The following is a 107,788-nucleotide window of genomic DNA, read 5'->3' as shown; positions in this document are numbered from 1 at the left end:
GGGGGGGTGGGGTAAAGAGTTCGTTCCTGGAGCTCTTCAGAAGAAAATAAGCCGTTATCTTCCCAGTATCTAAAATTATGCCTACCTGAGAGAACCCTCCCAATGACTCCTGATTACTAATTCCAGGTGAATGGTTAGAAGACGAGAATGGGCTGTGGAAATTAAATACTATGAGAAATTATATCAGAATGCCTGCAGCATTTAGCATATGTTTGGTACTCATTTCACCACACCAAAACCAACCCTGTGAGTGAGCTCCATGTTGTCACTCACCTGCCTTATCCATTGCATCGGACGCAGCTTTTCACCCCCTCCTTGAAGTCTGTCCCTCGCTTGGCCGCTGAAACACCACCATCTTGGTCCCTCTTCTTATGGGTTCCTCCTTTTCATCCCAGCCTCTGAGGCGGATAGACACAGACTGAGTCCTTGGACCCCCTCTCCTCTCTGACTATACTCACCCCATAGCTGCTCTCATGCAGCCCTGTGTCTTAAATACCACTTAGATTTTGAAGACTGCCAAATTTATATCTCCAGCTGGACTTCCCCTTAACTCCAAACTCATATAATCCAGCTGCCTACTCTCTACCTCCCCTTGGACCTGTAATAGAGATCTAATAAAATCAAGCTCCCAATTTCCCTCCTTATCACCGAAATTTGCCCTCTTCCTTCTTGGCCATCCTTTTTGTCTGTTTGTTTTTTGTTTGGTTGGTTTTTTTTTTTTTTCCTTTGCAAGTTTTTATTTAAATTCTAGTTAGTGAACATACAGCGCAATATTGGTTTCAGGAGTAGAGTTCAGGGATTCGTCACTTACATACAACAACCAGTGCTCATCACAAGTGCCCGCCTTAATGCCCATCACCGATCAAGCCCATCCCCCACCCACCTCCCTCCATCAACCCTTAGTTTGTTCTCTATCGTTAAAAGTCTCTTATGATTTCCTTCCCTCTCCTTTTTTTTCTTCCTTCCCATATGTTCATCTTTTCTTAAATTCCACATATGAGTGAAATCATGTGGTGTTTGACTTCCTCTGCCTGACTTATTTTGCTTAGCATAATACACTCTAGCTCCATCCATGTCATTGCAAATGCCAAGATTTCATTCTTTTTGATGGGTGGGTAATATTCCACATCTTCTTTATCCATTCCTCAGTGGATGGACATGTGGGCTCTCTCCATAGTTCGGCTATGGTTGACAATGCTGCTATAAATATCGAGGTGCACGTACCCCTTCAAGTCAGTATTTTTGTAGCCTTTCTGCCATCTCTTTAAATGGCATCTCCATTCCTCCAGTTGCTTAGGCCCAGCATCATGGAGTCTTTATTATGCCTTCTCTCTTCTCCACCCACATCCAACCCATAGCAAATTCTGCCAGTTATATTCTCAAAAGATGTGCATATTTAACCCTTTCCACTGCTACCACCCTGCTTCCTACAGCCATCATCTCTTCCCCCAGGCATTGCCACATTGTCCCAATTCACATCTCTGCTTCCACCTTTGCCAGCACAGCTGATCCTTTAATAATGTGTTAGTGCATGTGACTCTTCTGGTCCAATTTTGCATTGGCTTCCAATTCATTCAGGTGAATGGCAAAGTCCTTAATGTATTTGCTGTGGCCCCAAAGGACATAGGTGATTGGGCCTCTCTGACCTCACTCATCTCTAGCCTTGCCAGCCTTCTTACTAGTCCTCAATCATGCCCAACATGCTTTCACCTCAGAGATCTTGCCCCTGCCTGGATATTTCTTTTCTCAGATATACACATGCTGCACTTTTCCCCTTCAGATCTGTGCTCAAAGGACACTGTGATAGTAAGACCCTCCCCGACTAACCATTATGAAATGGTAATCCCCCCAGACCTGTGTCAGCATTTCCTCCCCCCTTGCTCTCCTCAGTTATTTATTCTGTCTGGAATGACCATATCAGTTACCAGCCAAAGAGATATTTATGCAGCTAAAAGGAGGGATATATTTTTAATTTTTTTTTAAATTGAAGTATAATTGACATATAACATTCTATCAGTTTGGGGTATAGGACATAATGATTCAGTATATTATATATGGCAAAATGATTACCACAATAAATCCAGTTACCACCCATCACCTTAGAGTTACAGGACATTTTTTTCTTTGGAGGAGAACTTTCAAGATCTACTCTCTCAGCAACTTTCCAACAGGCAATACAGTACTATTGTCTACAGTCACCATGCTGTACGTAACATCCTCATGACTTATTTATTTTATAAATGGAAGTTTGTACCTCTTGATTATTTTTACCCACTTTACACATACCCCTATCCCCCTTCCCTCTGGCGACCACCAATCTGTACTCAGCATCTATGAGTTTTGTTTTATTTGAAAGGAGGCACTATTAATGACCACTACAGGTGACACCCAAACCAGGAATTTTCCAGGCAAACCAGGATATATGGTCTGTAGTATCTCTCATCACCCAACATAGCGTTTATTCATTCATCGGTTTGTTGTTTGACTCTCTGCAGTGGAACATACCCTCCAAGAAGTCAGAAACTTTTTGCTCATGATTATATCCAAAGTAGGTGCTGAATAATGTATTGATTGAATAGATGGCTATGTGAATAAATATTTCCTGCACTAAATCGAGCCTATCAAAACCTGTAGGTATATCAGTAATAACAACAAATTCTAGCTAAAATTATGGAATGCTTACTAAGTATGCGCCAGCCACCATAATGACTACCATCTATGCATTCCCATTGAAAACTCACAGCCATTCTCTGAGCCCCACATTACAGACCGAAGGAGAACACTCAGAGAAGTTAAGGGTCTGCGCCTGTTTACGCAGCAAAGAGGTGCTAGTGTGCACTTGACACTCAACTCTTTCCTTCTCTGAAATGACCTGGTGACCAGTCTCTCTGCCTATAGTCTGTCCATCCTTCCCTCTGTTCTCAGAGGTGTCTAACGAACACACACACCCTTTCCATGTCTTTCCATTGCATTCCAAATGAAGCCCAACCTCTTCCACCTGGCACTCAAAGCCCCACCACCCCGAGGTAGATCGAGCCCCACCCGCCTTTTGCACCTCATCTGAGGCTACCCCACCCCCGGCTCCTCCCACCCTGCCTGAGAACCCCCAAATCTCCGCGGCAGCAGCAACTCTTGTCTTTCTCACTGTTCCCTGGACAGGGCTGGTTTTTCAGCCTCATTCCTCTGCTAAAGCTCCTCCCCATCTTCCCTGTATCTGTTAAAGTCCGACCCCATTCCATCCTATTCGTCCCATAGTCTTTCCCAAATCCCCCTGGTAAACGTCAAGTTCTCTCTCTCCCGGATCTGAGAATGCTTAGTTAAACTCATTCATTGTTTATCCCAATATGCCTTCTTGAAGCTATTTCTGTGCAGTTATTGGAGATTCACGAAGACAGGAGCCGTGCTTAATTCCTCGTTGTATCCGAGCAGGGCCTAGCAGAGTGCTTGGCTCAGAGGAGGAGCTCAAATGGTATTGATTTTGCTGGATGTGCTGTGCGTGGATTGTTTAAGAAGCAGTTGGAGATGCAGAGCTGAAGCTCAAGATAGAAATTGCAAAACATTCACGTGTAAATGAAAAATACATGTGTAAGTGAAAATGAAAATTTTAAGAAAACAAGTGACGAGTGAGAAGCCTAAAGAAATGCCACATTTAAGGTAGAAGTGTACGAAGCGTGAGTAATTTTTAAGAGTGATTTGCTATTCATAATCTTATATAATACGTAAATATATACGATATTACAGAGAATCAAAAGAATAAATTGCATAATGATAGAAATCTCTTCCTTTTTCCTCGCATACCTGGGACTGATTTCTTGGCCTTGATCACTTGGTCTCCCTGCGGAGTTAGATTTCAGAGCAGACCCCATGCGGCATCAGAATTCATATGTAAGAACCATGTATGCTATTCTATGTAGCTCCACACCAGTGACTTTAGGGGAGAAACTACATACTTGCTGAAGGGAGTGCATTGCTTTAAGCTACTGTTCAGATTTGCTTGACCCACAGACCTATCTTTGGACAGAGGAGAAAGGCTGGATCTAAAGCAAATTAAAAATGAAAATTTGAATACATTTGAAATGCAGCCCCACACCAAATAAATTGAGTTCTGTGGCATATTAGCAGTCATTGACACAACGTGTCGCACTATATACAGGGCTGGGATAAGTCATAAAAAAATCTCACAAGTGAATACATCTCATTTGCCACCTATTTGCAGATCAAACACAAGAATAATTTTCAGATTTTGGAAAACAGACCACACAGATCTCCATTATGCCAGGACACTAAAGCAAAATTTCCAAGGATGATAAACCACTTTTTGCCTGACTTGCACCAATCCCGAAGCTCTACATTACTTCACAGGCAGTTATATCACTGAGTTAGGCTGTCCTCCTGCAAGGTTACTGTGAAAGTATTGTCCCACTGATCAAGCAACGGTTTAGAGTAAGAAAGACCAGGTTGCTAAAAGGTACGTTCAGGTACGAGCGGCCTTCTTGCCATTATCATCACAAGCACAGCCGGTGCTTTTCTGGTGTCTCGATGAAGACCCCGTAGCCTGCCTTTTGTTCTATGCACTGCTTTCATTAGGGAGTGTACGGCAGCATTTCCCAGGTGTGTTGCCTGTACAAAGGGCATTCATTCTACCGCTGCCCAGGCATTAAAGATAAAGGACCCAAATTACAGCCGGAGCTGTGTTCATGGATAAATGAGGCAGGGAAAAGATGATTTTACTGTGCTTCTTGGGTAACCCTACCATTAATTCCTGAGATGCTCGTATAGAAGTTTTAGCCAAGAGAGAAATAGATGGTCGTGTTTCTATGCCTTGAGAGACAATGAGCAGCCCCAGGAATGTTCTGCCTCCTTCCGTATGTAAGAGAGCCCTTTAAAATGCTAATTTCCCAAGCCAATGCAGCAGTGATGCTATTTAGAAATAAATTAAGCATCCAACTCTCGGTTTTGGCTCAAGTTGTGATCTCAGGGTCAAGGGATCGAACCCTGTGTCGGGCTCCACACTCAGCATGGAGTCTGCTTAAGACTCTCTCTCCCGGTTGCTTCCGAACATCCTGCTCACCGGCACACCAGGGGTTGGAAAAACCACGCTAGGCAAAGAACTTGCATCAAGATCAGGACTGAAATACATTAATGTGGGTGATTTAGCTCGAGAAGTCTGATCAACGGATATCATGGAGTCTGGCAAGATGGCTTCTCCCAAGAGCATGCCGAAAGATGCACAGATGATGGCACAAATCCTGAAGGATATGGGGATTACAGAATATGAACCAAGAGTTATAAATCAGATGTTGGAGTTTGCCTTCCGATATGTGACCACAATTCTAGATGATGCAAAAGCTTATTCAAGCCATGCTAAGGAAGCCACTGTTGATGCAGATGATGTGCAATTGGCCATCCAGTGTCGTGCTGATCAGTCTTTTACCTCTCCTCCCCCAAGAGATTTTTTATTAGATATTGCAAGGCAAAGAAATCAAACTCCTTTGCCATTAATCAAGCCATATTCAGGCCCCAGGCTGCCACCTGATAGATACTGCTTGACAGCTCCAAACTATAGACTTAAATCTTTACCAAAAAAAGGCATCTGCTTCTGCGGGAAGAATAACAGTTCCACGGTTAAGTGTTGGTTCAGTTACTAGCAGACCAAGTACTCCCACACTTGGCACACCAACCCCACAAACCATGTCTGTGTCAACTAAAGTAGGGACTCCAATGTCCCTCACAGGGCAAAGGTTTACAGTACAGATGCCCACTTCACAGTCCCCAACTGTAAAAGCATCAATTCCTGCAACATCCGCAGTTCAGAATGTTCTGATTAATCCATCATTAATTGGGTCTAAAAACATTCTTATTACCACTAACATGGTGTCATCACAAAATACTGCCAATGAATCATCAAATGCATTGGAAAGAAAACGAGAAGATGATGATGACGATGATGACTATGACAATTTGTAATCTAGCCTTGATGCTTGTCACATGTATACTTGGTCTTGAAACCATTGTACTGAGATTAAAAATGCATGCTGCGTATTTTCAAGTTGTGTTGTAGAAAACTTAACTGGCATTTAATGAGTAAATATGGTTATCCTTTCCAAAAAAAAAAAAAAAGACTCTCTCTCCCTCTGTGCCTCCCCATGCTCTGTCTCTCGATTTCTCTCAAATAAATAAATAAATAAATCTTTAAAAAAAAAATAAAATGCAGGTAGTCTGCTCTAGAACCTACCTCCTTAGCAATTATACTCTGGAGATGCTATGTCTCCCTAATAAAGTTTCAGTTAAGACCCAGTATGTTAATCTATGATAATAGCTATTGTTTCTTCCATTAGTAGCCCATTTTAGCCCTCCTCCTTCTTATTAGGTTACTTGAACTCTCACCTGGATCTGTAGTGAGGCAGCCTGATATTTTAAAACCTATTTCACTTTTGAAAAGGTGAAAGGACACAAAATTTGCCAACAGTTTTCCAAATTACAAGACAATGGGTGGGAAAGGTGAAGGAAGAGGAGAACAAACAGACGTTAATCTTTTTTGAGTGACTCTACAAATTTAAGTAAGATGTTCAAGGCTGTATTTGTTCTGGAGGGCTAACAAAGTACCACAGGCTGGGTGGCTTCAACAGCAGAAATGTGCTGTCTCAAAGGTCTGGAGGCTAGGAGTCTGAAATCCACGTGTCAGCAGGGTTGGTTGCTTCTGAGCGCTGAAAAGAGGAGGATCTGTTCCTGGCCTCTCTCCTTGGCTTGGAGATGGCCATCTGCCCCTGTGTGTCTTCACATCACCTTCCCTTTTTGTGTGGCTTCATACCCAAATTTTCCCTTCTTTTTTTCTTTTTTTTTTTTTAAGATTTTTTTTTTTTTTTGAGAGCGCGAGAATGAGAGAGAGAGAGTGCATGAGAAGGGGGAGGGTCAGAGGGAGAAGCAGACTCCCTGCTGAGCAGGGAGCCCGATGCGGGACTCAATCCCAGGACCCCAGGATTATGACCTGAGCCGAAGGCAGTCGCTTAACCAACTGAGCCACCCAGGTGCCCCCAAATTTTCCCTTTTACAAGGACACTAGTCATACTGAATTAGGGCCCACCCCAATGGCCTCATTTTAACTGTATTACCTCTCTGAAACTAGACATCTTTCATTTCTGTCTCTGCAGCATCCCTTTTCTCCTGCTGGAAATGGCACCATGGTACCTTCCACTGGAGAACTGACCTTCCTCCATCACATGTCATTGTCGGCTGCAAATCTTGCACCTTCTTCCACACCCAGACACAGGGAGGACTCATGAACTCTCAACAAACACCTCTTTCTCTTGGGTCTGAGGGTTGGAGAGATTTGATCCCTGATTTCCCAGAGTTAACAGCCGCCCACCACCCACAAAGAGAAGCCTGAAATTCGATACTTCGAGCACTGTATATAAAAGCCAAGTGAGGAGACTGAAATATAGAAAAGCAGAATAGACCAACATATACAGACAGACTGAGGTCAGAAGCTCCTTCAGGCTCTGGTTTATTTACCCTGAGACTAGATCCACTCCAGCCTGGGCATAGATTGGTTATATGCTTCTATTAATGATCCCTTTCTTTTTTTTATTCTCAAGAGAGTTTAAAGAATATTTCATTCATTTGCTACCAATAGTGGTTGGAAGTGAATAAATCCTGAGTCTCCTTTTTATATATGCAACTGAAGCCCAGAATTTATAATGTATGAGGTACCATGATATGAAGAAACATTTCAGAAGTAGAATTCATATAGTCCTATTTCAGAAACTAGTTTAAGTGTTTGGAAAGGCCATAAACTCTGTTTTCCGCTTGTACCATAATCATTTTGACTTATAATTCAACACAGTTATCCCTAGAGCAAACCATCAAGATGGTTAATTCATTTTAAGATGAAACAGTGAAAATTAATAAAAGTAAATATGTGGCCTACTATCAAACTGCTGTTACTAATGGACACGTTTTTCATCTCATCATTATAAATCATCTTTTAGACCAGAGATCTGAACCATTCTATATAACATTTTAAATTAAACTGTATTGCATTCTCTGGAATAAAAAAATTTCAGAACATGTTGCCAAATACAATAAAACAACTGTTCATTACATAAATATCTTTATTACCTAGTCATATTTTTCTACATTAATCTTGAGCTTATTTACCAGACTCGCGCTTTAAAAATTAGTTGTATAATCTGTATCTTAGCAAGTAAAATTAAAAATATCTTCTAGAGGAATAGCATCATCCTCGATAATGAAAAGAAAACCAATGGCTAAAAACACCACCTCTCAAAAAATTGAAAAGATTTCAGGTAAGAAATTTTATAGCTTCGATACAAAAAACACTTCAAATTATATGAAATGTAGTGTATCTTCTTTCAGGAGTATTCCTCCTGCTAATGTCATAAAAAAAAAAAAAAAAAAGTAACAGGGCGCCTGGGTGGCTCAGTTGGTTAAGCTGCTGCCTTCGGCTCGGGTCATGATCCTGGAGTCCCGGGATCGAGTCCCGCATGGGGCTCCCTGCTCAGCGGGGAGTCTGCTTCTCCCTCTGACCCTCTTCCCTCTCATGCTCTCTATCTCTCATTCTCTCTCTCTCAAATAAATAAATAAATAAAATCTTAAAAAAAAAGGTAACAAATAATATCTGCCTGCTACGTGCAAAATGTTGCAAAAATATTTCACCTCCTTTGAAGCAGCACATATTCTAATGGATGAGAGAAGAGTAAGACATAAAGGACAAGAATCGCTTTAACTTGATTTTTTATATTCCTACCACTGTGTATACTGCTGGTATTCAAAAAATATTTATCCAGTGGCCTACATTCACATAACGGATCATCCTTAACAGAAACCTATTTTAAAGTGCTATAGGATAAATAACTCATATACACATCAGTGAAGAGACAGGTAGAGACATAGTCAAAAGTTGTAGACACAGGTAAGGATATTGACATTCGTAGAAACACATAGATGCAGATATTGGCATAATAGACATAGATAGAGACATACTCGTAGATAAGTAGATCCAGAAAGACATAGAGATATGGATACAAACATATAATGTACTAGGTATTTCTAGTTTTCTGCCCAGAGAAGACACCTGTTACTTCTGTCTCTCCAGCATTCCCTTCCTCCCCCTGGAAATAGCACCACATTACCTTCCACTGGGGAACCGATCCTCCCCCACTTCAAGTTCTGGTTGGCTGCAAATCTCAGCACTTCCTCCCACACGCCAACGCAGTGTAGACTCATCAACTCTCTCCAGCACCTCTTTCCCTTGGGTCTGTGAGTTGTAAAGACGTGATCCCAGATTTCCTGAAGTTAATATCCCTCCCAACCCCACAAAGAGAAACCTCAAGGCTGAGATTTTGAGCACAACCCACAAAAGCCATATGGAGAGACTGAGAGATGGACAAACAGGCAGACCGAGAGACAGAAATACTTGAGTATTTCTTAAGTGTGACTTGAGTTTCATGGCATTCATTTGTTACACCTCCCACATTGTAGCAAAATATAGGAAAGGCAAGGGAGAGGTGATGTTTGCAATTGCCAACAAGGAACCTGGGTCTTATATGAAAGGAAAGATGTTTTTCCCAAAAATTTGGATTTGAGAGTCTGCTATGAAGCATGAAGGGTGTTAAATATTGAAATGGGAGACCGTGGAATTTTTTAACAAGAAGTCTTTAAAAATACACTCTCTTTTGTCTCGATGACTTCTGTCTCAGTTTTCTCACGATTTATCTTTCTCAATCAGACTTTAGATAAAATAAAGCACAAGACGTGAAAACAGAACTTAAAACTGTAATGACGGGATAGGAGGCTAGATATAGAGATCGCATCCACGATTTTTCCTTCAGTGGGCTTGCTCTGGGGTTCCATATCCACACCTACCCCTCATGAATGTTGTTTCTCCTCTGAGACATTAAGACACATGCACAACTAATTTAAAAACTGGATAAATGATCATGTGGATATCAACCTTGTAAAACACAGGAGGCAGAACTGCTTTTTTAAACAAAGACTCTTTCGCATTTGATGTTGGCTAGATCTAAACAGAGAACAAGAAAAGCACCTACATAATTCGCACAAATTCTCTGGAATAACCCAAATATTCAAGTAATTCAGGAGAGAACTCTCATCTGTTGGGGGGTGGGAACCCAGAGGCTCTCTGAGCCTCTGCAAATAGCTCTCTTACAGAGACTGTGAGCCTTCATTTTAAGATTTAAAGGGAATTCAGTAATGATGCTTGTGCCTGTGCTTTTTCTACCAAATGGTGCAACATTAAAAAAAAAATTGTTTTTCAGAGTTAAATTAGTTTACATAAGCTCATTCTTACCCCTAACTCTCTTAACACTAGGTAAATTGATCAAGAGGGCAATCAGAACACAATTTAATTCTGCTAATCATTGCTGTGGTTTGCTATGGCCTTAAAGAGTTGGACATATTAAAGAAAGCCAGAGATATATATCTTCAAACTGTTTAATTGTGAGGTATAATTATCATATATATGCCATGATTAATTTTCTAAAAACATGTCTCTGGATGCTACATGGTTTGGAAAGGGAGCCATTTACTTATGGTCCTCTACAGCCATGTCTTTTGATTTATTCCCAATAGTCTAAAGAAGGGATCTTATAACCAGACAAAGCTGAGTGCCAGGGATAACCACTCCTTCAACTCCCAACTCTTCTTTCCAATCACAACACAAAAATTACCAGCAAGTATAGATTTACTCTGAGGGAAACACCAAGAGTATCGGCATGTGTAAAACACTCATTTCTACCAGAAACCAGTAACACTATTTTCATATGATAAATTGCATTGTCAAAAATTGAGACATTCTCTGTAACCAAGATTATTTGAGCTAGAATTTTAAGAACCTTATCTATATCCGAGAAACACACACAAATTCAGGAGGGAATATTTTGTTACCCTTCAAAATACAGATGTTATGTAAATATCATTTTAATGCCACTGTATATTTTGTAGTCCGGTATGACACACAGTGGTCCTAGTCCCACTAATATTTTGGACATACTTTTGCTTATTTATCTCACTATATTCTTTAAGATAAAAATGTATGGAAAGATAAAACAAAATGAAATAATATGTTAGATTTAAAGAGGTAGTAGAAAATAGTCCCATCAAAGAGAGAACCGAAGCCCCTTAAGAAATTGTCATAAAGTGGGCGCCTGGGTGGCTCAGATGGTTAAGCGTCTGCCTTCGGCTCAGGTCGTGATCCCAGGGTCCTGGGATCGAGTCCCACATCGGGCTCCCTGCTCCTTGGGAGCCTGCTTCTCCCTCTGCTTCTCTCTCTCTCTCTCCCTCTCTCTCTCCTTCTGTCTCTCATGAATAAATAAATAAAATCTTTAAAAAAAAAAAGAAATTGTCATAAAGTTGTTCCACCATGTTAAGAAGCTTTCTTTCTAAACAATTTTTAAATCATCTTCTGAAAGTCATGCCATCAGAATCATTCTCAAGTCTCCACTGAATTTTAATAAGATGTTTAAGTGTTTAAGAACACTTGGATGTTTTTAGGTGATTATTAGGATTTGAGGGAAGGTTATCTTTGCTTTTGGGTCAAACAGAGACATATTTAAGCTCAAAATATGAATATCACATGTCGATGGCTAGAAATCTGGGAGTAATTTCTCCCTTGAAACAACCTCACTATCCCTGCCAGGGACATCAGAAGTGGCCCGCTCAGTCTGCCAGTTACAATATACCTGAGGAGAGCAACTGACAACACTGAAATGACTTCTGAAATGACACACAGGATCCACAGACCTCACACAAATCCCAGGGTACAAGTCCCAGCCACCCACGAATCCATCTCCAAAACTTCTGCATGGACAAAGCATTTCACAACACAACTCGGAACAACTAAGAAAGTTTCATGAAATCCAGTCTAGCTCTTTATATAGTTTAAGATGAGGTTTAACTAATGACCGAAGATACAGCATCATAGGGCTTAAGCAAGACAAAAGTGTATTACTGTCTGAGGCAAATAAAGTCCAGCGGAGGGTGGTTCAAGGTTGGTAGGTGGATGCCCCTTCTATCTTATTGCTCTGTTCTTTATCTTCAGCACGTGACTTCACCTCATTGTCTGAAAGGGCTGTTCAGTATCCAGTCCCCTTTCTACATTCTAACCTGGGAGAAACAAGAAATTTTTAAAAAAATATGATACTTCTGCTTCTGTCTTATTGACCAACATGTAGTCATTTGGCCACACCAGATGGACTCCTTCAACACACACACTCAAGGACTCCTTAGAAGTGTACTCTTTGTAGAAGGTAGCCAACAAAAACTCAGGGGATCCCTTTGCTAAATAGAAAGGCAAGAACTAATACTGAGAGATGGTTAGCAGTCTCTGTCTCCTTCTTCTCTTAAAACGCTTTCGAATTAAAAAGAAATTAAAGGCTATTATTACAAAATCAGAAAACCAGAGCCAACTTAGAAAATAGAAGGATGGAGAAAGATCCTAAGTACAACCATTTCAAGTTTCTCACTTGGCCATCACACTACACTGTAAAACTACCTTTAACTAAACAAACAAAATCTATAAAATTCTATTATGACTTATACTTTAAAAAACAAAGAATTCTTTATGAAAAAAAAAACACTCCACTGGGGCTATGTGAATAAGATAGATATCTAAAAACTATATGCCCATAAAATTATATATTACATACCAGTAGAAAACACCACAAGCACAACTAATTCTATAACTGAGAACAAGAAATTTCTACAGACTCTTTATTGAATTACTGCTTAATGTTAGAAATTACATTTCTGTGAGAATAAGTACATTTGAATTTTATCTGTTTGGAGATCAATTTAAGATCGGAAGCAGACAGCAGCATTGTGTTTAAATAGTGACTGAAAATTGCAATTTTTCCAGTCTTACAGTTTGGCTTTCGTTTAAAAAAAAAAAAAAAAGACTCTTCAGAAGTGAATCACTTGAGCAGAAATCTTCAAGGCCTATAACGTAGTGAGACGGAACACAGTGTTGATGGTTTCACGAAAATTAATTTTGTCAATCCAGGTATGTTCTCAAATTCAGAGTTTAGAAGCCAGAAATCAAAATACACATAAACCAAAGCAAATAAATATTAAGATGTTAGTACGGCTGAAATGTTAATAGCATGTACAGTTAGGATCTTTCAAGCTAAAACTTTCAGCGAGTATTCCCTAATTTGATTTACTTCTGGTACATGTTCCAGTAAAATACGGCCCTCCCCATTCTCCCTTCTAAATCCCCCATCCTCAATCCGACAAACAAATGCTCTTATAAGTACAAATAAAAGAACCCATAGAGGGAGTTATTCTGGAAATTTTGATCAAGAAGAGAAAATGTGCGATGCCTGGGTGGCTCAGTCGGTTAAGCGTCTGCCTTCAGCTCAGGTCATGATCCTAGGGTCCTGGGTTCGAACCCTACATCAGATTCCTTGCTCAGCGGGGAGTCTGCTTCTCTCTCTCCCTCTGCCTGAAGCTCCCCCTGTTGGTGCGTGCTCTCTCTCTCTCTCTCTCTCTCCCTCGATCTGTCAAATAAATAAATCTTTAAAAACAAAGAAGAGAAAGTGTGTGAGAGAGAGCTCACTTTTAATTCCTACACTTTCCTTTTCCCACACAGGAAAAAGCAAAATCCGTGGCAGCACCAGAAATACCTAACCTCAAACCAGATCCAGGTCAGAGCAGGTCAAAGTCCCGCAAAAAAACCCTCAAAAGAAGAGCTAACAAGCAAGAATCAGAAACCACAGTAACCACTCTATGAGCCCTTCTAAATGAAAGAAGGAAAAATGTGTAGGGACTCTGCTGTTGCTATCAGTCCTTCAAGCGCAAGGATAACTGTGTTGCGGTGACTTTAATAACTGGCTGTCTAGCTAAGGCGTTGCATTTTGTTTCTACATCCCTATTCATCAATGAACATGTCTGGGTGACTGCCGCTAACGTTGATTCACTCACTCATTTATTCCTCCAATAAATATCTACCATTTGAACATTTACAATTCAAGTGCCCAGAGAAACAACATGAATGAAACACACCATCCTCGCCTCCATGGAAATTATAGTGTGCGTGTGTGTGTGTGTGTGTGTTTTTGCGCGCGCGCGCGAGCACGCGCACCACAGTCTTAGGAAACTGATATGAATACTACAAATACTACGTAAGAGGACAATGTGGAAGCTCCACAGCCCTGCAAAGGAGTTCTACTCCAGTCGTGGTGGTGGTAGTGAGACAGGGCAGGGGGATAGGAAATACTTCTCAAAGCGAGTGACGTTTAAGCTGGTATGGAGAAGGTGAATAGGAATAGTTAAACAGCAGCGCCTAGGTGGCTCAGTCGTTAAGCGTCTGCCTTCGGCTAGGTTCATGATCCCAGGGTTCTGAGATCGAGCCCCGCATCGGGCTTCCTGCTCCGTGGGAAGCCTGCTTCTCCTTCTCCCTCTCCCCCTACTTGTGTTCCCTCTCTCGCTGTGTCTCGCTCTGTCAAATAAATAAAAATCTTAAAAAAAAAAAAAAAAGGAATAGTTAAGAAGAGTGTTTCAGCTTGAGTAAGGAGGAGGAGTTGGAAATAAATTTTTGGTCTAATATTCCAGCGGGTCCATAGGGTTCTTTTCCTCAGCTACTGGTAATAGAACACCGGAGGCATTATTTTCATTCATTCGACAAATATTTTCCTGGACCCTCATTTGTACTGGGCACTGTTCTGGGCAGGGGCTGTGTGTAGAAGGGAGAGCAGAGGATGAGATCCGAGAGATGGTGGATTCTGTCTCTGAAACGTTTTTGTTGGTTTTGAAAGTCTTAAATTAAAAACATTAAACATTTATTTAAGGATGAAAGCATTCCATTACTATTCATTAGAGTCACTGCCTTGTATTGGCACCACATTCCCCAAGAGGCAGTCAACTATGGTGGTTATGAATCTGGACCTGGGAGCCAGATTGCCTCAGTTTAAATCTTCGCTCTGTCATTTATCAGTTATGTGAGCAAGACCAGGATAATTAACCTCTCTGGAATTCAGTTTCCCCATCTGTAAAATGAGGGTAATAATAAGCGGTCCTACCTCATGCCGTGGTTTGAGGATTAAATGAGTTAATACATGTAAAGCACTTAGAACAGTGTCTGCTCCACTGTGAGCAGTCAGTAAGGGTTGCATATTATTAGAGGGGAAAAAAAATTCCAGTATAATCATCCCGGAGTTCAATTCACTCTGTGTTACTCTGAATAAATAGCATTCTGTCAGTCTTGGTGCTTTTATATAACCTTAGACAAGTCACTTAAACATCATTAGCCTGAGTTTCCTCCTCTGCAAAGTGGGGGCAATAATACCAGCCTCAGAAGATTGTCTTGAGGGTTAAATGAGATAGCAGATTGAAGGGCTCACTGACTGCAAATTGCTGTGCAATTGTTGCTTGTTGTTATTATCTTGCCCTTTTTAACCCTCGTCCCCAAATTTGTAAGTGTTTCTCTCCTTAGGAGGGAGACAAAAATGAACACACGCATGACTTTGACATAATGCTTCCTGCTCTCCAGATCTTATAGAGTGAATGAAAACGAATGCCTCCAAATTGAGACTGGAAACCAACTTGACATCAATTTGTAAATTCAAAAGCTGGTACGATGTCAGGGAGGAAGAACACTTGAAGCAATCCCTTCTTAGTTTCTGCTTTTGGCAGATGCTGCATTCCAGTCTTCCATGAATGTGACTTCTACGTTGCTCTTTCTTCAAACAGTATGTGGACGACAGACAGATCAATGGCCAGGCAGCCCCTGACCTGTGAGTGTGAGTCCCACCTCCTTCCCCAATCTGAGCGCCTTCTGTATATTGGTATCTTACGAGGAAAGCCGCCCCTGCCTTTCCTTCGACACCTCATTCGAGAGAGAGCTGCTTGGAGGAGAGGCCAGCATTGGCCTGGCAGGCCAGGAATTGACTCGGGTTCACTTCCCTGCCCCATATATTTGTTGAACACTGACTGTGTGACTGGCAACACATTAGCCTCTGTGGTGTTTGCAAAAAAATGAAGTGGGAAGAACTCCAAGCCCCAAGGGACTCTCAGGTTCTAGTGGGAAAGATGGACAAAAACACACATGACACAAGTCAGAATGTGGAATAGATGCTAAAAATAAAAGGATCAATGACGCAGAATAAAGGCCCAGAGAGAGTAATAATTTAAGCTGACCGGATCGGTGAAGATGGGGCATTAAAACTTGTTTCTGGCTTCCCAGAGGAAATGGCGTCTCAGTGGGGACTTGAAGAATGAGTAGGTTTCTCAAGCTGAGAAGGAGATCAGGGACAACACCAGGTTGAGCAGCAACGTAAGTGGTGGCATAGACACACTCCAGAGCACCCTGTGTCCTTCAAAGGGGGCACAGAACAGAGAGCCTGGGACAGAGGGTCTGCGAAGAGGGCGACAAGGTGAGGAAATGTTAGACCCCAAAGAGAGAAGAAGCACGTACACTGTTTTCTGGGCAAAGCTGGGGGCTGCTGAATGGATCACACCCCCGTACACACAGGTCTGCATTTTAAAAGCTAAGTCCCAGGGCACCTGGAGGACTCAGCTGGTTACGCATCTGGCTTCGGCGCAGGTCATGATCCCAGGGTCCTGGGATGGAGCCCCACATCGAGCTCTCTGCTCAGCGGGGAGCCTGCTTCTCCCTCTACCCCTCCCCCTTGCTCGTGATCTCTCTCTCTCTCACACAATCTCTCTTTCAAATAAATAAATAAAAATTAAGTCGCTCTACTCTGGACAAGAAGCTTCAGAGATTCTTTCCTTTTTAGAGAAGAGTCACCAACAGCAAACGGGACACTTAAGCATGCGGGCTTGTCCGTCACCTGCAGGCAGGGTGTGCCCAAATGCTACACTGTTCAGTACCCAGTAGGGACACTGCAGGCCTGGGGAGCTGGGGCAGATACCAGATCATCCTCTTCACTCCCCCAGGACCATGCCACTTCCTAGAAAATTCCTGGCATGCAGACACCTGATCATTTGACTCAATGCTAATATTGCCTGATTTCTCTGGTATGTATGTAGATGTGTGTACCTTCACATTCATATTTGTAAGGAGGCCTGTGGTTGCATTAGAGGGTTTCATTCCTTTCATTTCAGACGAACTATTTGTCTAAAATGGAAACAATTAATTTCAAATGCCTCAGTCCCCGAGGAGGAAGGCCAGCTTCCTCCACTCAGCCCCAAGGGAGTAGCTGACTCCACTATTGCATTTTATAGTTTATATGGTGCTTTCCCGTCCTGTTCCCACCCCCCAAGAAGTTCTAGAATTTGCCTGTGATTTCCTGCCATCTATTCCCCAGGATTCCTTCCCAGAGGAACACACAGAGAGTGAGGCAAGATGCTAGGCAAGAAACAGATTGCTGAACTGGCTCATTCCACAGCTGTCCTGTTTTTTTTAAGTAGTTTAGACCAGGGAAAAGGAAGGCAGTTACAAACTAAACCGCCACACAGCTTTTTATAATCCTCTGTCACACTCTCTTCAAAAGCAGGCGAAAATTAAGGTCCCCGTGATTTCAGTCGAGCCCGAGTTAGATAGGCAGATGTTGCATGATCAATGTGTTTTAAGGATTTTGCTTTGAATTTAGAGCCTCAGGTTGAGAGCTGCGTCTCCCAATAATCGATGTTGTTTTCAGGTTTATCCTATTCATTTTTGAAATGTGGGGAGTAGAAATTGCTTTAATGCCTGTTTTACAGACCAGAAAATTGTGGTCCTAGAGGATGGAGCCAGTCAGTAGAAGAACAGTGACAATTGGTATTCCTTCCACCTTCCTTATTTCATCCAAGAAATTGGCATGGATCCAGAGAAATAAAGACATTGGCCTGGTCATAATCCGCTTTGAGATCAATAAATATTTATCGAGCAGCTATTACTAGGAATTCAGGAAGACACGAACCAGTGTTTTTAAAAGCCCCTCTATTTCACAAACTTTTATTCTAGATTAAGAAACAAAACATAAATTTATGAAAATTTAAATGTTAAATAACATGTGACCCAAAAATGCCCATAGGCCCTCCGTTCAGGCTTTCCCAGTCACTCACATGGAACATTTTAGAAGTCTCCAGAGTGGTCCCTCTGCTACCAGTATGCTTCTAATGCACAATGCCTCCACACTGATACAGAGGGGTGGTCCCATAAAACAAACTGGACCATGCTGCTCCCATCCTTTAAAATACCTGCCCTTCCCCTACTTCCTGAAGTATGGAGGCCAGACTGCTGAGCTTTGTGATAGGGCTCTTCACTCTGATTTCAATTTACTCCATAACTTCATTTTTGTATTCGTTTCCTACTGCTGCTATAAGAAATTACCATACACAGTGACTTAACACAGATTCATGATCTCGGCATTCTTTCTAGAGGTCAGAAGTCTGAAATGGGTCTCACTGGGATAAAATCAAGGTGTCAGCAGGGTTGCATTCCTTTCTGGAGGCTCTAGGGGAGAAAATATTTTCTTGCGGTTTCCAGCTTCTAGAAGCTGCCTGCGTTCCTTTGTTCATGGCCCCCTTCCATGGTCAAAGCCAGCAACAATGGCACGTCTTTCTCACATCGTATCACCCTGACACTGACCCTTCCACCTCCTTCTTCCACACTCAAAGACCCTTGAAATTCCATTTGATTCACACAGAAAGTCCAGGATGAAAATTTCACCTAATTTTATCAGGCAAGTCCTCTTTGAACTGTAATTCATTCTTACCACTCTTCATTCAGTCAACAAATATTTATCGTGCTCCTGCCATATGGCAATAAATCTATTGTATGTTGAATAGACGGTGATGTACAATACAGACATGATTTCTTTTTTCATGGAGTCAGGTGGAAAATATAGAAATTAAGCCAGGAATCACACATGTAAACATAAATTATAAGTTGTGATGATGCTCCAAGGAACAAGAAGAAGAGTACGCGATAAGAGAAGCTGAGGGGGGACAGTTTTGAGTGGAGGGTTCAGGGGACCCCCTGACCTGAGACAGGAAGGATGGTGAGCCAGGCAAAGGGAAAGCAGCAAGCATGGCAGCCAGCAACAGGGGACCTGGCCAGAGAGGGGCTAAGACGTAAGAAACACAGCAAGACACGTACGCTGGAGCCAGACCACACTGAGGAGTCTGCGCTTTGTTCCGGTACAATGAAACATCGGTCTAGTGATTTCAGTCAGGACAAATGGGGTCCATTGGGCATTTTTTAAAACTCACCCTTGAATGCTGTGTGAGCAGTGAACTGGAGGGGAGCAGGAATACTGGACAAGAAATATTCATGGGAAGGAGCTGGAGACAAGATTGGAGAAAGGGGAAGAGATGGGGGGGTGGCCTTTTAGGGCAAGCTTACTAGACTAACGTAGATTTCTGGACCATGTTAAGGACTCATTTGAAGTGGTATTGATACATTTGAAGGAAAACCTGTCTTCCCAGTTTATAATTTTCACCAGTGACAATCAACTGCTCAGATGTAGCCACAGGGGAGACAGATGGTTGGATTTATCCCGGTTTGGGATTTTGCCAAGAAATATTGTGGATGGAAAATATGGTGGATGAAAACAGGGGCAAGGCAGTTGAGGGCTTTTGTAAGGAAGTGATTACAATGATTTACCACTGATTCCTCAGAAGGCAAGTGGAGCTGGGAGAAAATGAGAGGAAAATAGATGGTAGAAATCCATGGAATGATGCTGTCAGGGTTAGACTTCAACAAGTGAATTGGGTGGAGGTTGATGAGGGGGGTGGGGAATGGGCCATTTTGTTTTGTGATTTTCAATGTACTGTGATTCCTGATATGTCAACATCCAGAACGCAAGTATGGGAGAAGTTGGCTGAGATGGAAAGCAGGAAAGAGTCGCTAAAGATAGAGGAAGAAGAAATGGAGAGGTCATCTCTGTGGCTGTCCGTGGGATCCAGAACTCGTGACACACAAGGAGCTGGTTACCAGGAGATTATTGGCAGACTGCACAATGAGGAGAGACAGGTGGTTTTGCCAGATGGTATAAGGTTCAGAGGAGTAAGATGGAGTTGGATTTTTGATAAGGTGGAGCATAAATAATAACCAGAATTGGCAATGAAGACTGAGAAGGACACTGGTCCAAACCTCTGCAGTGAGTTATCATCATTTGAGAAAATAAGCAATGAACCCTTCCTAAGAAGACGATGTCCTTATGGACCAGCCGGGTGCCAAAGAAGGATTCAGGAGGTGGAGGCAGCTTTCAGAGGAGAATTTGGGAATACAGGGAAGGTTGCTGAGTGTGGACAAGAGCTCCCAAGGACAGCTGGTAAGATTTGGGGAGAAAAGCAGAGAGGAGGGGATCAGATGAGAGAAGTCTAGGGTGGACAGAGGATACCCTAGAATAACAAGGTTTATCTGTATATATTATCTCCTTCCCCACGAGATAATGAGTGCTTACAGACCAAAGATTTTGTCTTTCTGTATTTTAGAATAATACTTGCAATGTTGGGTGTTCAGTAAATGCTTGTTGAGAGAGTAAGGAACAATCACTAAATAACAACTACAGAGTATATCTTCGATGATATTCAGAGCACATCATCCTATAGCTTAGAAAAGCTAGAGAGGTCATCCATGCACACTGAATGATTTCAAGCAAGGTTGCAACTAAGTGAAACACTGCAAGAAAAACTTTTGAGGGAGGAGTATCTAGAATCTAAGAGAACAGAAGTATTCTCTGGTCATCTAGATCTAATTTCAGAAGCATAGTTATTCAACAGTTTTGCTAAAATTTCCACATATTTGATGAGAGGGGGGAAAAAAGACACTCAGCAAATGTCAAATCTAAAATCAAGTGAAATCATCTCTTCCTCCAAAGAGACTGGGTTGGAAAGGCCTGGGGATTTATTTCCTTTTCCATCCTGGAAGAGCTGGGTGCAATTCCCTCTCCTTTATGTCAGCATCATTTCTCAGATGGTCACAAGGTTTAAGTGGAGGTGGGTGTTCCGTACCACTGATGGAATACAATGCAGCCAATGCCTCCCTGTCCTAGGCTGGAGGTTTCTCTGTCCCATGAGACCTGACATAACGTTTTGCTCATGATGATTGCTTCACAGTGACTTGCTGGCATCAGGGATGGGTCATGCAAAAGATGAAAAGGAAAATGTCACTTGTTGGTTAGTACCAAGAAGTTGGTGCCAACCGGATAATTTGGCAAAGTGATACACGTCGTGGAGATTACAGAAGGGATTGGTACCAACACCACAACCAGCAGCCAGCCATCCCGGTGCCCACAGACCTGTGCGGAGCCTAAAAGGGAAGAAGCCCTGTGCTGCTTCTCCCCTCACGGAGTTTGTGTTTCATTGTGGAACAGAACAAATGGCAAGACAAGCTCTTACATAGCTCTGCTAGAGTGGAAAAAAAAAGACAGAATCCAGAATCAAAAGACCTGGGTACTAGTCTTACTACCTACCGTATAAGCTCTTTGAACTTGGCTTTGACCAATGCAGACTTGACTATTTCATCTTGAAAATGAAGAGATTTCATGGAATACTTTCTAAGTTCTCATATGGCTCTAAAATTCTGTTATTTTGAATGTATATTAAGGAAATTCCTTATTTTTCAGGAATATTTAGAGAAGCAGGGGTTACCAGAGCTACACGGAGGTCTTCAAGTGATCATTTTCAAGAGTAGGAACTGATGAGAAGGAGCATCAGAGAATTTCATGTGGGAGGTAAGGCATGAGCAAAGGCTTGAAGCCAAAAAGAAATTCATGTATAGAAAAAAGTAGATAGATTGGTGTCTGAAGAGGTATATGCGGCCCCCAAAATTATGGGCACAGAATAGTAAAGGAAAAAGAGTGACTTGCCTAGCAATTAATTCCACTGATGTGATGTAGAGGTTAAGTTGATTTCTGAAGCAATTGGGAGCCACTGGTCATTTCTGAGAAAGGGAGTGACATCGTGCAAAAAAACCCACTGAGGATGAGAAATATGGGCCCACGGGCTAAGCCCTGGGGCCGGACAGAGAATCTTTCATGTGTCCGGCCTCATGTATGTCTCTCACTTCCTGCAGCCAGGCCGCCTTCCTGGACAAGTAAGCAGAAGAAGGAACAGTGACTTTGCAGAAGGTCACAGGCTAGAATCCTAGTTTCCTGCCACCTGGACTGTAGCTCTTTCCCAGTAAACCCTGCCCCCTGCCACTTTCCTCACTGAGGCTTTTTCCCCCTTTGTTTCCATGTCTCCGAGAATAGAATGTGTCTAAATTTCATGGGTGCTGCATCCTAAGTGATCCAAATAAAGGGTTTGAAAACGGGTGCATATCACAGCTGAAAAGTGTTGTGTGTCGCCGGAAATAATAAAGGAGAGAGGCAAGAAAGGTCCTATCTTCCCTCTTCCCCCCGGAGCCTAACAGAAAACTAACAGGGATTTGGGGGAGGAGAGAGGGTGAAATCTGCAGTCGTCTTGCTGTGCTCAATTAGTATTCTAGCCACACACTGTCCCATCAGGGGAAAATGCTTCCCGCACACACACGTGTTCAGGATATCAGTGTGATGGATCTGAGCGAGGGCCCCTCCAAACACAGTGACCATCTGCTAGGCAAAACATAGGGGTCTGACAAGCAGAAGCCATTCAGACCCGTTGTTGGGCCACATTATTACATATTTGACAAGGGTAATGAGGGGCTGTCATTAACCTTACATGACAGTTGCTACAATGACACACTAAAGCAAGGACAAAGAGCCGAACTCAGTAAAAAGGCACCTACTTCTCATTTAACCCTGGAATTATGTGACGCCATTATTCCTGACGGAGGCTGGCAGGCCTGGGGTTAATTTCCATTTCTGTGTCTGCTTGTTCTCTTTTTAAAATGTACCCCTCGTATGGCTAAGGCAACTGTTGGGAAGGCACTGCATTATTTATCACAACACACTGAGTTAGATGCAAGAACAGAAAGGGTCTCATGGAGAAATGAACAAACAGACAGATTTCATGAACCCCAGCGATGGCCTGAGATAAACCTTCTGAACTCTGGGATATTTAAGGTAACTCCTACCTAAGTATGACACTGCTTGGATTTTTTTTTTTTTTTTGCTAGACATTTATCAGATTTAAAGGAAAAAGATGGTTTGGGAATATGAATACATAGTTACTATCCCTTTTTCAGGCCATGGACAAGTCTAGGGGCAGAGGCTAAGTTAAGATCATAATTTTGACAGTTAACCACTTAATCTGGAGATCTAATTTCACAGAACTTATAGTTGGGAGTCTTCTAAGGAGCACCCCGAGCTTTTGGTTTATTTTACGGAAGGGGCAACTAAAATCATGAGATGTTCAGGTACTCCTACTCGCCCCCAAGCCCCGAGGCTGAAGAGAGGATAACTGCATAGTCCCCTCCTGCTGTCTTACTTTCCAGAGCCGTGCTTTCTCCAGCTTCTTCTTTGAGGATTCAACTTTTATGATTAAAAGGAAAATTTGTTTGTTTCATTTAATTATTTAAAGCTGGTACTTCTCTGAGAGCATGCTTTCATAAGTGTAAGTCTGCAGTGCTACTGTTCAAGATAGCTCTGCTTCATCATTTTGAAAGCTGGTTCTGCATCCTTTGGCCACCCAAAATGTGTCTCCTTGGTACATCCTGTCTGCCTGACATCACAGAGCCACCAAAGTGATGACAGCCAATCGGGATGCTTTGTTAAGTTAAGAAACTGTAATCAAGATGGCCCAAGCCATGAAGAAGAAAACTTTTAGTAGAAAACAGAAAGATCTAGTTTGAGTAAAAGGACTTATAGACCACATCTATTTGCACTTAGGTACCACCTGCCTGAATGACACCAGCCTGTAACTCTCTCAAAGTCTGTGACTCCCCAGAGAGTCCAGATATCTAATTATTTTGGTCTAAGTTTCAATTTCTCCCTTCTGTCATATGTGCAAAGTAGAAAGATCGAAAATCTACTTTATATGCAAGGTGCCTGAGTTTTATCTGGCTCGAACCTGAAGCAAGGCAATCATTGGGGCCTATGGCTATGACCAAGGGGGCTGGGGCCTTGCTCTGTCACTACATAGCATATGGGATACCCGGAAAAGTGTTGAATTTCTCTTGCCCTAATTTCCTCAGCTCTGGAGTGAGGAGATTAGATCTGATACTATCAAAGGTCACCAGTTCCATTTTGACCAAAAACTTCCAAGTCCACAGCAAAGAAAAGGTGTTTGCAGATATTCCAGAAAGTACTATCAACTCCTTCTGAATATAATGAATTCAACACATAAATGAGTTTAGGTGATTTGGGACCTAGGAACAAAAGTAAATGGAAAGAATAAAAGATGCCCAACACCTTTGAGATTCATGTGCATCTGACATAAGAGCATAAAATCTCCTGAAAATTCAGGGGCACCTGGGTGGCTCAGTCAGTAAAGCATCTGCCTTCTGCTCAGGTCATGATCTCAGGTCCTGGGATCGACTCCCATCGGGTGCCCTGCTCAGTGGGGAATCTGCTTCTCCCTCTGTCTCTGCCCCTCCCCCATGCTCATGCTCACTCTCTCTCTCTCTCTCTCTCTCTCTCTCTCAAATAAATAAATAAAATCTTTATAAAAAAAAAAGCTCTTGAAAATTCATAAACAGTCCAAGTTAGCCAAATGCATGGGCAATGGGAGTGAATGGTTGTGTAAGTGTCACATCCTGGCTTAGATAGGACTGGAGTGGGAGTGAGAAGAAGAAATTGATGCAGTGATAATGTAAAGGATATTACTACATAGAGCCATCTCACAATCTTCATTATCTGCCACATAGGACTCAATAAATGAGTGAGTTGAATGTATAAAAATCTTAGCATAAAAAATACAAGGCCATATAAAACACAAACTTTCTGGTTTTGATAGAGTATCATCTCTTCCTCAAAAATTACCATTTAAAAGCAGGAAGATATTTGAAAAAAAGGCAAGAGAAAGGAAAAATCCCAAATGAGCCAGTCTTTACATCAACAAAATAAAATATTTAGACTTGACCTGAAAAGTCTGCTGCTATGTTAATGTCTTCTGAAGGTAAGTTGGTGATGGTGTCTTGGTAAGAACGTTGGCTCAGTTAATTAACATGGTTACTGGCTTATCACAATACCCATATGTGGAATCCTAACATACAGCCACAATTTAAAAATCAACAGGAAAAAATTTGAAAACACTGTGAATCTTAAAATCAGAACACTTCGAACATGTACTAGTTATAGTAAAAAAAAAAAAGTATTAATTTTTACTACGAAGAACCCTTGTTTTTACTCTTGAGTCACAATTCCACAGAGTCAAAATAAACAGGCGGCAACTTTAAAATGAACAGAGATAAAATCCCACATCGGGAACCAAACCAGCTAAGCATAACTTTTTTGTCCTTTATAAAGGTATTTAAGTGTCCACAATTTAATGTTTTCCAGAATGAAACTGCCAATTTCAAAGTGTTACCTGACAGCTCATAAAACAGAGTAATGACAGTTTCCCAAGTAGCAGATTTATAAAGAAAAATTATAATACCCTAGGACAACATTATAATAAAGTTTAGCTAGCAAACTTAAAATGTATCTACATATATACTACACAATTATACTCACCTATTCCAATTATATATGTATTACCTATGGTATAGAAACAATTCACACATCAAATATCTTTTCACTGTATTTCACATGTTAAATGGGATAAATGTGATTCTCATACTTCAAGAATGTCAGATAAAAACAAATCCAGACTTAGGGAAGGGGAGACTATTCTATCACAAGAGGGAGGAGGTTGGGAAATTATTGCAATAGAAAGAGCGTTCCAACTTTAGGATCCATAAGCTTCTCAAAGCTAAGGCAGAAAGGGTTTTTCTTATATAAGGAGGAGTGAACAAGGCTAGAAAGAACTGCATGTGGGGAAGTGGGATAAGCAGGTGGCATGATTGGAGAGCTGAGCAGGAAATATCTTTGTGGTCAGTCAGTCTGGGGGAAGGGTCATCAAGGAGGCACTGCTCCCCATTTCCAATGCTTGTTTAAGCTCAGGGGTGCATCACGGTCAGGGACCTGTGGAGAGGGGAGAAGCCTAGCTAGAGTTTGGTCAAGTCAAGTTGACAGGTATTTTGTCCAAACCGATGAGTGGGAACAAACTGTTAGCTAATCAATTATGAGGCAAAGAATGGAAATTTGGAAGATCTATGTCTAGCCTCATCATTGGTAAACAAGGGTATCATCCCTTAGCTTATCTAAGTCATATGCAAAAGGAGGGAATTCTTTGAAGTAACCCAGGAACACAAAAGAATAGAGGTGTTTCTTTTTTTCTTTTTTTAAAATTTTTCATTGTGGTAAAATACACGTAACATAAAACTTACCATCTTAACCAATTTTATGTGTACAGTTCAGTAGTGTTATTTGCATTGTTGTGGAACCAATCTTCAGAACATTTTCATCTGGCAAAATTAAAACTTTATATCCATTAAACAACTTTCCATTACCCCATTTCTCCAAACCCCTAGCAGTCATCATTCTACTTTCTATCTCTATGAATTTGACTACTCTAGGTATTTTAATAAGTGGAATAAGTATAGCATTTATTTGTTTGTAATTGGCTTATTTCACTTAGCATAATATCCTCAAGATTTATGCGTATTGTAGCATGTGTCAGAAATTCCTTACTATGTAAGACCAAATAATTTTCCATTTTATGTATATACCACTTTTGGGTCAAAGGGCTCTTGGGTTGCAACCACCTTTCAAATGTTGTGAATAACACTGCTATGAACCCGGGTCTACAAATGTCTCTTTGAGACCCTGCCTTCATTTCCTTTGGCTCTATACCCAGAAGTGAAATTCCTGGATCTTATGGTAACTCTATTTTTAATTTTTTGAGGAATTGCCATATGTTTTCCACAATGGCTGCACCATTTTACATTCCCACCAACAGTGTGCACAAGGGTTCTGTTAGAGAGAACCAGAGCCTGATAGTAGTTAAAGTGGTAAAAACAGATTGTATTTAGGAACTATTGCAATAGGGAAAAGAGACCTCAGTATAGAACTGGCTCAATTCCAAATATATCGTGGACAAATGGGCATTGATAGCCAAGAGACAAGGTCATGGTCAGTGAACGGAAGATTCCTAACAGGAAACATTAGGGCAAGAGAGATTCTGACTAAACTGAGTTGACAAGATTCTTGCTGAGATCAGGACAGGGTGATTAGATGTCCAGAGGGGTCATTGGGGATGAGAAACTTGATCTTATATTGAGGGTGATCAGATATCAAGGGTGGGGGATTCTAAACTGATTGAAGAGGATTCTTGCTAAAACTGAGCAATGCAAAGACAAACATAGAAGTTCAAAAGTCAAGGCTCAGTTGAGTAGAGGATTCAGAAAAGCCAGTTAAAGCTTATTAGTCAAGGAAAGAGTCTTCGTTTACAATTTCTCCACATCCTCACCAACACTTATTATTTTCTGTTTTTCGGTAGTATCCATCCTAATGGGTGTGACATGGTATCTCACTGTGGTTTGTATTTCCATTTTACTAATGTTTAATGATTTTGAGCATCTTTTCATGTGCTTATTGGTTATCTGAATATCTTCTTTGGAGAAATATCTACTCAAGTCTTTAGTCCATTTCTTAATGGGGTTGTGTTTTTATTGTTGTTGAGTTGTAGTTCTTTATATATTCTATATATTAACCCCATATCACATATATGATTTGCAAATAATTTCTCCCATTCCATAGGCTTCCCTTTCAATATGTGGATTGTATCCTCTTATACCTGAAGGTTTTAATTTTGACAGTCCAATTTATCAACTTTTACTTTTGTTGCCTGTCATAAGGGATAGGGGATTTCTTAATTATCATTGCTTTCTAGGAGCATGTGATGGAGGTAAAATTCAACATTCTCAAAAATAATGCTCAATTTTAACCGTTATCATTTACCATGGGAAAAGATGTAGCAGAGAATCTGCAACCTCTTACTATAACCTTAATGTTCAAAGAGCAAGGTACCATGGTCCATTGCGGTCCAACATGAAGAATCAAGGAGATCATGAAGGAGGGTTCCACTCATACCCAGTTCAAGCACCTATTGCAAACCAAGAAGAGGACAGAATCCCTGAGTCTTCTCCCTGTTGCTCCTCCTGAGGGGAAGTAGCCTTTCTTTCTTAACTCTGTAGTGTCCATAGGTCAACTTCAGTTTATCCTTCTTCTCAGGAAAACTCTCTTCTCCAGAGAGTCTTTGTCCTGCCTTCCTCACCCACCGCCCACCCCAAGAACGCACCCATCTCCTCTTCTCTTTCCCAGGTTTTTAAGCATTCTGTTCCACATGCCCCTGTCTTTCCCACACCCGTGGGACTCTAGTGTACTTTCTACTCTTTTGGCAAAGTTCAGGGAAGAATGAAGAAAAGCCCCTCTAACCCATTTGTCCTGAGGTCAAGGAAGACAATCAGACTTTTATACTCTAAAGATTGATTCCTTTTCCCTCCACTTTCTATTATCTGCTAAAAGTCTCTTTTCTTCATACAACACTTCTTTTTAATATTCAAATTCTATCTGTGTTCTATCTGTGTTCAACCCTAGAAGAAAGAACACTCTGTCCAGGAATAAGATGAGAGAACATGAGGATGAGAGAGCCAGAAAGAAACCACGAGCAAGAACTTCACCATAAATCCACTGAAAAGAAAGGAAATACGGAGTCAAGAACCACGCAAGAGGTCAGGAGAGAGACAAGATCTAGGTAGGAGGCCAGGAGGTCACAAAAATTGGAAAGCAAAGGAAGGTAGTTGATGTGGGACATTGTCCTATGGGTGGGAGCAAAGTGAAAAAACCAAAGGAGAGCTTCCCAAATCTCAACTAGTTAGATTCATGTTTGAAGGAGACCCAGAGAAGCTCAGGGAGCTATATACCCATAAAGTCATCTCTAGAGTCCCATCATCAAACAGATGCCCAAATATTTTCCCTTTTTATTTTCCTACAATATCTCTCAAAATATTTAATTTTCCTCTAGAAAATTGAGTAATACAAAAACATGACTTTTTAAAAGGTTAAGAAGTACTAAAGATACTACAAAAAGTTAATCAGTTTTCCATCTCCAGTCCAATTTCTCCTTCTGTAGATTCAATCACTAGTAATAGAGTCTTGTGATTCCTTTCAGAAAAATCTGAATGCATATATCAGTATTTATATAAAGGATGTATTTGATGTATTATCTTACATCTTATTTTGCTCATTTAATAATATTTCTTGGAGAATTTTTCTTCATCATCATATTTAAAGCTACCTCATTCTTTGAATAGCTTCTAAGTATTCTTTATCTTATTTGTTCAACCAGTCACCTCTGGGATTTTCTTGTCAAAAATAGATACATCTAAAATTTGGATAGTACCAAATCTCTCTCAAAAAACCTTATATCAGGGCACCTGGGTGTTTCTGTCGGTTAAGTGTCTGACTTCGGCTCAGGTCATGATCTCAGGGTCCTGGGATCCAGCCACGTGGCTCCTGGATCAGTGGGGAGCCTGCTTCTCCCTCCCCCTTTGCCCCTCCCCCTGCTTGTACTCTCTCTCACATGCGCTCTTCCTCTCTCTTTCAAATAAATAAAGAAAATCTTAAAAAAAAAAACAACACCTTACATCAGTTTGGGTTCCACTAACACTGTGTGAGAGTGATTATTGCCCCACCCTTTGTCTACACAGTACAGCGCCAACAATTTTGATCTTACCATCAAAAAGCAAAAATGCAGGGATGACTGGGTGGCTCAGTAGGTTAAGTGTCTGCCTTCAGCTCAGGTCATGATCCCAGGGTTCTGGGATGGAGCTCCCTGCTCAGTGGGGAGCCTGCTTCTCCCTCTCCCTCTGCTGCTCCCCCTGCTTGTGCTCTCTCTCTCTCTCAAATAAATAAATAAAATCTTTAAAAAAAAAAGCAAAAATGCTTTGCATAAAAAGCATCTCCTAGATTTTGTTTTATTATCAGTGGGGTATTTCCTGCACATTTTAAAATTAGGTTTTGTATTATTGATTTGCAAGAATTATTATATTAAGAAAGTTAAGCTTCAGAATCTTATATGCATTAAAATATATTTTCTATTCTGACTTTGTTTACAGTATTTGTTCAACAAATTTGTTCTTAATTTTATATAATTTGTATTTTATTTGTGAGACTAATGCTTTTTAAATTTTTTCTCTTGTTTAGAAAGAGAAAGATTTCCATTCCATTATTAAAATATTCCTCCATTTTCTTCTAGTATTTTTACAGAATTGCTTTAGGGGATGCAGGGAGGAAACCGGGTTTAATTTTAACATTTGAATTGACAAATCTGGAATTCATTTTAGAATAAGAATGAAGTAAACATACAGACTTTTCCCCCCACAATGACAACTGATTGAAATTCCAGTTGTATCAGACTAACTTACTTTGTATATTTTTACCTATTCTGGACTTCAATATTGTTCCATGGGTCTGACTATTCAGTACACCAATACAAAAAATATTACATTAATACATTCTTATATTTGGCAGATTTAGTGTAGCCCGATAAATTTTGATTTTCCATTTTAAAATCTTATAATTTTTTGTTTCTTTAATGGAGTTTAGAACTAGCTTTACTAACTCCAAAAATAATCCAAAATTAATAAGTTTTAATAATGTGATTCTACTAAATTTAAAAATTAATTTAGGGAAAGTTTACATCTTTTTTTTAACATTTTATTTATTTATTTGACAGAGAGAGAGCAGGAGAGCACAAGCAGAGGAGAGAAACAGAGGGAGAGGCTGGGCCTCCGCTGAGCAGGGAGCCCAATGCGGGGCTCCATCCTAGGACCCCAGAATCACGACCTGAGCAGAAGGCTTAACCAACGGAGCCAACCAGGCGCCCAAATTTACATCTTTATAATACTGAATCTTCTTATTGAAGAAACAATTACAGCTTTTTGTTTATTCAAGTTTTCATTTATATGCCTAAATAGAGTTTTTTAAAATTTATTTAAAATATATATAGGTCCTGCATATTTCTTATTAAGCTCATGACTAGGTATTTATCTTTGTGTGTGATATCATAAGTGCAATATTTTCTTTAGATTGTCTCACTTGGTGGCTTGGTCCCAGAAAGCTATTGGTTTTTATGTTAAAGGCATAGCTCGTCACATTAGTAATTTCCCTCATTTTTTCTAGTTGAATTTTAGATTATTAACCTAGGCTGTCAAGAAACAAAGTAACATCATCTGTAGATAATTACAATTTCTCCTCCTTATTTATAATTTTTGTGCCTCCGATTCTTTCACCTCTTCAAATTGTGTTGGTTGGTACTTCATGAAAAATTTTATTTTATTTTTTTAAGATTTTATTTATTTGACAGAGAGAGACAGTGAGAGAGGGAACATGAGCAGAAAGTGGGAGAGGGAGAAGCAGGCCTCCTGCCAAGCAGAAAGCCCGATGCGGGGCACAATCCCAAGACCCTGGGATCATGACCCAAGCCGAAGGCAGACGCCTAACAACTGAGCCACCCAGGCGCCCCAAAAAATTTTAAATAAAAGCAGTAATAGTGGGCACTGACCTATTAATGTGTTGCTGGATTCTTTTTGTTATTTTATATTAGACTTTTATATCAATATTTATAAGTGAGATTGGTGTATTTTCTTTTCCTTCTGTATTTCTGCCAGTTTTCTTTATGGTGTCTTAGTAAACAGTCTTATATTTTAATGTAATTAGTCTACCAGTTCTTTTCTTTTGAGGTTAGTACTATTTGTGTCTGCTTCTGAAATATTTCTTTGCCCCCAAACATAAAAATAGTCTGCAGTTTTTTCCTAAAATTTTAGTTTCACCTTTCAGATTACATTTTTACTCTACATAGGTTTGATTTTAGCATATAGTATGAGGCAGCTACCCAAGTCCTTTGTTTTCTAAATAGACTACTGATCATCTCACACCTTTATTAAATGGTCTATCTTTTCCTTATTTCTGCTTTTGTCACATGTCCAAGATCCATGTATGTGCCTTTCTAACTCTTCCAATACAGTGTTGAGTAGAATCAGTGAGAGTAGGCATCTTTGCTTCATTCCTGATTTTAAAGGGAATGTGTTTAGTATGGTACCATCAAAAATGATGTCTGTCAACAGAAATTTTAAAAATAGAATATTTGAATAAGTATTTCAGCAAGAAGATACATGAATGACAAATAATCACGTGATAAGATTATCAACATCACAGGTCATCAAGGAAATACAAATTAATACAAAATAAGATACCTCGTGCATACACTAGAATGGCAAATGTCTGTCATTCAAATTTGTTATATGATTGTATGGAATACTTAGCTTCTGTTATTATTTGTATTATTCTTGGACTTATTCCAAAAACAAGAGGTATCCAATAGAGGTTTCAGTTGAGATGTAACATGACCATAATTGTTTTGTTTTGTTTTGTTTTTAAGATAACCCTGACAGCAATGTGAAGAGTTCTGGAGTGAGTTTATCTTAGGGTTACAGAGGTTCCAGAGAAGGAAGCTATTAGAAACACTGCAAAGAGGAGAAAGAAAAGCTTGAACCATGGAATTAAGAAGCGGGGGGGAGATTAAAAAGTCATTACTGAGAGAAAAATTAATAGTGTCTGGTGTATAATTAGATAAAGGGCATCAGTATTCTAGAATCAACCTATTGGTAGCTTGTCTTAAAATATCAGATATTGAAATATGTATTTCAAAATGGCAAAATTATATAAATCACATCACTCTTATATTGGGAAAAAATATTAGTGAGCTTTAACTCTAATCAATTTAGAAAATCCTTAAAAGATAAACTTGAAGGTGTTTTGTTTTGTTTTATCAAATGTTCAGATAAACATAATTAAATCTATCAACATTTTTTTTCCATTTGTGGTACGGACACAATACACTTACAATCAAAACTGACATGTTGGCTCAGAATAAAATACATGAAGAAAAAGAAATTACAAGAAGCAATTTTTCAGTTCAAATAGATATGTCAGCTGTGTGCAGATACCCTAAAAATGGAATAGAAATTTCATACATTTTTGAGCAGGAGGACTAGGTTTGTTTAATGTGTTTAGCATATCTTGGCAAGTTGAAAAAATATATATAAAATGTCTCTCCTTAAATTTAGTCTAAAAGACTAAGCATGTGTTTTCATGATGGGTAGCAAGGATTCATTTTTTTTTTCCTTTATCTTGGTCTTCATCTCTGGTTCAAAATGTTTGTTTCTGCTATTGAGGAGGATCTTCTAAACTGAAACAAATCCCCCAGATCATTGGTTTTTGCTTTTTCTTCATGTCTTCTTTGGTTCTGTATAGACAAATATCACAGTGAAGAAAAAAGTTAGGGCTAATACAGCTTAGTACATCTTATAAATGTTTACTTATACAGCCCAACTTGAAATACCTTTGACCTGAATTATACTCAAAGGGAAAAGCATATTGAATTACAACTAGGATTGCTCATCAAACTGAACCTTAGATAAGCTTGCTTGAATGGTAGCTGTCCCAACACCATTACACAGAGATCATCAGCAAATTTGTCCCCAGGTTGTGTTTTTATTACTAGATAGCACCTGAGTCCTTTGGACCACTGCGCTTCTTCCACCACAATTAGGTAAGAATCATGGAACACACAACATCCTAGGTCAGCTTCTGGAAACCAGACAGACTTCCGGCTTCCTGGAGGGCTCAAACTGAGAACCAAATCCCCATAAAGATACTTTCTAAGTTGGGGGTCTGGGTGGCTCCATCGGTTAAGCATCTGCCTTCCACTCAGGTCATGATCCCAGGGTCCTGGGATGCAGCCCCGTATGGAGGCCCCCATGGAGCCCCGCTTGGGGGTCCCTACTCAGCAGAGAACCTGCTTCTCCCTCTTCCTCTGTCCCTCCCCCCATTCTCTCTCTCTCTCTCTCCCCCTGTAGCTCAAATAAATAAACAAACAAACAAAAAATCTTAAAAATACTTTCTAAGTGAGGATGCTTCTACCAGGACCTAAAGTCAGCTATTTCCGTGAGTGGTGCATCACACATAAACACTTTTGGCTCTCCTGTTTACCCACTTCTTACTCTTTGATGCATAATTAATGCTGAAGTCAGAGTTGTCACATTCTCATACTTCCTGTTTTGCAGTTACTGGCTTTCCAAGTAGCAATTTAAAACTATCCCAGCTTAAAGTGGGAGCACCTAATTTGGAGGCAAGGGGAGATTTCTGTATCTAAAGAAAATAGGCCTAGAGGGCTAAGAGCTGAATTTGCAGTACCAAGACCCAAAATTCAGCTGATTTTGACCTTGGGTCTGATAGTTATCTTTCCTGAGTCGAAGTTTCTCCTCTTTTAAATGAGAATTATCTTACCCTCCCCCTTCCAACACACAGAGGATTTTGTGAAAAACAAACAAATTAAAAATTATAAAAGCATTTTGAATATTGTGAAGCATTTATAAAAACAAGAAATGGTATCAGGAGCACTTCTCCAAAGCAGTGGTGCCTCCTCTCCTTTCAGACTTCAGATGAGCAGCTAGACTGGCTTTTGGCATTTGATTCAAATGGATCTCCTCACTTTAGAAGGAGAACCGTCAAGGGTGGTTCAGTCTTACTTCCTGAGGGCTTTTTGTTTTCTTACTTCATCCTGCAAAATCATGTGACAGGATAGAATAATTTCACAAATAACCAGCCTGTACATGTACCGTATGTGTACTTCTTTAAATATGGGGTAAATTCACACCCACACAATTCTAGGTGATTGCATTAGAATGAGAAAAGTCCTTGTCGAGAAAATTTGGTCTAGATCGTTTCCATGGAGTGTTCTACTTAGAAATCCACAAAAGCTTTTTGTGTGTGTGCTTGTGTCAAATGTTCTCAGGAATGGATGCTGTTGGCCACCGTCTCTAGCTGAACATTAATTCCTTCCGCAAAACTTTCAGGTAAAATATTATGTTGCCCATATGTAAACCCTGATGTAGAGCCCACACCATGTGAATGGAGTTCTCCATCCAAGGGTCATGAGATCCAAAGAAAGTACTGTCCGGTATTGATTTTATTTTCTAAGGAATTAACTTTGTCCATCTGAAAATTGCCACTATATGAATGCTGGCTTTGGAATTTGGCCCGGATAACAGTTTTTGCAATTCATCATCCTCTTCTTGCGAAACCTGACACGTACCCTGTTATTGAATGAAATAGATCAGAACTTGGGCCTTAGCTCAGATCCAAATGCCAGAACTTCCAGTAACTTGTCATATTCTACATATTATTACCAGGACTCTGCTTCTGGAATTCTTACCATCAGGACAGGAGAATATCTATCAAATTAGCACATGCCACTTTAACTGTAATAACTGGAGAAAGTAAAATCTCCAGGGATCACAGTCCGGTGCCAAACCAGCAAAACCTATGAAGAGTATAATATCAAGGTGCCCAGGAAATCAAGGTGGAGAAATTGCTTGAAGATTTGAGTCCCCGTCTTAGTTATGTATCTTACTTACTGTGTGACCTTTGAAAACCCCCTGAAACCTCAGTCTCCAGATTTGTAAAATGGAGGTAACATTCGCTGACTGCTCCACAGACTGAGGAATGTATCTGACAGCCGTTCCTAAACAGTAAAGCCCGATCTCTCCACAAGGGCAGTCTTATCACTAACGGAAGATCATGATAAGAGGTGGTTTTTTGTGCCTGTTGGCATCTATTCGCGATTGTTGCAGTGTTGTTGCTTTGTGAAAAGCACATTAGGACATGGTTTTTGCCTGCAAATTTCAAGATGTGATAATTTATCCCCATTCTCATTCTTCACACTCTGTAGGAACATTGCTCAATGTTTCTTCACATGCTTTGCAAGACAGACTCTGAGCTGTAAATGTGGAAAAGGGTATAAGCTGGGGAGGTGAAGCCTCTCCTGACTAGCTTCTTCTGCTGTAGTGGGGTTCATGTCAGGCATATCAAACAACTGAACGCACAACCACAAGTTCCACATTTTGTCCACTGTTATGTCTCCAGCATCTAGAACACTGCCTGGTACAGAGAAGGCCATAAAACTTTGCCAAATCAATTAATTAATACTCCTTTCACTGGTGCCATTGATACAACCACTTCTAAAGGTCAACTATTTCTTGCAAGCACCATTATACAACATGGTAACAATCACAAATAGATGCAACAGGCACAAAAACACCTCTTACCATGATCTTCCATTAATCATAGGGCTGTCCTTGTGGAGAGATAGGCCTTTCCTGTTTCCAAAAGGCTCTCGGATACATTCCTCATTCTGTGGAGCCAGCAGAAGATGTTATCTCCATTTTACAAATCTGGAGACTGAGGTTTTGGTGAGTTGATTTCAGAGGTCACCCAGGAGGTAAGTTGTATAACTAAGACTTCTCAAGGGTGTTGAATATGTGACATCTCAAGGCTGCTGAAATTCAGGGTCTCCAAAGCAAGAGCACTGAGCACCAATTGGTTTGATAAATGTTACATATGATAAGTACACATCTTTCTTTTTTTTTTAAAGATTTTATTTATTTATTTGAGAGAGAGAGAATGAGAGACAGAGAGCACAAGAGGAAAGAGGGTCAGAGGGAGAAGCAGACTCCCCGCTGAGCAGGAAGCCCGATATGGGACTCGATCCCGGGACTCCAGGATCATGACCTGAGCCGAAAGCAGTCGCTCGACCAACTGAGCCACCCAGGCGCCCAGTACACATCTTTCTATAATTGTATGTATTTTATGTATAGTCAAATTATCACTTGGTACTCAGTGGTACTTGGAAATAAAAATGCTTCTATTAACTGAAATATTCATGGCATAGAATGTTGCAGTATCTGGAAGGTCTTTCTAACAATTACTAGACAGAAAGAACTGTTAATTTCAAGCTTTATTGAGATCCTCCTGATTTGAATTTTAGTTTATTTCTTCCATCTCTTTAAGGAAATTATGCTATAAATATAATGAGATCTTTTGTGCTTGAAAATCTTACACTGCCTGAATATTGTCGTCTTGAATATTGCCTTTTATTGTGCAGCAGAATAAATAAGAATTTAGGTTGATTTTGTTTTGATCCCAGAATGTACACTACACTTGCTTTTGAGAATAAATCCCTTTTACTAGCTTGTTTCATGGTATTTTGTTCTGGTTTTAATACTAAAACTGTATGGTACAGAAAAAAAGAAAAATAAAAAAACCTTTCCTCATGAGAGAGACTTCACTGAAATGATTTTAAGTACACATTTTACTCATTGCATTTTTTATAGCCCCACAACAATTTTTGTTTTCTCTGTACTCCATCTCCTCAGATTACAAACTATAGGGTAAAAAGATAGATCTTGAATCTCCCATCCTGTGTCACCACCTAACTGTTTAGAAGCTTCAGGTCTCCCTTACCAAATTAGTATTATTAGAGTGTATTCACTACACTGGAACAATCAGGACTCTTTAGGAACATTCAGAAAAGACAATATGGTTTATCAATAGAGTAAAAATTCGGAATCTTAGCTGAGGCGTTGCTGCATTTGAAGTAAAGGAGAGCAGTGCGCGCCACCCCAAAATATGCTGCTTTGGCATATTGATTATTTTGAATTAAAGTAACATAAGAAACACCTGGTACGAGAAGGATACCCTGACTCTCCTTTGTCCCCCAGAAAGCAGGAAATACATCTTCCACGTGAGGGTACCTTCCTGTACCAGAAAGGTAGAAGGCATCCTTGTCACCAGAGATGGGAATTTAAGGCTCTAGATCACTTATACTGCTAACACGTGAAGTCTCTAATGAGTGTGAGCGACCATAGGGACACAACAAATGTCAGACACAGTCATTGCCTCATGTCAACCATCGACTAGAAGGAAAAAAAGTACACACCCAAGTATTTTTTGATCTGGATCTTGAAGAGAGAAAAGGTAGAAAGGGAATTTGAAAGGAAGGATACAAAATGAGCCAAAGTATTAAGGCAGGAAAGATGGGCCATGTTTGTAAACAGTGTGGCCATCAGAATTTATACCATCTCCAGTGACAGAGAAATCTTGCTTCTATCTGCAAACACCCAGCCATGCCCAGGGCTCGTGCCTAGCTACCCAGTGACAAGAAAATCTTGTGTAAAAAGATCCCAGAGCACTTGCTCAAAGCTGAGTCATAGTGATCTAAATGCTCAGAACTACTTTATGTCATCTATAATATTGGCTTTTTAATAAAATAAAGCTAGAATTACCCAGCTGGGATGTGGGAAATGTCTTCCACCTGCCCCGTGAAGCCCCTCCTTGGGACACGTGGGGAGCTTTCTTTGCCGGGAAAAAAGAGGAATAGCTCTGCACTGGGCTCCCAGCTTGGCCATGATTCTAGGATTCCCCAGTCTTCTTGTACCCTCTTCTATATAAAACACCCCATTTTGCAGCGATATTTTGGAATTATATTAATGGCCTTGAGACAAACAGTGAGTTGTCCAAATCAACCATGTTTCTTCCCATCTACCTTTTATCTAAGCGAAATTAACAACTGTCTCCTTTTCCTTTCTCTAACAGTTTGGTTAATGCTTAACAACCAAATTTATTAATTTGTTCATGAGTCTCTCGCCCTCTGATAAATAGTGAGTGCCTCCAGACCAGGAGCCATGGCTCTTCATGTCTTTATCCCCAGAGAATAGCACATAGCCCATGCACAACTCGTTATGAAGTGTAACTAGTGAGTGGAACACATATTGGAAGTTGGGGGTGGGAGGTGAGAGGTTGTGCTCCACCGGGAATCAGATCCTGCAAGATCCAACAGGCTGTGCTAAAGCATTTGTGGACCCAGGGAAAGTGATCTCAACTGTCTTTACACACACCACCTTATTTCATGTTTCAGTAACACTTTCAGTAAGGTATCGTTATTATTCCTTTGTTATAAATGAAGAAGCTAAGCTTCATCAAAATTAACTTGACCAAGTTCTCACATTAAGTAAATAGAGAGCCAGGGATGGAACGCAACTGTTTGAGACACCAAGTCCATGCCCTTAACTATTACTTTATACATCCACTCCAAGAATTTTAATGCACACTGTGATGATGGTAAGCAGGTGAGTTAACTATCTTCACACACGTCAACATGGACGTCATTTTAGATCACACCAAGAATGAGAATTAAGGGCTCCAGTTATAAATCAGTAAGTTTTAGTTGTGCACTTGTTTCCAATTTGATCCTGAAAGCAAGATCATTAGACTCTAAATGCCTCTTTGTACAAATTGGTCCCAGGGTATCAGAGGAAGCTCAATTTGTTCCTGCCTCCTTGTACATTTCCCACTGAAAACAGTACTTGTGACAGAGCCCATCAGTTGCATTATTTGTCTGTGAGGAGCCATAGCATCTTGCCTGACAGGACAAAGATATAAAAGTACAAGCTTCCAAAGCCTTTCCCCTTACCTATCTTCTAAAGAAGATCCTGTCTGTGCAGCTGTGCTGCTAAGTGTAATAGGTTGGGAGAAGGAAAAAAAAAGAGAGAGGAATTTGATTCACTAAAGAAGAAAGGGCCTATTGTAGAAAGAAAGGAAAGCAGAAGGAGGGGAGGTGTAGGAAGTAACCAAGAGTTTTGAGGGAGAGATGGAGAAGAGAGATTTGGGAGTGAACAATTACCATAGTGAGTGAGTTTTTAGTAGTAGAGACATCTAAAGAGAATATTGGAAAAACTTTGGTATTGTGTTGAGAAGTATAATCCATCGTAAAGCCCATCAAGGAGAAATTTACCATGTTCTTCAATATTTTGAGGGTCAAATATGTGTCCTTCATATGTGTCACCACAGCAATATGGGGACTTAAGACAGATGTAAGAATCCATGGTCTCCTTGGACCTCACTTATATCTGGCAGGAACTTAGGAATCTCTCATATTTTACATTTAAGGAAGCAAGTATGGATAGGTGAAAAAAAAAAAAAACTAGTCCAAGTTGTGCATGTGGTCTGTTGTATTAGTTAGATAGAAATGTATGGATAGGGCGCCTGGGTGGCTCAGTTGGTTAAGCGACTACCTTTGGCTCAGGTCATGATCCTGGAGTCCCGGGATCGGGTCCCACATCGGGCTTCCTGCTCGGTGGGGAGTCTGCTTCTCCCTCTGACCCTCTTCCCTCTCGTGCTCTCTATCTCTCATTCTCTCTCTCTCTCAAATAAATAAATAAAATCTTTAAAAAAAAGAAATGTATGGATAAACAACCTCATTTCAAAAGGAAAGTAAGAAAATTCATAAAATAATATAGAAGTCACAGTATAAAAGATAAACCCATTTCCATTTCAGCATGGTAGATTAAGTATACTCCACTATCCCTCTCTCCCCAGACAAATCCTTAAAAGTGGTAGAAGAGATTTTAAAGCAAAAGTTAATTATGGTCAACAAAATTTAAATATACATTTATTTATCTATCTAAATTATAAGTAAATTATATGTGTGTTTGAAGCAAGGAGAGGAACTCATAATGAGTAAGAAATTGAGAGGAATTCTGAAAAGCAGGAAGATATAAAGCTGCAAAAAGACAAAGCCATATAGGAAAGCTGCCATCCAGGATATGCTACAAAACAAAACAAAACAAAAACATCTACTGGAAAGAGCTAGGAGCAGCCCTAAGAGTATTCTGCACTCGGGAGAGATAAAAGCTCAAAGCAGAAAGGGTTACCAGATGGGGGATTGGTTGGATTACTCTAGAGAAAACAGTCATGTGAGTCAACATCAGGACACACATCACAACAAGAATGGCTGCCTCCAAGAAGGAACTGTGAGTGTTGTAGCTTGTGTTCAAGAGTCAGGGCAAAGTCTGGGTGCCATGGCCACATAAGGGAGAAACAGGGGAACACATGACTGGAAGATCATCACAAGCCTAGAGTCACAACCCACGGCTCTCTCCAGGTTTTGGGACGAGTACAAGAATTCCAGCCCATCTTTCCAAGCCAGCTGTACAACAAAGCCAGTAGGTAGCCCGTAGGAATGCCAAGCACAATACGGTACCCAATAAGGATGGTAGCAGCATGAGAGATGAAAAGAAGGAAATAAGTAAAGAGCAAATAAGAGACAGAAATAGTAGATAAAGTCAGAAGTAAGGGTAACACATAAAAAGAATGATATTCAATCTGCATTTGCTAGATATGGTTCATGAATATAGCTTTGCAAAAGCCAGTACAAAATGTACTGATTTGCTAAGGCTACCATAACAAAGTACCACAGACTGGGTGGCTTAAACAACAAACATGTATTTCTTCATATTTCTGGTGGCTAAAAGTCTCAATCAAGGCGTCGGCGGGATTGGTTTCTTCTGAGCTCTTTTTTTGGCTTGGAAATGGCTGTCTTCTCCCTCTGTCTTCATGTGGTATATCCTCTGTGCTCTTCTGTCCTAATTTCCTCTTCTTATAAGGATACTAGTCATAATGGATTAAGGCCCATGCTAATCATCTCATTTTAACCTAATAATCCCTTTAAAGACCCTATCTCCAAATATAGTTACATCCTGAGGTACTAGGAGTTAAGACTTCAACATATGGTTCCGGGTGGGGGGGCGCGGGGGAGACAGAGCTGAGCCCATAACACAAAGGCAGAAGTATGATTATATGGTTCTCTACGTCCACAAGACAAAAATAAATCAGATGCTGAGGAAAAACAAGATTATTCCTGCTACCAATGACTGAAAAAAAAAAAATACCTCATTCAGATTCTCAAAAAGAGGTTACGGAGTACCAGGGTGAGAAATTTCTTTAGCAATATTCTTACAGTAAATACAGTGCATTTCATAACACTGTTTCTTGTAACACTCTTCAATGTAGGTCAATGGCATAATGCTAAAATGCAGTTTATAAAAGTATATCTACAAGCATGCAAATTCACATGATGCTCTGGCTTAATCCCAGAATAGATTTTAGAGTATCTAGCAGAATGAATAAATGGCTTTCTTTATGGAAAATCTCCATAAATGCATTTCTCATCCAACCTTTCAGAAGTCCTAAGAGAAAGGAGTTTTAAAGTTTTACTTCCAAAAAGAACCAGTGGTCTATGTTGCTATTTCAGTATAGACCCAAATACAGCCAGGTCACCAGAACTGTGGTGACTCGCCCTTCTAAGACAGTTTTGCTTAGTGGCTCTGATCTGCTATTTCCTAGAACTGTAACATGGACCAGATATCCACACTGCCCCATCTGTGTTCTATGCTATGAAATGGGAACAATAGCAAAGGAAAGTTAAGTGAGTTATTGTATGTAAACCACTTAGAACAGTATCTGCCCCATAGTAGCACTCTATTTGGTGTAAGTTTCCCTCATTAAGAAAACTAAAGATCTTTCAACAGTGGACAGCTACCTGAAACAAACAGGCTTGATACAACTTTTGTGCCTTTCTGTATGTAATTAATGCCAAAGCAAAGACTAGAATTCAGTTTTCCGCCACTACGTTGTACTGTGGTCGTTCTCAAAGGTGAGCATTGTCAGTAACATCACGTGGGAGGCTTGTTAAACTCACATTGTAGGGTCCCTTCCCAGAGTTTCTGGTACAGTAGGTCTGGGTTGGACTCAAGTTTGTACATTTCTAAAAGTTCACACTCTCTACTCATGTCATGGTTCTGAATCCAGCCCCACTCGATAGCTGCTGGACCCTGCAGAAATTATGCTCTTTCTTTTAGCTTCATTTCCTTGTCTGTAAGATAGGGATAAAGACAGTCTGTACCTAACAGCATGCCTGGGAGGATTATAGAGCACAGAACCCAGCATGACCACTTCTAGATCATTTCAGACAGCTTCAGGGCACCAAGCTGCTGACCTCAGTGTTTGTGTGTAACAGAATATTTTTAATAGGATGTTCTGTCTCTCTCAGTTTTGATTCAAGCCTAGCAAACTGAGCACAGAGTGATAGATGCCAAGGACCCCTCTCGTTACAAAAAGGGGTGCTGGGTTAACTACTCAGAGCTCCTGAAAGAGATAACCAAGCACTCTTTCTAGGGTGACTCTGCACATCAACTCCCTTAAGGGTGTTAATAGCCTCGAGTTGAAAGACCAAAATGTACCTGTGGCTGTGGGGATATTTCTGAGGAGTCCACAAAGCAATCTATGTGAGAAGGTAGGCATACCCATACTTCTCCCATTTAAGTATTCACCAAGCTACGAGAATGTCAACTCCAGATCACAGCAATACAAGTCAAGGAAGGCCTTTTGGGGCCCCATCTCCACTGTCTCCAACCCTGGAAGAACCAGTGTCAGTCTCAAGAGGGGCTAGTTGCCATGGAGAAAAGGAGTGCCTGACAGAGAAATCAAGAAGACGCCAGCCCAACCTGCATGTCCTCACTGCAGCTTCTTCCCATTTACAACACCTCGAACTGGAGGGGGAAACAGCTTTAATTTCCAGGCAAGTTCTGAGTTGTCATTATTACAATAGACGAGGTAATTTTGCTACTAAAATAAGACTTCTTTTATAATTAGAAGTACCAGAGGACTTACTATTATTTTAAAGAATCCAGAAATACTAATGGACCTTCACTGAATTTCACCCAGGGGCAGAAAAGGCATGTTGGACTGGGCAATGGGAATGAAAAACAAGTTGCTTTGGAGTTGCACCCCTAATGTTTCAGGCTCTTAATGCACCCCTTATGTGCATACACCTATACATCCCAAGTCACCAAAGCATATTTCTTAGTTCTGAGATTTTGCTCCCTCTCAACCAGATGAGGGAATATCTTTATTTAATGCCACTTCCAAAGAAAAGAGACACGATCATTTGGAGCAGCTCTCAGAAGCCCAAATATAGTGTCTTTAAAAATACGTATTCTTCAGTGGCTATTTGAAATATTATGCAGACATAAGGAAATAAGCAAAATATGTTCTGTTTATAGTCAATACATATAAAAAGCCCTATTTTTTTTGAAGCTCTGAGAAACAGCATAGTCCAGATCAGTCAACCACTGTTTTCAAGAGAAATATTTTGCTGTCATTGGCTTCTTTCCCAGCCCAAATCATTATTTGTTTCTATTCGCAATCCTAGGAGATGCACATCTGCCAGAAAACATCTGAACTTTTCAATATACAGAGCAAGATTTATATTCTCCTTATGCTTTACAATCACTTTTCCTGCCCATGTGTGACACAATGTAGGTAGTATCATGAAGGATTATGCTATGAGGAGCTAAGATATAGGCAGTGAGGATGTTCTTGGGAACGGATTGCTACATTTTTTCCTGCTTAAGAGCATTCTGCACTTTTTCATTTGTTTCTCAGACAATTTTGATTAAAAATCAAATGCTATTTGTTATTTTTAACAAAAAACATCCATTGTAGCTCTAATTCGCCTCCAAACTAAGACACATTTGTACGAAACATAGCATATGTTTGTCTAATTTCATAATTAAAATAACTGCTTTTCCCATGAAAAGTAGTTCACTTGGACTTCCAAAAGTAGTCCAATTAAATTTAAAAAAATGAAACAAAACAATTATTCCTAAACTCAATGTGTGATTTGGGCAAATAGATTTAATAAATACTTTATCACCTTGTGGAGCCCATCCCAACTTTACATCAGGAGTTATCTGGTCATGAAAAAAATTCAAGGAATTTCTACTGCCTCAACATAAGTAAGAACTATTTTTTTTAAAGATTTTATTTATTTATTTGAGACAGAATGAGAGAGAGAGAGAGAGAGAGCACATGAAAGGGGGGAGGGTCAGAGGGAGAAGCAGATTCCCCACTGAGCAGGGAGCCTGATGCAGGGCTCGATCCCGGGACTCCAGGATCATAACCTGAGCCGAAAGCAGTCGCTTAACCAACTGAGCCACCCAGGCGCCCCAAGAACTATTTTTTAAAGACTCTCTCCACCCTCATCCTTTCTTTTTTAACTTGGGCCTAATACAATGCTCTCCGTCTACTGAAGAGAGACGGAGAAGCTTGATAAATATCACAGCCTCTTACTTTACAAACACCTAGAATCGGGGTTATAAGGTAGAGATAAAAGTAAAAGAATTAAAACTAGAGTTCCAGGCACTGATAATGAATTTCAACTACATAAATTTACTTCCGTAGTTATTGACTAGCATGAAAAGATACCTAAATATTCCATAACTGTATCTAGATGTGATTGTAAAATTGCATGAGAAAGTAATATGGTATGTCCGGCCAGGTTCTAATTCTGACCCTACTATCATCCACTTGTAACACTTAGGATAGTTGGCTTATCTCTGCTGAGATTTCGAGTTAATAACAATAGTTTACCCACTGAGCAAAACCGTTGAGAGCATCCAGACAGTTAAAGTGTGGGGTGGTTTAAAAACAAAACAAAATCTGCCCTTGGAAACAGACTTAGACTGAGTTCCAAACCAGGCTGCGACACTTCCAGGTCAAGACCTTGGGCAAGTCTTTTGACTTCCCTGTGTTTTTAACTCCTCATCTAAAAAACGGAACTGGTGGTAATTTAAAGTTTAGAGGGTTCTTAAAGTGATTAAATGTCACAATATATGTTCAAGGTATAATGCATGATAGGGGCTCAATAAATGACAGTTGAATTTATTACTCATCTATGTGAAAATATTTGGACAGTAGGAAGGGATTTTATATGCAAGCCATTATTATTACCACACAGTATATTCATGTAATCAGACAAAGAGGGACTCCACTCAGGGTGGCCGCACTCCTGTGTGTCCTTCCATTCATCTTTTCCCATAAACTCTTCCTAGAAGGTCCATTTCTTACAACTTGTAAAAATCTGTGATTCCTCTTAGCATTGACCACTAAAACAATAAGGCCTGCCAGGAGCTTAACACCTCCTCTTACAAACAAAGATGACTATTAATTTAATACAGTGTGTCATTATAAGCAAACATTTCCTCTCTCTCTAGCTGCTTTCCTCACATGTTTCCAATTCAGGGAAACCTCATTTTCAAGCCACAGTGTTGCTCATACTGAACTTTGTCTCCATCTATATTGTGGCTGACATAGTTTCACAATCAAGTGCTTAGTTATAAATGAATCACATAGGCTTCTAGCCTCTAAACCAATCCTAAGTAAGAGGATGAATGATAATAACTCCCCCAAACATGTAAGAATTTAGATGCTGCAGAGGATGTTCAGCGGGGACTGGAAAACACGACTCAAGCCAGTGCCCTTCTCTGCACCGCCTGTTACAGTAGAGAGCATTTGCAGGTTTCCCTGTGCCGGTAAAACGTTGGAAGAAGGCAGCTTTTGTAATAGGATCATTGGCTAAAATGAAATGAGTCAATCTGATCAATAGAAATTGCACATGCAGCAAAGAGCTCTTAATGGATCTTAATCTCCATTAGGCTGAGTTGGAGGAAGTTGCAGGGGAAGCTGCATCACATTTCAGCCATTGATAGTAGGCTCCTGGTCCGTGAGCAGCTTTCAGGGAATGGGAGTATTCATCCTGGGGTGCCCTGGGACAGCCATCAATGGGATGGTAAACTCTTGCATCATCGGTGTCCAGGAAATGCTCTGGGGGACACTCTGGAGAATAGTCTCCAAGGCTTATGAAAATTTTAGCAGGAATTCATGGTGGGTCAACCAGAAGAACATTAGCTCATGAAGCTTTTCTGTCATGTGTAATTAAATGTGGTTTAGAATCCCTTAGACATGATTTATAAAACCAAAAGGAACAGTTCCAAGTTTGTTACCAGAGGCCCATAAAGTCTGTGCTGTGGGGAGAACAACAAGGATCAAGTTTTTCGGGAGGAGGCATACTTTGCACATGACACATAGAAATATAAAAAACCTAATGTTTGGATGCCCAGCATGTGAAACTAACTGCCTCTCAATTTAATATATAATAGGGAAAGCTCCATGTGGAAATTCGAAAGAAAAGGAAAATTGCACACAATTTAGAAGACTACCCATTGTACATGCACTTGGAAATTACAGCACAATATCTCCTAATTAATGCTGATTGAGTACTTTGATTTCAAAAATTGAAAAGCATAATACATGGACACCGCATTACACATTCACACATTCTCCTCCCAAAGTCCTTGATGTCAGAGACCAAAATAGAAAAGCCAATAGCAGATCGCTTCATGCTTTTATTTTTCTTACTCTAAGTAAAATTTTATGATTATAAATTCAAAAGTCCAGAATTAATAAAAATGAAACTGCCTTGTGCTATGGCACAAATAATTTATCCCAAATGTTTGGGCTACTTAATCAGAAAAGTGAGGGTTGTTTTCTATACCATATCAATAATTTCAAATGTAGATGCTTTCTTCCTCTGTGATTCTGTGACATGTCACTATTTATTCTATTATTATAGCACTTCATCACTGCAGACCACGCTCATTTTCACGTCTGACTCTCAACTTGATTGTGCCTAGATGAATTATGAATCCCTTGAAAAGCAGAATGTATCTTTTTATCACGTTATGCTCTCTGCCTAAAACAATGCTAATATAAAAGGAACGCACAGTACATTTTTATTGAATAAATGCAAAAACAATAAGATATTTTATATACTATAATCTTTCTGTGAGGCATTCCAAAAATACTACCTATTTTATAAAGGTCTGAGAGAACTTTGGAAATGTGTCAAAAGATCATCTTGACAAAATAGGGAAAAAAGCCAGATTTGTGTATTTATCTGGGTACTTCCACAATAGAGAATATAATGACATCTATGAACTTGTCAGGTATGATCTTTCATTGTCTTCAGTTACGAATTTTAAAAACTGTGTCACAAAGTTTTAATGTCTTGGATTTTCCCATTGGTAAATATGCTGAGAATTATTTAAAAAAACAAAACAAAACACATAGTAGCCAAATACGTTTTATTCTCTTTTTGACTGAACACAGACAGGAAAGAAAGTGCATTATGTAAATCAATTGTTGACATCATAAAGATGATCTAATAATTTACATTCTTAATTATCACTATTATCTGTTAATTGCTTCTACCCATGGCTCTTTTGAAACAGACAATCTTAAATGAAGTGCCTAGCAAACACAGTAGGGACTCAATATATATTGTTGAAATAATAATGAATGAATTTTGTTCCAAGAAAATAATGGAAGGAAACATTCAGCTTCCTTATGGCACTATACCATAGTCTCTGGCTCCCAACACCTGAGACAACTCTGTTTCAAAAATATCACTCTGACCTCCTTGGACTATTGGAATGCCTTTACTGGTCTCCAGCAACTTGCAAACATGTTTGATCATCTGGGAGTTGAGGGCAGACAGGAGAGAATGTGCTTTTGATAATGAAATTATTGATGGTATAATACATTTTTAATAATTTTCATTTTAAATTATCTTATTATTTATTACAAAAATATGAAGGCTGAGTCAAGTGAGAATTTTCCACTCTTTAATTAATCTACTCTACTTGATTTGATAGTACTTAACTCATCCTGTCTTTTGGGAGAAGTTTCTTCTCTATATATAATCTCCATCATAGAGAGGCTTAAATCAGCTTTATTATACCATTACTTGGAAGAGGGGAAGAGAGTTTGCCAATGTGTGTCTTGGTTTAATAACTATTGATTGTCTAAAACCTAGCAAATGTAGATTCTATTTGGTATAGCCAAAAGATCCTTTAACCAACAAATTCTTTCAGTTAAAAAAAAAAAAAAAAGTCCTAGAGTGCAATAATTACAATAGACCCCAGTGGGAGGTTTTGGGCTCAGCTGTAAGGAGCAATTAAGTGCAGGTTCTGAGACACTGCGTGACTTTTGTGAAAGGAGTATGGAAATGCCTGTCTCTGTCGATGACTGGACAAGTCACTTCACTCAGCCATCATGGTCTCTGCATTTTGTAGGTTCCAGGAATTGGCCCAGCTGGGAGCCTGGAACTCCATCTACTCTAAAATATCTGATCAATCACTTAACTATTAGAAAAGATGACCCCAGGAGAAGGTCTCATATCAAGGAATCTCTTAAGAATTTATCTCAAGTAAGCCCAATTTTTAAAAAATTATGTACTCTAATTAGCTCCGGGGGCATAATCCCCTTAGGAAGAGTATGAAATCGAGTTTGCCTTGTTTTCCAAAAGAAAAATGCTTTCTCTGTTCCAAACAATAGGCTTATTGGGCTACTAAACACTCTTTTCAAATAACATGACAGATTGATTCTAAACAAACTTTAGGACCACATTTTTTTTTTCCAAAGGGAATGACTTTATGAGGAGTTAGAGAATTTTAGCCATAATTTTCTCACCGTGATCAATTTTATAGAGTGCTTTATCTCCATGAAATATCAGATGAAAGCAATTTAAGACCATTTATGAAATTCACCATCTATGACTGCAGCAATATTATCTAGTGGTTATGAACAGAGATTCAGAAGTCAGAGTGCCCTGGTTTGAATCCAGGATTCTTCGGTTACTAGCTGTGTTATTATCTCTGTTCTTCAGTTTCCATCTGTAAAATGAGGATAATAATAAAATACAGAGCTCCCAGGTTTAGGGTACATTAGATCAAATAAATTCATATGTGCAAATCCCTTAACATGGTACCTGGAACATTATAACTACTATTCAGAATTAATTGTTATTGTTATTGTGAACAATAATGCCAATGGATACAAAATCTGAGATAGTCATGATATTAGATTCTACTGTATCTTGATATTAAAGCTAAAATCAGAATCAACAAAAATATTTTCACAGTACATGTAAATGTCCATGTAAATGATGTTAACCAAGGTTATGTCCTAATTCCTTCCTTGTCTTATTGATTTACATCAAACAACTTGCTCTAGCTAACAGATACACCCAATATATGGCCTCCCCCTCCCCTGTCACACACATACACTACAGGAGAATATACTTCTTTTTTAAAAAATTCTGGTGATATGTTTTAATTATCATGTAAAATCAATTCACTTCCTAGTTACTTTCAGGAAATGCAAATCACTATCAAACATCAAGCAAACTCACTGAATTGAAAGGCATTTCCCAACGTTAATTACATTTCAATTAACTCCACCAATTTTAAGTAATGCATCAATTCTTTCAACTATAAGGGAATGCTTTTTACAATTAATTTCATTCTGTCTAGTTTATCAGGATGTAGTTCCTTCTCAGACAAGACCGTCTGTTGGTAACAAATGCCTTTAAAATTGTTTCATGCTAAAACGAGTTCCTTCATGTATATTGTTCAGAACCCAGGACCTCTGCCAACTGATGGTGCAAGTGCTTGAGAAGATTTAAAAGCTCCTCTTTGAGAAAACCACTATCTATATTTCAGGTAGCGTTGGAGTCCCTGCCCATGTCCAAGTGGATAGGCCTTTTGCCTAGGAGAAAGTAAGAACCAGGTTTTTAACCAAATGAGAATATCCACTTTGCTACCAACACATTTGGTGCATAAAAGATATGGCCCTAGGTTAACCATAGAAACACAGAACACCTGCTTTATATTTAAAGAAATTGATCATGATCTAACTGTAAGCTAGAAACTCACAATGGTTTACCCAAGACATCTGATATTAAAGAGAATGTTCAAATGGGCAGGCCAATTCTCCACTCGGTGTTCCCTAAACTCGATCCCTATATGAACGCAGGTTATCAGAAAAGAAAATTACTCAGCCCTTCGTGATGAATTCAATATTCTTCTAAGTTACAATTTTATGTCACTACTTAAGCTTTTATAGGTCAAAACAAGAAGCACTCTTTTGAAAAAGTGTTGATGGCTTTTGCAAAACCATAATTGAAAAAAAGTTTTCTGCACGTTATCAAAGTGCTTCAGAAAAGTACAACATAATAAAACCATCCCTTTAATTTAGCTCAGGAAAATGTTTCTTTCTACAAATCAATGTATGTGTTTTTCTTTGATCAGACAATCAATGAGAGTTATGTGCCTCAAGTGTTTCTCTGTGTGCCCTGTTAGGAAACAATGACATAATTCATGGAAAGTGCCACTACTGGGCATCGTAAGCACTCCATTACAGTCAACTTCTATTATTAGCTGTTGTTAATAATTCTAATCATATTTGAAATGCCAAGTGACATCTTCTTTGTTGCTGTAGATGGTCTCCGTTCTAATCTTATACTTAATGGTCCTGTTCTATATTATTTCCTTGTATAAGCTACCTTAAAATAGAAAAAATGTAAGTTCAAATTGAAAATTTTAAAACAAGTAGGACTTCACGGCACTTATGTTTGCAATAATGGCAAAGGGGTTAGTTTAAATTTACAAATTAGGGCCGACGATAGAAGTATAAATAAGACTGTGATCAAGAAGTATGTTATTTTTTCTACCACAAAGAGAAGATTTGCCCAAATTCAGCATGTACCTATAATTTTTGATTTATAGTTAGGCATGGTAAAGCCTCAGTAGGTCAAATTAGGACTTGTGGAGAAAGCCTAATGGAATGAATGAAGTTTAAACCACAGAATATATAAATAATGTAGTTCTTTTATTTTAGGAAACATGAAAGCAGAAGCCAAGTAGGTCCAAGCGGGAGGTGATGGCAGGCTGAACCAAGGTCGTGACAGTGGGAGGGAGGGCCAAGTGCACAAGAGAGTTCCAACAAACAGGGCTGGGTGCACGGAGTCCAGAGGATGCGTCCTTTCTTTGAACTCTAGGAGACTGCGGAGAGATGCACAAGCCCCGGCTGCTTGCAACAGAGATGGAGGCATTTCCATGTTTCTAGGCTGGGCAAGCGGAAATACAACCTTTTAAAGACATTATAGGATCTCTTTTATTATTTTGCTTCCATGCCAGTCACTGTCAACAGTCTTGAAATCATGGGCCATGGAAGCAGGAAGGAACCCCGTGGACCATCCAGCCAGAACTTTCATTCTGCGGCTGAAGAAACTGCCCTGGAGAAAGGTCGCTCAGGGCCACACAGCTGGTCAGTTAAACAGCCCGATCTTAATATCAGGGCTTCTGCTTCTCAGTTCCGCTCTCTACACTCTGCTATCCTCCCGTGATAGGATATTTTTCTGGTATTCTTGTGGTTTGTGTTTTAAAAGATTTTGTTTATTTACTTGAGAGAGAGTGTGTGTGTGTGTGAATGTGGGGAGGGGTGGAGGGAGAGGGAGAGAGGGCATCTCAAGCAGACTCCACACTGAGCGTGGAGCCCCACATGGGGCTCAATCTCACAACCCTGAGATCATGACCTGAGCCAAAATCAAGAGTCGAAACCTCAACCGACTGAGGCTCCCAGGTGCCTCTGGTGTTATTGTGGTTTTAAAATGGAAAACCTCATATCCCAAGAAAACCCTCAACCCCAAGCAAACCAGGTTGTTCCGTCACCCTAATGGACATACGAATTATTATTTATATTCCCTTAATCTTCAAGAGTAGTTTTCATGGCTCATCATGGCAAAAGTTCACCATCCACTGGTGAGCCAAAACCACTCCAGAATAAAGAGTAGCCTTAACATTGAGGAGTGGTGACTTTATGTCAACAGAGTAGAAGGGATGAGTAAGCACCTCTTCCTTTTCCAATCTCACTTGTGACAAGAATACCGCCATCAGTTCCAAGTCATGGGACCAGGACTCCATCTCCACCCCCTTCCCCAATCATATGAGGCCTAATAGATCACTGGTAAAATCTGCAGAGGGTCTTTTTTTCCCCAACACCAATTATAATCTAAGAAAATATTCCAAAAGTTAAAGACAGAGTGGGGTTTGATACCAGCGAATCTTGCTCCCCACCATCACTCCAGGAAAACATGGATTGACCTCAAGGGCATCAAGCAGAAAGACACACAGACTAGAGAAATTAAACTATCTGCTTCCCTCCAAAGTCACCAGTAGCAAATAGCAAGCCCTTTTGTACATCTCAGTTGAAGCAAAATGGAAAGCCACTGCAGTCACTTGGGGCTTTCATTGGGGAGAAACGACACAGGCAACATGTACAAGAGAGGCTGGTGTCATCCAGCAGCAAGAGGCGTTCAAGCAAAACACTGTGATTTCTACCCAGAAGGTCTTTCAGTGTTACTTTTCTTCAACTGGGCCCTGCCCTTCCTCATGAGTCATGCTGGCAGGCACTGTCCCTGGGTAGCCCAGCCTCTTCTTCCTCAAAGTCACTGCATCTATTAGAGATGCAGCCCCAGCAGCCACATCCCAGGCAACTCCAAGGACCCGAGCATCCACTTCCAAACTTCATGCAGAAGGTATCGGGGATTTTAATTCCAGATTACGCTGCCCTGACTTTGTGAAAAAGAAATGTCTACTGAGAAGATAGACAGTAAGAGAAATAGCATGTTGTCCTTGCCCCTGGACTCACCATCTAGTATGAATACCTTCCTCCTTTGGGGAGATGGATAGGTTGTTTTTCCTTTGCCCCTGTATCCTCTTTGATTTTGTTTCAAGGGAGTCTGTGAAAAAAAAAAGTATGTTTTTTTGAATCAATCCCATTCACACTAAAGAAACCACAATATCTTACTTTTTACTTCATTTAAAAAATAAAACTCTTTTACCTCCTCTACAGAAAGCTAAAGGGTATGGAATCGAGCCTTTTCTATAAAAGTTGCTTTTCTTAGGAAAGTTTGCCATTCCTGGCCAGGTGTTGGTCAAGGTGCCGCACATGTTCTGTAGATGCCTTTAAATTTCCTTTTCCAAAAGTCAGTGGGAGCCTGCAAAACACCAAAGGTGTGGATGAGTATGGCTCAAAGTAACAAATTATAGCTAATGTACTTTCTGTGGATTAGAAAGATGAAATTATAATTTCAATTGGAAGCAGGCTCTGGCTCCACACCTCCAGAACATAGTAAATCTCCCATTTGAACACTCGCACCTCTGAGGCTGCCTGACTGAATCAGAGCCCAGAGGCTGCCTGCTTTCGCTGGCTTTTGCAGACTGACTTCTCCACTGGGCACATACTGTGATACACAATATATTCTCACCCCTATTGGTTTGGTTTTGTGTAGTTGTTGGGTTTTTTTGTTTCCCTCTGTTTTGTTTTAGGAAGTCTCACTGGAAACAATGCTTGACTTAAAAATTTGAATTTGAATCCAGCATACTAGTAATTGCCTTGAACTTGAGCAGCCTCCTGAGCCTTTCTGCATGTTAGTTTCTTATCTAGAAAAATGGCAATAATGATACAATTATACAGGTTTCTGGAAGAATTATCACAGCACAGGTGAAAGTGCCTATACACAGAACCTCAGATATTTATGCAGTGCTACAGAGGAACCGTCACTTGAATAGCAAATATTCTGTGTGCCTTTCACCATAATAGTAGAGCAGGGCTCAAAAACAAGACTTTGACTTCAAATAGGTCACAATCTCATAATAACTAACATGTATCAAGCACCTATTATGTGCTACATGCTGTGCTAGGTATTTTAATATGCATTGTCTAACTTCTCATAACAATACTATGAGGCAAATATTATCATAGCCATTTTGCAGATGAGAAAATGAAACCTGGAAAAGTTAAATCAATTCCCCAAAGTCACAAGATTAATACATGGCAATGCTGGGACTAGAATGTAGGCCTGTCTGTCTTCTAACAGTCCTCCAGTGCAAGCTGAGAGCGCATCAGACACATGCACAAATACACACAGAGTTAATCATATTCCAGAATGCTCCCCACTCTCATTCAGGACTCAGAGGGTTAAAGAGAAGATGACAAAATAGCATAAACAGCTGGTTCCAAGGTGCTAGTTGCTCTTCTGTGATACCATTTTGTTTGTGCTTCTGCAGCTGTACCAGAAAGTTTTTGTTCTCTGAAGAAAATACTGAACTGAAAAGATAATTGGTATTCAAGACACACATGTTTTCTACCAGCAAATAAGAAGAAAGCACAACAGTATTCTTGAAGGATGTTGATTTTTTTGTGTTTTGCAATTCTGCATTTTCAAAAATGACATCTGTTTTGTGAGTGACTAAAAACTCTGGAGGAAGAATTTGTAAAAGGAAATAAAATTGTGTTTCTGAGCATTTTCCTCCTTACTCCCTTCAAATGATGTTTAGTTGGCCCATTTTCCCCAAAACATTGTCAAGGCAGAAGTGTTCTATTTCCTGCCCACATTTCTGACAGGTTTGAAATGATGTTCCAGTGGCAAATATTTTAAAAGTTTCTTTTAGCACTTTTCCCCCATGTATCAAATCATTCTTTCTTTTGAGCACTCAGAAAAAAATTGTGCCTTCTAGGAGCATAAATGAATATAATGCATCCCATTTATATCATGCATTTCTAGAAGGAACTCAAAAGTATTTTACTGTCTTCACTTTTCCAGGCTGTTTATTTTTTGCTGGTGCATCAACAAATACAAAAGTTTAAGAGAGCCATTTCTTATTCATTCCCATCTCTCTGATTTATCACTTCCTATTCCATAAATTTCCAGCCTCTACTTCACACAAATAAAAAGATGCAGTAACTCATGTAGTTTGTCAGCTAAATCCGTCTTAGAGAAGAATGAATATTAACTAAGGTCATCTGAGGACGTCCCCCCTCTAAATGGCACCGTGTCAGGTTAAACCCCCATTCTTCCAAATCTGTACATGGCCACTCTGCAAGAATCACCTTCCTCTTCTGAAAACATATGACAGCTTCCAAGTTATAACTGGCAGAATCAATGCCCCTCAAGGTGGGCAAAAACTCCTGGACCACAGGTGCAAGTCTTTCTCCTTCCGCCTTTGCCCAGAATTTATGGAGCCACACATCACAGAGAAATGAAATCTAAATGAATCTTTGGGAACTCTCACGAGGCAGAAATTTCCCAAGTTGTCCTGATGATTGAGCTCACATTTATCTGGCCCCATAATTCACCAACCGTAAGCCCTGTTGGCACAATGCTGCTTTCTCAAAGCTTATATATGTCATTTTTGTTGTGATATCTTAGTCATACACACTTCAACTTTCTCTGGATTTTGGGCATTGACTAGCCAAGCACACCTGCCTCAGTGTTTGCTTCCTGGCACAATCCGTCTGGCCCTTTGCTATATATGGATTTCATGTTTCCTCTTTGGAAGTACTTAAGCAGAAAGTCCCAGACTGCTTCATATATAGGATGGCTCTCTTGTTACAAGCCTGGAGAGACCAAAGCTACAGATGAGTCTGCCAAGGGAAAAATCATATACCTTATCCTTGGCGTCAGAGTTTTCATCAGCAGAAGCCAAACAGAATGCTACTCACAAGTAGAGAAATTTATATACAAATAATAGAAGTAGCATATGCGTCAGGAAACTCAGGTGGAACAAGAGTTCCACCATGTCTGATGATTTGTGAGTGGGACCTCCATTAGGCACACTTCTCTACCTTTTGAATAGCTTCCGGTGTCACCAATGAGATCCTTCACATTACAAGATGGACTCAGCCACCTGCCCATCACAAAGACATGTCTCCTCCAGAGTTGCTCTGCTGGAGAAGCTCCTGACACTGGAAACTCTGGTACAACGTGAAAGACAGTCCTCACATGTCCGGCGTGGGACAGGGAGGTAGGTCCCAGATTCATTTTTAAGTCACAGTGAAGCATAGGAAAAGTTGAAATGAGCAACGTGGCCTCATTCGTTGTGCACATATGTCACATCATGCATAGCTTCCTTCTTTAGACAAGATGCTCTCGGGCAGTGTAGACAAATTCATGATTTTGACTATTTTCATTTGCTTTTTGTGGTTCCCACAGCTTACATCCTGTTTTTTCCATTTTGTATAAAAAAATTCTTTTCTTAGATGTTGTCAGGGGTTTCATTTATTTTCCTCCAAGAATTATCTATCTATTCTTCTATACTTCTAGATTGCCACTCTTTTCAATTCACTTTTTCTTCTATCCTCAATTCTTATTGTGAACTTGGCGTCCTCCATATACTTGTCTACTTGAACAACTGACCGTGAATGACATGGCCTCTCCTCATCTTTCTAAACTTCACTGGACCCTCAAGGCCCATTCCAAATCCCAAATTCTTCACCTAGCTGTCTGAGGTACTAACCAATGCCAATCTCTCCCACAGCATCACACCTCGACCACAACACATGAGTTTCATCTAGATGTGCTATATTACCCCAACTAGAAACCTATGACCTTCCACTGGCAGTAAGCACAGACTTAGGCACAAAACAAGCATTCAAAAAACACTGAGACACAAATGGCTACAGAAAAATTAGAAATGTAGATACACTTAAGAAACTTACATGTATTTGTATATTTATCCAACAATGTTTATGAAAACCCTAAACTTCTATGGTAGGCAGAGAGGAAACAGAGACACATATGTCATAATCACTGTTCTCTAAAGATTGAGTGGGAAGAATACAAATACAAACAAAGAAGTGTCTTAATGTGCCATGATATTCTGTGTAGAAATAATTAAAGGGAGGGCTCCTGGGTGGCTCAGTCGATTAAGCATCTGCCTTTGGCTCCCGTCATGATCCCAGGGTCCCGGGATCGAGTCCCGCATCGGGCTCCCTGCTCAGTGGGAGCCTGCTTCTCCCTCTGCCTGCGGCTTGCCCTGCTTGTGCTCTCTCTCCCACACACACACAAATAAATAAAATCTTTAAATAAATAAATAAATAAATAAATAAATAAATAAATAAAGGGAATAGTAGGAGCACAATGGAGAAAGTGGTCAATTCTGTCCGGACTCGGGATTGAAGGGATGATTTAGCTGGATTTTGAAAAAATGACTGAGACAGCAAAGGACAAATCAAGAGTGTTCAGGATAAAGGGAGCAGGTTGAACAAAGTCAGGATAAAATATTAACAATCCACAAGGATGTTAATTCAGCAAGTACGAAATAGAGTCTAGGAAATAGCCTCCTTAGCAAGTATCCCCTGAGAAATTCTGATGAAGGTGAGCCCAGAACCATACATGGACCCAGAGAAATAACAGTCCACATTCTAGTTCTTGACAAACTTGCTAAGAAACATTTGATGGTGGGTAAAACACCTTACTTGGCTTGATGAGAGAGAAGATCCACTCGGGTGTGGATAGGTCTTTCCTCCAAACCCCTGCTTCAGTGAACCATCCAATATATGAACCTGGACCTGGATATTATCTCTCACTTTATAATCCTTCAGTGACATCCCCCTGACCACAGAATGCTTTAGTGGAGCATCCCTGGCCTCACCTCTAGTCTCACTGAATTGGCCCTCTTCCCGGGCCCCTAGTCTCACTGCTCAAACTCTACCTTACAATTATATCAAACGTCATGCCTTCTGCTGCTGCTTACCGTTGCTATGAAGTTATTAAAATTTAAGACACATATAGAAAGTTTCTACTGAGGATATCCAATTAAATAAGGTTATTGTTCTTATAGAAACATAGGATTGACTTAAGTGTTAAGAGTGAAATACCAGAGCACATTCCTTTTGTCTGTGGAATGTTAAATTGTCTCACAAATAAAACCAAAGGAGTTCAAAATTCTGAGAGAATGTTAAAAGATATCCCATGAAATAAGGAGAACATAGAAGCAAAAAGTATCCTAATCTCCCACTCCTAATGAGTGTATGTACACACACATATATACATGTGTGCGTGTGCACACACACACACACACACACAGATGTCTCATACCACTGGAGGGCATCCTGGAATCTGTGCATCACCAAAATATTCAGTGATAAAGACATTTTCTTCCTGGCACATTAGAGAGAGAAACTGAGACCAGACAGCTAGTAAGATAAGACACACTCTCCCTTCAGGAGCACATGCTGCTTTGGCAAACACAAATATCACTCACTCACACACACATGTACTCAAGCCTGTGCATAATTCTCTTGACAACTCCAACTTATAACATTAGCATATGAATACCGAGGCTTACAGTGATATTCGCCCACAAAATGGAATTTATAATATAAATGCAATAAAAAGTATCTGAAAGATTACTCTTCTCTCTGAATTGAGTCCGTCAGAGCTTGTATGTAAAATATATGTAATATCTGTATAGAACCCAGTGTAAATATATTCTTCCTGCATGCTCCCATGGAGAAAAGCTGAGATGGTTAGGACAATACTAAATTCATACCTCCTTCCTAAATAATGCATAAAATAAATGGCTCCAACTCCCCAGCTTTGTGCATGTGTGTCTCCCCATTTCCAATATTTCACATGTATTAGGCCAAATGTGAGTTTTTTTTTCAAGGTCTCTCTGTCTTCCTTTTATTTTTGTTAGATGTCCTTTTCCCCGCTGCCAAGAATCATTCACAACTCCAGTAGGAAGATTTTACAATTGTATCCATAATCTACTCAAACCAGAACCAGAAATTATTAGTACATGTGATATGTCTTTCCCAGTAGATTATAAGCTCCTTAAAGGGAATGACACTGACTTGTTTGTTTTTAAAGTCATGTCATCTTTAAAGGCATGTGCCTGCAAAAGCAATGATTTATCATTTCATGTGCTTCTGCACATTGGCTGGTGGTTCCTGCCATGCCTTTACCTGGGCTCACTCAAGCGGCCCCGTTCATCTAGAAAGACTGGCTGAGCTGGAAGTTTCTAGCCTCACTCACAGGTCTGGCAGTAGGTGCCACCTGTCAGCTGGGCTTCCTTAGTCCTTTTCCGCGTGGCCTCCTTCCTCCAGCTGGCTAGACTTGCTCCCTTACACGCTGCCTCAAGGCAACACGGCTAGGCCTCTTACAGCCTTCCCACAGAGGACACACAGCATCACTTCCACCAAGCTGGATTGGTCAAAGCAAGTCAGAAGGCAGCCCAGGTACAGATGCAGGGAAATAGACACCACCTTGTGGTAGGAGCAGTGGCAAAGTCACCGGCCAAAGGGGCAGGCATCCAGGGAAAAGGGAGACTTGGTAGCCATCCTTATTTCCCACACCAACGGAGGCTTAAGACACAAACGGTAGTCAAAATTTTTTTTGTTTAAATCATTCCTTTATGTATTCATTCACCCATTTAACAAATATAAAGTGCCTACAATGTAAAGGGTACTTGGTTAGGCTCTGGAAATAGAGTTGGCAACAAGGGAGCACCAGTTCTTGGTCTTATGGAATTTATGAAGAGTCAATGAATGAGTGAGTGATAGAAAAGTGATAAGCAGCTAGGTGGCCCTTGCAGAGATAATGGCCTCAAATTCTAGGCTCCCTTCATAGTTAAAAGTTTATAAATTTTAAAATGCCTGAATACCTTATTGGAAGGGGGGTCCTCAATCCAGGATACTATCAAGGGACTAAAGTCAGAGTTGGATTCCAAAGGGCTGGGATCGGAGCAACACATTCCTGTTGAAGGCAGAATAGGTTACAAGAGCCAGAGGGTCCTGCTCGATTTTCAATGTGAAAGACTCCAAGATCACCAATCAGTTAAGGTCTGGCAGGAAAAAGAAAGGAAGCTCAGAGGGAATTTGGGGAAAATTAACAAAGAAACTATATATAGTCATAGGGGAAAAGCTAAAAGAAACATCAGGAGATACTTAGCTATCCAAAGACAAGCAATGAAAGGAAGATATTACCTAGCTCTGAAGCAATAGAAAGCGGAAATATTTTGATTTTGGGGTGTTTTTGTTATTGTTGTTGTTGGTTTGTTGTTTGTTTTTTTGTTTTTCAGATAGATATATTTCAATTGACCACTTCAAGAATATCTTGCAGATATTTGCACTAGCAGAATCTTAAGAAATTCCACATCTTGCATATTTGTGACTGCCAGAATTTTTTTATTTGTATCTCTTAGGAGATTTAATTTTTATTTCTTCCGTGTTATGTTTATATATGTACATTTGTTTCTCCCAGTAGATGGTGAGCATTCTGAAATCAAAACACATTTTTGAAAAATTAATCTCTGTATCTTCACAAAGCTTAGCTTGGTAGGTACTAACACTAAATATATATATTTACTTAAAGAAACATGGTTAGAAAATGGTTGACCTTATCTTCACGTTAAAAAAAAAATTACCTTTTGAGGAAATGCTTTTACCAGATGAGAGCTGGAGGTGTGGAAGAGAACACTCTCGGCAAGACTTAGAGCCATGGAAGAATCCACTGCCAGAAGAGCAATTCCAAAACACAGGTATAGCAGGGTAATCTAACCTTTTCTCTCCTGCCTGCCCTTCATTGGTCAGATCCAACCAGAAGCCCAAGAGTATGGAGTCCTCCACCCCACTACATCTAATAAATCATGGGTTGGCCATGATACCACCAGACAAAACAGAGTACAGTAGAAGAAGGAGTTGAAACTTGAGAATTATGGAAGTGATACATTTACTATTGAAGTTGTGAGCTTAAGATGGCTGCAACCCATCTGATTATGGACCTCCTGTAGGTAGTTGAAAATATGAACTTGGAATTCAAGGGGACACAATGGAGCTAAAGATCAAGATTTGGAAATAATTAGCTTAAAATAGTTGCTAAAGCCATATGAATGTGTAACATGGCCCAGACAAAATATGTAGAGAGACAAAAGAATAAGTTAAAATTCCAGCTCTGATGTACTAGGGACATACAAATAGAGGGAGGACAGCAATAGAGAAAAGACAATGAGATAAGTTAGAAGAGAATCAGAGAAGAGTGAAATCTGAAAATTCAAGGGATAAGAGTGTTTCAAGAAGTTAACCACTGATGTCAAATGTGATCGATTAACCAGAAAAGAAATTACTGAATTTGGTAATTAGAAAGTCATTGGTGATCTGCATACATACAAAATGATGATGTCCTCCAAAGGCTCCTGCAGCTGGTATTATTGGACTAAATAAAGTTTAGATTTATGTTCATTATATCTGTAGATGACCCCTTGTTGAACAGAATTACTAATAACTTAAATGATACCTCAGAGGATGAAAGTAAACAGTACGTCTTAAAATGGCCAGGTTAGGGGCACCTGAGTGGTTCAGTCAGATAAGGGTCTGACTTCAGCTCAGGTCATTATCTCAAGGTCCTGGAATCAAGCCTCATGTGGGGTTCTGCACTAAGCAAGGAGTCTTCTGGTCCCTCCCCTTGCTCCTCCCCCTGCTCATGCTTTCTCTGTCTCTCTCAAATAAATAAATAAAATCTTTTAAAAAATAAAATGGCCAGCTTAGAAATACATGCATGCATATATATATATACATATATATATATACATATATATATATATATATAACAGGTGCAAGGCATATACATAGGTACCAAATATAAGTATATATATCTATGGGAAATAAACATAAGCAAGGAAGAAAACTATTTGGATAATGCATCATTTCATATCAATAATACTGTTATGATGATAGATATTTCTATCTTATTCTATGCTATACAGAATGATTTACTCGGATACCAACATATGACCCCTTAAAAATAATTCTTCTACTATTTATTAATCAAAGCAGTATGCACATAAGGAAAAATAAAGTGGCTTAGCGTCAGTGAACTGCTATTATGGTCTGTGCAGATTTCGGCATCATGTAGAGTACATAGGACATTTCAGATAATGTCCCTCCCTCCAGCTGTATATAATCTATTTTTTCCAGATTTTCCAAAAATTTCAAGTTTAATTCTCTGCCTTCTTTGAATATCCCTCAAAATAACTTGATCTTTACAAACTTTGAGAGCCTGGAATTTTTTTTTTCCCCTACATTTTGAAGACTCTGATGGAAAGGATAAAGAGAATGGAGAAATGGGAAAGAAAAGAGTAGATGCCACAGAAATGTACTGGAGGTGTCAGATGGAGCCCTTTGCCCCTTGGAGACAGAGGCTTACTCGGCCAGAACCCCAGCTTACTCCTTGGCTGCTTGAAGTGTGATGACTGTCCCATAATTCTTGCCCATCTCCTGCCATACTCCTTGGCTGCTGAAAGTCTGAAGATTGTCCCATAATTCCAAGCTCATTTCCAGTGATCATACCAGCATCATTCTCCTAGTCTGTCTTGTTCCCTTTCCTAGATTCCTCTGGGCATGCAGCTTAGGCCTTACACCAGTTTCCACTGATATCTACTCCTTTCCAAGCCCTTCATCAGTTTTGGAAGAACTCATTCAAGCTGCAGATGGTTGTCAGGAAGGTCACATCACCACCTCCTGCCACCTTCCCCCTACATGTTCTTCCTCCCTACCTTCTCATTCGGAAGCATTTGCTGTACCCCAGCCCTCACCCTCTATGTTCTTCCAGGCAGAATTAGCTCTCCCTTTCTTATGAACTCTTAACACTAAAAGAGGCTTGGTGCTCAGCTTCTCTCAGACTTTCTTACACAGACTCACTGATGCTCTTAGCGGAACCCAGGCCTGAGCACTAACAGGACCTATTATCTGTCAGAAGCGGAGAAGATAGAGATAACATGTCCATCACATGCAGCTTTTCTCCATTACAGGGCATCACAGTTGTGTGGTTACACAGCTCACTCCAGATCAAACTCTGTCCCCTGAAATGGAACAAACTCCCAGAGTGAAAATCTAGCAAAAAAGAAGTTAGCCTTTATAAAATGCTTTAGACATATTCTCCACAAGCATTTTATGTAAACATTCTAGTGCAATATCTCCAAGAAGGTGTACCTAAACTGGTCGAAATGTTGGAAATCTGGGAAGGGAAAGTAAAAAGCCATGTGCTTCTTAAATTTATTTCCCAAACCCTCAAGTATGTTAATGAGGCAAGAAGTGAAAAACAGCAGGTCAGGTTCCCACTTCTCCTATTGAAATGTTATCACAATTTAACATCCTAGAAAAAGGGGCATGCCTGTGATATGCTAATGACTTCAAACTGGGAAACCTGCGAGTTTCTCAACTTGGGGAGAAGCTCATTAAGCCTTTAGTTTAAGAAAAAAGTTCATTTTGGTCTCTTGAAAACTAGACCTTTCCTTATCCTTGCCCATGTCCTTTTCTTCTATGCTCCAGGAATTCTCCTTACAGTTTGCTATTTTCTCCTGTAAGCTAAGCTTGGTTTTGCTTCCCCGCTGGGTTTTTTTTTTTTTTTTTTAACATTTGTCTTTTCAAAGAGAGAGAATTGACCTCCAAGTTCACCTTCAATTCCTTATACTCTAACACTCTACCTATTAGGATTTTGGGAGAACTACGATATAAGATATGATTTTGTAAAGGCTTCTATAAGGGTAGAAACTGCTGCTTCAGCCACATTTCTAAACATCCCATTATTAGGGGAAAGAGTGAAATTATAGCAGCTAATAAGTACCTATTTGCACAAGGGCCTGTACTGTTTTTTGAAGCTCTAATCTCTTAGTTTTCTGGAAATAAAAAGTTCTCTCTTCTAGTCTTTCATTGTGTTCTTAGTTGGATCCATTTCTTCCTCCCAAACATTGGTGTTCCTAAGATTGCACCCATGGATAAGTGGGCTTCTCACTCTACACTTTATTCCTTATAATCTTATCTAAAAGTGGGTGTATGTATGAGACAGAGAGAGAGAGAGAGAGAGAAAGTCTAAAGCTCTAGGGAAGTGAAGGGCTTGAGAAATAAATTTAAAAGCATCGATTTAAAAAACTGAAGTTACATAAAGTACATTTCTTCCAACAACAGGAAAAGAATTATATTAGAAATCAGTAACAAAATATAATTTAAAAGTGCTCAAAATTTTGAAAAAAATTAAAACTATGAGTCAAAGAAAAAATAGATAAATTCCTTGAAAATACAACTTACTAAGATTTTCAGCAAAAAGAGGATGGGGAAATCTGAATAGTACTGCTCTTATTTAAAAAATCAAATCTATAGTTTGAAACCTTTCTACAGAGAAAACTTCAAGCCTAGATGGATGAACTGGTACATTCTTCAACATCTAAGGTAGAAAAACACCAATCACACACTGATCCAGAAAATAAAAAATGAAGAAACACAATCCACTACATTTTACAAGGCCAGCATAAATTTAATACCATATTCTTCCAAAGTCATTTTTAAAAAGGAATATCACAGGCTAATCTCTCTTCCGAACACAAATTTAAACTACAGCTATATATATTAAAAAAAAGATAATATATCATGGCAAAGTGGTGTTTATACCAAGAATGCAAGGTTATTTTAACACCATAAAATCAATCAATTAGTAAAAATCACCATCTTGACAGAATAAAGAAGAAACATTACAGTCATCTCAATTAAAAACTTTTGGCAAAATTAAATTTCTCAATAACTATATTAAATTTAAAAATTGAATTAAATCAAAAGAAGTCTTAGAAACTAGTGATAATGTAATAATATAATAGAAACTAGTGATAATATAATAATATAATAGAATATAATAGAATAGAAAATCAGTGATAATATAATAATATAATATGGAAAGTATATTTCCAAGAACCCAAATATGGGGTCATCATAATAATGATGAAATATTGAAAGCATTGTCTATGCAATCATGAATGAGACAATGATACCTTCTATCACTTTAGTTCAATCATTTGCTGGAAGAATTAACTACTGTAATAGGAGTATATATATATATAGACATTGACATAAATTGACTATATATATATATAGCATATATATATCAATAATGATTTTATTTTTATAAAAATAATGATTTTAAAAGGAATAATAAAACACTAATTGTTTAAAGACAAATTATTATATATGTGGAATATCCAAAAGAATATACAGATAAACAGTAAGAATTAATAAGTAAATTTAACAAGGTCACTGGATAGAAGTTCATTAAACAAAATATAATTGTATTTCTAAATATAAATAAGAGAAAATTAAATTTTAAAAGTGATATCGCTTATATAGGCACCAAAAACATCAAATACTTAGCAATAATTTTATTTTTTATTTTTTATTTTTTTAAAGATTTTATTTATTTATTTGACAGAGAGAGACACAGCGAGAGCAGGAACACAAGCAGGGGGAGTGGGAGAGGGAGAAGCAGGTCTCCCGCCGAGCAGGGAGCCTGACGTGGGACTCGATCCCAGGACCCTAGGATCATGACCTGAGCCGAAGGCAGACGCTTAACGACTGAGCCACCCAGGCGCCCTACTTAGCAATAATTTTAATAAAAGGTGTGTAAAACACCCTCCCGGGAAACTAAATTTTACTGAGATAAAGAAGACCTAATTAATGGCAGAACATACATAGATTAAAGGTTCACTTTGGTAGAAATACCATATTCCTCAAATTGATCCATAGATCTCATGCAATCCATCAAAATCACAAACGAATTTTTGTGTGGAATTGACAAGGTGATTGCAAATCTACATGAAAATCCAAATGGCTAACAATAGCAGAAATAATCTTGAATAAGAACAAAGTTGGAAGACTTACCATATATTAAGACTCACTATAGAGCTTTAGTAACTAAAATATTTGTGGTAATGACACAAAGGTAGACAAATAGACCAATAGAAAAAATAGAAAACATAGAATCATATTCACATATATATGGTCACTTGATTAATAGTAAGGCCAATAAGTAAGTCTAAATAAATTTAAAAGGATTGAAATCATACAAAATATGTCTCTGACCACAATGGAATGAAATTAAAAATCAAAAAAGGTAGAAAATTCAGGAAATTAACAATTATACGAAAATTAATCAGCACACTCCTTTTTTTTTTAAAGATTTATTTATTTATTTGAGAGAGAGACAGAGACAGAGAGAGTGAGCAGAGGGAAAGAGAGAGATAAACAGACTCCTTACTGAGCAGGGAGCCCGACGTGGAGCTTGATCCCAGGACCGTGAGATCATGACCTGAGCTGAAATCAAGAGTTGGATGCTTAACTGACTGTGCCACCCAGGTGCCCCTAAACAGCACACTCTTAAATAATCAATGGATCAAAGAAGAAACAACAGGGAAAATTAGAAAATACTTTGAAATGAATGAAAACAATAAAACAACCTGCCAAAACTTATGGGATGCAGGTGAAGTAGTGGTTAGAGGGAAATTTATAGCTATAAATGCCTGTATTTTATTAAAAAAAAAAAAAAAAGATCTCAGAGCGCCTAGGTGGCTCAGCCAGTTAAGCCTCCAAGGGGAAGCTAACATTAATCAAGTGCCTTCATGTTCCCAAAGTTCTCTAAATATCCTTTTATTCAATCCACACAATAACATCATCCAAATGACCTAAGAAACTTGGAGAAGTTTGTCCTTGGCTCTTTTTCTCAATATTTTATTTACTGTCTTGGTTAAATAAGTTCTCCATTTAACACTGATTAAAGTTCTTTGTGTAAAAAATTTATAGGATACAGATATGCATGCACACACACACACACACACACGATGGTTTGCATATATAGAAAATCTAAGTTTATTCAAGTAATACATAGTTAAAAATAAATAAAATTTTTAAAATTTTTACATGGCAAAAAAGCTGGAGGGGATATATAATAGAATAAATAAAAGACATTCATAATTATTCCAAAATTCTGCAATGCCCAAACAAAAACCTTCAAGATGAAATTTGACATTTATAAGTATAAAATCCAGTATTTTGGTTGAAGAAACCAGTTAGATGTTCAAGATCAGGGGGAAAGGCTTGAAATTAGACCTCACTGAAAGCAAAGAAACCTTACTTAACTCCAAGCATATTAGGTGGTAATGGTCATTAAACAAACAATACCCATATCTGTCATAAAATGAATGATACAATCTTACACAGCATTTATAAAGAATTACAGCAAGATCTGGAGAAGTAAAAATTTTCACTGTTACATGCCAGTTGTTGATTTCTGGGAGCCACACTTCAAGAAAGACAATGCCAAACTCTGGAGTGTACACAGGTTAGATCTAAAAATCATTTTCTTTTTTAATTTTACAAATACCAAGTATCTACCCAGTGCTCAACATTTTTCTAGGAAGATTCAAGTTTAACCCATAGTTCCTGCCTTCAAAGAACATCACAAACAATTATCTGACATATTCCTCAATCACACTGCCCTCCTCCGGGCTCTGCCCATTCAACCCCTAAGCAGATGGGCTCTGTTCATACCCATTCTAGGGTACACAGAACTCAAAGTATCCAGATGACAAGCAAGTTAGCCTACTTGGTAAGCCTGCTGTAACTCCTTGCTCTTCTGTTGAGAAATTAGGGTCCTTCTAGGTGCAGTGACTAAGGCCCTAAGATTATTGCCTGCTATGCAATTTCTCTAAGGCTATCTGGCCTTCCATACTTTTGTCTTTTAGATTGATACTTGCCTCTAAGTTTGAATTTCTCTACTGAAGCCTTTTTTTTCTTTTTAAGATTTTATTTATTTATTTGTCAGAGAGAGCACAAGCAGGGGGAACTGCATGCAGAGGGAGAAGCAGGCTCCCTGCTGAGCAAGGAGCCAGATGCAGGACTCAATCCCAGGATCCTGAGATCATGACCTGAGCCGAAGACAAACCTTAACTAACTGAGCCACCCAGATGTCCCATGGAGCCTTCTTGAGTAGTGTTAAAAATTGCCTTGATAATGACCATTGACTTGGTTTGCTGGTTAGGATCAGCTGAAGAGATTCAGTGTCTCTGTGATTCATCTAACCCTTGGGGTACGTTCTAGACCTCTTTGACACCAGCAGCCTCTAGATCATTGATTACCTGAAACTATGCTCCTGGGTATGTCCCTGGAAACCCAATGGGATGCATCATCTCCAGGTCCCAATGCCCTCCACATCAACCTTTTCTGCTTAAGACTTGCATTTCTCTGACAGTGAAGACAGACAATAATACAAATAATACAGGACAGTCAGAAAGAAAGAAAATAAGGCACGTTTTAATTATGGTTTTAAGGTGTTAAAACAAATCACTGTACAATTCTAAAGTAGCTCTTACCTGATTAGGGATTCAGAAAATAGTTTATAAAGGAAGTAACATTTGATCTTGGTTTTGAGTGATGAATAATTTTTATTACCAGGATTGCTGAAAGTAAGGGTGGATCCAGATTTTGTGTGGCCTGAAACCTGTAGAAATGACAGAAGAGGGGACTCATAAAATGCAAAGTGACAACACAAAATTAAGTATTCACCATTCATTAGATAATAATGATTATTCATTAAGCAATCATTTAATGAGAATGAAAAAAGAAATGTCAATGAACTTTTAAAAGCTGATAAGTACCAAAAACATCACAACAAGCAGAAAATAACATAATATTTATATTAACTTACTACCTGACATTTTTTGGCTACATACTCTTTAAATCACTTCTTCATATGATGCTAATTTTGTAATGTATTTCTAGAAAGAATAGAAAGATATTTCAATCTTTTATTGATTTGGTTGACCAAAATTTGTTTTTTATTACTTATAGTATAAAAGGGTTCCTTTGATTTCATAACTCATTACACTTAATGTCACATAAATTTTTAGGAGTATTGTCAAATTTGGGGAAATATCTGCCAAGTTCTTTTCTTATAAGAGACCTATTTACTGTAGTACTGCTATAAGCTTACATCCTAAAAGCATAAGAAGTCTGATAAATGGTATTTTGTGTAGGTCCACCAAAATATATATATATATATATATATATATATATATATATATATATATAGTGATAATTTTATATGCTATGTTACCATGTAGAGATCTGCCAAGAGAGCTTCTGTCTTAACTATGTCAATAAGGACAACTTTGTTCTTATTTACTACGTATGTACATTTACTACAATTGTACATAGATGATTAAAAGAACGTCTCACAGACTAACTTCTAAAGGATACACTAGGATCTATAGGATATAGTTACACTGATGTGCAACCTCTCATCCTGCCATTGTGGTGTTTTTTTTTTTTTATCTTTTGTTAATCAGCATACATCACATCATTAGTTTGTGATGTAGTGTTCCATGCCATTGTGTTTTGATGCTGGTAAGTAGGCCTAGCAGAAAGGAGAAGGATTTCTGCAACCCATTCCTACACTGGGTCAGCTTGAAATACCTACACATAAATGTGTCCAGTTGTAATAACTATACATCAAATGACTGCAAATTACATCTTTAACTATACATCAAATGACTGCAAATTACATCTTTATCCCACTGTACCGGTTTAAACTAAATGTATTCCCGATTCAGCTCCTCCTTAGCTCATTCCAGAAACGTCCAGAAATTTTTGAAGTCTAGATAGAGCTTGAATCTGTGGCTTACATTACATTACAGTTGGGTAGCACGAGTCTGTTTCATCCCACTGAGATACCACCTAAGCCCTCAAAGCTACTGCAATTGTACCAAGAGCTGAGGCATCCCAGCCATTGTATATTTAAGTAGCTTTTACTTGAAATTCTTTTTTTGCCTTTTTAAAAGTTTATATAAATTCAATTAGCCAACTTATAGTACATCATTAGTTTCAGATTCTTTTTTTTAATTTAACACATTTACCTGTTTTATTGGTATCACTTGGCTTTTTAAATATTTTTATTGAAGTATAACTGACATAAAACATGGGGAAGAAAGCAAGGTAAGTCAGAGTGGTGAGAGATAGTATGTTGCTTTGTAAAATTTACCCAAAAAATCATATGATCCTCCAAATGTATGGCCAAGGCCCTCCCAGACCCTTGAGTGGACCAATCAAGAGAAGGCCTTGAAGCTAAAGCTTCATCACTTCACAGTAAATACACCTCAGTCTTCAATGCATTTGTTTTTTGGTTGTTTTTATTGTTTTTTTAAATTGTATTTATTTATATGAGAGAGCATGAGCAGGGGGGAAGGGGAGGGGCAGAGGGAGAGGGAGAAGCAGGTTCCCCACTGAGCAGGGACCCCAATGTGGGACTCCATCCCAGGACCCTGAGATCATGACCTGATCCAAAGGCAGACACTTAACCGACTAAGCCACCCAAGTGTCCCAATATCTTACTGTTTTGATTTGCATTTCCCTTATGATTATGATGCTGAGCATTTTTTCATATTCCTGTTGACCATCTGTATAGTTTTGTTTTGTTTTGTTTTGTTTTGTTTTTTAGAAAAATGTCTATTTAGATTCTTTGGGATTTTTTAATTGGATTTTTTTTGTTATTAAGTTGCATGAGTTCTTTATGTATATTGGGTATTAACTCCTTATTAGATATATGGTTTGCAAATATTTTCTCCCATTCAGTAGGTTGCCTTTTCCTTTTGTTGATGGTTTCCTAAAAACTAAAGCTGTGCAGAAGTTTTTTAGTTGGTTGTTGTCCCATTTGTTTATTGTTGCTTTTATTGTCTTCACTTTTGGTATCCAAAAGATCATCTCCAAGACCTATGTCAAAGAGCTTATTGCCTATGTTTTCTTCTAAGAGTTTTATGGTTTCAGGTCTTACTTCAAGTCTTTAATCCATTTTGAGTTAATTTTAGTGTACAGTGTACTTTAGTGTACTTTCATGATGATGGCAGCTGAGATTAAAAAGTGAATGGGTCCTGGAGCAACAGCTGGTGGTGCAGAGAAGTCCAATGTGAAAATTCAGAGCACTCCGGTCAAGCAGTCAGGTGGAGGTTGCTGCTAAAATTTGCCTCCGTCCTTCTCTCACAGCAATGAATTTGCAATCTGAACCCAAGTGAAAAAACAAAATTGCCTGAATTGTACTGTATGTAGCTGCACTACAACAGATTCTTACCATCTCCACAAAGGTCAGAGATTGTAGATGGTCAATACTGACTTTTTTTTATTCCCTTGACTCAAGACAGCTAACTTCATTTTCAGAACTGTTTTAAACCTTTGTGTGCTGGTTTATAAAATAATGTGTGTAATCCTTGTTGCTTTTCCTGATACCAGACTGTTTCCCGTGGTTGGTTAGAATATATTTTGTTTTGATGTTCATATTGGCATGTTTAGATGTCAGGTTTAGTCTTCTGAAGATGAAGTTCAGCCATTTTGTATCAAACAGCACAAACAGTGTCTGTCACTTTCCGTGCATAAAGTTTAGTGAGATGTTATATGTAAGATCTGATTTGCTAGTTCTTCCTTGTAGAGTTATAAATGGAAAGATTACACTATCTGATTAATAGTTTCTTCATACTCTGCACATAGTTTGTGGCTGCAGAATATTGTAATTTGTTGCACACTATGTAACAAAACAACTGAAGATATGTTTAATAAATATTGTACTTATTGGAAGTAAAAAAATAATAATAATAATATACCGGTCTGGTTTCATTATTTTGCCTGTGGCTGTCCAGCTTCTCCAACATCATTTATTAAATAGATTGTCTTTCCCCTTTGTACATTCTTGGCTTCTTTGTCATAAACCAACCAGCTATATATGCATGGGTTTATCTCTAGGCTCTCTATTCTATCTCATTGATCTAAGTGTCTGTTTTTATGTTAATACCACATTGTTTTGATTACTATAGCTTTCTGACATAATTTGAAATTAGGGAGCATGATACCTCCAGCTTTGTCCTTCTTTCTCAAGATGGCCTTGGCTATTCAGGGTCTTTTGTGGTTCCATACAAATTTTAGGATTGTTTGTACAATTCCTGTGAAAAATGCCAATGGAATTTTGGTAGGGTTTGCACTGAACCTCTAGATTGCTTTGGGTAGTAAGGACATTTTAATAATATTAATTCTTCCAGTCCGTGAGCACAGAATACCTTTTCATTTATTTGTGTCTTCTTCAGTGTCTTTCATCAATGTCTTATAGTTTACAGAGTACAGATCTTTCACCTCCTTGGTTAAATTTATTCCTAGGCATTTTATTCTTTTCAAAGTAATTATAAATGGGGTTATTTTCTTAATTTCTCCTTCTGATAGTTCATTATTAGGGTATGTATAGAAATGCAACAGATTTCTGTATATTGAATTTGTATCCTGCACCTTTACTGAATTTGTTTATTAGTTCTAAGAGTTTTTTGGTGGAGTCTTTGGAGTTTTCAATATATACTGTCATGTCATCAGAAATGATGACAATTTTACTTCTTTCTTTCCAATTGGATGCTTTTTATTTCTTTTTCTAGTCTACTTGCTCTGGCTAGAACTTCCAGTACTATGTTGAATAAAAGTGATAAAGTGGGCATCATTGTCTTAGAGGAAAAGATTTCAGTTTTTCATCATTGAGTGTGTGAGCTGTGGCCTTGCCATTTATGGCCTTTATTATGGTGCCACATATTCCCTCTATACCCACTTTGTTGAGACTTTTTATCATAAATGGATGTTGAATTTTGTCACATGCTTTTTCTGCATCCACTGAGATGATCATATGATTATTATTCTTCATTTTGTTAATGTAATGTATCACATTGATTCATTTTCAGATGTTGAGCCACCTTTGCACCCCTGGAATAAATTTCACTGGATCATGGTATATGATCCTTTGAATGTATTGTTGAATTCGGTTTGCTAGTATTTTCTTAAGGATTTTTGCATCTGTGTTCATCAAGGATAATGGCCTGTAAATTTCTTTTCTTGTGGTGCCCTTGTCTGGTTTGGGCATCAAGGTGATACTGGCTTCATAAAATGAGTTTGGAAGTATTCCCACCTCTCTATTTTTTGGAAGAGTTTGAGAAGGATTGATATTAATTCTTATTTGAATGTTTAGTAGAATTCAGTAGTGAAGCTGACTAGTCCTGGATTTTTGTTTGTAGGTAGTATTTTACTTACTGATTCAATCTCCTTACCCATCACCAGTTTGTTCAGATTTTCTATTTCTTCATGATTCAGTCTTAGAAGGTTGTATGTTTCTAGCAATTCATCTATTTCTTCTGGGTTGTCCAATTTGTTGGGTGTGCAATTCTAGTAGTCTCTTATGATCCTTTGTATTTCTGTCATACCAATTGCAATGTCTCCTCTTTCATTTCTGACATTACTTATTTGAGCCCTCTCCTTTTCTCTTGATGAGTTGAGCCTAGCTAAAGGTTTATCAATTTTGTTTATCTTTTCAAAGAACCAACTCTTGTTTTTATTGATCTTTTTTATTGTCTTTTTAGTCCCTATTTTATTTATTTCTGCTCCAATCTTTGTTATTTCCTTCATTCTGCTTCGTTTGTTCTTATTTTCTAGTCCCTTGAAGTGTAAAGTTAAGTCATTTGAAATTTTTGTTTCTTGAGGTAACGATTTATCGCTATAAACTTCCTTCATAGAACTGCTTTTTCTGTATCCCACAAATTCTGGAATGTTGTATTTCCATTTTTGTCTCAAGAAATTTTTTTGCTTTCACTTTTAATTTCTTCATTGACTCATTGGTTGTTCAGTAGCATGTTGTTTAGTCTCTACATAATTTGTGCATTTTCCAGTTTTCTTTTTGCAACTGATTTCTAGTTTCATACCATTGTGGTGGGAAAAGTGCTTGGTATAATTTCAATTATCTTAAATTTGTTAAGACTTGTTTTGTGGCCTAACATATGATCTACCCTGGGGAATGTCCCATGTACACTTGAGAAGAATGTGTATTCTGTTGCATTTGGATAGAATGTTCTGTATATATCTGTTAAGATAGTGCCTGCTCTTTGAGGTCTCAGGACAGGTTTCCAGTCAGCCCTTACATGTGTGTTTAATTGGAAGCCTGCCCCTCAGGCTGCAGCTATGATCATAAGCTAATAGGCTTTTTTTCCAGAAAGATTGTTCTCCTAAGTCTATTGTTTCTTGCTCCCTGGCCGGGGCAAGGGAGGGGGATGGGGCTTGCTGTCTAAGAACTATTTTTTCATTGGTTACTGCCCTGAGGGACCCATGAGCATAAGCCTCTCTGGCCACCAGAACCAGATGATATAAAAGTGTCCCCTGACAGCAGCCACAAAAATCAGGGCACCAGAGAAAAGCATAAGCTCCTTTTTCTAAGATACTGTTGAGCTGGAGTGAGGCAGAGAGGAATACGAAGATTGCATTACCAGCTTCCATTTCTGGAGAGCCCCTCTACAGGCCCCTATAAATGTGCCAAACCAGAAGCCTGCCCCTCAAAAAAACTGGGAGTGTGTTCCTCTTCTGTCTGTGCAGTGGGCTGGGAGTGGCAGCCTGCCAAAAACTGTCTCTCCAACTGTTACAGTCCCATGGGACCCAGGAACATAAACCCGCCTGGCCTCCAGAGCCAGGTGATCGAGGGGCACTCTTTAGGTAGCGGCCTCAAAAATCGGGTCACCAGATACACAAACTCGGTCACCAAGTGTGTGTAAAGGATTCCCTCTGGGAGATAATGGCAGTCAGGGGCAATGAGAGGGACAGAGCACGAAGATGTCACCCACTGGCTGAAGGGAAGCAGAGGGGGATTGCAAAGATGGTGGTTGCCACAAAAAGGGAATAAAAAGAAAAGAAAGAAAAGAAAAGAGGAGAGAGGAAGAGAAAAAGAAAAGAGAGGAATAAAGAGAAAAAAAAAAAGGTGGTGCCTACTAGCTTCATCAAGACAGAGGGAGAACAAGAAGATAGTGCTCACCACCCTCCATCCAGGGACAGTATCCCAGCAGGCCCTAGCCCTTAGACCAATGCTCTAAAATTAGGAAATGAGTCTCTTCCACAGGAAGTTTGGGCACTTTTCAAAAGCCTGCTTCTGTGCTGGGCCCTGGGGCAGGTGAGTCAGCACATAGGCCCTTTAGGGGACCTTCTTCAGTTTGCCGCAGCCCTGTGGGTCTCCACACTTGGCTTTTTCATAAGATAATAAAATGAGCTCCTATAGTGTTCAAAGAATAGTCCAATAAAGATATTTTACTGCCCCTTTATTCAGTAGGAATGGATGGGTCATAGCAGTATGTCTGACACTGGCAGGTTTATACAATAATTTTTTTTCTTATCAGCTACTTAATGAAATTTCTATCATAGCATCTTTTAAATGTTAATACTCTTACAGCTGTCTTCAAAGACCTATTTTGAACTAAATATGTTATCAATCAAAATACTCATTAAAATTCAATGCAAGCTTATGTGGAGAGAGAGATTAAATCATTGAGGCATCTGGGCCTCTTATTCCACTAATGTGACCTCATTATATCGTAATTTGTTATTACAGAGATTTAATATTCTGATGCCATAGAATTACTAAGGGTCTTCACATTTCCCTGGTTTTCATCTACCCTAATTGCAAACTTTTTGATCATTTACTGGTTGGGTTCTTGGATATTCCCAAGATTTGTATTTCTGACTGACTACAATGTGTAACCTAAGCAAGCAGTGCCCTCTGACACTGGAGATAGATGATGGATCCAATCCCTAAGGGATTGGTGTTCTCTCCGATGAGATGAAGAAATATTTTGAATCAGTGTTCCCACCAGCCACCTTTAATACATGTGGGTCCTGATTTGACTCCTTTGCATCCTGTACCTTATCACTGAATGGCATCGCCTTCCCTACATGTGTGATGGAGTCAGAGCGTAGAGGGTACTGCTTAGAACGTTAATCAGTTTCTCTGTCTACCTCAGAGAGAGTCCTGAGGACCAAAGAAGATAATGTGCAAAGCCCTAGTAAATGCCTTGCCAAAGTAAGTACCAAACAAATTATCTCCACAACCCACCACTTTAATCTAACCATTCAACCAAACATGTTACTTGGCTTTCTCCTGCCATTTAAGTAGAACCCAAGAAAAGCCAAAGGAAGAGATAGGACATTCTCAGTGTCAGGAATCAGGAATATAGCATTTAAAATTTTAGTCCATTTTCATATGAAGACAATTACCAAAATATCATAATTTAGAAGTAAACTCAGAATTAAGTCTGAAAATCTTGTCATCTCTAACTCATATACTTGTATCCAACACTGTTCTCAATTACAACAAAATGGTCATTCTTCCCATCTCTGATATTTTTTCTCCCTGTTAATCTATTTCTTAAAAAAACAAACAAACAAAACAAGCCAACCTTTGTGGACCTAGTTGACATGGGTGGGAATAAATTCTGACCAGATCCCAGAACCCAGAGATGCAGGATTAGTCCCATTCAGATTGTGATAGCCAGGAATGCCTGGGTGGCTCAGCTAGTTAAGCATCTGCCTTCAGCTCAGGTCATGATCCCAGGGTCCTGGGTTTGAGGCCTGCATTGGGAAAGCCTACTTCTCCCTCTGTCTGCCGCTCCCCCTGCTTGTGCACTCTCTTTCTCTTTCTGTTAGATAGATAGATAGATTGATAGATAGATAGATAGATAGATAGATAGATAGATAGATAATAAAATCTTTGAAAAAATAGATTGTGATAGCCAATAATTAAGTAGCTTAATTCCTAGTGATCACAGAGGAAGAATCTGTAAGAAAGACATGAGTTGCCCATCAGATCAACAGCCTCCTAGACTCAAGTTATTAAAACACATCTCTTATGACAGATGTGAGCTGTCAGGAAATAGGTATTTTCATTCAATAAGTCCTCAATTAGATCTGCTGTCTCTTCTACTATTATCCTCCCCTTGAACCCTATGCCAGCTACACTGGCCTCCTTTTCCTGCTTCCACAGCCACCCACCACAGTAGGACCTTTGCACATTCTGGTCCCAGATGCTACAATGCTCTTCCTCCAGATTCCCATATGGCTCACTCCCTCACATTCTTCAAGGCTTTGCTCAATGATTACCTTTTCAGTGTGGCTTTTCTCATGACCTAAATGCAAACGGAAACTCTTTCTCTGCCCCAGCTCCCCCATCTACTCCTCTGCTTGATTTTCCTGGATGGCGTCTACCACCACCTGACACATTCCGTATTTCACATGTTTGTCCATCACTGCCAGTCTCCCTGGCTCACTTGTGAGGTCCACAGGTAAGGACTTTGGATGGTTCTTTGTTGACCCATCTCAGGCACCTACAAGAGTATTTGGTACAAAGGATAATGAGTGAGTAAATGAAGAGAGCATATAGTAATGGATTTTTGTCATTTTGTTGGAGGGCTTTGAATAAGAGTTAGTCACGCAAAGAACATTATTTTAAAATCCATGTGGTGCATAATTTTGGTGACTTGATTTATATGTATACGTCTATTTGTAAATATAAATACACTGCAGTCTAAATTGTTGGGGTTGTTGCTGTGTGCATTCTTTAGTCACTGGAAAAACAAATGGCTGTGAATTCACATAACCTTCAGCACGACTCTGAGTAACAGATGACAGACTACTTTCCCATTGTTTTATGTGAAATAATGAAAGAGAAATATGTAGGAGAAAAAGCCATTTTAAAGTGAAAAGAAATGCCCACATTGGCTTGGCACAACCACCACTCACAGCAGCAGGACCCGAGGAAAACAGAAACTTTAGATTGCTGTGTGATGACCAGCTCCAAGTGCCTCCCAAGCAACAATGTCTGGCTCTGGTTCTCCAAAACTTCAGTTTGGGGAGATGCTACAGCCAACGGGAAGCCGGCTTCAACATTACGTAAAGAAAATTAAATCCCATAAAAGCAAAAGCATGACATTTCTTCTCCACACCCTCTGGTTTGTCCTCTATTATTATTATTTGAGAGTAAGCCTTAGTGCAAAATGAAAAAAAAAAAAAGGTAGACAATTCTTTGCAGATAACTTGCAGTTCAATAACCTGATAATTATTCATTTCAGCTTAAAGCATGCTTGTAAATATCATTTCAAATGAAGCACTGACTTGATTTTTAATCAATGAAAACTGACATTTGTTGAAAAGCCTTTCTGAATAATTACCTTGCATTCTTATTACTAAAGCGGATTTAATGGAAAATCAAAACAAACAATATTAATTACATCATATCCTCATTATATATTAATAGGTTCAGAAACCAAACATTGAGTGTCTTATAGAGCTGGGTGTAATATTTATATGAAGCTTTCTGATGGAAGCCAGCTTAATTCTAATACACCCATTTTAGTGCTCTGGCCTTCTGTTCTCTGGAACCATGAGTTTGGTCTCAGCTAGGAGCACACATATCTGGAATCCATGGTTTGGGCTCATGCCTAAGAACCCAGAATGTCACTGGGCATTGACTTTCTCATGCCAAGGGACATGAGTTGACTGATTGACCAGACACCATCTACTTTTAACTCAGAGTTATTATTAAAATACTTCTCTGGGTGATAGATTTGGAACATCAAGTGTATCTGTACACTGAGATCTGCTATCATCTGTATGCCCAGCAAGCAAGTGGGCAGGTACAAGCAGGAGCATGGAAATGAGAAGAGTATCACAGGAGAAGGGATTTCCTTAGATCTTCCACTCCTGGACTGGCCCCTGGACCATCAGGGCTTTTGCACTCATGTTCAGCCCTAATGCTGGCTCCTTAGTTGTAATTAGAACCAAGAAGGTGGTTTCCTAGCTGTGGAAACTTCTTAAGTTGTACAACGCTTCTGAGCATCAGGTTTCTCATTTGTAAATTAAAAATAAAAATGATATTTGGTTGCTTAAAGATTAAATTAAAAAGTTGTTATGAAGATTAAATGAATAATCCATATAAAGTACGAAGCAGAGTTTCTAATGCATACTAGATTCTCAATAATACTAGTTACTACAATCATTATTAAAGGCCCCTTCCAGTCCTGACATTCTATGACTATTCGAGTGCAATATGGAAGCCCCACCATGAATGTTTGATCAGACTTCTTACATATATATATATATATATATATATATATATATATATGAAACTTTATACTCTGACACACTTCTAACCCCTGAACTTGCTGCAAAACACTAACATAAGCAGGATGGGCAAGTACAGAGAATTAATTCAACTTTGGACATAGATGTCCTCCCTACTGGAATATAGACCACACACAAAGCAGTGAAATTTCACCAAAGCAGGCAGTGTCCAGACAATACCATCATCCTTGGAGACGATATTTGCAAAATCAAAATCATTTGTTCAGCAAAACTTGACTGTGCCAGGACCTGTTTTAAGTATAAAGACTCAGCAGTGAACAAAAAGACAAGTGCATCTTGGGGAGTATATGTTCAAGTTAGGAGGGGCAAAAGAGTGGAGTAGAAGGGAAAGGGGAGGTGATGCAGCACCCTCCATCCTTCCTACAGGCTCCTGAGAGCCTTCCCTGACTTCTCCATGACACCACTGTGCATATTAGTCAGGATTAAACTGCCATTGATTTCATTTCCTCATATAAATCCTCAATCTCTCCCTCTTTTCAATCCCACTGACCCTTCCCTGTCTGGTCTTTATTTTCTCTTGCTTTGGTTACAACTGTATTCCATATATTCGAAAAGCTACAGGAACAGAGGGGAGGATGAAATTTAAAAAAAGACCCAAGTCAAATTTCTAAAGACGAAAATGACAATGACTGAGATGAAGAATATAATTGATGGGATTAACAGCAGATTTGAAAATGCTGGGAAAAGTGAATTTGAAGACGTAGCGATAGAAACAACTCAAAGTGAAACAGAGAAAAAAGACTGACAAAAATATGAACAGAGCACCAGTGAGCTGTGGAACACCTTCAAATGGCCTAATATATGTGTAATTGGAGCTTTCAAGGCACAGGAACGAGAACAGAGGACAGAAAAAAAATATCTTTGAGGAGATAATGTTTAAAATTGTTCTACACTTGATGAAAATTATATACCCACTTTTGCGAGAAACTTAATGGAACCCAAGTGTAAGAAGCATGAAGACTACTAATGATAAGGAAACTAAAGCTCAGAGCATTTACCTAATTTTCGCTTTGTTATATAACAAGCTCTGGGTCCGTTCACAATGGTTGGACTTTATACATATCTTAAAGAAGTCACAGATATGGATAGATAAGGACTAGATCAGAGGTGAAAGCAAGAAGAAAAATATTACCTAGGCAAGAAGGCAGAGATGCTGCCAAAGAATCTTTAATATAAGACATTAACATTTCATGCACGAAGTCAAGGTCAACAAAACCATGCCTCTGCAGGCAATGAGCTCTACCAACCACACTGAGCAGGAAGCCAGTACTGAGAGCCACAGTTTATATTCCCACTTCCCTATTCTGTTGCCTGATTTCTTCAGTCTGCCTTCTTCCTCTCAGGCCTTAATATTCTGTTTCATGGGAATATTACCTGTTTCAGTGTGGATTTTTATGTTTGTTTGTTTATCTGTATCACAGGATTTTCTCCTATTCAAATAAAAAAAAGTGCTTGAGAAGTGGGATATGTATCATTTCCAAAGCTTGTAAGACAAAGAGATTTATCAATTATCTTTCTTTTTGCTCTTTTTGTGCTTATGAAGTAGAAATTGCAGGTACTCCTTCAGCACTTCGCTTGATGAGTAGTCTTATTCATTTATTTTTCTTAAAGAGCCTTTTAATTTCCTAGCTAGATTTTGACTATTTTGTGATTTCATGTATTTTTTTTCTAGATACTAATAAATAAATGGAACTACTGGTAAAAATCTGAAATTAAATTTCTAATTGAGCTAAGCACATTTTTAGTCTTCCTTCTTGTCTTCCCTCCGCACTACACAACTTCTACATACGATTTTTACCGGAGTTGAAATACTTAAAATATGCTTTAGATTGTATTCAACTAACAATCATTCCACCCTGCTGTGCACACACACCAATCTAGGCTACTGGGGGGTGTAAAGATGAATGACATTGGCACTTCCCACAGGAGGTCTATAACGTAGGGACAGTGAGACAAGATTAAACTAAACAAAATCCAAGCCAAACAATGACAAGTGCTTTCATTATCCATGGGTATTCTTCTGAATAGTTCGTTCAGATATAAAACACACACACACACACACACACACACACACACATACACACACACTGCAAGTTACAAAATCCTTGCTCTAAAGCAACTCAACATTAGTTGGAGCAGAATTCAGGCCTGGCCCCATGAAATCATGCACATATGTACGTTTTCAAACAGTGTTTCTGAAGTTTTAGCCTTACCTAGCACTACTGCTTATCACTTCTGTGACCCTACACCAAAAGCACAGTACACCAAAACACAAACAATGAACCTTCCGTTACCACTGCATTAAACCTATGAACCTTAGAAAACGGGTCTAAGTCAGCAGGCCAAGAAAAATGAACAACTCGTCCCCAAGAAAGTTCTAATTCTGAAAATAAACCCGATTTTAAGCACTACAGGTAACACGTGTGTGTTTCTATTTCTAAAATAATCCAGAAGAATGGTGGTCTTTCAAAAGACTCTAATACCTGCTCCTAACAATGTGCACATAATTTGCAGGGTTAAGACAAATGCACCCAGGAAGCAGACCGTCCAAGGAAAAGTAGGACGTCTTGCCTTAAAACCCCCTTTGACCCCCTCACGTTCCTGAAAATTGCACAGACCAAATAAACAGCCATCATGTGCACGAACCGAGTATAGAAAAGGAGGAAAGTGCCAAGCAGACTAGTGAATTTATTTCACGACCATTCATCCTTCCCATTTTTCTAGACAGTCCACGGGCAGATTGATAAGGCAGCAATCAGAACCCGGGGCTAAGATGGCTGAACAATCTGGGTGGCGCAGCCGCCATTCCATTTGTCAGACTGAGCCAGAAAAGGACAGGCCCTGAAGGAGCAGGGCAGAAGAGGGTGCGCGAGAGATGCTCTCTGGCCTTGGAAGAGGAGACATGCTATCAAGAGGCAAATGGATGTCTGGGAGCAAAAAGAGGAGAGAGGCAGCCTGAGCCAGAGAAAAAACCAGGAACAATGGGGTAACTCGGAGGTGTCTGGGGAAATGTGTTATTTCCTGAAGTAAAGGGAACGCAAGGTGCCGGAGAATAGCTTTATTTGAGCTCCTCGATTGTTTTATGGGTGATTTCCCTAGAAAGATTTTTCCTTTCCTCTGAACAGTTCAGCATACACACTCCCCCAGGATTTTCTCCTTTCTAGCCTAACCAGAGTGTTCGGATCCTAACATTCCTGCAGTTAAAAGCTCTCTACTTTCCGCTCCAGCATCTAGGTGGGCTCTCTTGCCTTTGTTACAAACGCTCTGCCAGCAAGAGAAAGGATTCTTTCTAGAAATAGCAAAATAGCAAAGGGATGGAAAGGGAGGGAGGGAGGGAGGAAGGGAGGGTGGAGTAGGCAGAGAGAGAGAGAGAGAGAGAGAGGAGACAGAGAGAAGGAGAGGGTGGAAGGAAAGTAAAACCAGGGCAAGAAACCCCAGCCTATTGTCACTGGGTCTTCTCGCCCGGCCTTCCTGGGAGTTGCCGCTCAGGTGACAGCCTGCTGCTGGGACCACTGGCTACTGCTCTTTCTTGCCCTTCAGACTCCCTTCACCATTGTGATGCAGTAATGAAGTAGAGCTGCCCTGTCAGACCTCATCAGCAGTCCTGTGAAGGCAGAATGAAATCACTTCTATTGACCCCCTGGCATATTTATAGGCTCTCTCTTTCTGCTGAGGCTGGTGGTTATCACCTCCCCATCCCACGATGTGTTTATTCAGCAGCGCGCTAAATCACGCCTGGGTGCAAGTGAAGCATTCATCAGGAACCACAAACCCCTCTTTCAGGCTGCCAAACCTATCCAATTACAGAAGCTGGAAGGGCCTGCAAAAGCCCCTTCGGCCAGGCAAGTTCTCTTGTTTGTACCCTCAAAAAATAATACCTTCTGAGCTCTGCACGCTTCCTCTGTCCAATCTGCATGTTGACTTTGAACTAGCAGAGCACTCATTTATCCATTGGAGTACTTTGAACTAGCAGAGCACTCATTTATCTGTCATTGGCTGCGTCTCCAAGTTCTCCCTTTTCTTCTTAAACAATGAGAAAAAGGCGCTGCATTATTTTCTGGAGAGGTCGGGGAGAGAATGTGGGTACGCCTGCTACTTCCCTCTGTGTCTTGGCTACCTCTTCAGATGTGCGAGTTATGCAGTCCTGTTCTCCCGAAGGGCAGCTAGCACGCTGGTCCCATGCTGCCCTCTATCTTTCTGTTTCTTGCTAGACAAGTACTTTGGAAGAAACTATTAAAATAACAAGGGAAATTATATCATTTTGGTTTAAAGTCATGAGAACTAGATTTAGACATGCCTTTAAAATGTGGGCAGTTGAAGATGGTAAATGTACGTGTCTCTTAACACAAATTAATTTAATTAGAGCTTTGGGTTTTTATTTTTTTAACCATACTTGTACATTTTCTATTTCTCTTAATGTATCTTCTTTTTCAGGTTAGAAAGAGAAGCAAAAATTAATATTATTAGACCAAGTATTTTATTCTGTAGCCGGCAATGTTTTCTGAAGCTAATTACAATGGAACATTTATGATTTAGGATTTTTTTACTTCTGGGAGGCAGAGTTGGAGAAGAGCAACAAAACCTACCTGGGACTTAGAAAACCTGGATTCTTGTCCCAGTTTCACTTCTAACTAGAATTGTAACCTTGTTAAGTCATTAATCACTCTGGGCTTTCACTCCCTTATCTATGGTTCTGTCTAGAGCTAACATTTCCATACTTGCAAGCATGGCATTGAACAAAGGGAACGAAGCTAAATGACCACTTGATTAATAACCAAGCCATTTGTGAAACCTGGGGCAAAGGTTGATTGCTTCCCTTATCCCCAGAGGCTAAGGCATAATAGCGGTTGAGGGTGCAGCAGTAACATACAAAGCATAATAAGAAAGACACCTAAACCAAGCATCAACCTTACAGGGTATGTTGGTACATACTTAACAACTAGGTCTTGGGGAAAAAAAAAAAAAAAAACCCTGATCTGTAGCCTTTGCGAATTTCTGTGGTGTAAATAACTCCCACCATGGTCAATTTCAAGCTGCCAATTTGATTTCACTGATAGAGGAGTCAGGAAGAAGTGCTAAAAATTGGCTCTTCCAGAGCCCTCCCAATGGTTCTCCAGCACAGCACAGGTTCCACCCCAGCAAACCACTGTGTGCTCAGCTCATCTATCTCCACCAACCACCTACTCCCATGGCTCTCCAGAGATCCACTGGGCTTTGAGGAGAGAATGGTGGGATTCTACCGAGAGCCCGAGACACACAAACTAAAAGTGGTAAAATCCTAAAGAAAACCTTGCATTAACAGAGAGGTTTTGAATGCTTCTCAAAGATGTCACAGAAGGGACCTGGGTGGTTCAGTCGGTTACGCATCTGACCCTTGACGTGGAGCCTGCTTGAGATTCTCTCTCTCCCCCTGCCCCTCCCTCTGTTTTCTCTCAAAAAAAAAAAAAAGTCACAGAAATATCCCTAATGACAGAAAAGGCAAAGGAAGGGAAGGAGATCTTGTGCTTCTAGTCTTTCTGGATATATAGTCCAAAGGTACCTTAGAAGAAAATTTCTTTAAAGTTCCATGTGAATTTTGCATTCTGTTTTGGAGCTATCTAGAACCATTTTAATATGAAAATAATATAAAAATAAGGAAATAATATGAACATTTTAAAACCAAAAAAAATTTTTTTTACATAACCCCTAACATACCAAAATGGAAGTCAATAAAAGACTCTAAAATGAAATCACAACCTGAAGAATTTTGAGTGGTTTTCTCCATGAAGAAAAGAAGAGAAGGAGAGAAAGAGGGAAGAAAGAGAAAAAGAGAAAAAAGAAGGGAGAAAGGGAGGGAGGAAAGCATGCAAGACAAGCTATACCAAAGCACTATGACATGGAAGAAGAGTTGTTTTGAAAAGAGATACCACAGTTGTGACATACTTCTCATGAATCAGCTCGTCACCACTCCTGACAAGAAGGCTCCAAATTTCTGTGCTCTTTAGCTCACTAGAAAAACAAACACTTTCTTATTTAGATGAATGCTTATTTAAGCAAAATGGGAATCGACAGAGGCCATTATGTTATAAAGACCCCCAAGACAGGTGTGTCAAAGAGGAATCTTGCCATAGAGAGAGACCACAATGATAGTGGTAATCAAGGACAGACACACGGAATTATGAGGAGGTACAGCCTTGGTCTTCACATCCTCAGAGGCAAAAAGGGAGAGGTAATCTAGAAGCTTCACTACCTCGGTGGGAAAGGGAATATTTTGAAGAATTTGTACTAATGGGTCAAAAAATTCCCAAATTGGTATCAGACCATTCAATTTCATCTCATAAATATTCACGGTGCACCTGTGAGCACAAAATTCCAAGGGGAGCAGAAATTGGTTCAGGAAAAGGGGCAGGGCATAGGAAGAGTGTTCAAAGATAAATAAAGATGTGATAAGCATCCTAAAGAAGCTAAGAATATAGCAGAGGTTGATAAACTGCCATCTAAAGTATGAGGAAGGATGACAGGTATTATAAGAGGTAAAAACACAGTGTTTGAGTAATAACTCCCAGTGGGGAATAAGAAAATGCACCATAACCTGCTCCTATGCCTATTTATAAATTCAGTTTTTTCCCCAATAAGTGGTATATTGTGCTTTTGCAGAAATAAGGGAGTCATTTGTATTTCAAGTAGATATACCCAGATTTACTATGTGTTTCCTTTTCTCAAGTATCATTTAACCACGGAAAAAGAACTTTTTGCCTATTGCCAGCTAAAACAAAAGAAGTTTACAAATAGCCTGACCTTCTAAAGACCTTGCAGACCAATTCTTGGTGATGAGCTCATACAGTTGTGTGCTCTGAAAACTCTTTCACATATCTTCCAGGGCTGAAGTGGAGGCTTTGCTTTTGGGTTCGAGCCATGAGTCTAGAAATATTTACAAAGAGTTATTATTATTTCTTTTTTACTAAGGGACATAATTCTGATCGTAACTTTAAAAATTATTAATGTCCTATTAAAATTATCTGTGACTTTAAAATGTATTTTTGCCATTTCAGTGTTTATTATTCAAGGATTGAGGAGCATATGGAGATTGTTAAAGAGAACACCAGCTGGTCCACATGCTGGTTGACCCGGGAATTTTGCACCCACAGTATATAACTATCTATGGCACTCAAAGCCCAACACCTCATAGAATTCTAATAAATCTGCTCAGTCACATGTACAGCAAGACATCTAGATATTTTGAAATTTCAGGTAACTGAATTTTAATTTTCTTCATTTATAACATTTGGGGGGGGCACTGCCACTAAGGGCCAAATTCCAACCATCCATAGCAGATGAATTAGTAAATTCATTAACTGTGTATCAAAACATGTGTTTTGAACCAGCCTAGAAAGGTATCATAATGAAGAACATAGACTCCAGGGCCAGACTTTTTGGATTTCTGGTTTCCCCTTTCTCAGGCTAGAAAGTCATGGACAACTTACTAACCTTCTCTGAACGTTCCTACATGGTGAGGTTGTGATGATTAACAAGGAAACATCTGCAATACACAGAAACCATCCTTCAGCTCTACATAAGCATGAACTGTTAGTATTGCCATATCTTCCTACTTCCCCAATTGTATACTTCCCTAAACACGGACCCAGCTATAGTTAGGGTATTAATGGAAGATTTATGTTTGCAGGCCTTGCAAAATTCCAAAAAAAACAAAATTCAGCCAATATTTTAGAGAATGACATCTGAGATGACACTTAAAGAAGATTTCCATGTTGACCCTTGGACCCCAAGAAAAGGTGACAGAAGGGGGTCATGGATGAACTTTAGGGAATCAGTGACCCCCTCAAAAAGCATTTATGCAAAAATGATTATGTCTTAATGGGCATTTTTTGGCAGACATTGCCATGGCTTTCATCAGATTGAAGAAGAGATGCAGAAGTCGACTAAAATCCCTGCATTTCAACCAAAATACCACTGACCTTAGAATTCAAATAAAACCTAATTCAAGTATTGTCTAATTTCTCTTCTTTGCTCAGACCTAACCCCTCATCTTTATGTGCTTGCCAACATTTCATGTTAGGTGGCAATTATTATATTTATACCACCTGTTTTTTTTAACTTTCCATTAAAACATAGATATGCAAACTATTATCAAGCCCCGTTGTAAAATTCAGGCTTACTTATACTATTTTGAACTTAACAGTTACTTTCATTTAGAATTCTTATTACTCCTCTTTCTCCATCAAATTTTTTTTAGAGAAGCATCCCGTAAACACACAGAGGGATAGTAGAATAAATGGGCTTTGGCATCAAACATGTGCCTGGATTCCAGTTTTCCCTCAAAGGGAAGATGGGAAACTTGCCCAAGAATGGCTCTGAGGAAGGTTGCAAAAGACATAGCATGCAAAGTACATGGCCTTCAGACACAGAAGAAATGCAAAGATGGTTTTCTTCCGCTCCCCTTCCTCTCCCAGCCCTCTATCCTTTAAGAAGAAGGATTGCAGCTTTGAAAATGGCACGCACTTACTCCACAGACATTGTCAAAATTAGCATAATCACCTCTGGTTTTATTCATTATATTCAGAATCATATTTTCCATGGAAGAAGAACTGGCAAAAAATAAATAAATAAATAGCTTTAATGTTTAAGTGCAGCAATTTGTTCTAAAATGAATTCATGTTAATAAAAAATTTAAAGTGTACATGGTGTAGTAAGTTAGAAATTATTAGTGTAATATTATTGAAAATGACCACATTCTCAGCCAATTATTTTGTGTGCCCTTGGTGAAAAGTTTTCACATTTATTTTCAAATTCTCTCTACATAAATTTCATGTCTTTCCCATCAGTGTCATTTTTTTTAGAAATAAGCCTTTATTACACAAACATTTTCAAAAATATTTCTAATACTCCAGTGTTGGAAAAGATACATGGAAAAAAATGCCAGTGATTCAAAGACTTATTTCTTTTTTGAAACCCAACTGTTGTCTCCTTAGGAACAAACTTTTAAAGTTGCCTCAAAACTCAACTCTAAAAAGAAAAACAATTTAAGGATTTTTAAAACATTAACAGAATTTACTGTAGTAAGACAAAGCATACAAACCACGTCCTAAGTATCAAAATGAGAACAATTTTTGGTTAGCCAAGAAGTAGGGTTCAGATTTCTGGTCCTTGAATTACACAGACATTAGATTTACTGCCATTAAGAAATAGCTTTCCTTTCTGATGGCTGAGTAATATTCCATTGTATATATGGACCACCTCTTCTTTATCCATTCGGCTGTTGAAGAGCATCTCAGCTCTTTCCACAGTTTGGCTGTTGTGGACATTGCTGCTATGAACATTGGGGAGCATATGGCCCTTCTTTTCACTACATCTGTGTCTTTGGGGTAAATACCCAGGAGTGTAATTGCTGGGTCATAGGGTAGCTCTATTTTTAACTTTTTGAGGAACCTCCACACCGTTTTCCAAAGTGGCTGTACCAACTTGCATTCCCACCAACAGTGTATTGCATGGAGCACTAGGTATTATACACAATGAATCATGGAACACTACATCAAAAACTAATGATGTACTGTATGGTGACTAACATAACATAATAAAATAAAAAAAGAAATTAAAAAAAAAAGAAATAGCTTTCGTGTGTCATTTACATGTAGGGATGAGCAGTAATAGAATTTTTATGGCCACCTAAGACAAGACCTGCACGTGCATGATTTTCTCATCTCACAATAAATAAGATCCTGAGTTAAGGCACCTGGGGAGCAAAGGAAACGATAATGATGAGTCTTATGGGAGTCCTCAAGGGACTAATAACTCCAGGTGGTCTTAAAAATCATGGAGAATATCCCATCAGGAGCTCTTGGGAGGAAGCCAGGGATATGCAGCTGGTACAGCGTTCAAGTCCTCTTCACAAACTGCTTCAGTATGGGCCCTTGTCACTCCTCAGGGCCGCCCTTCAGCGAGCAATAATTACATCACATTCTATAGATTATCCCCCTCAAGTGATTTCTCAAATGTTCTCACTAAGTGCTATCTTGAAAGCCACAGCTACCAGCTAGGAAGAGCCAATGCGAGGGGTGACTGGTATCAGCAGAGGGCGCTGTGGGCGCCTCACCCAGCTCTCCAGTCTGTCCTTCCCTCCCCTTTCCCTGGCCTTCAGGGGGAAAAAATAGTCTGTGGTTGTCCTTAAAAACTCAGGTGCAGGAATCATGCTAAGCAGGAGTTCTCCTTTCCACGTCTTTGAATTCTGGTTCTGCTCTGTAACAATTATATGGCTTTAGTTGTTATTCCTTAGGTCTCAGTTTTACCCTCTGTGAAACAGGAAGAGGAAGACCTACTGCCTAAGGTTGTTCACCTGACTAAAGGCACTAATGTATATAAGGTGCCCGGGGCCGAAGGCCTGCTTATGGTATGCACCCAAGGAATGGTGTAAATGTGAATATTTAAAATTGATTAAGTAGCTTCTCCAGGCTGGGCATTTTGTTAACTTTCTCAGCCAGGCCACCGGGAGTGTGGGGGACCTTGTGGCTGATGGCAGTGTCCAACATTCAGATGTCAGAATTCAAAAAATAAATATGCCAGCCCAGGCTTTCACTTATTCTTGAACATATAATTAGTGAGAACTTTCTGTCTGATGGGCTGGATGTTAGGTGATGGGGATACAAAAATTAAAAAAGAAATCCTTGCTCTCATAGTTCATAATCTAATGGGGGGAGGGGAATCCATATATTCATTGCCAAGAGGGATCATATGAATAGGAGAGGAAATTATTAAACAGGAATCTTATAAAAATTATCTCACAGGTGACTATGTTTTTCTTTTCTAAATGGCTTTCCTCTCCTGTTTATTACTCCATTATTTAACACACCAGTCTGTAAGCGGCGGCATCCTCTCAGCTCCATAAATGGCAAAAGCCTTAGAGCAAAGTAAAAAAAAAAAAAAAAAAAAAAAAAAAAATGCCAGATCCATGCAGTTTTGACCAGTCCCAGCTACTGTGACACATCTATTTCCAGCATTTCAGGAGACTGTTAAGGTTCCTCAGTTTTTATGGTGGACGAAGGATATGGGACCTGTAATGGGGAACAAGAAGGAAAAGCCCCCCACTATATAGACACTGTGACTGTGGGACGGGAGACACGCTGCTGCGGCCCCACGGTACTGACTCAGACACCAGAGGAAACTAGGAACTAGAAAGGGAAGAATTTGGAGAGGCTTAGTTGTGTCAGTACAGGAGAGGATTGGGAAAGAGACCCCTGCCGCCACATCCCAGTTTGAAGTCAGTCACCCCATGACTGGAGCACTGTCTATGGGCCCTGGCTGAGAGCTCACCTACGGCTTCCACAGCCCTGCACCAACCAGATGAAGGACTTAACCCTGAAGTTCTACTGCAACCTCAACCCTTTGCTTCTCTGAATGGGTTTGTAATGAGATACAGATCTAATGAGTAGCCATCTTTTAAAATCAAAAAGCACTTCAGCCTCATTAAACGCTTACAATTGTGTGTTATAAATGCTTACTCGGCACACAACATTGGGATATATCCTCGGGACAAGGCAATGACCTGCTGGGAATGACACTATTTAAACTGTTTCTTAGGCCCAAATACTGTTTGCAAAATGTTTTAGAGACTTCCTTATAAATATAAGCTGGAAAGCCAAGATAAGTCCTTGTTTAGAGCATCCAAAATCTTAGCAAATATTTTAGCCTGTGAGTTATGAATTAGCAAGATTTCATTATTTTTCTGCAAGAAAATGAGAGGCATCAGGTCCTGCAGAAAACCTAAACAAGTCCTCAGAGCTGAGGCATTAAAAAGCGTCTCGGTATTTATAGGGCTATGTATGGGGAAAGGTCAAGGCCTTGAGGAAGCACACCATTTGAAAAACAAAGTATAGAGAACATCAGCAATTTTCTCTGAAAAGTCGGATACTTGTTCCACCTTTTGTCCCCCACTGAAGGAGCAATTTTCTCTATCACGTACGAGGTAGCAGTGTCCTATTCGCCCTTCTAAATAGAGGAGAAAGGTGCTGAAATATGAGGTTTATCTTCAGCATCCTTCCCCTGCCCCATTTAGCACCCTTCTGCCATCTCTTGGAAACCCCTGAATCTCTAGGACCATGTTGGTGTTCCATGACATGATCTTTTTTCTCACCTTCCTCATGCTCACATTTTCTTCCGTCCCGTTCTGCTGAAGGAGCTTATGATACAGAGGAAGAGGAGAAGCTCTGGACTTAAAATCAGAGATCCTGAGTTAGAGTGGTTTAACCAAAGATGGGGTCCAAGCATCAATATTTCTGAATGCTTTCCATGCATGTTGAGATGCAGCTCGGCTTGAGAATTAGCATGATGTTAACTGATGTTGATAATACTCAGCTAAGACTTCTGCTAGAAAACAAGTACATAAACTCTTACTTTCCCTCAATATGAGTCAACTATGCTACGCAGCCTGAGGAATAAGTGTCCAAGGATGAATATTAGTGCTTCATGTCAGGTCATTGGGAAGCTACCTACATGTTAGTGAGTCTTGTGAACATTCTCAGATCTGCTACTCCATCTACCCAGCAACTGGTCCTAATTCAGAAAACACTTGTACTACTCCTATCACCCATAGAAACTCAAAGAACCATTTGAGAGGTAGCTAATGACTATATAAATTTGCTGGTATTGTGTCTTATCAATAGGAACCAATCCAGGCAAATATATTACTGAGCCTCTTCTGGAGAACAGCTGCTTTCTCCAAATAAAGTGTAGGCTTCCAGCCAATCATTTGGATCATGTTCATTAAGAAAAACAAAATTCTCTCACCTTCACCTGCAGACTGAGACTCCTTGTTATGATTTACAAATATGATTTCACATATGGCCTGGGACTTTCTTTTGGTGCCTGACCAAAATATACTAAATAATATATTAATACTGATATCTGAGTGTGGCTTCTGGAAAACTATATTATTGAAAAGTTCTTTGTGTAAAAATGTATCATTCAGTAAATAGAATTTGGATAACTGAGAAACTCTGAGGGAAAAAAAGTAAGTTGAGTCCATACCCCCCATATTAAAACAGGGTGAAGTCAAATGGATCACAAACTAAAAAGTAAAGTAAATAAAGATAACCACAAATGAACAAGAAATAAACTATGTGAGAATTCTTTTACCATCTTAGAATTGAAACAGCTATAATCTAGGAAGAGATTGATTCAGCAATATAAAATATTTTAACATATTATAAAAGCTGTTGAGATAGATGATAGGTAGTAGATGATAGATGATCGATAGATGATAGATAGATGATAGATAGACGATAGACAATAGATAGATAGATGATAGATACATAGATAGATGATGATGATGATAGATAGATAGATGATAGATGATAGATAGATAGATAGATAGATAGATAGATGATAGATAATAGATAGATGATAGATAGATGATAGATACATAGATAGATGATGATTGATAGATAGAAAGATAGATAGATAGATGATAGATAGATAGATGATACATACATAGATAGATGATGATATAGATAGATGGATAGATGATAGATAGATAAATAGATAGATAGAGACAGATCAACCATAAGAAAAGTCAAAGGATAACAAATTGGGGGGAAAAGTTAATTTATATGACATTTAAAAATCTGATCTTCCTAATGTAAAGTATTCCAACAAATTATTAAGAAAAAGACCAAAAACCCAAAAGAAAAATAAGCAAAAGATTAGAATAGTTTACAGGACAAGAATAGTAAATGGCTCATAAATGAAACATATGAACATATTTTTATTTTTCATACCAAAAACATAAATTAAAAATACACTGAAATGTCTTTTCACAGTTCAGAATGGAAAAAATTCCAAAGTTTGATAACACACTCTCATTGAACAAGGTGTCGAGAACTACCTTGTTCACTCATGTAGAGTGTAAATTACATATCTGTGGAGGACAAATAAGCAATGCTATCAAAATTGCAAGTGGTCATGTCATTTGACCTAACCACTCTCTTCTCTATAGACAGAACTTCATGCATATGAAAAGGCATATGTACAGTTATTTATGTGACAATTTTTCTTATAGTAAAATATTAAAAAAATAACCCAAATGTCTATCAAAAGGGGTCTATTTTATTAAATTATGGCTTATCTACTCAGTGGAGTGCTTGGTGGCCATACAATAAGGCCGCGGAAGTTGCTTTCAGTACTGACATTTATTGATGTCTAAGGGAACAAATGAAAGTACAGCACAGTCTGTATATTATTGTACTGTTTGATTTTTTTTTTTTTGAGCTAAGGGCAGGATCACTGATTTTTCTTGCTATCTGATCTCTCAGTTTCATATAATGACTGTCAAAAATGTTTATCCAATATTCCCTACCTAAATTGAAACCGCTGTAATGAATCCACATGCAAGCACCAATAAACATGGTGCCTGATTCCAGGCAAGACTAGAGTGAGTTTCCATTATTTCTCAGGTGTTCTCCAGATAAAACTGAGTCTCTGCCGATGTTGTCCAACCAAATTCTGTGTTATCATTATCTTCCCCATACCGTAAGTAAAGATAGCTCCTAAAATTGGAAAAGGAGAAAATAGGTGAGCCTGAGGTAGGGAAAAGCTCATACATAAGAAAAAAGTTTGAATGATAAAGCAAATTGAGAGAGGGTATCTCAGCAAAAGACAGATTCTGATTGACTAGATTTGGGTTTGGGTATGAGATTGGGCATTTCTAACAAGCTCTTAGGTGATGCTGATGCTGCTAGTTCATGGATCATATTTTGAATAAATGTTATCACTGCACATTGCACACAAATATACTAGTTAATGTGTTCGTTAAGTGTTAGACATTTTGGTTCTTGATATTTTATAGTGCAGATATCTTTGGTGAATTACTATATAACAACTGGAGAAATAAGTTGGGAGTTTCTGATTGCCTGGAACATACTCTTTTTTTCCTTTTAAAAATAATGGATTATAAGCTCCAACTATCCAAAAACTTGTAATCCAGCAGGTTTTCAGAAATTCCTATGTGTACTCATGCATGTGTGGGTATTAGTTTCTATGTGCATAAAAGAATTCTGGATGTCTCTGGGAGAATAAGAATTTTAACATTGAGTAGATGGGGAGCATAATGTTCATCAGTTCAATAGTGCTCAGACTTCATTATATTTCCTTTTGTGCCCTTTGAATTTGAATCAGATAAATACATTATTTATTATTAAATAATTTTTTTAATTCCCCTCCTAAAACTGATGACCTCTTGAAGTTGAATGGAAAGAAAGGAGAATTTATGCAGGTCTAAATACACAGAAAGCTTTTCCAGGAAAGACATGGTGCTAAACTCATCCTGACAAGCTTGGATTAGTTTAAATATACACACAGAAGCAAATAAATGTGCAATGGTTGTATCATCAGTGAATGAGAGTTTTCCATTTTTCTGATAGCTTTTTTTTAAAAAAATACTTATTAAAATTATGCATAAACATGATTTTAAAATCACTTCATGGAGTAGGACATAATAAAAAAAAATAGTACCCAATTCACTATCTATACCTCTAGGAGGGGTCCACAGGGAAAATCATTTTTTGTATTTTCCCCATGATTATGTTCATGTTGACAAGTAGTGTGTTTATACTATTTATGAATTCAGGAATTTTATGCATTAACCATCCACTCTCTGCTATAATGGATAAAGATTTAGCTCACCATCACCCCCAATCTTCACCTACCGTCCACTTAAAATAGTTTTATCACTTTTTTTAGGCTTTTCATAACTGTAAATAATGTTTCTTCTTTATTTCTTATCCTATCAACTAATAGGTGTCTCTTGACTCAGCACTCTGTATTATGAGAACATTCCTGCCCTTTTCCTTCCTTTTAGTTCTCTCTCCACTTTTTCCCTTTCAAACACTGTCATCTGCCAAGGTGATAACATTTACATTCTGTTTTTAATCACAAACACATAAGCCATATTTTATCCTAAAAGGCTTATCCTACATGTTGAAAATCTAAGGCAGTGACTATGTAATTATGACCACAAAACTATTTTTCATCCTACCCAAATAGTATGATATGATTCTTTTTTCTTATACAGCTTTTTACTTTTCCTAGAGGTCCTAACTGGTTTCTTATTTTCTTTCCATTATTTAACTTTTTCATAATTTTAAGAACTCAAGATTTTTCCCTAATATATTCATTTTTCCTCTGTAATATCAAGCCATATTTTTCCAGTGTCTCTTTCTTCCCAGAGCATTCCATTTTCTGCTGCCATTTGTATGGCAGTCCAGGCTTGCTAACACAATTATCTTCCTAATCTTCCCTTCTTTGCTGTCCTGGGTTGCATCCCTGCGCAGTCATTTGACATGAAGGGAAGCTCTTGGCCAACACATCCCTGCAGCAACCATAAAGAGACACTCTTCAGCTCAACAAGGGAAACTTGAGGTTTCCCTCAAAGAAAGGGAAGGGGACTAATAGCAAAAGTCAAAATACAGTATTCTACACTCCTCTTTTGCATGCCTCCAGAGTAGCAATCTGCCTTTTCAAGAAGTTCCCTAAGCTGATGAATCAAATAAGGCAATTTGGAAGTTGACTTTAATTTAGTTTTTTAATTCATGCCAGTTATGATTCATTCTGTTTCATACTGAAATATTGTACTTTATTTTTCTTTCAAGAACTATTTGACAGACACTAAATAGAACCTTTTTTTATAACAAAGAATGCTTAATTGTCAAAGGAGTTAAAATATCGTACATAGACTAATGACTAAGATTTTACTATATTTTACTGAGATGCTCTGATTCTGTTTCCTTAATAATGACCTATTCTTTTAGAGTCTACTTCTTGTGAGCCTGTAAGACAGGGTAGGGAAGGAGGTCTGTGATTACTCACCAACCTGATTAACTTTTTTCTCTTTTTGACAAAGTATTGTGTCATGGTTATGTACAGCTCCGATTCCACTTAAATATCTGTGTGACAAATATTCTGCAGAGGAAAAAGAATAGGACTTGAGTAATGTGACTAATTCAGCATACATAATTTGTTAATGCAGTTAGTGCTGATTCAGAACTATGAAATTCTTAGTGGAATGCATAAAGAAGGGAGAATCTAAATTTTACTTTTCTTATGAAGGTTCAATTTAGACCAAATTCTAACCTTTGATACAGAGATCAATATCTTGAAGACATTTAATGTGCAAATGGCTTATTTTATTCATCTCCATTTTTAAAATCTGACCTAGGAAGTTTAATTTGTTTATCGAGCTCACTTTCCTGTCTTGTACTTTTGCTCAATGAATATTTAATAAATGCTTAGTATTTATAGTTTCCTCCTACTAACCTGGCCCAGTGCTAGATTCTTGAAGGAATCAGAATAATTAAAATACCAATACCTCACTCCCAAGTATCTGGTAATATAGATAGAGACATAAGAAATGTAAATATGAAACAAAAAATATTCAAAACAGTTAATCAAGGGCTACATTGTGCAGCACAAAGAATTGAGTGATATTTAGAGACATCTGAAGAAAAGAGAAACAAAGATTGGAGCATCCATGGAAGTCTTAGTGAACAGAGATAGGATTATACAGTTACCTATGGGTTATTTTGATGCAAACATTTCAAGCCAAATTGTTGACTACGAAACAGAAAATTTTCTGCTGCATCTGGAACATTATTTAACTTCTTGGGTATGTTTTCTTTCTCTCTGTGTGATGGGAATAAGATAAAAAGATTAATGCTTGCTTTTGAAAGTTGACTCTAAATGTCAACATTTGCGTGTGTTTGACTTTGAATAGAGCTTACCATTCTAACTAAAATTCATGCAAGTAAAATTCTTTATTCTTTGCAAGTAACTTGAACTCCGAAGGCATTATCATTTTGGAAGATGTGTTAATACTATCTTATGACCAACCTTACTGCAATGGAGAAAACATCACTCAACTCAATCTGGGCAAGTTTATTTTAAACACTAATCCTGTGGCCAAGAATTTATGATACAGGAATATTTCACTTAAGAGGTATTTCCTTAAAACCTGAAAACCGTAAAGCAGAAGTATTAAGTTAAGCCATAGGAAACTGCCAGTTGTCTAGGTCAAAATAACAGTAATTGTATATGATTCATTGTAGAGCATGAGACTCCTTTCCATCTGGTTCTTCTGGTAGACACTACCTATAGCCACTATCTATAGACTTGCTCCCCCACCCCCAAATTTAACTTCTAAAGGAAAGACTACGTTTATTTCCAAAATCCTAATATTTAAAGTAGGAGGTAGACAAATCATCTCCAGGGCAGCCAAAACAGATAACTGACCTTTTCTAAATTCCAAGAAGTTTCTTTGAAGATTCCTTGGTGGATCTCTTACCTCAGCTAAGAATAACTAACATAACAATATGTGTATTTGGTGTTCAGTAAATTGAATGATGATGCCTTATTCTAGAACCCTTTTGGACATTCATATAAGAAATAAGGAAAAGAGGACAGAGAGACATGCTTGTCAGCCTTGACCCAAAGCTCTTAAGACAAAGAGGAATAATATACTGAGGTCTGTTCAAGCTTTGGCCTCTCCACAGATCATGACAACCAAGATGCCAATTAACACTAAATGTGACAGTGGCTTTTGTGACGTGGACAGCTGGCCACTCAAAGATACACAGGACCACCTGCTCATATAACATAGGCCACCAAACAGGCACCAGATGGTGACAACATTTGAATGTTATTACTATAGTCACTTTCACCTCGGATCTATTTGAGCTGGACATTAGGAGGCAGGGCTGTAAAATTCACATCTGATTTTCAGAACAATATGGTTCTCTATAAATCTCACATGTATGACTTACTAGAGGCCAAAGACTCATTCCTGGGCGTTGGTGGCTCAGCAAAAGTTCTGCATCGTGAGGCAACTAGAAGCAATTGGCTGAACCAAGACATACTACACCTGCTGAGATGTCCTTATGGAAAGCTTGGAGAGGAAAAATGTAGAAAAATCAGCTACAGGAAAAGACTCGAGTGTGGTGATGGAGCTGGGGGTTGGGAAAAAAGTAAAAAATGGTTGTCAGAAGAGGCAAGTGCCAAAGCAGCAAGAGGAGCCAAGACATGCACATTTTTGGCTACATATCCCAAGCCCTTGAAAATTGCTTCTGGCTATACAGATTTTTAAGAAAAACCCTTCTAAAAACTTTTAGACAGGCTTATTGGCCACAAAAAAAGGTACAAATACAAATTTATCAATAAATGTGCACCAGAAGGTTGAGAGAACATTCAAGAGTTTAAATCACTTCCTAAAACTGAGGGAAATGTTCTGTTAAATTGGCTGATGCCCCAAGCATGGCAGAAGAGTTATAAAGTAGCTTCATTAACAATTCTGAAAACATAGTTTGTACTTTGGACAAAGAGCCATCCATGGTTGTGTTTCATGGGGCGGGGGGCGGCAGGGAATGGACCTGTGATAACACCTCCAAATCCTTAGTAAAGAAAATACATTGTCTAAGGAACGAGGGATCATATGTAAATTGCCTAGCAAATTACACAATAATCAAAAGACCATACAGATTTCACTAATGTTATTTATTCTGCATTATAGACTGAGGTAGTCTACTTATCTATGAAAAAAAATCCAATTTCCATTTCCCTAACAACTTCGATGAACCTTGTTGAAACAGCAGTCAGATGTCCAATATGATTTCCTGAATTTCAAAATGCAACTAACTTAGCAGGTGGTCCTAACTCTAAATCAAACTGTTAGGGCTTTTGGCGGGGCTCCTAGCTTAGGAAAATGGGGTCAGTATGAGAAAGATCCTGAAAAAAAAAAAGCTAGAAAAAGCAAAAGGTTAGAGCAAAGAAAAATATTAGTGAAATTTGACAAATGTATTTCTCAGTATTATGTCAAACATGTTTACTGAGCTGCACAATTAATAAAAAATATTCTGTACTAGAGTCCCTAATTATTATTCCACACAGGACAGAACACCTCTTCATTATCCCTTTTTGAATTGATTGTGTACATCAAACAGTCGAGATATAAATAAAATATGCCTGCATGCATAATAACCTCACATTAAAGCTGGAGGCAATTAACCTATGATTTCTCATTAATTAAATTAAAATAACCTTCTAAAAAATGTCTAAAATCAAAACAGATTTCTTTTAGTGTAGATATGCCTCACAATAATGAAGAGAGTTTGTTTACTAAATTTATCACACCAATAAAAAAAAAAAATGCTATTTCTGTTTTTATCCCAGGCTGGTCTTTGGTTTTCTCCTGAGGTTCCAGTCTCATTTAGCTAAATCTGATTACAATGTCAGGGTTTTTTTGTTTTTGTTTTTGTTTTTCTGTCTTTAAAAATACCTGTTCTCATCAAGACTTCTTTTCCATTAAATTGTCCAAGCACCTCCTTTCTCCCTGAGCTGGATCACTATCATATAGTGGAAAGCTGGAAATTATTTGGTGAATTTGCTGAATTTAGACAGCTGAAGCACATAAATGGGATAGCAGGGGGCATAATGGGCCTGAATATGGGGCTGCCCTCAGCATGGATGGAAAATCCTCATAACCTCCTGTTCGGACTCTTCCCAATTTTTCTTCTCCTTCCCTAACTCCCCATTACACCAAGTTGTTGGTTATTTCAGATTCCCATAGTCTCCCCTCTACATAGTATTTTCATTCTAAAATAGACATAAAAGGACGCATATCACCAAAGAACATGTCCTTAATAATAGAAATTTTTGTTTTGTTTTTCTCTAAAGTCCTTTGCAGATCCTCTAAAATCTCACTATATGAAGAGACCACATAGCCACAGATTACCCCCACCTAAAGCCTGCCCACCTTAGTACACGATCAGGTGCTAAAAATTTTCTTAAACATCATGCATTGATTGATCGATCTCTTCTCCAATGGGAAAATCATAGATATTCACCCTTTTTCTCATATCCTGAAAATCTGTCTGACACACTGCTTTCACCATGGTAAGTCCTCAATAAATGAGGTTGTGTTGAATTGAGCGTTAAGCCTGGATTCATTTCTTTCCCCCAAATCGCTCCCTATCTCAACCACCACAGGCTATTAGTGACAGCACTTGTCTTCTAGACCCCTGGATAAGAACTTTGGGACATCTTTTACTCTTTTGGCACCTTTTCTTAATTTTTGTATTGATTTCCTCATGAGGTGCTATCATTTCTTCCTTCAAAAGATTGGATTACTTCCTTTTCCTTGATTCTGACCACTACAGCCTAATAGAGATCCTTATTATTTTGCCCTTATAAACCCACGCTTTCCCTAATTCTACTCACTTTCTCTAAATTATCTCTCTACGGGGCACCTGCGTGGCTCAGTCATTAAGCGTCTGCCTTCGGGTCAGGTAATGATCTCAGGGTCCTGGGATCCAGCCCCGCATCAGGCTCCCTGCTCAGTGGGAAGCCTGCTTCTCCCTCTCCCACTCCCCCTGCTTGTGTTCCTTCTCTCGCTTTGTCTCTCTCTGTCAAATAAATAAATAAAATCTTAAAAAAAAGAAAAAAATAAATTATCCCTCTACAATGTGCATACCTATAGTCCTTAACAACAAATCTTACCTCAGCCTAGTTTTGCCTTGACCAACTCCTCACATACCTATGTCAGTTGCACATTGCACATTGTCTATTGCCTATCCAACAAATATCATCACCTTTCCCATGTGTTACCTGCTAGTAGAGCCCTGGATTTTGGTCCCTCCTCTGCTCTAGGATTGGTTTATACCAGCCAATGGCCTAGGGGGAGGCGTTTGTCCCTATTCTGACCAATGAGGTCTAAGAGAAAGTCAGGGCAAAGAAATGGCAGGGTGGGATGGTGGGAGATTTCCATTCCTGAATAAAATTGCAAAGCTTCATAAGGACAAAACATTATACCTCTGTCCCTTCTTTACTGCTTGGAATATTTATACCAGATTGTGATGCTTAGAGCTATGCCAACAGGTAATAATATTAGATCAAAAGAAGAGAAAAACATCAGGTCTTTGATGGCATCACTGAGCAGCTGAACCAACACTTTAAGACTTTTTGTTAAAGAATAAGAAAGTTAGTATATTTAATTGAATTGAAAAAGAGCAAAAGACGTTATTTTGCTTAGACAAGATGAATCTTCAAATGCACTGTGTAAAGCATTATTACTCAATGCCCCAAATTGGGAACCCACTGGCACAGAAGACCAAGAATACCCCGAATACCATGTAACTTCATGATAAACTCTTGTAGGAGATTGATAACATATTACACAGGATTTAATGTCACGGTACACACAATCTCGATCCAACAAAGGCTTCTGAGAAATTCGCTAAGCACGTATTTAAACAATTGAATCTGTCATGTGCATTCGGAGAAGTCCCTGAAGAAGAATTTGCCTGACAGGATACAATGGCACTGGAGAAGCTATTATAGTCAATTCTATGAATCAGGTACCCTGATTCCCCAAGGCAAATTTTACAAGAGCAGGTCAATGGCTTATGTTTAAAGCTTTGTTTTAAAATGATAAGAGGGATTTGAGAAAGGGTTTCCTTTTAGTTACAATACCTTTTAATACTACATTAATATAAGATAGGTGCTATTTATACAAAGGTACCTTTTGACAAAAGAGGATTTTATGACAAACAAATCTTAAAATGATATATTAATCCAATTTTTACTGCAGACCGTCATAAATAGAATACAGTATACTATGCATAAAGAAATGATAAAGCATAAAAAGATATAAAATATTAAAGCAGTATGACTGAATTTTACAAATCATATATATGATTTTTAGCCACTTCAAAGGAGTCACCTTGTAAAGCTATGCCTTTATTGTAATAATGCTCAAAATGTACTCTGCCTATATGTCCTTGATGATGACAAATCCTTAACCTCTGAAAATGGAATTGTGCTTTGGAAACAAGACAAAGTCATTAAGTTGAATGAAATTAAACTCAATTTGCCAAAAGCCTTGTGTTCCTCAAAGACCAATGGAACTCAAGTCTCTCTCATGTCCTGGGTCATGCAAACCAGGCCTCACCAATGTCATACAGGTAGACGGATGCAGATCCCCTCCCACGGCTCTTGCACATCAAAGGCCTCATTCCCCCAAAACATCTTCCCAGCAATCCAAGGACGCAATTCCCCCAAAGGCTAAATTGAAGATCATTCCTACTATGTCATTTAATTCATGGTTCCAAATCCCCCTCAAATTCATGAGAAAAACTCATTCTTCTTCCCTTTATTTCTCAAAGGCTCATCTAATCCTGATTCTTTCTAGTACATTAGACCATCATTACCACTTCAATGCTTTTATCTCATGATCTGTAGGGTTCATGCCTGCACTTTACCGGTGACCTTAGGGATTCAGGTCCAGCATCTTTTTTTTTTCTTTTTTTACGTTTTATTTATTTTTTAAATTTTTTATTGTTATGTTAATCACCATACATCATTAGTTTTTGATATAGAGTTCCATGATTCATTGTTTGTGCATAACACCCAGTGCTCCATGCAGAATGTGCCCTCTTTAATACCCATCACCAGGCTAACCCATCCCCCCACCCCCTCCCCTCTAGAACCCTCAGTTTGTTTTTCAGAGTCCATCGTCTCTCATGGTTCGTCTCCCCCTCCAACTTACTTCCCTTCATTCTTCCCCTCCTACTATCTTCTTCTTTTTTTTTTCTTAACATATATTGCATTATTTGTTTCAGAAGTACAGATCTGTGATTCAACAGTCTTGTACAATTCACAGCGCTCACCGTAGCACATACCCTCTCCAATGTCTATCACCCAGCCACCCCATCCTTCCCACCCCCCACCACTCCAGCAACCCTCAGTTTGTTTCCTGAGATTAAGAATTCCTCATATAAGTGAGGTCATATGATACATGTCTTTCTCTGACTATTTCACTCAGCATAACACCCTCCAGTTCTATCCACGTCGTTGCAAAAGGCAAAATCTCATTCCTTTTTATGGCTGCATAATATTCCATTGTGTATATGTACCACATCTTCTTTATCCATTCATCTGTCAATGGACATCTTGGCTCTTTCTACACTTTGGCTATTGTGGACATTGCTGCTATAAACATTGGGGTGCATGTACCCCTTTGGATCCCTACATTTGTATCTTTGTGGTAAATACCCAGTAGTGCAATTGCTGGATAGTATGGTAGCTCTATTTTCAACTTTTTGAGGAAGCTCCATACTGTTTTCCAGAGTGGTGGCACCAGTTTGCATTCTCACCAACAGTGTAGGAGGGTTCCCCTTTCTCCATATCCCCGCCAACATCTGTCGTTTCCTGACTTGTTAATTTTAGCCATTCTGACTGGTGTGAGGTGGTAACTCATTGAGGTTTTGATTTGGATTTCCCTGATGCCGAGCAATGTTGAGCACTTTTTCATGTGTCTGTTGGCCATTTGGATGTCTTCTTTGGAGAAATGTCTGTTCATGTCTTCACCCATTTCTTGATTGGATTATTTGTTCTTTGGGTGTTGAGTTTGATAAGTTCTTTATAGGGGATACTAGCCCTTTATCTGATATGTCATTTCCAAATATTTTCTCTCAATCTGTCGGTTGTCTTTTGGTTTTGTGGATTGTTTCTTTTGCTGTGCAAAAGCTTTTTATCTTGATGAAATCCCAATAGTTAATTTTTGCCTTTGCTTCCCTTGCCTTTGGCGATCTTTCTAGGAAGAAGTTGCTGCGGCTAAGGTCGAAGAGGTTGCTGCCTGTGTTCTCCTTTAGGATTTTGATGGACTCCTGTCTCACGTTTAGGTCTTTCAACCATTTGGAGTCTATTTTTCTGTGTGGTGTAAGGAAATGGTCCAGTTTCATTTTTCTGCATGTGGCTGTCCAATTTTGCCAACACCATTTGTTGAAGAGACTGTCTTTTTGCCATTGGACATTCTTTCCTGCTTTGTCAAAGATGAGTTGACCATAGAGTTGAGGGTCCATTTCTGGGCTCTCTATTCTGTTCCATTGATCTATGTGTCTGTTTTTGTGCCAGTACCATACTGTCTTGATGATGACACTTTGTAATAGAGCTGGAAGTCCGGAATTGTGATGCCGCCAGCTTTGCTTTTCTTTTTCAAGATTCTTCTGCTTATTCAGGGTCTCTTCTGGTTCCATACAAATTTTAGGATTATTTGTTCCATTTCTTTGAAAAAAGTGGATGGTATTTTGATGGGGATTGCACTGAATGTGTAGATTGCTCTAGGTAGCATTGACATCTTCACAATGTTCTTCCAATCCATGAGCATGGAATGTTTTTCCATTTCTTTGTGTCTTCTTCAATTTCTTTCATGAGTATTTTATAGTTTTCTGAGTACAGATCCTTTGCCTCTTTGGTTAAATTTATTCCTAGGTATCTTATGGTTTTGGGTGCAATTGTAAATGGGATCGACTCCTTAATTTCTCTCTCTTCTGTCTTGTTGTTGGTGTATAGGAATGCCACTGATTTCTGGGCATTGATTTTATATCCTGCCACTTTACTGAATTCCTATATGAGTTCTAGCAGTTTTGGGGTGGGGTCTTTTGGGTTTTCCACATACAGTATCATATCATCTGCAAAGAGTGAGAGTTTGACTTCCTCTTTGCCGATCTGGATGCCTTTGACTTCTTTTTGTTGTCTGATTGCTGTGGCTAGGACTTCTAATACTATGTTGAATAGCAGTGGTGAGAGTGGACATCCCTGCTGCACTCCTGACCTTAGGGGAAAAGCTCTCAGCTTTTCCCCATTGAGAATGATATTGGCTGTAGGTTTTTCATAGATGGCTTTTATGATATTGAGGTATGTACCCTCTATCCCTATACTCTGAGGAGTTTTGATCAAGAAAGGATGCTGTACTTTGTCAAATGCTTTTTCTGCATCTATTGAGAGGATCATATGATTCTTGTTCTTTCTTTTGTTAATGTATTGTATCACGTTGATTGATTTGCGGATGTTGAACCAGCCTTGCAGCCCAGGGATAAATCCCACTTGGTCATGGTGAATAATCCTTTTAATGTACTGTTGGACCCTATTGGCTAGCATTTTGGTGACAATTTTTGCATCCATGTTCATCAAGGATATTGGTCTGTAATTCTCCTTTTTGATGGGGTCTTTGTCTGGTTTTGGGATCAAGGTAATGCTGGCCTCATAAAATGAGTTTGGAAGTTTTCCTTCCATTTCTATTTTTTGGAACAGTTTCAGGAGAATACTTATTAATTCTTCTTTAAATGTCTGATAGAATTCCCCTGGGAAGCCATCTGGCCTGGGCTTTTGTTTGTTGGGAGATTTTTGATGACTGCTTCAATTTCCTTAGTGGCTATAGGTCTGTTCAGGTTTTCTATTTCTTCCTGGTTCAATTTTGGTAGTTGATACATCTCTAGGAATGCACCCATTTCTTCCAGGTTATCTAATTTGCTGGCATAGAGTTGCTCATAATATGTTCTTATAATTGTTTGTATTTCTTTGCTGTTAGTTGTGATCTCTCCTCTTTCATTCATGATTTTGTTGATTTGGGTCATTTCTCTTTTCTTTTTGATAAGTCTAGTCAGGGGTTTATCAATCTTGTTAATTCTTTCAAAGAACCAGCTCCTAGTTTCGTTGATCTGTTCTACTGTTCTTTTGGTTTCTAGTTCATTGATTTCTGCTCTGATCTTTATGATTTCTCTTCTCCTGCTGGGTTTAGGCTTTATTTGCTGTTCTTTCTCCAGCTCCTTTAGGTGTAGGGTCAGGTTGTATATTTGAGACCTTTCTTGTTTCTTGACAAAGGCTTGTATTGCTATATACTTTCCTCTCAGGACTGCCTTTGCTGTATCCCAAAGATTTTGAACAGTTGTGTTTTCATTTTCATTGGTTTCCATGAATTTTTTTAAATCTTTAATTTCCTGCTTGACCCATTCATTCCTTAGTAGGATGCTCTTTAGCCTCCATGTATTTGAGTTCTTTCCAACTTTCCTCTTGTGATTGAGTTCTAGTTTCAAAGCATTGTGGTCTGAAAATATACAGGGAATAATCCCAATCTTTTGGTACCTGTTGAGGCCTGACGTGTGACCTAGGATGTGATCAATTCTGGAGAATGTTCCATGGGCGCTAGAGAAGTACGTGTATTCTGTTGCTTTGGGATGGAATGTTCTGAATATGTCTGTGAAGTCCATTTGGTCCAGTGTGTCATTTAAAGTCTTTATTTCCTTGTTGATCTTTTGCTTAGATGATCTGTCCATTTCAGTCAGAGGGGTGTTAAAGTCCCCCACTATTATTGTATTGCTGTCAATGTGTTTCTTTGCTTTTGTTATTAATTGCCTTATATAACTGGCTGCTCCCATGTTCGGGGCATAGATATTTACAATTGTTAGATCTTCTCGTTGGATAGACCTTTTAAGTAGGTTGTAGTGTCCTTCCTCATCTCTTATTACAGTATTTGGTTTAAAATCTAATTTGTCTGATATAAGGATTGCCACCCCAGCTTTCTTTTGGTGTCCATTAGCATGGTAAATGGTTTTCCACCCCCTCACTTTCAATCTGGGGGTGTCTTTGGGTCTAAAATGAGTCTCTTGCAGACAGCATATGGATGGGTCTTGTTTTTTAATCCAATCTGATAACCTGTGTCTTTTGATTGGGGCATTTAGCCCATTTACATTCAGGGTAACTATTGAAAGGTATGAATTTAGTGCCATTGTATTGCCTGTAAGGTGACTGTTACTGTATGTTGTCTGTGTTCCTTTCTGATATATGCTGCTTTTAGGCTCTCTCTTTGCCTAGAGGACCCCTTTCAATATTCCTTGGAGGGCTGGTTTTGTGGTTGCAAATTCCTTTAGTTTTTGTTTGTCCTGGAAGCTTTTTATCTCTCCTTCTATTTTCAATGACAGTCTAGCTGGATATAGTATTCTTGGCTGCATATTTTTCTCGTTTAGTGCTCTGAAGATATCCTGCCAGTCCTTTCTGGCCTGCCAGGCCTCTGTGGATAGGTCTGTTGCCAATCTAATGTTTCTACCATTGTAGGTTACATAGCTCTTCTCCCGAGCTGCTTTCAGGATTTTCTCTTTGTCTCTGAGACTCGTAAGTTTTACTATTAGATGTCGGGGGTGTTGACCTATTTTTATTGATTTTGAGGGGGGTTTTCTGGGCCTCCTGGATTTTGATGCCTGTTTCCTTCCCCACATTAGGGAAGTTCTCTGATATTATTTGCTCCAATATACCTTCTGCCCCTCTCTCTCTTTCTTCTTCTTCTGGGATCGCAATTATTCTAATGATGTTTCGTTTTATCGTATCGCTTATCTCTCGAATTCTGCCCTCGTGATCCTGTAGTTGTTTCTCTCTCTTTTTCTCAGCCTCTTTATTTTCCATCATTTGGTCTTCTATATCACTGATTCTTCTGCCTCATTTATCCTAGCAGTTAGTGCCCCCATTTTTGATTGCACCTCATTAATAGCTTTTTTGATTTTGGCTTGGTTAGATTTTAGTTCTTTTATTTCTCCAGAAAGCGTTTCTCTAATGACTTCCACACTTTTTTCAAGCCCAGCTAGTATCTTTAAAGTCATGATTCTGAACTCTAGGTCTGACATCGTACTAATGTCCGTATTGAGTAGGTCCCTGGCAGACGGTACTACCTCTTGTTCTTTTTGCTGAGGTGATTTTTTTCATCTTGTCATTTTGTCCAGAGGAGAATAGAGGAATGAGAGAACAGAATGCTAACAGGTTAACAACGTCCCCAGGAAATATACTGTATACAAATCAGAAAAGACCTGAAACCAGGGGACAAGAAAGGGAAAGGGAGGGGGAAAAAAAGTAAAAAGAAAAAGGTAAAAACAAACAAAAACAGAACAAAATAAAAAAACAGAATATGATCAAATATGATCAGGCTAGTGCATAGATCA

At 39.0% G+C, this 107,788-nt stretch overlaps 2 long non-coding RNA genes and 1 pseudogene across 3 annotated transcripts; 2 read left to right on the top strand and 1 right to left on the bottom strand.

Annotated features, from left to right (window-relative positions):
• The first annotated feature begins 5,053 nt into the window (after positions 1-5,053).
• On the top strand, positions 5,054-5,967 carry LOC112823603 (transcription initiation factor TFIID subunit 9-like; annotated as a pseudogene).
• Positions 5,968-33,133: 27,166 nt separating this feature from the next.
• LOC112823104 (uncharacterized) lies at positions 33,134-95,912 on the bottom strand. 2 transcript variants are annotated; one of them, XR_012378123.1, is made up of 5 exons: positions 95,848-95,912; positions 68,345-68,472; positions 53,215-53,370; positions 53,022-53,112; positions 33,134-33,198 (listed from the first exon to the last, which is right to left on the bottom strand). It is a non-coding gene; the product is annotated as an uncharacterized lncRNA (long non-coding RNA). The 2 variants fall into 2 exon arrangements; XR_003207935.2 differs by lacking the exon at positions 33,134-33,198 and adding an exon at positions 49,775-50,078.
• LOC141372723 (uncharacterized) lies at positions 86,027-86,975 on the top strand. The gene is made up of 3 exons (XR_012378122.1): positions 86,027-86,222; positions 86,432-86,557; positions 86,656-86,975. It is a non-coding gene; the product is annotated as an uncharacterized lncRNA (long non-coding RNA).
• Positions 95,913-107,788: the final 11,876 nt, after the last annotated feature.

Source organism: Callorhinus ursinus, unplaced genomic scaffold (assembly GCF_003265705.2).
Source record: "Callorhinus ursinus isolate GAN/ISIS: 27379988/994484 unplaced genomic scaffold, GSC_fseal_2.0 scaffold5, whole genome shotgun sequence".
Taxonomy (NCBI): Eukaryota; Metazoa; Chordata; class Mammalia; order Carnivora; family Otariidae; genus Callorhinus; species Callorhinus ursinus.
The sequence above is the reverse complement of the archived record's forward strand: the minus strand, read 5'-3'. Positions and strand labels throughout refer to the sequence as shown.